Source organism: Maylandia zebra, linkage group LG4 (genome assembly GCF_041146795.1).
Source record: "Maylandia zebra isolate NMK-2024a linkage group LG4, Mzebra_GT3a, whole genome shotgun sequence".
NCBI lineage: Eukaryota > Metazoa > Chordata > Actinopteri > Cichliformes > Cichlidae > Maylandia > Maylandia zebra.
The window spans coordinates 34,498,547-34,627,720 of NC_135170.1; the positions used below are offsets into that span (position 1 = coordinate 34,498,547).

General features: G+C 42.3%; 2 protein-coding genes and 1 long non-coding RNA gene across 9 annotated transcripts in view; 1 reads left to right on the forward strand and 2 right to left on the reverse strand.

The window, feature by feature from the left end:
• LOC143418413 (uncharacterized) overlaps positions 1 to 13,523 on the reverse strand; it is a 145,254-nt gene extending 131,731 nt beyond the window's left edge. For 2 of the 6 annotated variants that reach the window (XR_013098425.1, XR_013098423.1), the window contains exons 1-3: positions 13,371 to 13,523; positions 12,164 to 12,346; positions 11,659 to 11,779 (exon numbers count right to left, since the gene is read on the reverse strand). The gene's annotated coding sequence lies outside the window, so the exon portion shown is untranslated. Of the gene's footprint in view, positions 1 to 6,475; positions 6,576 to 11,658; positions 11,780 to 12,163; positions 12,347 to 13,370 lie in introns of those variants that run through there. The other 4 variants (XR_013098426.1, XR_013098424.1, XR_013098420.1 and 1 more) reach the window with 3 other exon arrangements.
• Positions 13,524 to 40,530: 27,007 nt separating this feature from the next.
• On the reverse strand, positions 40,531 to 116,748 carry slc38a12 (solute carrier family 38 member 12). 2 transcript variants are annotated; one of them, XM_012920549.3, is made up of 10 exons: positions 116,484 to 116,748; positions 115,784 to 115,857; positions 113,465 to 113,586; positions 111,209 to 111,290; positions 105,626 to 105,722; positions 104,769 to 104,849; positions 94,901 to 95,000; positions 92,591 to 92,687; positions 58,497 to 58,590; positions 40,531 to 46,606 (listed from the first exon to the last, which is right to left on the reverse strand). In XM_012920549.3, exons 2-10 carry the CDS (start codon positions 115,826 to 115,828, stop codon positions 45,843 to 45,845), a joined length of 1,482 nt encoding a protein of 493 aa, XP_012776003.1. In that variant the 5' UTR covers positions 115,829 to 115,857; positions 116,484 to 116,748; the 3' UTR covers positions 40,531 to 45,842. The 2 variants fall into 2 exon arrangements, with proteins under 2 accessions (XP_012776003.1, XP_004556449.1); XM_004556392.3 differs by having other exon boundaries at positions 105,626 to 105,725.
• Positions 116,749 to 117,605: 857 nt separating this feature from the next.
• LOC143418529 (uncharacterized) lies at positions 117,606 to 118,868 on the forward strand. The gene is made up of 2 exons (XR_013098516.1): positions 117,606 to 118,065; positions 118,622 to 118,868. It is a non-coding gene; the product is annotated as an uncharacterized LOC143418529 (long non-coding RNA).
• The last annotated feature ends 10,306 nt before the right edge of the window (positions 118,869 to 129,174 follow it).

A 129,174-nucleotide genomic window follows, 5' to 3' on the forward strand; every position in this document is an offset into this window, starting at 1 on the left:
AGGAAACAGTAGTAGTAAAATCCACAAGCAATCTATAAGTCCATTTAAATCCCCTCCTGATAAAGTCAAGACCGTATTTCCCTCTCGCTCTTACAGAATCACCACTCACACACTACAGTCAAACTGACAGATCCCAGATGTGTCTGCATGTATCTGTGTGACTTTGTGGCAGTGTGACTGTTTGTGTTTGCTGAAAAAGCTCATTCAAGCTCAGCAAATCTTCCCTTGATAAACAAAGCGGAACGTGAACCAACAACAGTCATTTCAGCAGATATCCATCAGCCGCTTTGTGTCAACATCATAAAGTACCCGCAACATCTCAAAACCATCTCCAAGGCCAGAAAATGTAGTTAAAGTACTTATGTCATAAAGCATATTCTCAGCTTCCTCTGCCTCCAGACAAAGTCATCCATCAGCAGGGCTTGATCCATGAATTGTTTTCTACTTCCGAGTTAATGAGGCCGCAGTCTGGCAACAAGGAATCGACTCATCCTGATGCTCGCCGATGGATTTCACCATCACACACATTACAGATGGTTGACTCCTGATCATTTTTGTTATTGATTTTTTTTCTTTTTTACAAGGCCAAATGCGGTGCAGCCAAGACACAGGAAAAATGACCGCATAAATCCGTTGTGATTCATGCAGGACGAAGTATTTGGTCTGCTTCAAACAGCCAGCGAGGTTCCTTCAGACAGTTTCAGGCAAAGCTGCTTCAAAAAGTAGATTCAGACTAAAAACGACACGGCAGGTTTATAATTGATATTTCTGATTACTTTACTTTACTACTACATTACTTTAATATTTCCCTTCACCACAAAAGCAACATCATTTCCTAATTTTCCCTGGAAATCAGCAAAATTTGCAACCATAGGCTAAAAGACATAGGTACAGTCATGTCACCCAATCGTTTGTGGCCATCTTGGATTTTTAAAGCTCGACATGAAAAGTGAGGGGGGAGTATCCAATACAGCCACACCTTAAATCAGGGGTCCCCAATCCCAGTCCACGAGGGCCGGTGTCCCTGCAGGTTTTAGATCTCACCCTGGGTCAACACACCTGCATCACATGATTAGCTCATTTCCAGGCCTCTGGAGAACTTCAAGACATGTTGAGAAGGTCATTTATCCATTTAAATCAGCTGTGATGGATCAAGGACACGTCTAAAACCTGCAGGGACACCGGCCCTCGTGGACTGGGATTGGGGACCCCTGCCTTAAATCATACCCTTCTTTATCATTTATTTCATTCTAAATGGGACCAAAATGTTTTCTTCCTGTTAAAAGGGAGTTTTTCCTTTCCACTGTCGCCAAAGCACTTGCTCATATGGGCTCATCCAACATGTTCTTACCCCCAAAGTGTAACATATGTGCTATGTGACAAATTGTCAGTATGTTACGCTTTTGGCCACCCAACACTTTCCTATTTTATGCGTTCGGAAACAGGAGGAAACATGAGAACCGTTTGGACTGAATCTACACACGTACATTTATTTTACGTTCTCATTATGAATCGCATTGGAAAGCACAAATCTAACACAATTAAGGTTGTGGTTAAGGTTAGGATTAAGGTTAGGGCTCGAATACACGGCTGGAATGCGTGTTACCGCCGGGAGCGTCATTCTATTGGATTCCATCCACAATCGGGCGTATCATAGGGACGTGGAAGGTTACCTTTTGCATTTCCATGGGACACCTCGGGACGTGACAAATCGTTGGTGTGTTACGTGTCGGGAATGAGAATGCTCTGGGTCATCTGATTGTTGTGGTTTTATTTATAATATTGCATTTGTTGCATAAAATAAAACAGTATAAAAGAACAAGCACGGCTTTTTTGTGTCGTTTATCTCTGGACTACTGTGTGATCTTGTTTCTAAGAAGAAAACAGTTTCCCCTGCTTACATTTGCATAAAACATTTAAATGGTTTCTCCTTTATGCTTGCTGTAAAATTCACCCCAAACGGCCAACCTTCTTCTCCAAGGGCAAACATTAATCTTCTTCCTCACACAGAAAAGAAAAGCATACATTTATGCTGTACATCACATGCTTCACATTACTGTGTGCAACAAAAGAAACAATAAAATACAAAAAAGCAACAACAGCAAAAAGAAAACACACATAAAAAGACGCCCACACATCAAACCAGAGATGAATAGTTTGCACGAGAGAGGTAAGGAGTTGTAGGTTTATGGCCACTCTTCTCTGAAGTGGAAATTTCCCCAGAGGAAATCAGCGAGAAAGTAGAAACCATTTATGTGTTCAGTCCTACCTATTGCAAAGAAATTATCCCGTACAAACCCCCACATCTCTGAGAGCTCAGGTACCCTGACCTTCACCACACACTACCTGTAAAGCCTTTCAATTTGCAGCCCATTTTGTGCTGGATATAAAAGTGGAGCGAGCTCAAGCATCGGAGAATGATATGAGCCACGATGTTCTGGGGAAAAACAAACTGTCACAGGCAAAAGAGAGCCCACACCCTCAAAACCCAATCCCACCCTGCACTTCACTGGTAAGAGGGCATCCATGAGTGTAAAGCATAAAACAGTAAATAAATCTAGCTCCTTTTATTTAAAGTGAAACACAGAGCAAATTGTTTCCTCATTTACTTGTAGAAAGTTTGCACACAGCCAGGCTCTTACTGCGACTGCACAGATTACCTGCTGATCTGTTATGCTTTACAATAATAATCTGAGAAAACAACACATTATTTCCAAACATAGAGATTTTTTCACTTTGTGTTGTTTGGCTGTGGAGCCCCCGAGGCGTAAATTGTTCTCTGGATGTTGTTTAATTAGAGCGTCGCATTTAATCGGCGTCGAAACTGGAAACAAATTAAAACATTTTAAATAAATTTGTGTTTGTAAACAGAGTTTGTAGATATGTCCGTGCAGGAGCTTGCAAAGTTTGTTTTAGTGGTACAAAGTAGCTATTTGGAGGAAAACTTTTACATTATTTATATTAAAATGTTATATTACATCGCTGGTTTGCCTCTTGCAGTACAGTGCAATTGCCTCCCCATGCCACCACACCATCATAGGCTGTATATAAAAGATGGCAGTAAGAACTCTGAAATGTTCTGTTAGTGGGATTTTTATTTTAATTTTTTAAGCCAGACGTGGAGGATGTCCCCCTAAATTATCAGCTAATGCTAGTTAGCCCGTCAGAGAATGATATTAGAAGTTACAGACAAAAATGAGAAGACAGACTTGTTTCATTCGTCCAGATCACCGAACAGCTAACCAGATTTTTTTGACAGATAATTGTGAGAAACTTCTCCAAATATCACCAACAGCTGACAGCCAGCTGCACCCACCTGCCCGTCAAATCCACCTTTTAAAATGTGTTGGTTTCAGCAGGAAAACAGAGCTTTTATTTTGTAAGCAAACAGTTTCCATTTCTGGTTTGAGTTCCTCTGCTCATTGGTTATTTGGTGATGGTGTTTACAGGCAAGCTGACATCTTCCATACAAACCAATCAGCTGCTGTCATGATAATGAAAGGAAGGTTTTTGGTGCAGCATCCAGTTAAACTGATTTCACTCACCAACCAGCTGGTGGCCTTACTGGCTGATATCTTTAACTGCAAGTGGTTCACAAGCCAACCTTTAAAGCCGGTTGGAGCGGGCACACTCTGTTTTGCAACTATTTTTAAATCCTGGTAGGTCTGCAACCACATAAACTAGCGCAATAATTTTTTTTGCATATGAAACCGGAGGAGTTGTACTTACATCTTATGCCATCAGCTTGTCCTCGGTCACAGTTTCCTTCCATGTACAGCTTTGCAAAAACTGCATAAAAAGCACTTGCAGCAACAAAAACATAATATTCCAGAAACACGCTTTGCCGATCCCATCAGCTGTTTGTAACACTTCCTACTTTGGAATAGACGTCAGCGCGAACTTTTGCATGTCCGCCATTACCTGCCCGAAACCGGAAGTGACGTCATTTTAGCGGAAATGTAGGGTTTTTTTTACCATCAGGGCCTCATGAGCCTATACTGGTGTTTTTAAAAGTTATCTTTGACTCTATGCATTTCTGAATAGTTTCTGGGATGCTTAGGACTCATATTGCACTGCTGGAAATAGTTTCTTTTGATGCATATGCTGTTGGGTTTTTTTTGCAAATTTGCATTATAATATTTATTTTCATTTTTCCTGCAGTATATAAAAATTGGTGTATTTCAAAAATAAAACTATGAAGACACTCAAAATAAATTTCCTGTGGTGGGAAACTATTTTGTGCAACTTTTTTGTATTTACAGTTTTGAGGGATAAGCCTCTTAACTCATTCACTGCCAGCCATTGGCAGTGAATGAGTTAAACCCATTGACTCATTCACTGCAATTGACGGGTACAGACGTCAATGGCAGTGAATGAGTTACATTTCTCTAGCTAGAAATATATGTTAAAAAAAACAAAAACGACTTTTTTGTAATTTATTGCACTTTTTTGCAATTTATGTAATTACTATGCACTTAATGCATACATATTATTATAATTTAGGCTGTAATGGTTGTACTGATGTATAGCAACTTGGCACTACAGCATGTAAAAATACAATATAAGCTCTGGCGGACTTGGTTCTATGGTAGGTCTTAAAGGGTTAAGGTACCCATTAAATGCAGCCATGTAGCATCTGTTCTTCCTGGGGTCAGTGATCTTTACACTTTCACATATACACATAGGAACTATACACACATGCACATAACACAACAGCTCCTTACAACACAAATTCTGCCCTAGATCAGGGTAAACAAAAATCGTTATTATCCTGACGTGCACGTGTTCTGTTAAATATACTTCCCCATCAGTCGGATGGAACTTCTGCACAAGTACCGCAGCACTTAGTGTTGTGTCGACAACTTAAAGTTCAGTAATGGGTTCGGTTAACACTGAGTCCCAGCGATGATCCGATAGAGGAAGACACTGCAGCCAGTGTTTCTGTTTACCTCTCAGAGTGGTCAGCAGACAGATAAGGGAAGCAGACAGCTCAATGAGCAAAACAATAAGCACTCAAACAGCAATTTCCCTCAGCAGAATGAGGAGGGAGAGACTGAAAGAGCGAGGGTCTTTTTATCAGCAAACAGAGGAGCTGGGTGTTTAATCTCCATCTTGTGGGGCTGACACTTAAATAGATCTCTGGTGTCGGTGTGTGCATTTGTTTGTTTGTGTGTGTGTGCGTCCTCTGACAAAAGCAGCCGAGTGTGTCCTGACACTTTGCCCTCTGCTGCACCTTCGGTCCCACAGGTCTTTCTTTCTACACAAATTCCTTCCCTCCTCGCTCGCCCTCTTGACTCTTTCCCCACTAACTCGGATTTTATTCATTATTAATTTTTTGCAGAGGAAGTAGAAACATTTGAAAGTCACTGCAGACGAGGTCAGAGGTTTTCTTTATATCGCGTCACAGCTCCGCAGAGCACAAAACTCTGAGGATTTTTACTTTTTAGAGAACGCAAAGATAATTCTCCTGAGTACTGCTCGCTCCCTGCAACCCAGGAGTTATCTGCAGTTACCAAGCAGGCTAACAAGGAGGGGTCACATTAAAATAGCAATAGAATGACTAATTTTAACAGTTTCTGCATGGGTACTCTGAGGAAAGGCATATACTCAGCTTTCTAACAGTATATTAGAGGATCTGAGTTAAGAGCAAATGTACCGTGCAGCTTTGATCTACTCAAGAGATGATTTGCAAACTCAAACATCCATATCTGAGTGTTCTTGGTATAAATTAGTTGTTTTCTTACTCAGTGCCGATAGTTTTCCTTCATTTATTTTTCAGGGACAATGAACATTAATCAACAGTAAACTGCAAATGTTCTAATTCCCCCCCGCTTGGCCAGATGTTGAAACATTAAAACAACAATAAAGCTGGGGCGTTTTTATTAGTACACAAGAAAGCAAACCAAAACAGGAGTGCAAGCATGAACGAGTACAACGTGTGCAACTGATGCAGGACATTATCAAGCAGACAATTAGCGCCGCAGACAACAACGAACGCCGTTACATCACCAACAATCCAGAAGGCACAGACACCAACAAACAGAGGCAACAAACAATAGCAGGAAGGTGAGCAAGCAGAGCGAAGGTTTGACGGTGTGAACGCTTCCTTTTAAATGCAAACGAACACCAATCTGCCACAACAGTCAAATAACCGGATTAAGATCATGTAGGCCGTCCTCATGTTCAAAAACACATCATATGAACACACAGTCACACGGTGTTGTTGCCACGGTTACAGCCTCTGTGCTGTGTTGCGTTAATGAAGAGGCGAGCCCACCGTTGCTCACTTTGCCAGCTGATCAGAGTTTATTCTCACAAGAACTGTTTTAAACTTCACATTATTTTAGTGCAGCATCTTGTAATTGTGTTGAATCTTTGAACGCGTTAAAATAGAATAAAAACAACAACAGAGAAAAAAGAGACAAACAAACAAAGCGAAAGGAAAACAAAGCAATAATAATTATAAATTACTTACATGTTCAAACAGGAGACTGAGCTTATTTAATCCCTTTTATTTAGTAACTAATAGTCTACACCAGGGGTGGGCAATCTCAGTCCACGAGGGCCGGTGTCCCTGCAGGGTTTAGATGTGTCCTTGAACCAACACAGCTGATTTAAATGGCTAAATTAGCTCCTCAACATGTCTTGAAGTTCTCCAGAGGCCTGTAATGAACTAATCATGTGATTCAGGTGTGTTGACCCAAGGTGAGATCTAAAACCTGCAGGACACCGGCCCTCGTGGACTGAGATTGCCCACCCCTGGTCTACACCCTTGTCTTCTTGTTTATGGCCTGCCCATCAGAAATTCTTCAGTACATTTACATGTTACATGTATTATTTTTATTTATTTATTTTCAGGTTTCAAATAATGAGGTCACTGTCTGTACAGGTAATCTCTGCATCACTCTCATACAGTTTTTTCTACTATTGGCTCTTCAGTACGTTGCAGAGAGGGGATATCCCTAATATGGTCATCCTAAGTACTCAGCTCTGGCTGTGAAGCCCCACCCACCTCCCGTTCAAGCCTTCTGTGAGCGGCAGCCAATCTGATGCAAGTATGTTTAATGGGAGGCCTTAAATGGCTCATTTCACACACAGTGAGATAAATAAAGATCATTTAGAGCTATGAATCACGAAGGCGACCCAGCCGGGGGTGATCAGGCCCCGACTTGTGCACCAGTAGCTACCCACGGATCAGCCCTCTTGATCCACAGCCACCGTGTGGCTTTCTCTGCCGCTTCACTCACAGCCTGGATGGCCCTCTTCTTGGCTGCCCAGCCGGCCGAGGACTTTGCAGAGTGATCATCCTGCAAAGCCCCTACAGCCCACTTCTATGGGCTCATAGAAAGTCTTTCAGCCCCTTCCCCTGCACTCCTGTTTCTATTCTAAGAATAGAAACAGAATAAAGTAAAAGGGTTTGCCATTAACATTAAACAACAGCTATTTATCAAGATATTCAAATAACAGGTAGATTAATCCTTTTCTTAAATAATATAAAGTACAACAAAATTCATGAGGTCATCCTGAGATTTAATGCCTTATTTAAATTCCAACACATTCCATAATTGCTTTTTTTCTTTCTTTTTTTTTTAAACTTCATCAGTTTCTAAACTGAGTGTAATGAAACAGCGTAAAAGTGGCGCTTCAGCCTGGTAAACAGGGAGCTGGAGGGATGTGAGGCGCTGGAGTGTCACACAGGTACGGACAGATGGCCCTCTGTGTGCTGATGAATGTTTCAGCACATTAAATCTGGTCATTTACTCTAATGACTTGACTTCTTGTTCCTCGGCGCTCCCTCTTTGACTCTTTGATGAAGCCGCGGATTCTTCTGTTCGCTTGCAGATGCTTTGTTTGCTTCATTCATCAGTGTCCAAGATCCAGGAAACTTTTTCTGACTGGCTGCCAGCATCGCGCCATCTGTCTCCACCTGTCCAATAACTGGAGGTGCGGCATGAGAAATGGACTTCAGGCGCCTAAGCTCATCTGCAAGAGAACCAGATGAAGGCGCAAGGTGCAGGCTAATAGCTGCAAATTATAATAGAGCAACAGCTACAAATATGTGTTGAATTATGCAGCGATGCACTGGGCTAATCTGTCATTAATATGCCATCCTGACCTTTGCTGGTGTTTGTGACTTTCACTGTGAATAAATGATAAATGATACCAGAAAAAGAAAGACTGTTTCGTGATAAGTATTTCTTTGAACAGCTGTTGTAAGCCACAGAAGTTTGTGCCCCGCTGAGCATCTGCCTTTGCAAATTGATTACCCAGGGGAAGCCCAGACCTGCCCTCCCTCCTCCACAAACTAACCACAGCTGCTGCTTTGATTAAAAGCTGGATGGAAGTCCCTGAATGCAACTTCCCGCTCATAAAAGTCAGACTGCAAAGTGGGATCGGTATTATCTGAAGAGGACGGAGACAAGGTGCCTCTGTGGTAGAAGAATGCTGAAGCTTCCTGTTTGGGTTTTGGAGCAGAGGGTCATGTGATCAGGTATCAGCTAATGTTAGCGACATCCACAGACTGTTGTGCAGAAACACAAACACCTACACAGACTCATAGATATGTTTTTAACAATTAACTACAGAGCGGATGACTGAGCTGTCATATAGAAACACTAAAAAGTGTTTCAAATGGCCATAAACGCGGTCTGGAGGTCGAGTACGGACACTTTGGAGACCACTTGAAGACATTTGGCAAGTTAAATATAAAAGTTGTGAAAATATTCACCCTGTATGGTTTTTAAGTTTTTGTACCAGGTTATAAAAATGTTTATTTCTGCCGTAAACTTCACTCACTTTGGAAGTTTAAAGTGGCCATTAGACGTGCAGTTAGTGTCCTGTCACCTCGCCACACATCCATCTACACAGATGGAAGACCGCCGCACAAAACAGTGCAGACATCCTCTCTACATCAGGACATATAGCTGGTTATCAGTTCTCCAACTTAACCAGCGTTTCCCGTGGTTAACTTAGCAAACTGGGTTCACATTAGAGGGACGGCCCAGCAGCCTCTGACCAATCAGATTTATGGATATCTGTGAGGTGTACAGGAAGCGCTGGTTTTCTGCACCTTAGATAAGATAAAAATGTTCCATGAGAAAAATATGAAGAGGTTGAAAAAAAAGAATACAGTCTTAGAGCAGCTGCTGCAGAAAATTAAAGACTAGACTAGAAAATATGGTGAAGCAAATCTTCCCTTTGGCTTCATTGTACGGTGTCTCGTGTTTGTCCTCTGGTACAGTGTCCGGCACCCGTCTAATGATTCCTGCCGTGACTTGTTACCTCATCAATTCACTGCCCATGAAGCAGATCTTTTTCTGCTGAAAAGCAATCACTGGAGAAGATGAAGCTTGTTGGTCAATGAAGACGGAAAGTTCCACAGGAAATTGGCCTCTTGTTCATCCAGCCGTCACCAAATTACATCTTCATGGACCAATGAGGAGGAGGTCTGCTTCCAATATCTAATTACCCCAGTCGTGTTTAACAGGAAGGAGAACTGACCTTTGACTCTTTTTATAACATTTCAGGTCATCGATCTTATCGACTCCACGGCGTCAGTCACCCTCCTGAGCAGCGCTGGGGTCATCTGGTTAACTTGATGGTAAAAATAGCAAAAGAGGCGCTTCTAAAGGAGAAAACGCCTCTTACATGCAACCAACTTCCCCAATATTCAGCCAACCAAATTTAAACCAAAGAGCCTTAGTCTAATCAGGGGTTAGAAAATCCTCCCAAGCAAATCAAACGACTAATATGTAATTCTAATCTACACTGACCTTGTGTTGATTAAAATAAGAAAATAATTTCAGTCTAGTTGTGATTTTGTGCAGAGGGAAAAACTCTGATTAAGTGCACAGACTTAATAAGTTACATCTATTTCAAAGACTACATGCCACGAGTGTAATCACGATGATGAATACATATTCATATGTCTTTATTATGCGTTGTGTGTGCATCACAGTGCAGAGTCGTCACAGTGCTACGCAGGGACAGGGACTGAAATGTAACACAATCAATCGAATAACTGTGTTTGCATGCATGCAGTCAGAACGGTGAGGTCTGAGGTTAAGGAGATTTAAAAGGACAGTAATGATTACTTCATAAGGTCAGAGACAAGAGACGATCATCTGCAAGACCGAATATACGAGGTTCACCTCAAGCGCTTGATTTGGAGCAGGACATGATGCACCTGAGTGCGTGTACACTGCAGATTTGGGATCATTAATGATGACTTTGTCTGCAAAAAAACAACATTTAAAAATAGGGTTAACACGATTAACAGAAAACGCTCGTGTAGATTTCAACGAGGTGGAATTAAAACCTAGAAATAAAGTGGATCTACATCTAATGAATACAGAAATGTGGGATACTTCAAAATAAAAGCATGAATAACAGTCATAAATAGAACCAAAGTGAAGGTTGTGGAGGAGTCGTGCACGATCTGCAGGATCAGCTTTATTCTGGGAACAGGGACGGCTGAGAGAGCTGATCTCACTGTCAGGGTCACACTCATGAAGTAACCAACATGTTCCTTTGATATGAAACTGTGTTTGGTCTCTGCCTGCTCGGTTTGACATGTGAAGTTTATGTTAAAATCTTTTCCCCACACCAACCATCACTCCCACCTTTGAAGCGTCATTCTCTTTGCATGTGCTTTTCTCTGTTTGCATTTTTACTTGTTGCATTTTAAACATTTGAAGCTTTTTCCCATATATGCTTGTGCTTTTCCCTTGTACAGTATGTGTTTTGTCCTTAGGGACCACATTATATCGCTGACTCTGGGAAGCCTTTTGCTTATCTGCTGGTGAAAGCTGTGTTTTGTGCTTGTGTACCACTCCGCTGTATTCTGTGCCGCTCTGATTCATCTATTTTCTGTTGCTTATCTGGAGCCTGCGCTCGCGGCAGAAGGGTAAGTAAGGTAGTCCCTCTTCGGGGAATCCCGAACAGTTACCGAGCCGAATGAGATGTATAATCTCTCCAGCATATTGTAGGTCTGCCTCAAAGTTTCTGTCCAGTTAAGCGCGTGCAGAAAACCTCCAAAGGTGCCCCAAACAACCTTGACCGGCTCCTCTTATTGCAAAGACTCGTGGGCTTGTCTCCAAACTCCTATCTGTAAGTGTGATACTCTGATTAGTGGCACATTTTGTGACTAACAGCAGAAAGTAGTTTACGACGTACCGCATTACAACAATACTGAGCAGATAATGGCTGAAGTCACCTCAAGTGCATTTAAAGAAAGTTTGCTGTACAATCTTTCACCTGTGAACATGTGTCTGATAGAAAATGAGTGCACCTGCTCTCACTACCAAGACTTTTGCTGAAACCAAAACTGTAGTTCCTCTAATGACCACATGGGGGTGACTTCAGAGGTGGATCAATCCTGGCAGACTCGCATGTTAAGGCAGAAATCAACATGTTCGCAGCCTGTTTTTGTGTAGCTCACATAATTTTTTAAGGTTTCGAGATGTAAGCTGATGATTTCTGCACGTGAGCGGTAATCTGAGTAGTGTCACCGTGCTGCTGCTTGAAGTCTAGTGTTTTATTTGCATGCATCATGTGACCTCCTGTGCAGACTTCTTTTCTTTTCACCTGGCCGGCTTGTGTGTTTCAGAGGCGGAGCTTCCTCCAGCGTTCCTGCTCCTACTGGAAACAATCGCTTACCTGCTACTTAAAGTTCCCCCGCCGTGCACTGGTGGTGCTTCTTGTTGTTTTCCTTGTGTTTGTGTATTTGCTCGTGGATCCTGTTCTTCTCGTGTGCAGATGCCTCCCTCATGTCTGAAACCTGCGGAGAAAAATGAAAACAAAACTCTGCATTTTTGCCTGCTAATTCAGTCAGAACTGCAGTAAATGTGTTAAACTTTTATTCTGGTGGTTGCAGTTGAGTCCAGATGTGGTTCAAGTCATTAGGGTTTGCTAATAATTAGCAGGTATTCATGCAGCACACCAAGCTGGCCCTCCACTGTCTCTGTGGTGGAAGCAGCTAAAGCTTAATAAAAATGAAAATAATGCAGATCCACTAATAACTAATGTGATGTCAGAGTGGCTACGTCTGTCTCTTATAGTAACAGATTTTGGGCAGATCTGTTCAATCTGTGCATCAGAAAGTTGAACAATGTTATTTTATTGCAATTAAGAACTAATAATGTGAAAGATTTCATGCACTTACATGAAAGTAGCACAAAGGGATCGTTTGTGCAGCAAGTCATAAATCAAGTGACGTTATTCTTCTCCACACGCAGACGGCCTGCTGTGACTAAAAATGATGCCAGCGTGTCATAAATTATGACATCCAGTGAGACGAGAGCGCTGGGTTTTGATGGCTGCGTAGGAGGGCGGCTACATTTCACTCCTTACAAAACACAGACAGATAAATAACATCATATTGATCCAGTGTAATTCCTGGAATGTCAAAGACGCTGAGCAAAGGAGATGGAAGTATGGGAGGATGAGGAGAGGAGGAGAGGAAGGAGGGAGACGGGAGGCAAGCAAGCAGAAGTAAAGAGTAATTTTGGATGAGTGGAAAAAATAAACTAATGGCCAATAAAAATGAGACGCCCGCTCCTCTGCTCTCCCGGAAAAACTTTTTTGTGCTGCTTTATGTGATGCAATAAAAAGGACAGCTGAGAGCAGCGAGCAGGAATGGCCGTTTTATCAGCTGGAAATGAGTCTGTCTCTCTTAGCCCCAAAGACTCATATTAGTTTTATTCTTGTCACGGTGAACTTCCCTGAAGCTTCCTGCCACATTTTCCCGTGTGCTCGTTTAGCCGGTTTGCTCAGATTTACACACTCATTCTGCTTCCTCAGAGCTCCAGGACTCTCTTGCACAACCTGCAAGGTTATTTCATGTAGTGCGTGGAGACGAACAGTCAGAGAGGCGCTAATAGACGCTGATAGAGTCACTCCTTGTGCATGCAAACTGGAATTTACATATATAATAAAATGAATGGAAGGCTGTAATGAGCCATGCACAGTGTTGGGAAGGTTACTTTTAAAATGTATTCCATTACAGAATACATGCCCCAAAATGTATTCTGTAACGTATTCCGTTACGTTACTCAATGACAGTAACGTATTCTGAATACTTTGGATTACTTAATATATTATCATGCTTTTTACAACAACGTGAATGTACTATTGCTGTGTGATTTATTACTATTACTGAAGGTCCGCGACTCTGAACTGTAGTAAAGGGACCTCTGACTAATACGGCGGGGTCCCTGTCGGCTCGTAGCTGAAAAATAGCTTTACTTTGTTGTGTGGGTCAACTTTGCTAGCAGAGACAGAGAGAGGCGTTGAAAGGCTCCAACGGAACTTATTGTTTTCGGAGGAAAACACGAACACGGTGTACAGTCGAGTCTTAATAGCTTACTTACAACTGAGCTCGTCAGGCACTCTTCTTGGCTGCAGTGGTTATTATTATATTTACATGCTTCCAGCTCCCGTTTTTCCTCGATGACAACTCGTACCTTTCCACTCCCCTTTTTCTCCCTCCTCGCGCTCACAGACCCATAACGTGTATGGGAGTCCATTCTCCCAGCAGCACGGACTACACTGCCCATGATGCTACATTCTTGTAGCATTCTGCCTGTTAGCTTAGCACAACAACAACAACAACGAAAAGGCGCTCTCTCACCCAGGAAACACAGTCGCAGAGAGAGAGAGAGCGTCGCCCTGTAACCATGGCAACCGTAACGCTGCCGCCTGGAACAACAGAACGTAGCTGTCAAACAAAACCCAAACAGTCCTGACCCGCGACAATATGAAACAGGAAAGTACCGCAGTGTAATCCATTTATTTCAACAAACTGTATTCTGAATACCACCTTTTTAAACGGTAACTGTAACGGAATACAGTTACTCATATTTTGTATTCTAAATACGTAACGGCGGTACATGTATTCCGTTACTCCCCAACATTGGCCATGCATTCACATGCAAAAATAAAATAAGATTATCTACAACTTCCAGTAAAAGCAAAATTCATTCATTAAAATTAAGACCGACCTTCAGGAAGCAGGACATGCCAACATCTACATCAGGAAGCTTCATGTGCTGCTATAGCTAAAAGAAAACAGTATCCCCAGTCTCAGTTAGGACACATCTGTGGCTGTTTTAGCTCAACATAGATTTGGAAGTATGAGTTCAGAATCAGGCACTCATCACAGACCGGTCAGCAACCGGCACAAGGCAAAAATGTGTAAAACAAGGCAACTAAAAATGAAATAAATGTAAACTAAACTGGGTCACAAACATAACACAAGGAACTAAGAGACACAGGGTTGACACAGGGGCCAGAGACAGAAAGGAAACAGACTGGGTAGACAAGGAGGAAACTCAGGGAGGCGAACATGGGAACAACTAAGGGACATGGAGGGAACAAAGACATGACTAGGGAACATATAAGTAAACTCAAACCTAAATCATTTTAATAAAGCAAAGAATCATGAATCCCAAACGTAAACTCAAAAAGCTGGGTCACAGACCCACAACCACGACACACACAGTGTCACAGAAGACACTAATTTGTCTGCAGACACACATGAACGAGGCCTTCAGAGTAAAAGCACACCTTACAGCTGCAACCAACACATTTCAGAAGGCACAGCTTTTACTTTGAAGGGGAAAGGTCTCTGTTTCCGCACATTTCCCAGCTACGGCAAAATCACAGCTGTTTTTGGTGCAGCTCTGTGTACTTGTGACCAGTTTCACCAAGCGACACCAAGCATCCTCGCAGCCGGTGTAGGAATACACTTGGTTTTGTTTTACAACCAATAGTTGCCAGATGTTTGCAAACCCGTCTGTGGACCTGTGTGATCGTGACCTCTCAGTCCCACTTTAAGGCGCTTACAGCCTTCGCTGCTTCGTCTTCTTATCTAAAATTGAATTCAAATGTAAACATGAAAACATATCTCAAACTCTCAAACGCTTGTTTGTGTCAAAGCTCAGCACTGAAGCTTGGATGCTGCTTCCGCAAATGATTCCATGATGGAGGACCTGGAGGAAGAATTATTATTTACCTGCAGGTCCGACTGCATATGCATGAACGAAGGATTTGTGCAAGCGGAAACCCTGACGCTGGGATCATCGCAGATGCTCTTCAGCCTCATTTCCAATCCAAGAGGCAATGATGAAAAACACTAACAGTGATAACTGCTTCTACTACAACATTAGAAAATCCATAAGCCTACTAATGTGGATCACACAGGCTGCATTTACATTTATTCAAGGTTGCTCTCTCCATAATCAGAGCTGTAAACACTCGTAGTGCTAAACAGCGTTCAGCTGGCATGAGCACAGTGAGTGGACAGACTCACAATCTACTGCAAGGGCACAGGGTTAACAAACAGATCCTTCATTACAGCCAAAACAATCTTCTTCTCCTACACAATTAGCGCCAAAGCTCCCAGCGGAGGCTCGACAGCGCTGTGCTGCCGTCTGTCTGCTCCCCGCTCCGTCCAGGATGATGAACACTCGTGCACAGTAGTTTCTTCCCTGTGTTTCTGCTGCTGTGTAGCCTCAAAACACCAGGCAGACGCGCTTCCAGAGCCAGCAGCTAACAAACCGAGCTGCTCCCGAGGGCCCGGGGATGCAAACCGTCTCCAAACACGAGGACAGAAACAATAGATTCAGTTTGTCAGAACTTCTCAAAGCACTGGATACCACTTCATCACAGAAAACTTTTCTGTATCAGTCCTATTCTTACATATATATACTGTTTTTAACACACGTTTATGTAGTAATTTATAAACAATAATCTTTATCGTCACTTTAGGTATCTACAGATTTTTTTGTCTTTTCTCATAGATAAATATTTTTTTATGAAAAGAGCAAAACATACAAACAGCTAGACTCCACTGAGAAGAAAAATAATGGAGCAAACCTGCAGATGAAGGGAAGAGATGGTGACAGGACCTTCCTGAAGTCTAGAAGCAGGTTGCAGACTTTGCTTGTAATCACACCGTGAAGGAACAATGATGGAGGGGCTGAAAGGCAGTGTGGCAGAGCACGAAGCATTTACAGAGCAGGAGCTCAGGGCTCATCGGACTGGAGAAGGTGAAGAAAAGGAATGGAGATCATCCTTACTGAAGTTAAGTAGCTTTATTATAACACAAACCTGGAAAGCCCACATTTGGTTAAGGACACTTCTGCTGCTCGGTGTTCAGACTGGGAGGTGAGGGTGAAGGAAGCTGCTGGCTTCCTCGTATCCATCTTCGCTTTTAGCCACACCAATATTGTTTAAACAAAGGAGCAATTTGCACATTATCCTCATGACAACCGAACAGCTCTCGATTCATCGTCGTGTTCAATTTGCACGACTACTTTGAGCCAAGTGGAGACGCCTCTCGACAGCCCGGTCCTCTGGGCAGAGTTTCCTGCATGTGTGATGCTCACATGCCTGCGAGAGAACGGATGAGGAACACAAACAAGACGAGCATTAATGTGCTCATCCATAACGTGCTGGGCAAATATCCCATAATTACTGCACAGACCGGGGTCCAGTCATACATTAGCATTGATCATTACAGCATGAAGCTACCTGGTTGAAGCAGCTGATGATACCAATCACAGCCTTAATGAATCCCACTTAGCACCAGTGGATGTTTGTCCCACAGTGATCGCTCTCCCAGTAAATTAGAGGCTCACATCTGTCACATTCCTGCAGATCAGCAGTTTAACCACCGGGAGCTGTCACGGTTCGATGAGAGGCACCGTGTGTTTCACAGGTTTTCCTTCACTCGGTTTAAACTGAAAGGAAATAATTTGTTTGTCTTTTGTTCTTTTTCCAAATGACTTTGGTCAGTTAGCGGAGCGATGAGCCATTCCAAGCAGCCCTAATGACCGTCCTCCTCCGGCTATTAGCAGAACAATACAGTGGATTTAGAGCTTGTGTTGGGCGAGCAGATGTGGAATAAAATTTCAGGCGTTATTATTATTATTATTGTTATATGTTTGTAACAACCTGTGCTTTTGGCTCCAAAGGAGAATCACTTCCCAAAGAGTCCGGTGTTTAGAGGCTGCTACAACGACCGCTATGGCTCATTTACTTCATGATAACTGCTTAGAGCAGAATTTGTTTTTATCCATTCACGTTGAATGTCACGTGTGTGCTAACACAGCTGCTAACTGTTTGCTAGGCTTCACCTCTGTGCTGTCGTTGCCTTTTATTACAATTATTATTTTTAAAAATGGTGACAGCTAAAGCAGTAAAATCAAGGCTTCAAATCAAACAGGATTTCACCAATTATTTTTTCTTATACAGTCTGTGGTGCCTCTGATACTTCACCTGCACTGTGTGGATTATTTAAAGTGTAGACTTGAAAAGTTGACTGCCCCCTAGTGTCTAAATGTGCATTACAACAAAGAAAAGAGAGAGTAAATGGCTGTTACAGAGACATCTGTGGTTCACGGTAACACTTTGAATCATTCATATTATTTAGTAGCTTTACTAAAAACAACAACATTTCTCCGTGTGGAGCAAAATTTAAATATCACGCGATCAGTTATTATCTTCACTCCGTGTCACAAATTAAAAAGGACGAGGATCCAAACTCTGAAAGTGTTAACCCAGGTTAAAAACTACAGTGCAAACATGTGAACGAGCCAAAAATCCAAAAACAAGTAAAAGGCTTAATTACCACGACAGCTACAAACAACTGGCATGCAACAAAAACCAACGATAAAACCAGTGATTTCAAAATAAAACTGAAATTTTTTTTTATTTTGAAATCATTTGAGTCTCTTTGTGCAACTTTAAAACTTCGGTAAAGCAGACACTATGATATAAAAACTCAGTTCATCCATCAGGTGTCCTTTATTATTTACTATTGTTGCGCTAACATGTTTGAATCAGAATCAGAATACTTTATTGATCCCTAAGGGAAATTATTTTGGTTACAGTGCTCCAGTATAAACAGTAACAAAGACAGACAATACACTAAGTAAGAAATAGACACAATATGTACATTACTTATATACATATAAGTCACTTATTGATAAATAGCTGAATAAGAGGAGAGCGTGTGCAAAAAGGGTGTAGCTATTGCAGTATACAGTGTGCTAAGTGGATGAGGCAGGAATGATGTCCTGTGACGTTCAGTGGTGCTTTTTGGTAATCTCAGTCTCTCACTGAACGTGCTCCTGTGTCGTGGAGTGGGTGGGAGGCATTATCCAACATTGTCTTTATTTTGGACAACAGCCGCTTCTCCGACACCACCTTAAGGGAGTCCAGCTCCATCCCCACAACATTACTGGCCTTACAGATCAGTTTATGGAGTCTGTTGGCATCAGCGACCCTCAGCCTGCTCCCCCAGCATTCAACGGCATAGAGGATCGCACTGGCCACAACAGACCCGAAGAAAATCCTGAACATTGTCCAAGGAGTCTAACAGTTTTTGCTGCTGGCCTCACTTTGCAGCCTGCGATCAAATCCTGATTCATTATAGTGAATACATCTGTATAGTGACAGTCCGGTCTTTGTATCTTGTTCTATTAATGACTAACCTCGTATTGTGGATGGATTATCTCAGTTGTTCTGACTGAAGTTTGGTCCGTTTACAGCATCCTGCCATGCGATTGCATTTGTCTCTAACCATCAGGAACCTTCATGTTAACTTTTATCGAGTGGAAAAAAGTTAGTGTTCATCCTCCAGCTTCACTGTTTATATTATGCTAACATAGCTGTTAGCTAGCCACCACGTAGCACATCATTATATACCAGCTAGTCCAACTTCAGTAACCCTTAGTAAAGGGACCTCTGACTAATACGTCGGGTTCGTGTCAGGCTAGTAGCTGAAAACTAGCTTTACTTTGTTGTCTGGGTCAAGTTTGCTAGCGAGAGACAGAGAGAGGCGTTGAAAGGCTGCTCCAATGGAACTTATTGTTTCGGAGGAAAACACGAACACAGTGTACAGTCGAGTCTTAATAGCTTACTTAGAAACTGGGCTTGTCAGGCACTCTTCTTGGCTGCAGTGGTTATTATTATATTTACATGCTTCCAGCTCCCGTTTCTGCTCGATGACAACTTGTAGTTTTCCACTCTCCTTTATCTCCCTCCCTCGCTCACAGACACATAACGGGTATGGCAGTCCATTCTCCCTGCAGCACGGACTACACTGCCCATGATGCTACATTCTTTAGGGCTATGCCTGTAGCATTCTGGCTATTAGCTTAGCACAACAACAACAACAAAAAGGCGGTCTCTCACCCAGGAAACACGCAGAGAGAGAGCGTCACCCTGTAACCATGGCAACCGTACCGCTGGAACAACAGAACATAGCTGTCAAACAAAACCCAAACAGTCCTGACCCCACAATATGAAACAGGAAAGTACCGCCGTGTAATCCATTTATTTCAACAAAGTAACTGTATTCTGAATACCACCTTTTTAAACGGTAACTGTAACAGAATACAGTTACTCATAATTTGTATTTTAAATACGTAACGGCGGTACATGTATTCCGTTACTTCCCAACACTGGTCTTCATTTATGTTGGAAGTGATAGCAGAGCTGTATGTTTGAGTTTTTCATAAATCTCTCAGTCAGAACATGCTACATCATGTTCAGGTGGAAATTAGCGAGCTAACTTCCTGCTAGCTTCAGACTCCTAGCTTCATAAATCCTGCATCCAGAAGATGCAGGTAATGATCTCTGTCGGGATTTTTGTTTATGCTCTGACAGTGCTGGGAAAATGTTCCCACACTTCCCGACTAATCTGCCCACCTTCCGGTGCTATTCTCTCCCTTTTTAATTGGTGACCAAAGACGGCGTCCAACACCAATTAGGAGTCAGTATGAACAAGGGGAGTTAAAAAAGCTCAGGTTGAATCCAGAAGTCGTCCAACCTGCAGCTGAGCTCCAACGTTCTCACGGCCATGAAAGGAAAAAGAGTCTCATATATGTCAAGACGCATTAACGGAGATTTAACCACGCTGTTCCCTGCGTCCCTCAGAGGGGGGAGACGATTCGCCCGTGAGAGAAACAAGGTAGCCAGAGGAGAAGGACAAGTGTAAATCTGAGGAGACTTTCAGAGGCAGGAGACAGGGGGACAAATATTGTGTCATGTGTCCGTAAATACCAGCAATAAAACCAGACAAATCCTTTGGACCTTGGAGAGCTTTCATGCAAACAGGCTCCGGCTGGGTAGGGCAGCGCTGTTTATCATGAACTTGTGGATCGTTGCAGTGTGGCAAACTGTTTGGATGGGATATTAAAAGCCATATTTCACTTTCTTCCCCTGGTTTTGGCCACTATCCAGCAGGTGAGGGAGTTCAAGCCTCCCGGTTCACTCATTGATCAACACAAATAAGGCAACGGCACTGCTTTTAAAGGCTCTGATACAGGAAACAAAATTCCTTTCCTGAAATGAGAGTTAAAACCTCACATTTCATCATCGTACTTCAAGTTTGCAAGCTGTCAGTTTGATTGTGATTTCAGAGGTGGGCTATGCAGTGGCATAAAGCTACAAATCAGCCTGTAAACGCGATTTATGGTCCAGTGTACTATCAAAATAAAAGTGGAACTAACTCAGAGATACAGACTAAGACAAACGAAAAGTTAAACACGGAGACAAGACTGACCTCACAACGACAGAGAAACAACGAAGAGAACTAATGAACTAATGAACTAGAAAAACAAAAATAACAGAACTAGACTAAAAAACAAAAACCCCGAAAAAAATTACAGAACTCAAAAACCCCACAACCCGGGAACTCTGATGGTTTACGTTTCCTAAAAATATGAAAAAAGATTTCATTTCTATCTTGAATATTTAATTTGTTCGCAGATGTCAAACTGTATCTGTTCTTTGAATTCTTGTGTTTTAATAATGATGCAAATAGATTAATACTCACTTTTAATTATTACATAAACTTAGGGTAAAAAACTAGGTTTACAAGAAATCATCAGTTTTATTAAAAGTGGCCAAAAATGGAAAGTTGTCATCAGAGTGGGCGGAGCAATCCAAATATCGGTAGTATTGTTTGCTAATGCTGACTGATACTAGCGCAATAGGATCGCTATATGTTTTATCTTCTAAGTTTACTATGCAGATCGGTGATTCTGATACCTCAGCTGCTTGTGTTAGCTGTCAGGTCTCTTTCACGTACAGCCTACAGCACATTCAAACAGCAGACAGATTCATTTACAGTCCAGGTCTCCAGAAATAAACTATTTCAGAAGACATGAAAATCTGACGTTCTGTTGTGTTAACTAATTATTGTGGAAAGTAGAAATCACAGTGGTGGTGATGATGATTGGTCGGTGCTGGTATCAGCAGTAATGGCGCTGTGCTCACTTGGTATCAGATCGATAACTACAGGCCTCCACAGGGGTGTGTGTCTGTACTGAGCAGAGGCTCAGAAACTATTCAACAAACTAAGCTTTGAGAGATTTTTGCAGACAGTGAAGTTAACGTAAGAAACTTTGGAAATATTTGAAAGCCTGGATCTTCTTGTTTGCGTCATCGTTTAGCAGCCAAAGTTCTCGGTCGGCATCTTCGGCTGACTTTTCCTCATTTGTTCAATAGACCAGCAAAAAATAAAAATGGTGTAAATAGGCGTGACCTTTACCCTTTCTTCTTTTTAAAGATGCTTTTGTTTTATACCTCTCTGAATCTAAATATCATAATCACAGAGCTGACCATTGGGTTAATTCTCACACTCGTCAGCGTATCCTGATTAAACATCCTCGCTGACAAGTCATTTGGGTGAGAACAAAATTGGAGGCTGAGGCTGGCATTAGCGGACCGAAGTCTTAGAGAGATGATGGCGGGGCGGGATGGGTGAGATGAGAAACAAAGCACCTGGAGACTAATTAGATATGACATCCAAAGCCTGCTATCAATTTGTACCCTGCGCACACGAGCCCGGCCAGGACCGACCTCGACCAAGGGCGAGGTGGCGAGGTGAGAAAAGGAGAAGGAAGAAAAGCTCATTGAAGTGTAGAAGAGGAGGGACATTAATTACAGAGCAGCTCTACTCGGCTTTTTATGGGAAGTTAACTCTCCAAACTGAGGCAAAGCATGTTCAACATGGACTTTGAAAATAACAAAAGTAGTGCTGACATTATTAATTGATTAATCAGCAAGTCTGAGAGCTGATCGATCATCTTTTCAAACACTATTTGATCTGTGCCTAAATGTTTAGATTATCAAAAAATGTATACTCTTGTGTTTCGCATTTTGATTGTGTCATTAATCAGCCGTTTTTCAGCAGATCATTAACATTTTGTCTCCTTCTTCTTCTGTGGTGTCTGATACCCACAGGGGGCAAATTAAAGGCCTGAGGTCGTTCGCTGTGGGAGCTGCTGCTGTTGTCCTGGCACACTCTGTCTTTGTCTTCAGGAGGAAGTGTGTGCTTTGCAGCCCAGTTCAAATGTAAAGGCACTACTTTTCACTTTTTAGCCAAATCTCAGCGTTGTTCGGACACGAGGCGAAGTCATCTCTAAGTTTCTGTCTCAACTTTTATCTGAAAACTTTAAATCTGTTTAAATCAAGAATAAAAAGTAGACCAACGATTTACAGCACCTGTCACACCACTCCTCTGAATTCCTCTGTTCACATTAATAAAATTGTGCATTCGGCTGAAAATGAGGCATATTATATATTTCTAAAGTGCTGACAATTTCATCCACACTTTTGTGACTTCAGGACTTGAAGATTGTAACTCATCCCTGAACATCGGCCTGACTCACCTGCAGATGCTTCAAACCTCTGCAGACTTTCTAACAAGGACGAAGTGCAGCACTTCACTCCAGTGCTGAGCCTCTCTCCGCTGGCAGCGAGTACGACCCAGAATTCAACATCAAATTTTGCTTTTTACTTATCAGTTTCTAAACTGTGGCGCTCCCGTCTGTATTTCACATTTTTGTCTGTATATTATCTAAAATCTCTTATTCTGGCTAACCACCAGCTACTGATGTGCCTGGAGCTGTGCTGAAGAAGACACGCTGAACACTTTCCAAACTTTCCCAAGACACCAATTTTATCTTCACCCATGAGCTGGCACTTGCCTTCATTTCATTACCAGGGGATCGGTGTTGGCTTAATAACATCAGGCCTGAAATGTGCCCCTTTAACCCAAATCAAGGCAGCGCTGGGGCACGATACAGTCCATCTACTTTCCTAACAACATTTGGGATGGCATTCTCAGGAGGCTCCACTTATCTTCTGCGTGTGCATATCAGTCATTAGTTCAGCCTAAAATAGTCTGCAGGGGCCACATTAAAGAGAAATCGTTGGAAATGTAGCCTGAAGTTAACCTCAGGGAGTGAAAAGTCTCTGCAGAATCAGAGCGGCTGTTCCTCAACTGTTAGAGGTAGCTGGAGTCACGCTACCCATAACGCACCACATCTCATGGTTGAATAATGGTCCCGGATGTTTGTACACACAGTGAGGTGCGTTTTTTGTAATGGCCAGCAGGGGGCGACTCCCCTGACAGGTAAAAGAATTCCTAATTGTCAGCAGGACGATCAGAAAATGAGCCCACTTCTCGTTTAGTTAAAGACGTGATTAAACACACTCCTTGTCTTGAAATGTTCAATTATGGTCTCATGAAGAGCAAAGTAAAAGTCAGATTCAGTTTACTGTTATTGCAATGAAGGCAGCAAAACAACAGAATCACTGTGGGACCCACTGACGTGCAAAACTTAAAAATTAGTACAAAACGCAAATCATTTATATGATTGCACATAAAAATAAATATGTACAAAGATAAGAAAACTATAAAACACAGTTTAGACGTGCAGTTAATGATCATATCATTAAAGTTTTGCGAGATCCCGAGTTTGTTTTGCGAGATCTCGCAAAAGTCCGTCTTAATTTTTTTTTCTCCCATGTCCCCTGCAGGGCTCCGTACAATCTCCCTTTGAAAGGGTTTTTTTGATGAGCAGGTCTGCAACTCCCAGTAAGTTTCCATCTTCAAAGCAACTCTAAATAAGGACAAGATAAAAAGATAATAATATAATAGATAATAAATAAATACTTTTCTGTAGCGTAATTTTATTGTTTGTCTGTTACTTTTTCACTGTAGTGTAGTATGCATGGCTGTGGGGGAAGTCTTTATCAGCAGCCAAAGGTCTAAAATGTTAAAAGTCCAAAATCTATGCCCTCCTGCATGTTTTCTAAAATCCAGTATTCCAGGTTGGAGTCTTTGCTGGGCCGGTTCTGCCCCCACGGGCCTTATGTTTGACACCCATGACCTGGAGGTTGAGTGTCTTGCACAGTCAAACTCTGGGCGACGGGCTAATTACTGCACCGGGTCACCAAATGCTAAAAAATTCAATGCATTTACCTGTTTATACTCTAGTGACTCTCAGCATCAGGTGCTTCCATAGACAGTGAGTGAAAGTCCAGACACCTCTGTGTGATTCCTGTGACGCCTCTGGGATGAGATCATGTCACAAAGCATGCACACTGGACACAGCAGATATCAAAGTTTGCATTAATAAATATTCAGAAGTAAAACAGAGCAGCAGAGAGGCACACGGACGTGAGTCCCTGCTCCTCCAGTGTTTCCTGTCACATCACGGAGTGTGATGGAGCTAAACTGTGGAATTTCTCTAGTGACTGCGGCGCTAACCCAGAGAAACACGCTCATTCCCAACAAACCCAAATCAGAATGTGCGCACACGTGCACTTCTGGCCACAATTCAGGATGCAGCGGCGACAGATGGCTCCAGATGAAGGCGGCTGGGCAGGGTACAGTATGTCATCAATTCATTTGGACTGTGTCCTGAATCCCAAATGATGCTCCTGTACAATTTCAAAGACGCAGCAACAGATTGGAGCTGTGAGGGAGGAAAAAAGAGTTTAATTGGGAGCGCTAACATGCAAATTCCTTGTAGCATCAAAGGCAGCCGCAGTTATTACAAACCTGTCTTTTCAGAGAATCTGTCAGGTATTACTGAGCGAATCAATCCAGACTTTGAGGAAGAAGTTCAATCTGACCCTGCAGCCAGAGGCGCAGCGATGATCTGTGAATAGACGCTTTTAACCTAACTGAACTTCATGACGACCAAATGAAAAGGTAATCAGCAGACACACAGAGTTTGTCTCCACTACGCTCTGCTGTCCTTGTGAGTTTTGTGATTAAGATTGCGAATCAGTCCGTGCCCTGTCAGCCGAGGCAGACGCGACCCGAGGCCATGGATTTACAGCGTGGAGCAGATCGGTCACCGGGGGACTGCTGGAAAGTCTAAACTTGTACGACCGATACGCCGCAGAACATCTTAATCTTCTCTGAGAGCGGCGAGACGCCGGCATAAGCTGCATGATCTCGGGAATCTTCTCGGCTCAGTCGAGCATCCGGGCACACTCATGCATAAATCCACGTCTTAATACACAAACAAACTGTCTGAGGGAGCTTGATGCTGCTGGGTAAACTGGGTCACTGCACCAGTGGAACTACGACGACATGAGGTGAAGAACAGCAAAGCATGAATGAAGATTTGAGACAGCCGATGGCCCGGCTTTCGGGACAACGAATCAGGGCGTGTTTATGAAAAAGCAGGGGGGTTACAGAGTAGGCGTGGCCAAGAACACGCCACAGTTCAGATCGCCTCTGCTGAAAACTGCTCGGCTGTAGCTGCGACATCCTCTCTCACCACCACATGATCCTCGAAAAGAACTTTTATGTTTACGGTTGATGACTGACAGGCTGTCAACAGCAGACGTGCTGCCTGGAAAAGCCCGAGAAGATAAAACTGATATCAGAGAATATCAGACGACCCTTTTTTGAGCAAGCACTTGGTGAAGGTGGGAAGGAAAAACCTCCCTTTTAACAGGAAGAAACATTTGGTAGAACCAGGCTCAGGGAGGGGCGGGGCCATCTGCTGTGACCCAGCTTTAGTCTGTTTCTGCCACTTTTTAGTTTTATTTATTGTCTATTTTATTTCTGTGTTTCATATTTTACTGTTTATTGTTTTGTTTAATATGTTTTGTATGTTATTGCTCTCTTTTTACTAGACTGGGCCATGCTCCTCTTTTTTAAAGTGCTCTATAAATGCAGCGGGATTGGAACGTGGCCCACTTCTGTTAGAAGAAGCAGTGAGAGGTATGAGAGGGCATATCCACACTGTCATAAATCCAGCTGTTATGTAATGCGACACAAGCAGCCGTGTACATGACTGTGTGTTCGACGTCAGTGTGAAACTCGAGGGTTTTTTCCGTCAGCGCCGTGGCCTCGTGTCAAACCTGCCCACTGTCCCACTGCGGCTGTTTCAGCATCATTGCTCTGCAGGGTTTAAGCTCCTGTCACTTTCACCATTTTGTATTCTGATGGCGAGTCCTAATGAGGATTATGGAGGTGACTCCGTGACCCCTCCCCAACCCCGCCGTCCACCCACATCAATCCTAACTTTGTCAATTAATCCTCGGCGGGCCGGCCCCTCCTGGAAAGAAGGGCAGTCGCTCACAATGCAGAAGTATCTCTGACCTTAGATTTACAGAGGAAACTGCCAGAAACAGCTGCTCAGGCAGGAACATGATACGCTTACATGATTCTGATGTTTTTTAAAGACTTTGTATGAGGTAAACTTATTTGAAATACATCTATACGGGAACATTAAGTAGGATTTGGGAATGAGTCTTCAGACTGAAAGGATCGGAAGAGGCTCACCGATCATTCTCACTGCAGGTTGAGCAGATTTATCGTGACATTTCTGCTGAAGCGAATGATCCATAAGGATGTATCGTTGTTTGATCCTCACAGAAACATATTTATTCATCCATCTGTACCACTGTTCACAGCCCAGGTCACAAACCTCTGGATCCCCTCCACCTCCAGATTTTCCAGGAAAGCACCGATGCTTCCCGAACCAGGCGAGAGACACGATCCCTCAGGTGTGTCCTGAGGTCTGATCCCAGTGAGACAAAAGACGTCCCATATGTCTGAACCACACATACACTGTATATTAAAGATGGACATGGCTTCTGGGTCTCAAAGGTGAAACTAATGAGGAAGCACATTAGCAGGAGGTGACTCCCAGTGGGTGATCCTGTGGGAAAATGATCCTCTCATGCTGTGATGTGTGACTTCAGCAAACACTCTCCGGATGAGTTTGTGGTCAAACTTTCATTGTCTTATATCTTATTCGTTTATTTTAAATACTGCGTGCTCCTCCGTGACTACGCCTCACTCTGAGGGAGAGTGGCCCTTTGGAAAAATCAGGTGAGTCATGAATCAGGCAGAAGTCAAGAGCGAGCCGAGGTGGTCCAATCACTAGCTGCCAAAAAGACTCAGACTCAGCCGCTGTGCCGGTAAACCCTGTCAGTCCACATCAGCTGATAGATCAGCTGATGCCCTGCCACTCATCCTTAGATATTCTCATATAGTGTGTACAATTTATTTTACAAATACCATTTAAACTAGAGTAAAACTAGTAAAACACTGGATCATTTTTTTAAAATTTGGAAACAAATTGTTGCAGCAACTGAGCTGAGCGTGCAACACCGTCAATATCTGGGCACCACTTTCAATCGCCCGGTGGGAGGCGACCTGTCTCCAACCTCAGAGCGACTGCAGTCGCTCTCAGACAGTCTGGCTGGTGTGGAAGTCACTGACTGTGGTTCTGAGCACTGGCTTTAAACGATGCAGTGTTAGGACATTAATTATTATCTTGGAGTTTATGTAGAATTTTACAGTAAACCACATGAACTGTTGAAGATTTGTCCTGTTTTTATGTCATGTAACATGGACACAGCAGCTGGAAAATGACCTTTTCATGACTCCAGAGGACAGTAATGTATTAGAGGCATTTGAATAAAAAGCTGAATGTGAAGTAGGAAACAGGGAGGTTGGTAAAAAAAACCCTAAATTTAAATTTCTAGCAGCATTGTTTTTTTTTCACAATCCAATTATCTGAAAGCTCCTTTCACATTGATATTAAAGACACAATCCTCCCCACAGCTTTGTGCTCCTAATAGCTGATTTTTGTGGTTCGACACACAATTTCGAGGAAAACACTGTGAATGATGATTAGCAGTCACCTCTGCTGCCCCCAGGAGGGCAGCTAAATATTTAATAATTAACTCTGTTAACCTTCCCGTGGGTTTTCCACCGGTGTGGCGCCGATTTCACCCCCATGAACGCGCCGAGTCGTGGACGAGAATTTTAACGAGCTGATTCATGACAGAAACAAACCTGGATGTGCAGAACGTCCCGTGTACGCAGCGGCAGCTTTGATGGAGTGATTTTATGGGTGATTAACAGAAATTACATCCCTCCTGTTAACAGTAATAACAACTCTTGTGCATTAAATGCATTTTCGCCCTGATTAATTCGAGATTTATAAGCACACAGGGGCCAAATGTTTTTCTTGGCCACTTTAAGTGTCACCATAAATTGTCGATCTATGCAGGGAAGCACATAAAGTGTTTCCAAGACAGGCGAGGAGAAGCGGCTTCTGTTTTCTTATTTTAATTTTTTATGAAAAAGGAAAAGAACAACACTGCTGCACTAATTATGAGCCCCCACCACCTCCGCCACTATTAAGGGCTTCACTTTGGTACAGTGGGAGGATGCGGTGAAGTGTCATCCATCTTTATACACAGACTTTGATTAGCAGACAGGCGCCTAGAATAACTAGGCTGTCCTCCCTCAGACGAGCAGATTATTATGGCCTACACTCGCCTTTTCAAAGTTAAGCAATCGTTAGCGGCGAGCATGGAACATATCTGCTGCTGTCCTCGGCTTTACAGGAAGCCTGGAAAACTGTTTCACATGCATTTAGACCCAAAGTCAAACAGTTTACAGCTCGACTGATACGCAGCAGGATTTTTAAACGTCTGATATTCTAATATGAGCAATAACTTGCTTTTTTTCCTCTTTCAGACACAGGAAACATCAACATAAATATGTATTAAATGCAGTTATTTGTCTACTCCAGGGGTGAGCAACTCCAGGCCGCGAGTGCCGGTGTCCTGTAGGTTTTAGATCTCACCCTGGGTCAACACACCTGAATCACATGATTAGTTCATTACTGGAGAACATTAAGACATGTTGAGGAGGTAATTTAGCCTTTTAAATCAAATGTGTTGGATCAAGGGCACATCTAAAACCTGCAGGACAAACCATCCTACTTTAGCGAAACGTCCCACCGTAAGTAGTTTATGCACATTTCTGCTGTCACACAGTAATTCCAGCACAAACTTAAGTAGGTATGACAGTTTGCCACTTAACTTTGCCCGTTAAACTATGCTTGTAGGTCACATTCACAAAGGCAGGACGGTTTGCCACTTAATTTCGTGACGTGCGCATGCGCAGAAACAACGGGTAGGATGGATTCCCAGAATCAAGGCTGCTCAAAGTAGCAGAGTGACCTCTGGTGGACAACCTATGCCACGCCAGCACACATAAGACTGAAGGGTGTTTCTTCAGGACTGGTAGATTTGGTGCCTGAAACAAAACCAAATGAGTGAATGGGAACACATGTTTCAGTGCCAGATGCTCATATTAAACATGGCCAGAGCTTCAAGTAATGACGTCAGTGCATGTAGACGTAACCCCTGCGAGCCAGTGGTCAGCAGACTGCTCCAAATGCTCAGAGAGGTGTTTATACTTTTTGAATGTGTAAATCATTGTGAGTGGATATCCCTAATATGGACATTAAGCCCCACCCCTTGCTCTTTAAACCTCCAGTTTATGAAGGACAGCCAATCAGGAGAAAGATGGTTTAAAAGAGGAGTGGTAAAAACAAGAGCACCAGTAACCTCTATGTAAAATGTGTAGTAGTTGCCACGTCTGGCTTCACAGAGTTAAAACCATGATTTTTAAGGCAGAAGACACATTTCAGCTGAGTTAAAACCTCAACATTTGTTTTTGAGATGCTTCATAGATAGCAGAAGCAGCAGTTTGCAGGTACATATGTATGTGACATATGCAGGGATGTAATTCAGTGAGTCTGGCATGTAGCGCACATCGCAGCATCGCCCGTGATGGATGACGAGGCTTCAGACAGCTTGGAGGGATGAAGCAGAGTCTTATCTCTCACATCAGACTCACAGCTTGCCTGGAAAACACACCATCTCTGTGTCATCCCACTGACAGAGACTAATGCTGCTCTTTCTTCTCATGCAAATTCACAAAATGTGCAAAGAGAGAAGACACAAACTGCGGCCTCTGCAGGGGTTAAGGGATGTTTGATTGCAACATGATTGCCTTCAAGTCTTCATGAGCCAGTTATGTAAAATAAAAACTACTGTGCAACAATCCCTCCCAGTCTATCACTGGCCTCGAGAAGTTAGTTTAGTTTGAACTATATGAATAGTTCAGTGAGTGTTATGCCATGAAACCACGAAGAAGCTAAAATGTTGCGCCTCTTAATCGCACCTTTTTGAAGCCAAAGATTTCCATAAAATTACTGCTGTTTGCTGCCAGCTTGGTTTTTCTGTCACAGTGGGAGGAAAATGCCTCAGACACTATTTAATCCAAGCTCCACTTAAACTCTACAATGGCATAAAAACTGTCCAGTTTATATTTTTGGAAAAGTTGCAAAGAATTTAGGACGTTAGCATATCTGCAACATTTTAGAGGCAATTTAGCACAGATGGGATATTCAGTCTCAGCCAAGACTGGATGAAGCCAGGCGGCACCTTATCCGCCCTGATGGTAGTTTTACTCTTTGTTTTACTACTCAGCAAATCTGACAAAAGACCCTGAACACAGCCTCAAGCCAGCTGCTTTATTTGGAAGACGAGAAGGAAGAGTTGGATGTCCTTTTCTGGACTGAGGTGTTTAGACAGAGTAACCTGCAGCGTGTGCTGATTAAATAAATGAATGTGCGAGTCCAGACTAAAGCTGGGTAGAAGCTAATGCGAGTCCTTAAAATAATCAGTTAATTTTACATTTTTAGGGATTAGTATGTGTATATAAAACACCATCAGACATCTTTACTTACGTCACATGCACAGACTGTATATAAGAGATGAATGTATCCACTGTGACATCACCTACTGGTTTGCTCAGGCTTCAGTTCTGAAGCTTCAGCATGCTGAACAAGTGCAGTGCACAGATACCTGCTCAGTAACATCCAAACTTCTTGGATGTTACTTTAGCCCAACTAACCTCACAGAAACCAGATTATTTGTCAGATGTAATTTAAAAGTGCTTGAAAACCAACAGCACCGACATGGTCCAGAGCTCCAGTTCAGGGACTAATTAGCTGAGGTGAAGCGTAGCAGACAGTGGCCATGTTGGAATTCAAACAGACCACGCCCCTAATAATGCAAATAATTGTCCTTTAATCAAATTCAAACAGGAGAATTATGCTAAAGATCTCAGAGGAACGAATAAACGTGTTGATTTCTACTGTGGAGTTTGACATTTAAACATGGGAGTCTATGGCAGCTGCACATACACAGTGGCTTTACCATTGCTGATTGGGTACAAAGCATCTTGACCTCTCAGGTTACCTGTGCTAAGCTTCCTTAGTGTTCCCAGTATTACAACCAAGCACGACAAAGCAGCTTTAAGTTGACCCTAAATTCCTAAAACCTTCAGCTCATCAACTTCATTGTTTTCTGCATCTTTCCATTAAATTTACCGCCATGCTTTTATGAAGCACCTTGAATTGCCAAGTGTGTGAGTGGTGCATCACTCAAGTCACATCACTTGAGCCTATAGTAATCAGAGTGCAGAGGAAGTGGAGCGAGAAGGGCTTGTGTATTAGCATGTGTCAAATACTGTGTTTACATACGTGCAGACCTGGAATATATCCGCCTTATGTGACAGTCGAGTGTGGAACATACAGCCCAAAGTGCTCCAGCAATGCTGCAAAAGCAGTAACAGAAAGAGCATCGAGCTGTTGTTAGCTAATGTTTGAGCACATCACAGTGAGTTCTGGGCTTCCAAATAACTGGCAGGTTCTGTTTGAACCCTTCAAATAAAGTGACGGAGTTCACAAAGAAAGAGGCTGCAGAATGCTTTTCCAGGTTAAACTTTAGAAGAAAATACCCTAAAATCCCTAAGAAAACTGAGTTCCTGCCAAAACACGGGCCGTTTGCTTTTTTTCCCCCAGACGGTGGGACAGTGAAAGAGTATATGAGCAGCATATGGCAGCTCTGTCTCAGCGCCCTTTAACCGCTGAGGCTGGGTACACACGGGCCGGCAGCGCTGCCATCAGCGTCTGCAAACAGGCAGGAAGTGAAAGAAGCTGGGAACGTGAAGAGAAACACCTCACTCATCACCATCAAGCTGAAATATCTCACATCTTTAAAGCCACGGACGCTTTCTTGAAGTGATGGTGTAATGTAAGAAAAACAGACTGTATTTAAAGATGGACGTAGTCATCATGACATCACCCATTGGTTTACGGCTCCTCATTTTGAACTCTTAGCATTAGCATTTCGGCTGATGTCGTGTTTAGCTAGCTTGGTTAGCAGGCTGTATCCACTGACTGTATGGATAGATCACTAATTATGAGTGCAGCATAGAAACCAGAGACTATAGAAAGTGAACGATTTCCCACGACTTCAAACAACTACGGGTGCTGGTGACGAGAAGTGGGTGGGGCCAGAGACAAACATTTGTAAACCTACCAATAAGAGTGAAGAACACCCATGACTGATATATTACCTGGTAGTAAATGAACAAGTCAGCCAGAGCCTGGATAGTGACCGTGTGTACGCAGCTTTAGAGATAGGACAAGGAGCTCAGTTATTCAGAATTTATTCGTCCACATCGGAGCCGGTTCAGTGTCTGACTAGGATGCTTCCTGGACACCACCTCAGTGAGGTGTTTGGGGTCCAGGACACCCTGGGAGGCTTATATCTTTTTGTTGGCTTGGGAATACCTCTGTGATATAATCCCCTGGAACAGTTTAGAAAAGCAGCGATGGATGATGGACTTATTAAAGGTGTATCTTTTTAAAGGTGTAATTTCGATGATTGATAGTGTCTGGTCTGTGATCCTGCAGCTGCCTAATACAAGATGATTTTCTCCTGCAGGCCGGGAGTTTCAAATAACAATATCTGGACAAGAGGGTGGTTGCATTTCTGCGCTGTATGGATGCACAGCAAAAACATAGATATCTGTTATTTGACAGATAATTACATGAAGATTCTCCAAAAAGCTCCAATAATTCCAGGTCAATGCCTCAGATTAGTGGCTCTGTCTGTACCCACCAGTGTTACGGTAAGACAAACATATCTTTGAAGGTTAACAGCAGCTGCAGAGACTGAATCTGTTCTCACTATCAGACCGTAAACATTTTTACTTCTCCAGAAGTGAGTCAGTCCCCTCGGACTCCTATGAAGAAATGCTTGTTTTTGTTTTACGTTACAGCAGGTAACTAAAACATTCTGCAGTTAATATTCAAGAATTTAAATAATAAGCACTCGGACCATATTTATCCACTCAAGCTGAACCAGCTGTTTCTCCACGTACTCCGCCATGCACAGTCAACTTCAAAGTGTCATCAGCAGCACATAAAATATACGAACTTTAAAGAGTGGAGTTAATGTGCTTCTGGTTGAACTGCCAAACCTGCCCAGATTAAATATGTAATATGTAGCAGGAGCACGGCTATGATGTATCACTGCTGCCATCTGGTTACACTATAAATCTGCAGGCAGGAGATCACCTGGAGGGCTACAGAACAGGGTGGAGTCGTGTGTGAGTGTTTGTAAATGACAGCGAGGCTTCGCTGAGCGCCGTGTCATGGACCGAGTCTGTTAAGCAGACAGGTGTCAGAGTGTCCAGCTCCAGCAAAGAGCTTTCTCGGTGAAGCGGCGAGCTGACAGCAGAGAGCAGTGAGATGCTCGTTGACCCAACAGCTGCCTGAGACGCCATCCTGCAGACCTGTCATCCTGCAGAGACTCACGGGTGACGAGCTCGTTTTACATCAAGGAGAAATTCTTATTCTTGGAAAAGGAAGAGATGTTAGCTGCACAGATTTCTGCAAAGCTGTTTATTCATTTTTACCTCGTTTTCTCATTTAGCACTGAATTCCTGGAGGTGCCGCGCTGTAGCGCTCGGTGGATGAGGATTAGACCAATGTGGGGCTGAAACCGAAACTAACACTAAAGTATTTACTCAACACACGCATCCACATCTAACTGCCAAAAATCCAAGCATGCAGGGAGTTGGGTTTCCCTGATGGTAAAAAATAAAAGCATCAGACCACAGTGGCAGCTTGTTTAAGGTGGACTGATGGGACCCTTAACCATATAAAAACAAATAAGAGCCACTGAATGAAATTCCAGCTGGATTTTGAATGGAAAAGTGATCCGATGTAGGTTTAAGCCTGAACACAAAGCGGTGAATGCTCACACGTGTGTGGCTGCTGAATGTAAAAATCATGTTAAAGTTCATCTGCACGCCGAGTGTGAGGATTATTAATCATGCACTGACACGCTGCCACAGAATATTCAACTACAGCGCCGCCCTTTGTGGCATCGTGTGGCCACGCCCCCCCCAAACAGTTTCTATAATACAAACCATTCAAGCTGTGCCGTTTGAGAATATAGTTAAACCAATAAAAACGGACTTTACTGTCCTTTCTACAGTTTAAAGAAGAGGAACACTAAATCCTCATTCACTGCTCTGCAGCCAGAACTCTGAAATGAAGGCAATGATAAAAATGCTTCAGTTTTTGAGAATGACGCCTGAAAGTGTTGATCTAGTTTTTAGAAATGATGAAAAGGTTTTATAATATTATCTATCTGACCTTTGACCTTCTCTCTGACTTTGTTGACTTTCCCAGTATCAGCTAATCAGTAGTGCTGCAAAGAAAATAATCAAGCAAATATTTTTCATTTTCTTTCACTGCAGTTCTGCTTTTCGGGCTCTGTACGCTGCGTTTAATGTTTCATGTCCCTGTAACCACGGTGTCAGCAGGTGGGGTCAGACCACCTGTGACCTCCACCTGATCCACAAAGCGCTGACGCCCGACAGAACCTCCTGATGGCGTGGTACTCCTCCACATGGAGAGACGCCTCCTGCGCACCTCCTACAGTAGGTGAAGTGTTTCGGGCATGTCCCCCTTGCAGAGCTGAGGAGGTGGGTGGGGAGAGGCAGGTATGAGCGCTGTTTCCTCCTGTTACTTTATCATCATCAAGCCAAAGTCATCAACGCTTTAATCTTTTCAGGAGATTTGACCCCATTTAAATACTCACCATGTCTGTGTCCCAGTGGCCACTGAAATGAAAATCATTTAGATACATTTTTAAAATAAGTGCCCCAAAAAACTGCCATTACCACGATGGCACTTAGTTCAACGTGGCTGTAATTTAAGAGGTAGAGTAGCATGTTTACCGATTGGAAGGCTTAGGATTAGATAAAAGGAGAGCAGCGAGAGTGAAAGGAAAGGACCTGTGATGTATGGTTGGGTCTGACACGGACATCGGGCAGGAGGAGGAGCTGAAGATGTTCAGATGTTCAATGGGAGTGAGCGGAAATGAGTCAAATTAGAGGCTGAGATGGTGTGAGCTGAGGAGGGAGACTGGATATACTGGACAGAGGAGGATGAAGATGGAGCTGAGAGGCAGGATGATGCAGAGGAGGAGGATGCTGGGACAGGAAGAGATGGAGGCAGATGATCTGCTGTGGCAAATCCTAAAGGGAGCAGCTGAATGAAGAAGAGTATAATTATTATTATACTGACTGCTGTTGTAAAAGGATTTCCCACATTTGGGATGAGCAAATATCTCATGTTAAAACCGAAGTGAATCTCTTGCCCATGAGGTCACTCGTGGCTGCAGAAACACTCCCTCCCTCCTGTCTGGACGCTCGGTTTGAGGACGCAGCTCCTCACACAGTTATGCAGATGCTGTTAAAGTTTAAAGAGCGCCTCCCGTCAGCGCAGACAGACAACCCGCTCTGTCCTGCATGACGATCAGGCTGTCAGAGCAGCTCAGTCAGGGCTTGGCCAGCATCCCTAAAATGCTGTGACCCTCATCTCTCTCCAAGACTTCTGCTAAGCCCCGTTTGTGCTAATGAACCTCACAGCAGCGAGGCACGAGGGAGGGGAGCGAAAAAAGGACATTTAAAAAAAGGGAGCATCTGTCTGGAATTAAAAGAAAACCATCTGTCATTACAAGATGAGACTGCACCTGGCTGGGATTGAGCTCCAAACGGGCTAAAACCTCAGGCAGTTAAATTCAGACGTGAGCAATGATGAAACAAAAGGAGTTTGTAGATGGGGGCAGATTTCTACTTTTAGTACCAACAGTCCAAAATCAAACCCCTGGCTCTGCTCTGGTGCGTTCATGTCTTACCCAGCAATGACTGTGTTTGCTCCCATCGTCTGAAATGACTTCTATTAGTGAGGCAAGGTGAACTAAAGCTTTCAGCCATGCTGGCTGTACCACACGGCTGCAGACAGAAGAAACATGTGACCTGTTAATGAGCGGCGAGTGGCTTGAAACGGCACGCGGCGACTGATTTCCCTCCACAGCGGCCACAGCGCCCTGCCCGCTGCTGCCGACACTTAATAAGAGCTGCTGATAGAGTCATAATCGCCTCCACCGCCGGGGCTCACCTGAGGGGCCAAGCAGGGCTCGCCGAGGCACCTGACCCAGCCTCAGTAAATAAATCTAGTAATAAAGCTGTAGGCCAGAATAGATGCGACTGCAGATGGCACTGTGTGTGTGTGTGTGTGTGTGTGTGTGTGTGTGTGTGTGTGTCCGTCCTCACAAGGACAAATCTGGTCAGATTTCCACGACTATCAAAAGAGCTCAGCAAAGACACAGAGGGAATTTAACTGCAGAGAAATAATATCTGACAGAGCAAGAAAGAAGAACGTCATAGAAGCGATGACGTAAACGTGCACGGAGGGAGATGATCGGCCTGCTGTGTCTCCTCCAGCATATCTGAAAGATTTCAAAGATGAGGTGAATGTCTGGATTCATAATCTGAGTTTGAATCTTCACAATCGGCAGCGTCCTCGTGGAAAAATCCTCTGATAGAGAAACCTGGTCATTCGGTCTCTTCAGGTTGTCAGATGACCTCAGTTTGCTGAAGCTGACCGACAGAAGCAACCCCAGATCATAATGTGATGGTAGGAGCGATGCATGCTGGGTGCTGCCCGTCCTCCAATGGCACAAAACGAGTAAATCTGGACTCAACGGAGCAGGTGAGCCTTTTTTTCGTTGCTCCAGAGTCCAGTCTTCATGCAAACTGAAGCCTCTGTGGTGTTTTTTGTGGTGCACAGGTGTGCACAAAGCCGTGAGTTCTGATTTTTTTAGATTTGATTGAACTAAACCTTTAAATGAACATTTTTTCACTGCTTTGCTTCCAGGTTTGAACTGCGTTGGACAGTTTTAACCTCATCCTAGTTTCCCTTTCTCCTTATTGTTTCCACTGGAGGCCAATAATGCAGCAAAAACAGAACAACATCTTTCACACGACCACAGGATGCCACAAGTGTTCCAGTGTAGTTGTTGAAGAGATGAGAAGATAATCGTTAATCAGTTAGCACTAAATAACCCAGAGCCAGCCGAACAATATTAATAACTGCAGTAATCATGCAGTGGAAGCACATATTTGCTTATGTAAGAAAGCTTCTTTTGGGCCACTCGGTGTAAATAAGATATCATAAATAATACGTTGATGTAAAGGTTTAATTTTTACATTTTAAAGTCTCATCAAATAAACCTTATTCGCTTACAGGCTGACCTTCACTCAGCAACACTGAGGTTTGTGCCAAACGAGACACATCGAAGAAAGATGCCGGCATGATGGGAATGTGATAGCGTGGATCGGATCCATACAGACATTGGTAATGATCGCTGGTCCCAAACTAACACGAGCTTGTTTGGCTGTTACCTGTGCAGCATCACAACAGAAAAGTGTTTTTCAGGGAACTTTTAACCCTTTGATTCTCTGGGAAACATGATGTCTGCGTGAGATTTAAAGGTGATCCTTAAATGAAGCATAATCGTCAAAGTCATCGTGAAACTAAAAGGAAAAAGTCCAGAAATCCCCAAACGTGTTCAGGACTTTGAATCAGTCCATTCTTACAGAGCGAATGTTAAAGCTCTCTATTACCTTTGACTACCAACTAGATTTTGGCTTTATGTCATTATAGTTTTCTTAATATTAAGAGAAAATCTGTCTGGCACAAGATTTTCAGTGAGAACAATCAGGTTCATGTGTGAGAACAAAGTCCTGCAAAGACACGTGTTTGTTCTCTGGAGTTTGTTAAAGTTCAGGAGAGAAAAACATACTCGGCAGGTCTAATAAAAGACTGTAGTGCATTAAAATAAACCATTTCAAGCACGGTAACGGGTCACGTCCCAAATTGGTGGAACTTTTACAAACATTTTCACTGTGACAGGTCAGCTTCTTACCCAGCAGCCTTCAAAAATCCAAACGTTTCCGAGTTAATTCCAGCTGCCTGGAGCCAAAATAATATTTTTAATTCGTATTTCTTTAAAAATTAAATGAATAAATAAATAAAAATCTTGTATGTGTAAAATTGAAAAGCGTGGCACTTTTACTAACATGATACTTTAACGTTAATTCAAAGTGAAATGAGACAAAACTGTTTTTAAAGGATGTAGAAAATGAATCAAAATCGTGTTTTTAATGAGAGACGGGAGTTTAATTCTGCAGATTATCTGACGCTTCAGCGGAGAAGAGAGCAGGTTCGAGGTTTTTGATTAGTTCTGATGAAGCCAGCAGTTAAAAAATATCTCCAATCACCCCAGGTGATCAAATATTTGCAGGCGTGAGGCAGCCAGTACGTGCGCTCTCTTCACACCGCCGTGCTGAATAAACCATGCAGCAATTAAAAACGCTGTGAATTAATTAAGTTTGCATTTCCAATTAAAGCTCTGCCCCCAAACATGCAGGCACATCCCACATACATAAAAGGACAGAGGGTAAATTAAATTACACCGGAGCAGCGCTGCTGGGATTGGAATTCAGAGGGGGAGGCTTGCTCCGATAATAAAAACAGCCATCTCGAGTATCAATAAAAAAAAATAAAAAATGGCGGCATGCTTCAGGGAAGATCGAGGCGAAGAGGGCTGGAAAAAAAAGGAGATGCCAATTACCTGCAGAGCAGATACAAATACTGCCAACGGTGAGTGTGTGGAAGTATGAATGAACGTGGTATGAGACTGATTCATGCATCCAATTCCAGAGAATGACTCTTAGAGTCGGGAGAATGTGTCATGTTTTTGCACTTTTAGGAGCCTGACAGGGCGGCACAGCGATGTGGTCGCCGTCGTCCACAGCAGGAAGGTTTGAATCCAGTCGAGGCCTCTCTGCGTAGAGTTTGCATGTTCTTCACGTGCCTGCGGGATCTCTCAGGGTTACCCGGCTTCCTCCCACGGTCCAAAGACATGCACGGGGTGTACTGGTGACTCTAAAGTGGCCCTTGGTATGAAAGCGTGTTTGTAATTTATGTGTTGGCCATGAGACAGACTGATGGCCCCGCCTCTCACCCTGTAACGACTGAGACAGATTCCAGCAACCCTGAGTTAGAAAAGCAGAAGAAAATGTATGTATGGCTGATTCTGTGAACGGGACAAACTCTTGTAATTAGATTGACTCTTACAGGAGGATTTGATCATTTTGGAGAATCGGTTATGGTTTAGTAGTTTTTGCTACTCTGCTGGTTAAAATGCTTTAATCGCTTCTAAGATTTTCCACTGTTTTAGAGTCGAGTCAAAAGACACCACGTTGGCAATCTGTTACCTGGTTTCCTCAAACACGCCGGTGGATGAAACCTCTGAACACCATCTCAGGAAAATCTTCCACCCTGGCTGTCTTCTCCTTGCTCAGTCTTCAATATGAAATAAATAAAGACCTGTAATAAAGAAATGTAAACAATAGAAAACATCTGGCCTATCACGGTGCTGTTTGTGCTGTGTTAGCTTGGTTTACTCTAAAATGTCCTGCAGCGGCTCCTCTTATTTGGTTTGAATTTTCAGCGATGGTGCCGTTCCAGTTTTTAGTTTTGGCAGAAATGCATGAAACCGGTTCTGGACTGGTGTCCTGTCGGTGGGCCACCTCAACACCGACAGGAGCTACTCCACCTGTGACGCCTACGTCATGAAGCTCCCGGCACACAGTTTTTGTGCTGATGTTAATGCCAGAGGTTGTTTGCAGTTGGTCCCTTTCATGCATTCAGTGCCCCCCTCTGTAACCCTCTGAGGTTTTTCACTCTGTGGCTGAGTTGCTGTGGTTCCTAAACACTTCCACTGTGATATAATCCACTCACAGCTGATCGTGGAATATCTCTGAGACAAGAGGCTGCACAAACTGACATGATGCAATGATGGTATTCGCTCACATGACGTAACCGCGGGCTGTATAAAAGGTGGACGCAGTAGAAGCAGAACGCAGATGTAACGTCTGCTCCTATAGAAGGTCTGTGGAAACCTTTCATGAGTTTATGAGCTCAGGCATCGTATTCGGATCAACTTTGCACATTTTCGTCATTCTAAATGTAAGAAAGCCAGAGATTTCAGTCCGATCCGTCCCTCGTCATCAAAACCCCGAGAAAAATATGATTTTTCTTTTCCATTAACAAACTCGATCAGTTTTGAAGTAACAGTCGATACAGTACGTCAACCAGGGACAGCAAATGGAAATCAGCTTCCAAGTTTTTATCACAAATTGAGAAACACAACAGAGCTGATGCTGTAGCACAAAAGAGAAAGTTATCTTGAGCCACTTTGTTCATGTGGTCATGCAGCGTATCTCAGCGGTTAATAGAATATGACGGTACAATAGAGACCAGATTAGTTTGAGCCCTAAATGTTTGACAAAAGGCTGAAGTCACCGAGGGTTAGGAAAGCAGAGTTTTCCTTCAAGGCTGATGCACTTCAGATGAATATAAATCATTTATTTCATTTATTTAACTTTTTTGTGAGTCATAAAAACCAAATAATTAAAAAAAACAGAAAAGAAAAGAAACAGAATATCAATTAAAGCAGAAACATTACAGCCAGATCTCTGTAAACAAACACAAGATGTAAACTTATGGAAGAAAAACAAAGAAATGAAACACAAAGAAAAGGAAAACATGCAAGTTTCTTTTTGGCAAACACAGATTGTCATTTTTAAAGAAAAGGATTAATGCTGATGATGTCGGGCACGCTGCTCTTCAGATGATAAGAAGGAAGTTTAGGGCTGTTCTTTAAAAAAAGGCACGTTTCATAACTGATCTGCTCGCACAAACACACACGTTGAGTCTGGCTTCAGGTGAAGTATCAAACATCTTTTCAGGGTTCACGTGTTCGTATCATTCGCTTCACTTCAGGTCATTGCAAACATGTAAATGGCTTCTAAACATCACCGCTCCTCCCTCAACCCAGACCGAAGCTGGCGGGCGTCACACCAGTGGGACCCACCGCCGATATTTGCAGTCAATTCGATTATTGGCGACGGATCTTGTTAAAGACGGGCGCGTCCTGCTGACGCCACAGACGCCGTCACCCCTGTAACCTTCAGCAGTGCTGGACTGACGCTGCAGTGCCTTAAAAACACTCGAGTCGCAGCACATTACCTTTCAATTTAAACTGCATTACAGCGGTTGATGAAAAAGCTGCGGCGCCTTTGGAACCACTGCTCAACCCACTGAACCCTCCCAACACCCTCAAACTGCGTTTGCATGTAAATTGACCACAACTGTTAATTCTTCTACAGGCTGAGAACAACAGCAACAATTAAAACCCAGAAGAAAATACTTTCCCACAGTCTCGTGTAATCATCCTGTACACGCTGCATATACTGTAGGACGTTTTAACTGTGCTTTGGACTAAAAGTGTGGATGTCTTTGCTGGGTCAGCTGACCTGTCCGTTCTTCCTTTGACAGACAGATGCTCAGTTTAACCATAAACATAACCTGGATCTTTATTCTGAGATGTAAACAAAAACAATGTAGGAATGTTATGAAGTCCACAGACAAAATAGCTGTTTTTACACAGTAAAGGTGCAGAAAATCCTTGTAAACCAAAACTATTTCCCCACTGGAAATACTTCCAGACCATCTGATGTTCAATCAGGCTGACTGGGACTTTTACATACTTCAGCTTCAAACCAAATAAAAGCTCCATTTACCTCACATGTTACCATCACCAGAAAGCAGTAGAAATCTGTACTTGTCCTCATTTTCCATTTGTTCCAAACACTCTGAGGTGTGGAGCCTCAGACACTAATAATCTGAAATTAAAATCCACGGGAGAATTTCACAGCCGCACGCATCCGGGCGGAGATAACCTTTAGGTGGTTTTTATTAAACTTGACCTATGACTCTTTATATGCGGTTTTAATGCTGATCTGAATCCACTGAAATTACATTTATTTAAATAATTATTTATTTTATCCAAACAACTGGGCAAAGACTTCGAGAAGGACTTTGGTGTTACCCAGTCACGATTTAAGCATCTCAAAGTCAAAGCCTTACATAAAGGGAAGTAGTGCTAACCTAGAGTAAACCTAGAGTTTATTATTAGACTGGCAAGTCCTCTACATCCGACAGAGGGGCTGAAGCAGCAGATGGAAAGGGCTGCCTCCGTGAGCCCATAACCCCGTTAAGTGGTAGAAAATGGACGGATGCAACCAAACTACATCAGCCAAGCAGGAATCTGTATCTCTGTTATAAAGCAACACACCTCCCAGCTCTACTTTCTTGCGCTTCTTAAATGCTGAATTTTGTCTTTGGTGGTTGCAAACAGTCACAAAATCATATTCAACAAAAAGAACAAAAGAACTCCTAACAGCTCCAACACACTAAAGCAAAAATAGAAAAGCGACTGAAGATCGGTGAAGGATTGCAAATAATCCCAGACTGATTCATAAACAGTCTGAGTCGGTCTGCACTGATGTGTCTCTACGCAGCAGGTACTTCACTCAGCTGGTGGCATTCTGGTTACGTTGTTACATAAAAACAAAGGTTGCTTATATTAACGTGCAGTTAAGTTGCCGTCCTGCAGCAACTACGTTGCTATCTGATGAGGGACTTCTGTTCTGTTCTAGATGCCAGACTGAATGTAAAATGCCAACTTGACCCTGTTCAATGGCACACTGTCTTGCTGCCTTTTTATTTCCATTTGTCCATTTATTTCCAGAGCTGTTTGTCTCCAAAGGCTGAAAGTTCATTGCCCATGATTGCATTCATCTTTGCCGCGTTGTGATCTCAACTGTTTTCCTTAAAGCAGCGTTTTGTTCACCGTGCTTCGCTTTGCGGCTGAACCTGTCATATGTCAAAGTTACTCTATGCTGTGACAGCTCAGCTCACAGTTCAGGTAAATTTAATTTGGGATCTGCCCGCTTTGTACTGCTGCTAGTTTCTCACTCTGTGGTCACCACGCTGCTGGAGGTCACTGCTGCTTGGGTCTCTGAGCACCACCTACATTTGCCTGCAAACCTGTGTGCGACACTATAAGTCGAGCATGAAGGTTTTTCTGGTTGTTGTTAGTCTGCACTGAAGTATTTCCAGATGATTTCCACTGTAATGTGAAAATCACACAGACAGAATCGTGCAACGGGTCAAAGATGGAAGTGTAAGGGCGATAATGAAGTTGGAAGAAGCTGCCAAGTGTCAGTGAAGTTACCATTGGTGTACAGTACAGCGTGCACTTTATGAAGCTGTGCAGTTGGCTCCCATCGCTTTTGGCCGCGGATGCCTTCGTCACAGCCAGAGCTGAAGCACTGTAGATCTCCATTATCCTGTCAGGTGCAGCTGTGTGATGGATACAGCTCGAGGCTGACAGAGTCATGAATGGGTGCTGAGGAGTAGAAGACGGGAAGACATGCCCTGTGTGTGAACTACAGGCGCGAGTGTCAGGTGATAAACAGAGATGGAGCTCCTCCTGGAAGCCTATCTGTCAGTGGATCTGTCACGGACGGAGCTTCATTGTTCACCAGGGGGAGGCGAGGAGATTGGAGGCAGCCGCCGCTGAGGAATGGATGCACGTCAGACATGAAAGAGTGATCGTCCCCGATCCCTTCGTTTTTCTTCTTCTGTTGGTCCCAGTTCCAATCTCATTATCAAGTTTTGCAACAGAGCACAAGTCTGAATGCGACAGGCTCTTTTTCATGTCTGCTCTTCCGCTTGCTTTAATATATTTTTACTGGAACATTCTGCCCTCAAGGTCCGTCGGATCTTTTCTATAGTTTGGAATATGAATGAGGCAAACTTTAAGAGCAACCCACAGAGCTGTTAAGCAGCACGGCGTGTTAAGTAGCATGTTAGAGTACTCAGATTACCAATGAGAGCATATGTTGCTGCAGATCAAAAACAGCACATTGTTGTTGAGCCAGTGTGATGACAGAGCAGACGTCCTTCACACTGTGGAATAATTCATATTCTTGTGTATCAGGGTGATGCTACGTGTCAGCTGCTACTTCAGAAGCACCATTACTGCTGAAGAGGTGGACTGAATAAAACCAACCTGCTCTGCGATAGAGTCACAGCTAAATCCCCAGTAGTCTACAAATCCTCCAGATAACAACATGATCGAGCTAACTGCAAAGGAAAAACTCATTTTTCCACGTTGTAGCATTCAGAACTACTTGGTTGCCCGTAATGTTGTTGTTGTAATGTGAGTCACACCACCCGACTCTAATGCTTGCTTTAAATGAAGCGTTTGCTGGAAGAACGCTCTCCAGTGATGGTTGCGTTGACAATTTTGTCCGATACTTGGACAGCAATCCTGGCAGGTGATAAATAAGGGTTAAACATCTTTCTCTTCTTTTGAGGCTTAAAAAGCCACAAAAAGCCTGTCGGATACATTTTTAAAAAGTGCAAAACTTTGTGAAAAACTCAAACTGTCTGGTGTTTATTGACAAAAAACCCTATTAATAAATTCCCTTTAACTCTCATGCACTGCTCCAGCTTTACTTTTGTGGAACATGAAACATGTGACATTTGGTCCCTTTTGACCAGGACATGTCCTTCAACGCACATATTAAACAAATATGTAAGACTGCTTTCTTCCATTTGTGCAACATCTCTAAAGTTAGAAATATCCTGTCTCAGAGTGACGCTGAAAAACTAGTTCATGCATTTATTACTTCCAGGCTGGACGACTGTAATGAACTGTAAAAAAAAATCCTGCTCCTCACATACAAGGTCTTAAATAATCAGGCCCCATCTTATCTTAATGACCTTGTAGTACCATATCACCCTATTAGAGCACTTCGCTCTCGCTCTGCAGGCCTACTTGTTGTTCCTAGAGTATTTAAAAGTAGAATGGGAGGCAGAGCCTTCAGTTTTCAGGCCCCTCTTCTGTGGAACCAGCTTCCAGTTTGGATTCAGGAGACAGACACTATCTCTACTTTCAAGATTAGGCTTCAAACTTTCCTTTTTGCTAAAGCATATAGTTAGGGCTGGACCAGGTGACCCTGAATCCTCCCTTAGTTATGCTGCAATAGACATAGGCTGCCGGGGGATTCCCATGATGCATTGAGTTTTTCCTTTCCAGTCACCTTTCTCACTCACTATGTATTAACAGACCTCTCTGCATTGAATCATATCTGTTATTAACCTCCGTCTCTCTTCCACAGCATGTCTTTATCCTGTCTTCCTTCTCTCACCCCAACCGGTCGCAGCAGATGGCCCCGCCCCTCCCTGAGCCTGGTTCTGCTGGAGGTTTCTTCCTGTTAAAAGGGAGTTTTTCCTTCCCACTGTTGCCAAAGTGCTTGCTCATAGGGGTCATACTATTGTTGGGCTTTTCTCTGTATCTGCTGTACAATATAAAGCGCCTTGAGGCAACTTTTATTGTGATTTGGCGCTATATAAACAAAACTGAATTGAATTTTCAAAAAATATTTGATAAATTACTCTTAATTACATTTAATTGACCCAACAAACGTTCAAAAAAAGGGCACACTGCCCAACCAGCAGCAATAAGGCTTCCTGTACGGGAACCACAAACTGAAACACAGATACGAGTTCTCAGTTCTTGGTGTCAGTCAGGATGATGTTGGCTGTGACAAACATGAGGCTGAAGGCAGCCCACAGCAAAACGAACCACACCCAGAAGCTGTGGCGGAAGGGTGACCGGTGCTTGTTGATGGCATCTCTGCCCATCACAGGCTCCAGGTGGCGCCTGGCGTAAAAGACAAGGAAGGCTGGGACAATGTACTGGATCCCTGTACCGGCATAGGACCCTGTGATTCCCACCAAGGATTCCAAGTTGTGTGTACAGAAGGCAACCACGATGGGGGGCACGAGTGTAATGAGGGGAAATACCACTCGGTCCACCACCCACGGGTAGGTACCTCCGTCTCGGTGGAACAGGGTCTTCCAGTTGTTTCGAAGCGTGACGGCGATGATGGGGAAGTTGGTGCTGATGGTGAAGACGGGGAACAAACCGAGGAAGTAGCGCAGCACCGGGATGTCTAAGACGTCGCAGTTGTCTGTGAAGTTCAGGGTGTACATGTCGTAGAGCAGCGAGCTATCGAAGCAGAAGATGGCGGTGAACGAGAGGAGCACGTAGAAGCCGAGGATGAGGATGTAGTCGAAAAGCACCAGCGAGCCGACGCGCTTCTTGTTAGAGATGGGCGTCACCAGGGACGGCAGTGAGTGTTGGCACATGAAGGAGTAGACGCACACCCCGAACAGGTTGGGGACCCCAGACAAGGAGGCGACAGGTGGGTGTCCCGCGCCGTGGTCTTTACCGATGCGAATTACTGCCAAGATGATCATCATGGTGAAAGCTGGAGGGACAAAAACAAAACAGGAAATAGATTTTAAAAACCCACTGATGGCAGAAAAGCTATAATATTATTGTACATTTGACCATCCTGGTAGAAAGGAGAACTATTCTGCTCATTTTCAGCTCCACTTTATTTTTCTTGAGTAGCTATGAAAGAAGTTAAAGTTCAAAACAAGCCTGCTTTCTTCCAACTGACTGCACCCCACAAACAGAGGATTTAAATCAGCAGGCCAGTGGGGCGTCAGCACCGTGTGCCTCAAATGACCCCCAAAGACCAATGGGTGATTCCTCGGCAACCTCCAGTCAGTAGGGAAAGATGTGTATTCCTCAACCAGTTGGTGAGTGCTTGTTGAGTTTGCGGACTGAAATCTGTTGCTGAGAGGATCCTCCACCTTTGGCTGCTAACAGATATCTGAGGTTCCCACAGTTTACACGAAAGACCCTGACGAGCAAACACTTGCCAACTAACCACCGAACAGTAGCGCACCATATGGCATTTTTGAAAAGGCCCAGCTTTTATTTTGACAGTGAACAGTCTCCATTTCCAGTTTGCATAACACTTTTCACAGTTTTACTGCTTTTACTAAGAAGGCCTAGTTGGCAAATTCAATTAAGTTCAGTTTTATTTATACACACCGCCAAATGACAACAACAGTTGCCTTAAGGCGCTTTATAGTGTAAGGTAAAAACCCTACAATAATACAAAGAAAACAGAAAATCTCAACAATCATATGACCCACGTATGAGCAAGTGCTTTGGCGACAGCAGTAAGGAAAAACTTCCATTTAACAGGAAGAAACCTCCAGCACAGGGGTCCCCAACGCCAGGCCTCAAGGGCCTGCAGCGTTAGATGTGTCCTTGAACCAACAGCTGATTCAAATGGCTAAATTTCCTCCTCAACATGTCGTGAAGTTCTCCAGAGGTCTGCTAATGAACTCATCATTTGATTCAGGTGTGCAGACCCAGTGTGAGATCTAAAACCTGCAGGACATCGGCCCTCGAGACCTGGAGTCGGAGACCCCTGCTCTAGCAGAACAAGGCTCAGGGAGGGATGGCCGCCTGCCTTGACTGATTTGGGTGGGGGTGGATAGGGGTTGGTGGGTGGGTTGGTTGACACACAAATATTTGCAGACAAGTTGGAGTCCTCAATGCAACTTGCGGGTGACTGTAGACATCTGCAAAGAACTTAATCATAGGGAGGTTTTCAGTAGTACCCATATAACTCTGTGCAACTACGTAGTAACAGGAAGCACTTGGCAACAGGAAAATACCCGTTTTCCCTTAGTGATCGGTGGTTACTATGGGGTGCTTGACCGGTCTCTATGGTTGTGTGACTGCAGCCTCAGCGTGGTGGCTGACAGGAGTAAAAGGGAAATGTTGACCATTACACTAAATGAATCATTTCTCTGGGTTTAAATACAGAAATGTAAGTCAAATTAATCAAATAAGCATCTTACATCTATATTAGAAACTATATAGTTCTTGCAGATTATATTTTTTGAAGATGTTTAACTTCAAACTTCTGCAAACTATTACAGTAAATGTACTTTTTACACATTTTCAATTAAGCTATTTTAAAGATATCATGATCTGGTCATCTGGCCTTCAGTGTTGCGCAACTGCAGCTCAAAAAAAATCTAATTTAGTTAAATATCAGTAACATCACTCTAACATTAGTTACTAACATCCACAGGGTTAAATCTTGTAATCTTCCAAGTGTTATCAAAGGTATTTAGATTGAATCTTGTGTTTGTGAGTGCAGGACTGCGTTAGTGTGAGGGAGCTGAACTTCCTGTACATTATTTATCAACTTTACAAATAACAAATAAAAGAGATGATAAATAGTAAAGAGGGAGGGTTTAAGACAGCGTTTTTCTGATGGTCTCACTTGATTTTAATGTTCTTGTAAAACAGCAAAGTGTACCCAATAAGTATTATTTTGGTTTAAATCCAGGCTTTACAGCGTCAGTTTAATTCAACTTTTTTAAATGAAGTATTTGGTGCATATAATCCACTCAACTCCAAACTGGTTATCAGATTATTATTATTATATAAAAATAAAATATAAACATGAAAATATCAGAAATAATTGTCTCTCCACTTTTTTTGTGCTTTTATTTTGAATTAAACTGGGCTTCCAAAACATGCCATACATAAAGTTGAAGGTGCATTTGACTGATTTCTATAGTTATAGAGTGAATTCTCTCAAAAGATCAACGAGGTGAAAACCTGATATGGTGACCACATTGTAGTCCGGTCTCAGTTCTCTCAGAGTTTAACCTCATGTGGATAAAGATGGCAGTGCTGAACTGCCTTCCAGCTGTTTGTTCCAGAAACATCAGGCGTAAAAAACAAACCAGCGGTCGTTTCACGGCCCAGTATAAAACCGTCCTGCGGTTCCCACTGCAGCTCCAATTGATTTCAGGAGGCGCATCGTTGGCAGCTGTGTCTAAAGGAGACTCCTGAGAGCCGCATGCAGTCCTGTTACAGGCTAACGGTCATGTGGCCCAGCAAGCCATCTCTCCACACACACACACACACACACACACACACACACACACACACACACACACACACACACACACACACACACACACTCTCAACCCGTGACATCAGGAGTTAGTCATAGCCCAGGCCAGGAGCCAGCTCCTCAGCTTTCATTATCAGCTGTCCTTTAAACACTCGGTGACATTTAGGAAGTGTCACTCGGACCATTATATGCCTCATATCTGCAGTAAAATAATTCTATACCTTAAACTCTGACATCACTCTATAAGACTGAGACTCACGCTGTCTTTGATGGGAATATCTAACATCTGCAGACCAAACTGTAGGGATGCAATATGCCACAAGGCAAGCTTTGTTCATCTACACTGTACAAGAGGCAAAATAACTGCTGACCAAAGAAGAAGCAGGAAAAAAAGCTCATTTTGCCTTTGTTTTAGTGTTTCAGTGTTTCAGTGTGGATGTAGAGCTTTACAAAAGAGTAATCTGATCTCTGAAAAAGAATATTCACTTTTATTCACTTGCTTAATACCTGCATGGATAACGAATGAAATCAGCACTGATTTCAGTATAACTTGGTATATATTTTATATCGTGCACAATTTTAAAAAAGGCAACGACACGACACTGCAAGCTCATAAGGTACCGACTCATCTATCACAAAGCAGCGACACTTTAAAGCGCGCCGTCCTTTATCGTCTGTTTTACTCAGAAAGTGAAGATCATTTAACAGAGAAACATGGCGCTCATCAGAAGCGTTTTTACTGAGGTCATACGTCAAAGGAGAAGTGAGCTAATTTTGTCATAGACCTCGATTCAAACAGACTTCTTTGCAGAACCAGAAAGGTCGCCCCCTACTGGCCACGTCAAAAGAAAGCAACTCCATTAGACCCAGAAGCTGTGTCCATCGTTTAGCTTTCTCCAAAACTCGGGCCATTGTCTCCAGAGGCTAAACTCATGGGATTATAACTGATGGGCCGCCTGATTGAACACTTGCTGAAAATGTAGCCGTGTCAGGAAAACACAACACAGCTACATTTCGCACCCTTGTTTCACGCTTGCCTTGAATTTCACATGTAAGCACAAACTCTGTAAAACCTGTTTCACGACTGTTCAATATTGAATGCATCTTTGGCTTAGGCCCAATGTAATCTGTGGCTCCGGGGAAAGCTCTGCGACTCCCCGCTACAACCTCAACCCTCTTACACAGAGATGTCAAACGAATGGGCAACACACCAGCTTTCAAGGACGATGACACGCAAAAAAGTCCCTTAATTTATCTGTGCTGTATAGATACTCTTTCTGAATTGCTCCTCTTCCTACAAAACATCTGCAATGTGTGAAAGAGTCATTGCCAAAACCATCTGTCTGCCCCCTTTGCTCCGCCTGTCTTCTTTCTCCTTCAAACTCTCATCTTTTTCCGCCTTTCTGTCTGCACGAAGCTATGTGTGAAATAGCTGGCAACTAAACCCGTCTGCCTGCGGTACACCAGGGAGACGAAGGTGCAGGGGAAGAGAAAGAAGGCTTTTCTCCATCTTTCTCCAACACTCACAGGCTGCACAGGAAGGAAACTAGCACGGGGCTTTTAATTAAGAGTGCCTCAGGGTGGTTGGGCACGGTTACATTACCTAAAGCACCTTTTTCCAAGTCTGGCCAAGATTAAGATGCTGCAGGAGAGCCTGCAAGGACAATGGGGCTGGTTGTACTGGGAAGCTCCCAGTCAAATCTTATTGAAGCTTAAAAATGAAATATAACTCCAAATGCTTTTAAATTGAAAAGAATCGATTGGAAAACATTTCTTTGGCCCACAATTAGAACGTTTTTATGCTGATCAGAGACAAAGCACTCATTTATCCCACTAAAGTCACAGGAACCAACTCATTATGGTTTAAAATGGAGCACTGTAACAAAAAATAATTTCCCCCAGGGATCAATAAAGTATTCTGATTCTGATTATAATTCAAAGTAACTGAAAGTCAATCAGATGGTAGAGAGGAGCTGAGCACTAGATTGAAGCCTTTCATAATGTGCTCATTTGTCACCGGCCCTCGCCTGCATAATGCTACACGAGGTGGGCAAATCACGTCCGGCCGTGACAATTTTATCGCGCTCATTGCACCTATAAGCCATGAATCTCAATGCTGGAGTACTGTACAGCCGTGAAATGAAAGCATATTAGCTTTGATCACCTTAACTGAGTGTAGAAGTTTATTTACATAGTAAATTCAGTAAGGCCTCATAATTCTCTGGACTGACGTAAGAGACGAGCATAAGGGGCATTCATTACTCCTTAAAAGGCATTATTCAGTGACAAATTACAGAGAGCCGGGTAGTGCGTACACACGACTCTGCGTTAACTCATCACGTCTTCTTGTAGCCATTAATGCTCCTGTCTTCTTCTGTGGTTTTTATTTGCTCACCGGAAACATTTCACACATAAATCTCAAATGATTTCAGGAGAATTAGACCCAAAGATAATTTTACCAAGTATGTGAGCGAGTAAAGGCGTAGATGTTTAAACTAAACAGTATTATTTTAGTGCTCTATTGTAGTCTTAGCCAATTCTAAAACCTAAAAATGCCAAACCAGTTAACTGACCTGTAAATTAGGTGTCACAAACATCGATGTAGTCCTCACTTGCTAGTATAACACAACAGGAAATGCTGTGCGCCCTGCTGAAATGACTCCTTTTGGTTTAGGTGATGGATTGAGTGTGCAAAAGGCACTGGAGCTGTTAATGCTACTATTCGCACGTTGATGCAATCTGACATCTCATGGACTTCATCATAGGAGTGACTAATGTCTGATCTGACTGTATACTTGCATATCTACCAGTCATCAGCCATCTTTGGCCTGTGGGAGCTTATTTGGGCAGTTATACTGAAATCACAGGTTATAAATGTTTGAAATTAAACTTTCACAATCACCTTCATGGACTGGATTTCAGTGCCACGTCTGTGCAGTGCACATGTGGAAGCGTGAAAACAACACCCATCTTTCAAAGCCCCTGCACAACATACCATCACAGACAGGATGAGCCATTACCCCTGCACCTACCCGTCGAGATATGCTAATTCAATGCGCCTTCACATAGACACACTGAGCCCAACCAATACTCTCCACCGCACTTGACGTGCGACAACAGGAGCTGAGTAAATTGAGCAGCCACGTATCCCAATCCCCACGACTAGGCCCGTCCATCTCTTTGAGCCAGTGATTTATATTACCTGGATGGGAACGCCATTGACCTTGTGAGGAATGCTTCAACTTAACGACCCTCCAGAGCAAGCTCGTACGGCTGTGTTGTCTCTAGTAGCAAACATAGCAGACGCGGTTAGAGCCAAGGCTGGCAGACTCTCTCAATGCTCCAAGAAGTCATCGACTGCCTTGAGAGAAAGACTCCCAGATGCTATCGGAGAAGAGATGGGAATCCTGGACTCAATCAATGAGGAGAAAATGGTAGAAGGTGAGAGGTGATCAATCTCATGTGCAGTGGTGCACAGGAAAGCTGAAAGTTGGGAGGCCCTGCTCTTTGAATGGAACAACGCGAGTACTTAAGTGTGAGCAATTCACTGATGACTGCAGGAAGGTCAAGGACTTCTGCGCTGTGCTTTGATGCTTAAAAAAGCAGCCGTGCTGAAGAGGAAATGCTGCGCGCTCGAATGTAACACGAGGTTCTGGTGATGCTGCTTGTTTTCTTGTCACGTTGGCCAATTTAAGCATCCCCCCCCTGGCAGTTTTAACGCACAGCAATCTTGCCATCCCTAATTAAGAGAGGTACTCCTTGAGCACTCTTGGATAATCTCTGCAGTAATTAGTAGCTCCGGCTCTTTGCCCAGGTCTCACCAGGGTTTCAGGAATTCTCACTGTGCCGAGCCTCCATCACGTCAAGCCTATCAGGAACAGAGGTAGCGAGCTGCTGGGGCTGTTGAATTACTCGTATTTGTTGGGTGATAAGTGGCTTCCTCGCCTCCTAACGTGCTCTGTGATGTTGGATAGGGCTTTCTGTATACATGGCACAAAGCAGCGCAGCAGTTGGCTGCACCGTTTAGCACCCCATGCTGCAGCTGAGGTTCACAGACACGAGCCAGCCAAACCTCTGTTTCACTGATTTAAATGCTTTGATAAAGATGCAAAATTTCATTTTATTTATATAGCAACAACTCGCAACATCAGTCGCCTCAAGGTGCTTTATAAAAAGGAAACAAACAATGTAAAGAAGTGGTTTATTCTTCATTTAAAAAAAGGTTAGGACTAAAAAAATAACATTTCTCTGGCTCATTCTACTTTCTCAAAAGAAATTATTAGATTTTTATACTTATTCTATACTATGACTTAAATATGTTGATTTTAAATGACTGTGATAATTTTTTAAATTGTCCGTGTCTAAAGTAACTTATAAAATAGACTGTCAGGACTTTCCCAGTAAAATGGTTTCCAGGGGAAGAACTACGAATAAATGTTAAACATCACGAGTTTAACATGCAGTCATGTGTCATCTTCGAAACAACTCTGGTGCATCAATAAAGTGATAAAACGGCAATCAGAGGAAGTCCGTCTGCTATCAGTTTGCAACTGAAAGGGGCCAAAGTGGTAATGACATGCGAACTGTGATAGCACAGCAATTAGCTGTGACACATCAGGGAAAATCTGCATGAACAGATATTAACTCGCATTAAGAGCCCAGCCAATTGTCAGAGTTTTGAAAAAACAAAAGCACAGCTCCTGTAGGACAGCAATCAACCACAAAATGAAAAAGGTGCTCAGATTATTAATAAACAGAATAAAACCAGTTCAGTCGAGTTGCAAAAAGACATCGCAGAGTGCGAAAAATTCAGCAAAGTTTTATCTCCTAGCTCAACACAAACTCAATGTTTGGGAAAAATCCATGGTGGATTTTATACTGACGTTTAGCTGCTACGTTGGATATGAAGCACTTAATACAGTGTAACTAATGAAGCCCCTCTTACCAAACAGGAATTTGAGCATCAGGGGAAGAGCACAGTCAAACTGTCATCATATTCATGGAAGGATCTCTCCTCTGGAAAATGTTAGCTAATGCAAGTATCCATGTTAATATATGAAAAATATAGACAAGGTCTGTTAATTGACCCTCAATGCTGGTCTATAAACTCCACGAAGCATTTTCATGTTATTTTACCAGCTAATGTTACAAACTAACCATCACCAGATTCCTGCAGTGTAGCTAGGTTACAGCTACCTGCTTGCTAACATTGTACATCCTGCTATTAGCTGCTTTGTCATGTCCAACCCAACTTTCTGTAAGTATACAGTATATATACTGGTTTCCCAGTTGTTACCCAGCAGTGAGTGCGTGCAGTGGACAGTGTCAGCCGTTTACATTTTAATCAATGTTTTTAAAAAAGCCTACAAAACATAATTCTAATATTACGCCTAATTAAGGTCAAATGTCAAATAAATGACGACCACAATGCTAAGTGGATTAAGCATTAACGATTTTTTAAACAAATGGCTGAAACTGCAGCATTACATTTTAATCACTTTAATCAAATCTTTCTGTGTAATGACACCGCCTCTGAGGTAAACAAAGACCTGAGGTCAGTGTCTCTAATTAAAAGCTTAGCTAGTGGATACAGTTGTATTGGATCGTGATTCCTGAACCACCTCAAAACCATCTCTGCAGAAAATCAAAGTGGCCATCACACAAAGGAACATCAGTGCTAAGCAGCGAAGCCAAGCAGGCAGTAAAAACACTGAAAGTGGTCGTGATCATGTAAATGTTTAGACGCAAAAAAAGAAAAGGTTCTTTGCTCCTGACAGCACAAATGTCACTGAAAGCCAGAACAGGACTGATGCTCATCAGCTGGTCTTGAAATGTAATTTTTCAGGACCTCTGAACTGTGATTCTGGCTGCTGCTCACTTCATTAAGACCGGCTCATAATTCACCCCTCGCTCTGAATGAGCAGAACCTTTCCAGTCAACAAGCCACCAGAGTCCCCCTGACCTTCAAAAACAATATCTCAATCCCATGGCCATTTAAAATGGCAGTGGGCAGCTGTGAGCATCCCTGCGGGGAGTTTCTTGGCTCTTTACATTATGTTGTTGTAAACTAAGAACATTAGATGGATGGAGAGACCTGCGGCTCGCTGAAACTTACAGCATTTGACTTACAGCAAAAGCTATTTATGAAAGATGAACTCAGGACAAAATCTTAAAGATTTAAAGTGTTTTAAATGAATTACACTGAAATCAAAAAGTACTATTTTACTGGACAAACTAAAGTCACTCCATCGCAGCCATATCCTGCTGCCAGCCAGTCAAGCTAGAGTGTAAATCTATGTTTTCATTTTTCCCAATAATGGGAGATGGGAGTTTCCTGATCGAGGACTGTTTCAGCCACAAACATCGAGTACAAATGTTTAAAGGCTTTCCTGCTAAGTAAGTCTGATGGCTGTTTTTAGGAGCCCTGAGATCCACATGGCACCGACCTACTGATAAACTCAGACAGCAGCCCCTCTACACATCTATCCACACGTCTCAGGAGAGATGGCTGGCAGTAATGAATACTTATTTACTGAGCGGACAGGCTGTTAACTTTTTCCCTTTGTCTCATATGACTCAATAACAATTAGAGAAGCTGTGTACTCGTGTAAGTGTTTGGAAAGTGTCCTTCTGGAGCACCAGTAATGATCCACTCTGCTGACAGCGGGCAGGAAGAGGCCGGCTGCAACAGGTTACAGCAATGTCTGCCTTTACCTTATATTTATTAAGATTAATGTGGAAAAAAACAACAAAAATAAGGTGAAGACACTCCAACTACATCTAACTGCAGCTACAACGCATCGTGTATACATAACACTGAATATTCATATACAAGCTGTGCACTGTGGTTCCTTCTCTGTCTCCTTGTCCTTCACCAACATGTGAGGTACTTCTGCTGTGAGACACGTTATCGCAGAGATGCAGATGGCCCTGATGACGTCCTTTATTAGTCACTATAAAGCATTAATTTAGATTTATATGGCACCGCTGCAAACAAGGTGACTAAATGACTGCAGCTAGGAATTCTGGGTTGTATAAAAGGTGTCGCGCTGACCCAGGCTAATGGCGACTCTGCTGAATATCCCAGCATGTCACCGACAGCCGAGCAGCAGGCAGGTACACCATCACTCATGTTTGGTGTAAAAATCGGGGCTCTCTGGACAACGAGGTGACTACAGTTGAGTGGCAACAACTGTGACAAGGCCGGAGCCGAGGGTGGCGGGCGGGGCACCGACGCACCGGCCAGCTGCTACCCCTGACATCAAACACACCCCGTCCTCGCTCAGGGCAGCACATGTGACTGCAGGTGCATCCGGGGACTGGTGAGTAATGGTCAGGAGGGGAGGCAGGGTCTCCTGTCTCATGTGGTCAGTGTCAGCGCCTTCAAATAAAGCGGATACCAACACCCAGGGACACAATATAAAAAACAACTACACAACATACATTTTCCAGATGGTAGAATTACAAAATATGGGGCTACGAGTACGAGCGCCCCAGCTCGCAAACAAGCTTCTTATCGTTCATTTGTTCATATTCTGCATGCAGCCTATTTGCTCCAGCACATTGACTCGTCCTCAAGACGCAGCTCATGCAGAAATACTCCAACAAGCAATCTAAAACTCAGACTGTCTTTACACACTGGGAAGGCTGCTTGCTGCTCTGCACCAAAAACAAAGATGCACAACTGGACAGAGCAAAGAAAAGGATCCAGGCCGATAATAAGGATCGATGGTGTGATGGATAAAGTAGGCCGCGACGAGGGCCAAGACATCTGTGCACAGGTCAGCACTTGGACTCGGAGTGTTACAGAAGGTTATTAAGTCCTCATTTTAACGTGTAACAAAGTGGAAACTGCTGGATGTAAAACAGGACGTGAAAGTCGACACGAAACACAAAAATGTTTTGAAACAGCGCCAACACTTTAGCTGTCGTCTCTCGTAAAGAGGTCGACTTGCTTCTGGATTGTTGTGGAGCGCTTTTATGTCCGAGAACAGTACTGACCTTTACAGACACTGACTGAATGTGTGCTGTTTGTGTAGTTGACTAAATGTATGCCACTGACAGAGCTGCTTGGTGTGAATGTCACTATAGGAGAAGTGTTAATTGATCATAGAAGATAATTTCCAGACAAAAGGAAAGACTGGGAATTTTGATATGCTTCACTAGTTAAATGTGCTGCAGGACTGTATATGTTCAGCTGATAACCGGCCTCTTCCCCCAGTGTATCCGTCTGTTTATAGCTTTGAAGGGTTTTTAACTTTTAGCAGGTCGTATATTTATCCCATACTGGTAATATGGGCAGCTGAGAGGCCCGTGCAGCTATATTTAACTACTAACTACTACATTTTTATCCCTCTAAGAGCCGGTCAATGACATGATCACTTTACTAGTGAATAATTCATTCACTCTAATGTTCAGTAATCAGCTAGCCTGATCTATTTCAGCTGCTTCAGCCCAGCAAGGTGACGCAGAAATTCATCCACAGGACGAGAGACTCACTGGAGACGCAGCTGATTTTGATGCTCACGTTCAGAGAGAATTATTTAATAGTTAGTTTAATAAGCACGTCTGCTTCTCTTCTCTGCCAAAACTCGACCTAAAGTACAGCAGACCAAGAACAAAATAAGTACGACAAGTTTATCTTTGGCTTTTATCAACAACTTCAACGTAATTTTGATGGTTTACCCCCGCCCTACAAGAAAAACAGGCTGGTTTTTCTTTTTTAACGATTTGCTGTTCCAGTATCTTCGCTTGTCCACTGGAGCCGTTTTAAATCATTATCCCGTGTTGTTTGGAGCCCTGCAAAAGTGACACGACCAATCAATTGCAGAGCCAGGGGACGCTGAGACGAGGAAGAGGGAAGGATGCAGCTAAAACCCGCGTGTTATTTAGTCAGACGATGGACAGAGCGCGAACGCTGTTGTGTCTGCGTGCGTTTACGTGAGCGAGCGTGCGGCCGTACGGGGGCGGCGGGACTGCCGTGATTCAGTGGTGTTGTGATTTTAACAGTGGACCCAGGACGGGCGGTTTATTTTCATCCGTCGCCATGTGAGTGACGGTCCAATCAAGCTTGGGACGGGCTGTCAAGCCTGTCAGGCTGAGGAATGAGAGGAGATGGGAGTCAAAGACACAGAGCAGGACCAAACCATGATGGACGGACCTTAAACGCAGCAGCCACACAGGCAGGTGAAGGCAGGAGGGAGGGATGAAAGAAACTCTGAGGGAGACGCCGATAAAATGGAAATATGCGTGTGTGGAAAAAGAGGCTGCAGAAATGGAGAGGTCACAGAAAGCGAGGGGAGAAAATAGTGAAAAGAAAAACAGCTCGTTACGAGGGAATACTGCAGGAATGTTTTCTTACCAATCCATCGCATGAGTGAGGTGAGAATCTGGAGATACTTTGTCTTCTGGGCGTTGAAGAAGGTGAACGGGCCCAACAAAACAGTGAACACGCTCTGTGGGAACAGCAAATGGGAAAGCACATTTAGCTAGCTGAAGAAGGCACATTAATTAATGAAGAAGTGCTTTACATTTCTTAATTAGGTCAGAAATCAATCACAGTCATGTAAAAGCTGCCTTTGAGTGCTTCACTGTGAACCATAAGAGATGAAAAATACAGAGAATGTAGACAGAAGCACTTTTTATTAACCTCCAAAATTGGGAAAATCGCCACAGAAAAACCACCAATGCAAACTAAAACGGCCCATTACAGTAAAATTGCTCAATAAAAATAAATATGTCAGAGGAAAAAATGAAATGACTCAGAAAAGTAACAAAAGCTCAATAAACTAGAAAAAATACATCAATAAGGAAAGTGTTTTTATAAAAAAATACAATTGTTCTAATGAAAGTGTCCAATATATTGTGCAGAGTAACACAAACAGTGCAGGATCCTGAAACTAAACCAAGAGATTAACAGCAAAGTCACGTTTCCTGCGTTACATGAATAATAACCTGTCAGTCAATCTGTTAAATGAAAGAAAACTTCCAACGTGACGTTCTGCTCGTCTGTATTACTGGATCGGACTGTGAAGCTACTGTAAAGTATCTCTTGTGTTCTTACACTGGGCCACAGTTCACCTTCTGTCTGATATAGGTCGTTTTAGCCCCTCCCCCTTTAATCAACAATATTCTGATCGGCTGTCACTCATCAACATGTTTGGGCTTCTCTGCTCACAGGAATTACCTGCGCATACACTGACCCCGTTATTTGAAACTGTGGCCACCATTATAACGAGACATGTCAGGGGTTTCTTGTGTATGAAAAGCAAAAATACACTTTTAATTTTCAAATGACCAAAAAGAACTATCTCCCCATTTTAAGCCAGAAAAATATCTCATATAACAACAGACAGGAACGAAAACACAAAACTGGAAAAACACTTTCTGGCTTCAGCATCGCAGCTTTTCCCAACTCCTGAGTTGGACTGATCCTGCAGACTTTAGCCAGCAACTCTTTTTTTGTCTTGCAGTTGTGACACTGACATGCAATTCTGAAACGCTATCGAAGACGCAACGTTCTTCAAGTGCTGTCAAAATCCCATCAGCGCTCTCAAAGATGGGTGAAAAGATGAAGAGGTGGCCCAATCCATAGTACAACAAAAATTTCAAATCCTCCCAGGCCACAGCTCTGATTGCCTATCAGATACTTTCTTTATCAAGAGCTGCAATCAGACGCAGCTCAGCTACTGTAGCTCCATTCCCATCAGCTCCCATCAGCTCCCATCACTCCCTCTCCCCCACGCCTGCAAACGTATTCCCTTCATCCGTCTCTTCCATATCCCCGCTCTCTGACACTCTCAGGTCTGACTGCACAGTTTGAGTGGCATGTGATCTCCGAGGCAGTCGCTTGTGTGCTTTTTCATCTGAAGAGCAGCCTGCAGGCTTTCAAAGAGAGGACCTCGCCCTCCCATCAAACGCATGAGGACAGACACACTGACACACACCTCTGCAAGAGCGCAGGATTTCAGCCCAGCAATGGAGGTGCACAAACAGGCTGCTTAACACCTTCCAAAGTACTTGAAAAATAAAAAGAATGAGGCGAATTTAGCACTTTTAAAATTTTGATGAAGAAAACACCGAGTGCCACCAGTGTATCCCTGAACGAGGACTTCAATGGCACAAAATCAAATAATACCAGAGTTTGTATAAAAGGGTGGGTGGATGGTAACACAAAGGTGCTTTTATAATGTTTGAAGACATCGATGGAACTGCTACAAATGGGTTTCTCGTTTTTTCTTTTTAAATTTTCAGACCTTTACTGTCCCCGAACGATGGGTAATAATGACTTCAGTGCTATTCTTTTACAGCAACACAAGTTTATATTAGTTTTTTCTCCACACGTATAAAAAGTCTCAGGAACTATGTGATGTATTTGTTCAGACACTGAGAATGAATACAACAACGTGGCCTGTCCACATCCTATTGATCCAAATGTACTAAAACTGGCTGCAGTCCAGGAGCACCTGCAGTCCTCAACGGAGTGAACGAAGCTGAAACACTTTACATCTGCCGCTAAACATAAAAAACTCAGTTTATTTTAGTTTTCACAAATTTAACATGACTGCGCGTGCAATTTTGTAAAAACAATGTTAGCATCCTGGTAATGCATGCTAACTGGTTGGTTAAAGACTCATCACTCCCTTGATGGTAACTGTTTCCAACTACAGACGCGAGCAGGATGGTTAAATCAAACATAAAGTCACATGTGTGTATAAGGAGTGTGAGTCTTCTTTGGGAGCTTCAGCATCCCTAAAACCTTTTCTAACACTAAAAGCTGATGAAAGAAGGCAAACAGTTATGGACCTCCTGTGTTGACCCCCTCCATCAAAAACACAATAAAATGAAAACACACTTTGTATATTTAACCCTCTTAAGGCAGGCGTTGCCGATTTGCAACAGTTAAAAACTAACAACCTGATTACCCCACATACATATTTTATGAGGTTTTTTTACTCAGAAGTGGAACTTGGTGGTTGAAAGGTTCCCCACGAGACCTTCAGCCGGTGTATCAAACTCATTTTACATCATAAAAGGAGTTTGAGTAAAAAGGCAGTGTAAAGAACTTTAACCATAAATTTAATCCCTGAGATATTTTAATATAAGGAAAAGAAGCAATTTCAGCAGCACATGTTGGTTTTTCTACACGATCAAGAAATGATGCTGTAGTAATGAAAGTGTGTCAGCGCGACTCTTCATCCGGAAACTGTAAGAAATTTAAATTGAAATAATGTGTAAAATGACAAACAAAAGTTCTGGTAGCTCATCGTCCCGAGTGTCCTATAAGAATAAAATGAAAGGTTTTTCAATTTGTTTTAATTTGTTTTGGGGTTTTTTGTTCCACTGTGAAGCTACTGTAAACATACATTTCTATGGTAGATAGTGGAAAAACAGAAACTTTGTGTTATTTTATTGTTTATCTGTTATTTACACTGGGATAGTATGAATGACCACTGGTTTGGTCTTCAGGAGAAAACCTGCGAAGCTGATGAAAATACAGTTGGAAACTTATAAAATACACCTAAAAGTTGCACCTTAAGTGGCTGTAAGCGACTGCAGCTTTCAACCAGGTGTCGTCAGGTGGTGTCCAAATATCATCAGGCATTTCGACCCTGAACCAAAACGCCCTCAGGTCGGCAGTGATGACCAGTCACATACCTGAGCCACTTGCGGAGGTGTTTGTTTACTTGCCTCTCGATACCGATCATTTATGTCCTACTTCACATTTTCCAAAGCAGCTCAGTGGCCCAGGTTGGAGCCTTTGGCAGGCCGATTCTGGCCCCCGGGCCTTAATTTTGACACCCCAGCCTTACAGAGTTTTTCCAAAGTTGAAATCAATGAATGAGGAAACAAAGGAGCAATTTTAGACACAATAAGAGCTCAAAAGATGTTAAAAAGGACAGCTGGGCTATCTGTGAGTTTGACAGAAAACCCCCCCAACAGCTTTTAATCCTGCTGAATAATGATGATGCCTATGTCTCTATATATTAAAGTATTACCAGCTGTCCCCTTGGCAAAGTGCAGTCTAAGCTCGGGCTGAGCCAAAGCATAAATCTGCAACAGCCATTGGAGGTAATGAATGAACCATTATGAAGAGAGATGTGTCTGAAGAAGAAAGTGAAATTAATGGCAGCCGGCTGACAGAAAGCTGTATTTCAGCCCTGAAGCATGGTCGGCCGCTCTCCTGTTCCTTTATTTTCTGTCTAAAGATCACTTTGCAAACTACAGAATGACAATGTGAGATCTAATTTCAGACTGAATTCATCTACGGTGTGTTTGTCGCGCTGGACGACAAAGGCTGGTTCGTATCTATCTTAATCTTTTTCTTTGGATTTTGTGGTGCCAATGATGAAACTGTGCTTAGCCTAGTTTGCATATTAATAGGCACAAAGTTCACCAATCATGTGTGCAATCTGTACAAAATATACCAGCATGATTAATTATAAGTGAATTTGCATGGGCTTAATATTCTTCTATGATTTTTAATTGAAAGTGTAAACGTAACGTTTCTGTTAAAGAGGTTCTTTGATTGTAACACTTGGGTTCAGATACAATAAAACTTCATCCAGGCATAAAAAAGTATTCATCTACAAATCCTCTATATTATGTGTTTGGCTGATTGCATCCATCTAGTCAACTAACTCTGATTAAGTTTGATTTATTTCGATTATTTATTCCTCAGATGTCTTTGAGCCTGAAGAATCCTGTAGCACTGAAGTGCCTCCAAACCAAATTCAAATAAGAATTTTAGAAGCTGCATGATTGCAAACAAACTCCGTGGGAAGTGTAATCGGACAGTTTGGCCAGGACGTCATGAAGCTCCATCATTAACATAAAATCATGCATAATAATAATAATGGATTGGATTTATATAGCGCTTTTCAAGGCACCCAAAGCGCTTTACAATGCCACTATTCATTCACTCTCGCATTCACACACTGGTGGAGGCAGCTACGGTTGTAGCCACAGCTGCCCTGGGGCAGACTGACAGAAGCGAGGCTGCCATATCGCGCCATCGGCCCCTCTGGCCAACACCAGTAGGTGAAGTGTCTTGCCCAAGGACACAACGACCAGGACAGAGAGCCCGGGGATCGAACAGGCGACCTTCCGGTTACAGATGTGCTTCCCAACCTAACTTTCCAGACAAGATGTATTGAGAGAATACACCCAGAAATCAGTGAAACAGGTGATGATGCCTTCATAGGATCAACAAAGAAAATACTAGACATGTACGGTGGCAATGGCCAACATTTGTTAGTATAACATCGATTATTTTCAAAGCTAAATAAATTTCACATTGTACTGAGAAGAGACGATGGGTGTCACAATAGTTCATTAAGGTGCATTTCACCAAGTCATGTGATTATTTTCCCACACAAAACAGACCAATCAATCACCGCCTGCTTCAGTCAGAGGACCTGGTCACAGAGAGTTGTGAAGAATAGGGGTCGTTTTAAAGAAGACCGCCCCCTATTAGGGCTCTAAAACTTTAAACATTGATCTCTAAAAAAATGCCAAACCTTCCAAATATAAATGCTGCGCTTGAAATCATCACCAGACCTTTAACCTGCTTATTTTATAACAAAATAAGTAAGAGTAGCCTTGTACCTGTAGAAAAACAGCTGTTCTCATTGGTCAGTGTCTAGTCCTGTACTATCTGATCTTAGATTTATAACTTGAATATTTTTGGTAAAGAGATAAAACAGAAAGTGTGTCAGCGTCCAAAAATGTGTAATGTACTCCCTCAGGTGAGAATCTATATCTGTCTTAGTGATGACAACATCTGAACGTGACCTCCTTCAAGGCAGTTCAGATGTGCAGCATCAGTTACCGTGGCGATCGAGCCAGGTACAAGCAGAGCCACCTTTGTGACTCTGGCTTTAGGCAAAACGTGTCTTCATAACCCATTAATTTCACTTTGCAGTGGATCCCTCGAATGTGGCACAGATTCAGGTAATATCCCTGAGGCTTGTCTGTTGTTGTCTGCGTGCGACTCTCAGCAGTTTTTGGACTGATCGTGAATCAAGACTGCACCTCCAACAGCCTGAGGACACCGGACTCCACTCAACTGGGCCTCAGCTACAAGAGTACTACAAGAAAACGTCCAAAAATGAAGAACTGCAACACATCTTTACTGGGGTTTCCATCAGCTCAGCAACAGACACAATAACGCGGCAGCTAAGGTTTGGACTTGCATCTGTATTTTGATATTTGGTGGTTTTTATCCCACACTGACCATAACCTTCAAAACATTGGTCCGAATTTATGTTCATCTGCGAGGAAGCGAGAAGAAAAAGAAAGAATGAGTGCATAACTGGACAAAAATGACGAACCTACGTCGACACAATAACAAGCTCTTGATTCTGGCAGATTTGAGATCAGGAAACAGAAGACTGGAAAGATGACAGGATGTCAGGGAGCGAGAGAGCATGGGAATGGAGCAGGAGAAAAGTGAGTGGGCGAGGAATCAGATGCCATGTGTTTGTGAGTGAGTCAGACCCACAGAGCTGGCATGACCCACCCAAAAGGAGAAAAACTGGTAGGGTCACACTTCACAATTGCACTTTAAATAACACCAATCCAACCATGCACTTTATCAGTTTACCTGTAACATTAGCAAATATGTCTGAGCAGACCTTCCTGTTTTATGAATGGACTTCATGACATTGATGCCATTTGATTTTCAGTCCGTTTTAAAGCGCCCACATGTCACACAGAGATACTCCGAGCTCTCCTAACTGCTCTGGCTTTTCTGGCATTTTTTAAGAAAACTGAAACATTGATGTTTCTAATGAAAAGCTAAACAGCAGCTCACAGGCCCTGACCTTCTGCTACTCAAACAAGTTAAAATGATTCATTCAGTGATTTACACAGGAGAAACTTAACATCAGAGTGCTTTACAAGGCCGATACACAGCACATTACTCAAAAGAATTAAAAAGCGACACATTACTGAAAGACTGAAATTAAGGTAACACAAGAAGAACTAAAAACACACAAAAAAGAAAGGTGAGAGCAGCTCAAGCACAAACTACAAAGCCAACCTGGTGTATGAACATAATGCAAATTCATGTTGACAGAAACTTGTCCTTAGTGACAGCCTCACAAGCTTGTACACCCAGGTTCTCTGATGCCACACATATTGTGTTGTTTGTTTGGTGTTTACTGTCATTACAAACAGTGATCAAAATGTTCCAGGAAGAGAAATGAAAATAAACAATCTTAAAGCTTTTAAATGTTTTCATTACAAAGTCATCTCGTCATGCACGCGCCAACAGACTCACTCTGCTCGACCCGAAGAATAACGAAACAAAAAACAGCATTCTCCATGTTCGCAGGCCTTACCGACCATCGACCATCGAATGACCGGGTCACTTTGAAACAGAACTTGATGTTTGCTCTCTGTGCAGGTTCTGGATTTGTGATGAAGCTGTCAAACAAGAGTTTGTCCAAATTTAAATCAGGTAAGGTTTAGATTTCATCCATTCATTCCCCAAACGTCTGGATGACACCTTGTACAGCGGCTCAGAAACTCTGATCAGGTAAACTTCATGCTCAGAGCAGAGACAATTTTCTTGTTTGGTCGTGTCAAAAAGCAAAGTGCACATAAAACTGGTGCTGAGAATGAACCGAGGAGCTGCTGCACTACAGATCGCGCGAACAGGTGTGGGATTAGAGCTCTGGGTAGCTCCCCAACTGGGTCTAGAGAGTATTTTAAATTCAGGGAATTTAAAATAGAAAGTAGCTCGTCCACAGAAGGACTGGTAGCTCCCCTTACGATAAGGGTTCAGATCGCGCGAACAGGTGTGAAATGTGTGTGTTTAGTTAGTTAGTTTGTTTTAATCAATTTTAAATCATGCTTTTTATTTGTTTTTGTTTCTAATGTCTCTGTAAAGCACTTTGAATCAACTTGTTGTTGAATTGTGCTATACAAATAAATTTGCCTTGCCTTGCCTTACACCAACACGTTTTCCACTTCAGCACCTTATTAGTGCTGGGCGATATGAAAAAATATTTATCGCGATATGAATTATTTTATATCACGATAACGATATATATCACGATATACCACCTGACCTGTGGTCATCTGGAAAGTACGCAGTCTGTAAACAGCGAGCGCAGAGGGTGGAGTCTTTGTTAGTGACATGGATGGTTACGCTCATGTAGGGCTGCTTATCTCTGCTCATCCATAGGTCAGTCGTCAAGGCATAATGCACGACACTGCAAAGATCCTTCTCTACTTTGGCCCGGCATGCGTCATATAAGCGAGGCAACTCGACTTTACTGAAGTGCTTACGACCGGGCATAATGTACCTCGGATCAAGCTGTCCTATTCAACTTTTCCCAACTTGCTCCCGTCGTTCCACAAGTTGGTTTAGCTCGGATTTTCTAGATTCTTGAGTATTCTTTTTCTTGGACCTTCTGTAGGTCATAGAAGAGGTTTGTTGTGTTGCCATCGGGTGCACGAATAGTTTTATAGCATAGCTTGCAAATGGGCGTCTTCTGCTCCGTGTTGGTGCTGTTGAACCCAAAATGTAACCAAATCACAGACATACTCCCTCTTTTCGGTAAAAGTGCTTCTTCTTGGGCTGCTTGTGTAGCTGTGTCTGCCTGTTGCATGTCCGGGTTACCGTAAAGCATGTCGCAAATCCGGGTGCATGTAAAGCAGCACCATGTCGCAAAACCACAAGACGGAGTTTCTTTGCGAAAAATATCATTTTTTTATACTTTATTTTCTCTTGCATAAAATTAAGAGTATGTATAGTGAGAAGACAACACTAATATATTTGCCACAGGCTATTTAACCTTTTAAGACCTACCATAGAACCAAGTTCGCCAGAGCTTATCTTTATATTTTTACATGCTGTGGAGCCATTTCAAGTTGCTATACATCAATACAACCGTTATAGCCCAAATTTTAATAATATGTATGCATTAAGTCCATAGTAACTACATAAATTGCAAAAAAGTGCAATAAACTACAAAAAAAATGAAAATCGTTCTCTTTTTTTTTTTTTACATATATTTCTACTTAGAGAAATGTAAGAAGCTTATCCCTCAAAACTGTAAATACAAAAAAGTTGCACAAAATAGTTTCCAAACACGTGAAATTTATTTTGAGTGTCTTCATAGTTTTATTTTTGAGATACACTAATTTTTATATATTGCAGGAATAATGAAAATAAATATTATAGTGCAAATTTGCAAAAAAAAAACAAAAACAAAAACAAAACAGCATGTGCATCAAAACAAACTATTTCCAACAGTGTAATTTGAGTTCTAAGCATCCCAGAAATGATACAGACAAGCATGAAGTCAAACATGACTTTTAAAAACACCAGTACAGGCTTATAAGGCCCTGATGGTAAAAAAAAAACTACATTTCCGCAAAAATGACGTCACTTCCGGTTTCGGGCAGGTAATGGCAGACATGCGATAGTTCGCGGTGACCTATATTCCAAATAGGAAGTGTTATGAACAGCTGATCGGATCGGCAAAGCGTGTTTCTGGAATATTATGTTGTTGTTGCTGCAAGTGCTTTTTATGCAGTTTTTGCAAAGCTATATGTGGAAGGAAACCAGGACCTGGGACAAGCTGATGGCATAAGATGTAAGTACAACTCCTCATATGCAAAACAAATTATTGCGCTAGCTTATGTGGTTGCAGTTCTACAGAGGTTTAAAAATAGTTATGCAAAACGGAGCGTGCCTGCTCTGACCGGTGTTATAGGGTTAATGATATATTTTATGTCATAATTTATAAAATTAGGTTAGAAACGATAGAAGACAAATGACACGATAGACACTTTTCTATCGTCCACACGATATATATCGCCCAGCACTACACCTTATATAGCAGATAAAACCGAAGCTGCACACTGAAGTCATCACTCATTTTCCTCTGATTGTGTTCTCTCCAAACAGCAGTAACTGCTTTCAGATCAGACCGAACAGCCTCGGTGTCGTTGGAGTGAACATGGCCTGCTTTAGCTGGAAATGCCCACCAGAAAAAACAAAACTGCCAAACAGCAACAGATTAATATTACCAGGATTTCATAACGCAGACAGATTGAATGACACTTGCTTCCAATGCATTTATTCATTTAATACTCTGTTTGGGCTGCTCTTGCAATTTCATCCGGCTCCTGTTCGTGGGGCCGGTCTACAGATTCTGACGGTGTTTTTGCTTTCTCGCCACAGAAACTGCTTACATTTCACGCTCACTTTAATAAATGTCGCAATAAACAAAAACAAATGCTGTCAGGAGAAAAGTGGCACGAATCAATTTAGTCTGGACGCTCACCTCACCCTTCCCACACCCCTGCGTTCCCTCCTTTTTGGCAGGCCGATGGGTTTTGCTCCTCCGCAGCAGCACACCCGTCAACTGTGAGCGATTCAGGTTTGACGACGAAGACGTTCTTAAAAATCGTCCATTTCTCCTCCTCAGCACGACACTCTCAGCCACCTAGGCTGGCTGCAATCACACACTTCAGTGAAATGCAGTAAACAGCAAGTCTGAGATGAGAAACTGCAAAGGTGACCAAAGCGACGACTGACACAAACACCGAGATCGGTCCCATTATGTCTCAGTGGAGAATACTGAGTGACGGTGCATGACTAAACACTCAGGAAAAACTGTTCAACAACCTGAACGCACAAATATGGGGTCGAAGCAACTGTAATGGTAAAAATTTGGGGGGGGGGGGCTATTTTATTTCTGTTTTTGCTGTATTATAACTCCTGTTTCAGTGCTGGATTCTCATTTAAGCAAGGCCAAAGGACAGTGTATGTACAAGGATGAGCCAGATGTTCACTCAGTTTATCACATCTTTTTTGTGTCTGTATGATGTCAAAGAGAGGGGATATGCCTAATATGGTCATGTTTTTGTGTTTGGGGGGCAGCTTGTTTCAGACAGAGGATGAACTGATGAGGTGGAATAAGAAGGAGATGAAGACTGAGAAGATGATGAAGGAGAAGTAGTAGTAGTAGCAATAGCAGCAGTTGGAATGAGCACATTTTACAATAAAACTTTCTCGTGCGATTAGTTACATGAAAATGATTTTCATTGTTGGAATAAGTGAAGATCCAAATTCTCTTTTTCTTATTCACATTCAGAGAATCACACACGTTCACTGATGCAGCACTTATGTAAACAAGGTGGAAAGTGGGTATGTAAGTGGTACTGAGTACGCAAAAAAGTTATTAAGAGAATTTAAAGTCATGGATTATAAAATCTGACATGCTTTTTTACTAGAAAACACAATTTACCAAGGAAGCTTGGTAGCTGATTAAACAGATTACCAGAAAGACGCCTGTTGTTGAAGTTTTCCTTTAAATATTTTTTTTTACCAGCGAGTCACTATTTTTTCTGCAGTTTGGACTTCATCAGATCAAGCTGTAAGAAAAGTGAATTTGTGTGGTCCCTGCACTGTGAATGAGGCACTGTTTTTTTTATAAGAATTAAAAAATGATTGTGATGAACCTTTAATAGTCCTTTTATAGTGAGGTGTTTTGCTTTTGTGTTTTTCTCTCCCCACAATCAATATTTAATTTTCACAGTAAATAGTCAAAATTTTTTTAGCCATCTTTTGATGATATAATCAGATTTATAGCATCCGCTGACACTGAGCATGCTCAGTCAGACCACCTCACAGCTCGTCTTGTCCGCTTTCAAAACACCAGCAGCGAAACAGCAGCTCCGCTTAAAGCTTTTTTAGCAGGACTTCACTAACCAACAGGTGGAGTTATGGTGACTACATCATCCATCAGACTCGCACTGTGATGCAAACATACATCAACAACACGCATGTTGCCATTCCTCATCCTTGTACCAAGGTAAACCACAGGGATCAGAGGGAGCTACAGCCTGATGCCTCCTGTTTTCTCAAAACTTTTTGCATGGCAGTCTCTGTCAGATAACAGAACGCTTGCAAATCTGATCCAGGAAGAAAGTCTCACTTAAAAAATAAATAAATAACTAAAACAGGAGCATACCAGCCGCCTTGTACTTTATGATACTGACCATGTGACCACAGCAGCTGTGATGGACTCTGACTGGAGGTGTGCGTTGCACATCGTCCCCCTTCTCTGTTCTTTCTGTTCAACAAAGTACGAAACTTTTAAAAGTGAAAAAAACCCACTTTTGATGCACTTTGTGTTGTGCCACGAAACAAAGTTATAATTTGGAAGGAGGAGATTAACGGGGCTTAGATATGGTGAATGATCTCGGTAATGGCGAAAACCCGCCACCAACTGGCAAACCAGACGATAGCTGTCAATCACTTTGTTTTGGATTTGTGTGGCTGACAGAGCGCAGGGACTATGAAAAGGCATTTAATTGGCGGTAGATTGCGTAACTCTGAGCTCAAGAGCCGTTCCACTGGTCTCTTTTAATCACCGCATATGTGAGCGCCTCTCCTGAGCCACGTGTCTTCATCCATCACAGTTGGGCCATAAGTCAACCCCTGACCGTCCACCCCATTTAAGTAATTAATCAGCCAAACACTCGTGGCACAGATGTCCTTAAGCGCTCTGATGTCACTGTGGCTGAATTCATACCCAGAAGAGCCACACGACTGCTTTGTTCATGACTGCCACGCCGTCGGGGATTGGGTAACTGCAGATATTGCGTGATAAATAATATTGGCGGGCACCTCGTCATACTCAAAGCGGGTCAGGGGGAAAATACCCCGATGACTAGCAGTGATCACCTCAGGGAGAAAGTCCAGCAGTGAAAATCCTAAGTGCCCTGATGGTCCAGCCTGGGCACTCATAATCCCCCCCCCCACACACACACACACACACACACACACACACAATCAATCAGAGGAAGAAGGATTATGATTCTCTGCCCCCAGAGTCCCGAGCTCCCAGGCCATTTGTGTCTGATGTTAATCTTTGTTCTGAACGGATTTCAAACAGAAAGCGCTGGTACCGAACGTCACCACTCATCCACACTTTTATTATTTTTGTTTAGTTGTTTTTTTTAAATCAGGGATGCAAACACAAAGTTAAAAAACAGCTTAAAAATAATCCACCCACGTGAGGAACACCTGTGCTAAGGTCAAACCTTTACTTACTTTCTATAATTTGTAGATTCAGACAACCCTTAAAGTGACGACATGAGCGTATGTAAAAGTAATCCTGCTGCTGCTCTGAAAACTGATTTTTCTATGCTGTCAAAGTGAGCTTGAATAAAACGGACAGAGACAGAACAGCAGCAGAGTATGGTATCGAGTTATCACACCTGAAAACGTGGGTTTCCACGCCGCCCACCCACCCAGCAGGTTCACAAGAAGCTCCAGTGTCCACCTTTAAAAATCAGGTGTTCCTGTTTCCAGTTGCAGCTAGTTGTGCTCTGTGCAGTCGCACGCTGCTGCTGACAGGGGAAAGATGTTAGTGTTGTTTCTGCATGAAACTCAAGTTTATCGTCCTCTCAAACATCCCCACCTGCTTTTGATTGATTGAGCCATTCCCTCTCAGTTTCTTTGCCTCTACCCACACACAGCTGCCCTGATTAATGAAAGCAAAGTGAACGTCTTAAGTGATTGATTAATCATTGTCATGTGTTGGGCAAAGCCAGACAGGCCCATCTCATCTCATCATTATGAGGTTTATGATGACCTCAATCAACATGTAATGCATACCAATGCATATACTTTTTGATGTATGTACATATGTTAAGGTGAGGCAGCATTACACACTGCGCTGTGATCTATTTCATCAATCTGACTGCAGAGTTACAAGAACAATGAATATTATACTGTAATTAATGCCTGCTGCACGGAGACTCTAGCACTAACTAACACAAATATCTGTATTTTTTCCACACTAAGACTAACTTTATCTTTAAAGGAATATAGGACAGATTTATATTTATTCCCATCTGTAAACAAGATCCCCTTGCTCTTATTTTGAAAGTTTGACAGCTAACCAGCTTGCTGCTGTTTTGGTGGTCCTCGGAAATCATTCAGCAGCCTCCCAAGAGACTCTTCAGTTATCCTGCAGTTAATTTTGACTCAATTGTTGTGATCTGCAGCTGGAAATCGTAGTCTTTGTTCTGTTTCTGCTGTGAGCTGGAGGGTCACGCACTTGGAGCAGGTGAAGAAAGGACATCTGCAGCTGCAGTTTGAGTTCATTCATAGGATGAGGACATTTCTTGAGAGGCAGCTGACTGTTGCTCCATTATTTACAGTCTCCTATCTCCATCAGTCTGGCCCACACGGTGGCTTTGTAACACGTGAAAACGCAAAAATGATTTTCATGATGTGATGATGCCAGCACTTGTCTTCTAAACACAAATGGAAATGTAAGAGAAATAAGTTGTCTGAATCAAGATGTAAAATAATGTCAGTGTTTAGTTTTAAAAACATCTTTTTTGCTATGATCTGTAAATTATCACGTACGTCTAATAGCAGCAGACTCCATGAATTTGGAGGATTGTTCAAACTGTACTTATGGTCTCTTAACACATCTTACGTCTCTGTTTTTGTCCCACTGAGAGCAAAAACAACTAGCACCTCCTTCCTTTATAAGGAAGGAGGTGCTAGTTACTCTGAACAAGTTTGTCTCATTCCTAGATACCTGCCTTAAGAAATGCATGAAATATTATTCTTTGGTTCATATTTTTAAAGTGTAACACTTGAAATGCCAGCTTGAATTAATTACAAGATGCATTTCACAACAAACACAGTTAAATAGCTGCAATGCAGACAACTCAACAGTGTTTGAAATAGAGCTGAGCTGCTTCCTCTGCAAAACTGCAATTATTTAAGACCTCAACAACTGCAAGCATCATTTAACTTTAATTAAGACCTTGAGTTGAGACCTTGAACGTTTAAATTTAAGAGTTTTTTTCCAACCCTCTGACAGAAATTAAGACATTGCTCACATTCACTGTGCGAATGAAGCAGTTTTCTTTCCGTTATGGCTGACTGAAATTAATCAGCAATAAAAAAACGATTTAATTATTCAACATATGTTTAAATAGCTCGACATGCTTTGTATGTTCATGACATGAATGGAAGCAAAGAAAGAAAGATTGTTGTTTCCCGGCGATATTTAACCTTAATGATGCACGAGAGAGTAAACCACTCCGTGACTGAATGATGCTGGAAACACCACTATGACTGCATCTTACATACAGACCACAAAGAAAAATGTATCATTGCTACGATTCTGACATGTATGATATAAGACGTGAGGATACCCCGACAGCAGGGAGTAGAAATGGCCTGAAATAGTCCATAAAAGCCCAAAACATACATGCAAATCCTCGTGATAGCAAAAACAAGGATTTGCTGAATATACGGGCAGCGAGGAGGAGGAGAGGCAAGTAAGACAAAGAGTGTTAGAACATGATTATGGTGGAAGTGGTCGAGGGAGAAACAGAAAATACAGATGGAGCATGAAAGAAAGCACTTTATAAGAGTGTTCGTTCAGCACCATTAATCACCTGAAAACATCCCCATCAAGCAAACCTAACTGACATTTATACGCATGTTTCATCACATTAAACTCAACGTGCTTTACATACAAAACAGTGGATAACATGAGAAAATGGATAAAACGGACACTCAATCAAAAAATAAATGCACAAATAAATAAATGAAGCTGACCTGATACAGCGTGTTTACACAGACATACGTTTGTATTGCTTAACCCATTATTATACACCATCTTCTTTCTTTTTAACACAAATGAAGTGACAACGAAAGGATTCATTTAAAATCAGATTCCCTTAAAAATCACAGACTGTATATAAAAGATGTAAGCATGTAGCCCATTAAGTGCTAACAGGTCATAACGGGGTTCATGATTTTATGCATCCTTTAACTATTTGACATCATGATTTTCACACAACTAGCTTGTTGTCATAGCACTGCAGCCATGACCAAATGAGCCACGCCCATCAACCATCGCCGCCTGCTGAGCTCAAACCATGAGCACACTTGTTAACCAAACTAAACTTTGAGGAGTCAAATTGCATACATGTGTGTGAAAGTATGGACCGCTTCTAACAATTACACTGAGAGGAACTGGATGTACATTAGAGAACTAGAGTTTATTATCATTATTAATATTATTATCATTATGAGAATAACTGCCTGTGTTGAGCCTGAGAGAGTAGATAAACCTTGTAAATTCAACACACACACACACACACACACACACACACACACACACACACACAGGAATGAAATGGGTTCAAATTCTGCAGGAAAACATTCCCAAAGTAGACAAGTAACACTTTCTGTCAATCTAAACATAAATATTATTTTAAAAAAGCAACGTTGTGCTAATTCCTCATTCTGTGTGTTCATATTTGTGTTTTGTTAGAGAGGATTTTTTTTTTTAAAAGTGCTTTTTTACTGAAAGCAGAAGCCTCTCCATTTGTCTCATGTGACTGTCTCCATCAGCCCCGGATGCTCCTTTCACCCCTCTGAGTCTTTGGGCCACCATTTGGCTTCATATATTTAACTAGACATTCTGCACCAACACAGAGAGTATTGTTGAATATCGAAATATATCATTGTGTCTTTCTCTGAACGCGTTTTACAAAAGCAGGCTTCAGGAAGTCAGTGAACAGACCTCTGTCAGGGGAAGTAGGAATGTGTCTGCTATGATTAATGAACCTAGAACATCGAATATTGTGTATCAATAATGTGTGTATCAATAAGATTACAGTGAAGAAAGGAACTACTTAACACATCTATGCTCCTCAGTAAAGGTCTTTTTTAATGCTGCTTTGCTTAGACTGTGTTACTTTGTGTTGCAGAACATGTTGTCCGCTTATGCTAATCGAGGCCTTGCCTCAAGAAGGAGCGACTTGGCCGAGGTTAGATTTGGAGTCACGTCTTCAAAATCACTCAAACAGGAACATGAAAAACGAGGAAACATTATTTTGATGTTCTTAAAAATCCCACAAGCAACTCCAGATTTCCAGATATCCGTCAGAATCCAGGAGTCAGTTCATGCATGATGTAGAGGGGATTTACAGCCTCAGACTGCTGGTTAGAGACACGCCCTGGAGACCGCCGTGCATATACAATTAAAGACAGGACGACAAGGCGGCGGAGAAGTGAGGACAGAGACAAGGAGAATGGCTGATGGCGTTTCCTGCGACAGCACTGCAGAGCGGGTCATTATATTTTAAAGAGTACGTGAATATGCAGCTCAAGATAAAGTTCAGAAGCAAAAACAAACAGTGCCTGGGTAATGCCGTCTCAAGTTTGGATGATATCGCCCAACAAAAAAGTGGGAAGATTAACTATGTGGCATTCAAGTTCAGACCGCAGAGCCAACCTGATGGAACACTGTAGAGCAGAGACACCTTTATTTCACTGCAGTGCTCCTAAATCACACAGATCTCATCACTGTCAAACAACGACTGTTGCAATATGCAAGCGCAGTAAACGAGCTGGCTGGACCGTTTGTGGCAGAACTCGTGTGTAAAAGTTAATCACACATCGGTCATCTGCAGAGTGATTTAGAAGGTGATTAGGATGTTCCACTTCCACGATTTCAATAACAACAAAAGGTCTTTCGACAGACAGCGTTTACCTTCGGGTAATGGGGTCACATTTTCCTTGCATTCCACTTACAAACTTATAATGAAAACTAAACAAAGACAAAAACAAACGCTCCCATTAACACGGAGCATCTCTGAGGCTGTACGTCAGAAAGTGATTATAGCAGTTCCCCAACATTACACATCTGGCCAATCACCAAGTAGTAAATGTTAGATTGTTGGTTTCAATTAGAAAAAAATCATAACATCAGTTATGACATTAGAAAAATGTAGAAGGAGAGAGTTACGGGTGTTGCACAACCATCCAGAAAGCACTTCTATTGGAATATGCTGCCATCTTTGGCCTTATTATTACTGTAGAGCCAAAGACATGTTTCTTAAATGCCTCCAGTCATCATAAAGATGGCTTAAATTGCTCAGAAGTGTCAACTGAGTACAGAGATAAAAACCATAAAACGGAGCCATCTGAAAACAGAATCAATCTACAAGCAGAATAAATCAGAACAAACAGCAGCAACGGGAAACAGAAAACAAACACTTTCCAGCAGTAAAACGAACATGAATGAAGAATAATTAGTGTAGAAAGTTTTTAGCCTTCAAGACTTCACACAGTTTTATCATCAGTAGTGCTTGTTCCAGTCTACAACCTCTGTGATCTCTGCTTATGCTACAGGCACAGAAAACAGTGGTTTGAGATTGCAGTACAAATCAATGTGACTATATGCAGTGCACTCAATCTTACTGCCTTTGAAACAGGTGCTTTAACCAGGTCTGCAACCACTTGCAGCCTGTCTTAAGTCCATAAAGATGTCAATAAAACAGCAGCACGATGAAGTCAGTCTGCTGTGAGTCAATCTGGCAATTAAAATGCACCCTGTTTGTCATCAGTCTGTTCAGAGTCAAGCCAGGACCATCATCATGATTTTTTGGAGATAGGGTTCCTGCTGTGTGATCAAAATAGGGCTGCCACGATACTAGTCACGATTACGTCGACGACTGATTTAATAGTCGACGCGTCGTTTGAAGCTTTGTAAGATCCCAAAGACGCAGGAATAAGTAGCAGGATTTAAGAGTGTAATAACGGACTGAAATAGAAGATGGCAGCACTGCATGTACAAGGATGCCAGCTGCCGTTAAACCCCGAAGAAGAAGAAGCAGCTGTGTCCCAGAATTCATAGCGCGGCCCAGCTCAGTTTCCAACAATGGCGGCAGCTAGTTAGTTTTAATGTTACTCTTATTATTCTTTCTGGGTCACAAAATAAACGTTTAACATATTTTCAGGCGAGAATGTAGCTGTGTAAACCTCAAATATCTGCTCAGTTTATCAAGACACCACATATTTTCAAAAGCGCTCCAACGTTTTCGGAGACGTCTGTTACCCACTAGCTCGATAGCGAGCCGGGGGCTAGGTCACTAGCACCGTGAGAACACCGGACTCCTGGCAAATCGTTTTCAAACCCACCGCCGTCTTTCGCTACTCAGGTTAAACATGATATATGAGTCACTTAGATAACTTAAAATGTTATTGTTTGGCTTTTTTCAGTATTTTATTTGTTCCTGAGTAAATCGGTTTGGCTGAGATTAAAGTTATAGTTTTTACACAGCTGAATAAACGTCAAGCAGACAGCTGATCATCAGAAGTGTGAGATGCTCGAGAATTTACTCCGGTGTCCTGTTAGATTTTAGATAGCAAGGAGTTTATTAAACTTCACCAAAACAATCTGCAAATTTCATTAAAATTTAATAAACTGTCATCTTGTCTTTATTTTTAGTTAGCACAGACCTTAAACACTTAAAGCTGTAAGCTAATGATAGTTATATAAGAGCAGATGCTGCTGGTGCAATAAGCTGTACGTTTTACGTCCAATGGATGATGATCTGATTAGTCGACTAATCGCAAAAATAATCGGTGACTAGTCGACTATCAAAATAATCGTTTGTGGCAGCCCTAGATCAAAATGTGGTCACTACAAATACTTGCAATCATTTGGCTAATGAGGAAAAAATGAAATGCAATTACCAGATAACCCCAACCAAGAACAGCAAAGTGATGGAGTTGGTGCATGTCCCAGAGCAGGACAAACTTATTTATATTTGTTTTTTGTGAAAATTTGATCAGTTCACTTGTTCTAAACCCAGTTATTTAAATGCTAAGATTTAAGGTATGAGTCAAGCAGGTAAAAAGACTAGAATTGCTGCTGAAATATAACACAAAGGACGCCAGCAAGATGAGTTTCTTCTGGAAAAACTGTGTTGGGGAGTCATCTTTGCACTTTAGGAGTGCTTTCTTCTGGATTATTTTTGGAGGCAACGAGTTGGTTTACTTGACAAAATATTTCAGTTACCCAGGACACAGTTTCTGCCCATCCGTGGGATGATGAGAAGTGGCGAGGAGCAGAAAAAAAATAAAAATAAAAGATGCATTTACAGCAAATACTTTTGGCAGCAGCCAGAGAAGTAATATTGCTAGTTTAAAAAATCCTCCACTCTCAGTATATGGAAGTCAGCAGTTACAGGAAAACACACAACGGACAAGATAACTTTTCAGCTGAGTGTGGAAAATATGCAATTCAAAGAGTGATGTTATCCTGGTTAGAAGTGATGAGAGAGATCGAGCTCGTCATAGATGGGAAACTTTCACGTCGTATCGATTTACAAGATTGGGCGAGTTAATGGTGAAAGAACAGATAACTGTGTCTGTGCAAGTCAGCGTTTGGTTATGATGCCGATACGATTCTTGGTGTGTGAGATCGAATTTTTCTGGTGCAGGATTTGAGTTTTTATTCGTTTGTTTTCTCGCTTTGCTTTTTGTGCAGTAGAGCTCAAGGAGAAAATGGAGGTTATTGGAATATGTCTCTGATATTTTAATAGTCTGCTCTCATCATTGTCATTTCCAACCATCAATCCACGAGAGGAAGGAAGCAGAGCAGAGACACAAGGAGACGACACTGAATGGGCTTCATCCAAAGTTTAAATTAGGCAAAGGTTTTAATTCTTCTAGAAAAAGCTTCAAACTTTTAATCACTCCTCATTAATGCGATGGGGAAAAAGCTCAGAAAAGCAACAGCAAGTGTAAATAATTTTATAATCTCCCTGGCACCACTTTCCTTTATGAACACTCATCTGTCATTACAGAAATATTAACATTTCACACATCAGGCAGTGTTGGAAATAACTCTGAGGAATAATTGCTCTTTTGTCCCATAATACTCCTTTCTACCGTCAAACCTGTTTGTATTCAAAAACATCAGGTCATTCAGTGTGAAAGAAAAGAAAATTACAGTAAAGAGTGACGTGTGTGCATTTGCTACAGACTTTTACGGCTTTGAAGAAGTTGCTGTTTTGGAGACATTTTCCTAATTAAAACCTACAAAATGCAAAACGGCCTCTCAAGAAAGACGCCGTTAAACACCTACCAAGGTAAAAATAACAAGCAGCAGGGCACAGTGAAGATTTATGATGGGCTTGAGACATATCTGGGGGGACATGAGAAATGATTATTTGCTGCTGGTTTATTAGGACGATGACCATTTCACTCCTGCCATCACGAGTATTGGAAAAATGAGAGCAAAGAGAAGGATTCAGAAGCAGGGATAAAACAAGTTGCCTCCAATATGATAGACAGATGAAAACAATCAGAATAAATGAAAAAAATAAAGCCTTACGTGGATTTTTCTTAATTGAAAAAGACAATTGCTCAATGTTTTATTTAGTGAAGGGCATTATGGGTCAGTGGACAGCATTTAAACAGATGCTAGAGAGATGCACCGTGACTCAACTACCCAATCAATTCAGGACACTGGAATGAACTGCAGTCTTCAGTACACGAGCGCCCAAAAGAAGCAGCAGGACACGTAATGAGCTCAAGGTTATACCGGGTCTCAGTGTAGACAGCTATTGTTAACCTGTCTGCATTTTAATTGCAGCCAAGTACTCCTGTATGTTTGATGTAAATCACATTCATTTGCCTTCAGATCCCTCTGAAACGTCCTTGTACCAGATAACCGGCTTTGCACTCTTCGCATTCTGCATGTTGATTTCCTTCCACTTCACATGGAATACAGCTCGATGAAGCAGTAAGAGAAAAAACCAAGTATATACAGAGGTTCTCATGTGATGTCACGCACACTTTGCCCAACAATACAGCTCCTATGTATATTCCTGACTGGCTGGCAATGGTTGCTGGAAGTTGGTGGGTAAAAACTTTGCTAGACCAAAGAAAAAAAAAGGCCTACTGATCGCTTTGGGTGCAACTAGATTCCCTCAGTTGCCTGTAGTTGTTTTTCTAGCTTTGTGATAGTAAAACTTGAAGTTATGATGCAAACCAGAGATGGACAAGGTTCACCTTCAAAGTAAACGTTGTCCCTCGGCGCTGAAGCAAACACGCGAACAGGTTCTTTTTCTACAGCTCAGAGGGAAGTTGGGCAATGTTTGCAGAGAAGTCAGTTTTTACTATTCAAACTGCAACTAGCTATATGGTAGCAACCAAAGCAATCACAAGTTCCAACATTTTCCCCGAGCAACCAGAGCCGCCCATCAACCTCCACCAACCACTGGCAACCAGCTGGGGAATACTCATTTGTCTCTTAACAACTGATGGTTGTGGACGAGTCTCTAGGTCTGTGCAACTTTATTTAATTCACTTCACTTCAGTGAAATTTTATTTCCATTGTGCCAAAGTACTTGCTTTAATGCTCTATATATCAGAGGATAAAGACCCTACGATAAAACAGGACCAAAAAACAAAATCTGACGACCTATCAGCAAACACTTGGTGACAGCGGCAAGGAGAAACAGTTTTAACAGGAAGAAACCTCAAGCAGAACCATGTTCAAGAAGTGGCAGCTATCTACTGTGACCTGCTGAGGGTACTTGATTGTGCATTGTTACCAAGATTGTAATAGTTTCAAAATGGTTAGTGGTCACATGATTAACATCACACGGTTAGTGGTCACATGATTAACATCACACGGTTAGTGGTCACATGATTAACATCACACGGTTAGTGGTCATGTGCCTATAAAAGCTCAGAAGAAACAATTGCACCATATGGGGACATCATATATGACTAATTTTTTCCTTTTATGCATTTATTTTCCATCCATCTGCAAATATTCACCATTTACTGCTCTAATAAGAAACAAGAATCAAACTGCAACATTTTGTTGAACCACTTGATATTGTTGTGATTTTACGACACATTCCATCCTTGCTTAAACCTAAACTTGTGACTTTTTTGCATTTACTGAAACAAATGATGCTGATTCTGGGAGGACAGTCTCATCAGGTGCCCCACCCTCACAATGCCCTTGAACATGCTACTGCTTAATAAAGGCATGATGCATGAGTGTACAGTACATTATCTCTCCTAAACAACTCCCCATTATTAATCATTCTGTTTATCAGCCTACACGAAAATGGCCTGAATAACTATCTGAACCTAATTTTTAAAACTTTAAAAAAGGTCCATCAGTTATTCCTCAGTGACCTCTACGTCTCCTTGATAACTGCTCCCTCCTCTCCAGTCTCCACCATTTAAACAGCACCATGCTTTCCCCCCCTCCCCGCTCTGATACGGCTTCCTGCTGTTACATGGAGTGGACTCCCCCCCCGTGGATCGTAGCTCCAACACTTCATCCCGCTGCGATAATCCCCATTAAACCATCTGCACTGTCGTTTCCCCGCTGCTCCGGCCCTGACTGGGATAGCCACTGCCATTACATACAGCATATATCTGCACTGTACAAATCAAACATGACTGCTTCAGTCATGTGCAGCAGATCAGCAGGATGGAAACTGCTCTTAAATACTAGGCTCCAATATAGAAATGACATGAGCTGTCAAACTTCAAGGATAAGGAAAAATGAGCTCAGACACTGTAAAAAACATCCGCTTTTCATCAAGTTCAAGTACACACTATGTGTCATTTAGAGGTTTATGTAGGGTGAGTTCACAGGGATCAGAACCAGCCCACTGAAAAATGTAAACAAGAGCTAAAACTGGGAGCTTCTAAACTCTAAGCTTTGCAGACTTCTTACAAAGCCTCCATCTCACACAGAGTAAATAAGCAATAGATGAACAAATAAAATGAATATTCACAGTTAGTCTTCCACTGAATAACAGAGGTTTTTGATTTTTTATTGCACGTTCACCGTTAAATTATTTAAAACATTTTTGGTGAATTCATAGAAAATATCCTCTCTCTTTTTTTAATCACAGGAGAAAGTGTGAGTAATACTTTTTCTGTAATTTTAGGGATTTATTTCTCAGAGTTTAAGCCCGAGGCTTCCTTTGATTTACTACAGCACCATTTTCTGTAATGGCATTAAACTGAATGAATGTGGAAAAACTGAGACGCATTATTTTTCTTAAGACATCTCAGGGTGTTCATCATCACTTTGTTAAAGTGAACTTTTTAAAAAATACATTTAAAACTTCTTTATGCTAAAAGAAAAAGGTCATTTCAGTGGTCTGGCCCACATTAGATCAAACTGAGGTGTTTAAAACGAGCTGCTTTTAATGCAGCATTCGACTTCATGTAAAACTTGTTTTCAGTGTCGGGATAATTAACTGCCGCTAAAACAGTTCAACAGAGCAAAGAAAACCAACAGTCAGATGATTACACAAGCTTTAAACAAACCAACAAACTGTGGCACACAAATGTTTTTAGAAGAGAACAAATGCATAAAAGCTAAAAACATCCCCCAAACCGTGCACAACAATCTGTCTACAGAACTGCAGCCCAATAATAAACTGACGACAACTAATGTCTGAATGAAGTGATTTAGATTGTCAGGATCGCATGAGCCTGTTTACACGCACTCAGTTATCCCACTACTTTTTCACATCCTGCTGTTTTGCCAGACGTACCGAATAAACGTATAAAAAGTACACAGGTCCAAATTTCGTTTTAATTAAAGTCAAACCTTTGCTCACCACTTTGAAGGACAACCACAAAGAATGGTATACAGAACTGTGTAGAAAAACCTCAGGTCTGCAGAGACTCCAGGCTGCTCTAATGGTTTTCTGCATGACTTTATCAGGATCTCACATTATCACAGATCTGGACTTTGGATCATTGCAGAACCTTCATTCTTTTCTTTTTCAATAATTCAGTGGGAGGTTTGCTGCTGTGCTTGGGATCATTGTCCTATTGATGACCCAGGTTGGGCCGAGATTTAACGTTAACATTTCACTGTAGAATACTTTGGAGTTCATCAATGGGCACAAGGTGCCCAAACCACCATCCCTCCACAATCATGTTGACAGTCGGTTTGAGATGTTTGCGCTGATATGGTGTATTTGGTTTTCTCCAAACACAGTGCTGTGCACAATGGACAAACATCTCCTCTTTTGTCTAATGTTCAAAAGACATCGTTTCAGACGTTTTTTGGTTAGCTGCAAACATTAGGTGTGCTGCTATATTCTTTGTAGAGAGCCACTCAAGCCATCTTTGGTATTCATTTCATCTGAACAAGCCCTAAAAAGAACAGTCAGTGATGACTGTCAGCCTCCCTCTGTTTTTATTACCACTGTTTAGGGCTGTTTGATATAACGATATATATCGGATGACGATATAAAAACGTCTGTCGTTTCATTTTACGCTATCGTTTGTTTCGTGGTGTCGCAAAATAAACTGTTTACGGCAATATTTGTTCATGGTTTTGATGTCACTGTAGTGGCTGTATTAATTTCTTAAAGTTCTCTCTTTCTCTTATATGTAATATAACCACACTATGGATGGACAACCACCTGTTTTTATGCGTTGTCGTTAGCAACAGCGACGGTAACACCATCGCGTGTCCGCTTGTTTATGTTCCACATAAACCTTTCACAATAAAGCTCAAGATCCTGTTGAGGCTTTTCAAAATAAACTGCATACTCTTTTGCGTGATTCAGAGTATTTACGGATGAGAATTAAAAAAAAAAGAGCCTCCGGGTGCTAAAAAATAAACCTTAGACTCAAACGTTAGAACAGGCTTTTCCCCGCAGCACGCCGTGTAATAAATACAAAGAAAACGGCGCCGTTACAACTTATGTCTACAGATGTATCGTTTCATGCATCGGTTAAAACACTCGACTCAGGTACATGACGCGCAGCTGGAAACACTTCCTGCAAGTCGAGCTGCCCGAGATTCACAGAATTTACAGAAAATGTTACATTTTTGTGATTTATATCGTTATCGGGACGATAGATGTCTTATATCGGGATATGAGATTTTGGTCATATCGCACAGCCCTACTTGGATGTTAAACTTCACTGTTACACCTGGTAGAGCAGAATGCTGATCATTTTATTACAGATGAAAGAATTTAGACAGTTTGTAACTCTCAGTGATGGCGCAGTGTTCGTTTGACCCGGAAGCAGCTAATGACGTCATACTTCCAGACCGGATAGTCAGGTGTCCCCCACTGCATAGAGTCCTTTAGTGCATCAGAGAGCAACAGGGAAAAGAATGAAACTTTTTTGGGGTTTTTTTTTAATGACGTTATTCCAAGTTATTCCCACACATAAGATACTGTTGTTGGTTATATTTGTTTCCAGTAGTTTGTTGGCATTGTCACCATTTTCTGTAGTTTGTACTACCAAAACCAACCAGTTTTTCCTTTGATTAACAGCATTATTATTTAATTTCAGATTTGTGCTTTGAACAATTATGAAAACAAGATCACTGGAATAAAACCAATTTAGCTTTTTTCACTACACTTCTTGCTACAGTGCATTTCCACCTCTCCGTGAAAGCTCACACTCATTCACAGTTCAGTGCAGCTCGATTAGATTGAGATTACTAATAGAGAGCCTGTCATTAACTGTATCTATGCAGACAAAGTAAAACTCACCAAGTTTGAATATGAAGAATATAATTTCTCTAAAAGCAATAATTAAGAGTCATATGATAAACCAGTGCTGTCCTTTATTTCACTTGAAGTGGATTCACAATTAATTCTAAATAAAATAGAGACGGGTGTGGGGCAGCTGACTTTATTTTTTTGTGAATAATTGCGTGATAGAAAAAGCAGCCACGGCTTCAAGGCAGGATGAAGGAAACATCTTGTTTCAGAGAGAAGATGAACTGAGGGGCTAGACCAAGGCCATGTATAAGAGAGGGATTATTTTGAAGTGTGAATCATGCAAAGCTCTCTAGTAAAAGTTACGCATAAATGGCTTGTTTCAGGCCGTAACAGGCTAAAGTACTGCAGTAACAACAAGGTGCGCGGCCTTCAAGGGGAACAGCACTCAAGGTCACTGAAACTCCTCTTAGAATAAATCTTTATTAGTCAGTTAATTAATCAATCAGGTCTGTATTGAGGAAAGTGGCAGGTTGGGTCATTTCTGAAGCTGTGGGGGACAGGCGAGTTAAAATTAACTTTATTTCAACACATGAAACTGTGCGTGGCTTAATAGTCACGCAGTGTAATTGAAATATCTGCATGACGATAAGCCGTGAACAATGCAGCGCAAGCATAAACTGCCTCTGAGCTCATATACGGCATCGATTTTCCATCACTTCCCACATACTGGGAGAACAATAAATCAGCCATTTAAAATGTACTGGCCGTCCAGCAGGGTGGGGTGTACCAACCACTGCTTGGCTAGTCAGTGTGACACAGACCCTGTGGTGAAATTCAAAAAGAAAACTTATCTGGGGACAATCAAGGACAGAGAAGTTTAATCGAGGTCTCGGGAATCTCTGCTGGAGCTCAAGCAAAAAGCCAGAAACACCCGGCTCTTTCACGGCCGCTTAATCTTTTCAATCAAAGCTGTGTAAAGGGCCAGGATCAACACTGTGATCAACTCTGTTATGCAATGGCCTCTATCGTCTCCCCTTCACACCCTGGAGCCAACAAATACTGCCAGGAAGGGGAAAAAGAAAATAACGCATTCAGCCATCCATTTATCCATTTGGGTGGTGAACATGAGAATCAATCAGCAGGAGAGCAGATCTCAGTCAACAGATCTTTGTAAGAGCTTTCAGAAGTTGAAGATCACGTCACACCCACAGCTGACAGTGCTGATGCACGAAGCCGATGCTGATTAAAGATGTGACCTGATGAATTATCAACCCGGCTGCTTTTAGGCCTTATTATTGTGAAGTAATTATTCTGTCTCTTTGTGAATTCTTCATTAAAATGAGAGGTTAATGCACAATAAAATATTCACATCACACTTAAGTGGCTTGTGGCTGAGTGAAACTAAATATGACAATGCAAGATCACAGGCAGCGTGCGGCTAATTTAACTCGGTGCACTCGACAAACATCACCCATCATCTCCCTGTGGGGAGAAGAGGCGTCGGTGTCAAGCCTGTCACTCTGTTTGGGTGACTGACAGATGGTTGGAGAGCAGGCCTAAGGTGAGGCGCTAAAAACAAACCATAGGGCCTGAAACTCCAGGGGGGAAGAAAGAAAGGAACTCTGAATCAAACAGGTTAAATTCTGACCCGTTTGATCACAAATGCTGCCAAAGCTCAAAAACCCGGATCAAAACAGGTGTCATCCTTAATGTTTTTCTCATCCCTGCTCATCTCTACAGCGCTGCTGCTAAAGGTCTAATCATCTGCACGGGGACAGCTGCTGTCAAACCTAAAAATAACCCACAATCTGTTGTCCGCTGCGAACAAAGCACCCCGAGTGCTGCAGACTGTCCGTCTGGGGGAAAAAATCTGCCAAAACTGCTCAACAGATTCACACATAAAAATCTAACAATGCAGCGCCGGGCAGACGAGACGCGGCCAAACAAACCGAACAAAGTGAAGTAACGTTAGAAGCCCAGCTGCTAAACTGGTCTCAAAGATAAGATGGAGTAAAGTCTATTAATCAAACGGTAAAATTACACATCCAATATTCAGATTCCTGTTTAAGGTAATCTGAATATTACTTAATGTAACTCCGTTTTAAATAATTCAAATGTCTTTATTCTCCTGACATGGCATTATAATAACCTTCGACTTTGTGTTCATCGACAACGAGCGTCCCACTGCTGATGTGCTAACAATGGAAGCCTTAAAACGTGGACACGGTTTAGTAGTCTAGAAGGGTGTTAACAAACACACATGTCAGAAAGCATTGTCCTTTTAGCAGACAATGTTTGTCAAATTTCCAGGAGGGACATGATTAGAAATGCGTATATCAGAGGGACAGCTCAGGCAGGGATGGACAGTGCAGAGGGAGAGCTGATATATTGGGCAAAGGATGGTGAAGCTGGAGCTGCCAGGCATGGATGTGGTGGAGGAAGAAAAGCAGGTGGTTGGTGTGACAGAAGATGACAGAGATAGGGTGAGATGGAGGCCGATGATAGGCTGTGGCAAGCAGCCAAAAAAAAGAAAAAAATGAAGATTTGTTAAACTTGAGTTTAAATCCAAAATCAAAACGAGCACACTTATAACTGTGCAAAGCACTCATTACATTCTCAGGTTAAATGTGACCATGAAAGGAGAATATAAACATTATAAATGTTATTTAACAGAAAGTACCTTGGAGTTAGTTGGTTTTGTTTTCATGCATTACCTGCAAAGAGCAAAATAATATGAATCTTGTAAATGCAGCTCCTGAAGCACTCTTTATCCTCAAAGCTGTTTATGCTGCTTTAAGTACATGATGACCATGTTATCCTGTTTCTGTCTAATCCTGTATATATCGTGCAGTGGAATAAAAGATCAGAACTGTTGTTTTTTCCCAATATTCCTTTGTTACAGTTATTTTAAGTAATTTCAAATAATGTGTAACGCTTCAGACAGAAACACGTAATGGTACATTACAACAAAGAAATAATTATACTGTAATTATATTATAAGTAACTTTAAGTAATACATAATTTTTTATGTATTGCAAAACTTAAGGTATTATACAGGAAAGAAGAAATAATTAATTTTTAAGTAAATGTGAAAACAAAAGTAAACTATGAAAATTATATAAGTAATTTAAGTAGTGCTTAAACTCCTGGTAACTTTGCAGAAAAACAAACAATGTTTCTCCATCTTACACTGTACGTAGATATAATACTGGAAAATATTGTTGAATTATGATTGAAATTCCATTTATTTACGAGGCAGTTACGCTCTTAGTCAGAGGTTGTATAATAAAGTCCTACCAGCTTTTCTATCATCCGTTTTCTAAGATGTCAGTGGGACCAGTATCAATATCACTTCAGCCAATCAGGAGACGGTTAGCTTCGCGGTAGAGTAACGGGACCTAAAACGGCTCGTTTCACTCAGCGGATCAGCTGCAGGGCCTGTGGTATTAAGAATTTTTTAAAAAGAAATGCTTTGAGCGGTGAATCGTACAAAGCCACTCAAGCTCCAAAGGTACAAATGTGGCAGTGGAAATGAGCAGAACAGGGCTCCTTTAAGAGTGTGAGACGAGAACGTCCTTGAAGCTGGTCTGGCTTTAGTTAAGTATTATCTTTAAAACATCAAGGTTACAGAAAGATTCATTTAAATGCACAACTTTGGTATTTTAAGGTGTGTCGTTTGATGCCAGTTTCAATTTAAGAGAATATCTGTCCTCTAAAAAAGTAGATTAAAAAAAAGTGTGACCCATTAGGGTGGATGTGTGCAGGCGGATTGGAAATGCTTTTTAAAAAACATACAGCTGGAAGAGGATATTTCTACCGATGAATAAAGGTGAGACATGTATATTTATCATAAAGCTCGGCCTTTCAGATAGCAATTTTGAGCATGGCTTCCTGGGCGACCTGTCCTAAACTTTGCAACTGAGTGAAAGTGGTGGGTCCCAGAAATAAACTCCCAGTTCAACACAATGGAAGAAGAAGGGCAACTGAGCTCCCAATGCAACACTGAAAAAGACTTCTGGTTCTGTGTGGGGCTGGCTTTGATGGTCCCCTGCAGGCAAAAGAAGAGCTGATAAGAAAGAGTCAATTATTTAGAGTCATCAGTCTGGGTAGTAACTTTAGGCTAGAGCCTCTGACCCCACACAGACCCCAGTGAAGACGCAGGCCAGCCACTGTGAGCCGACCACAGGAGTGTTTTATCCCCCCTAACAGAATTATGACTTATTGAAGATATGAAAGAAAGATCTGATGGACAAAAATACTGTTAAAATTATATTCCTAATAAAAAACAAATAAAAATGTAACAAATTATTACTTGTCAGCTGTAAGCTGATTATGATAAAGATCATATTATTTCTAGTTATTAACACAGTGAAAAATCGAACGCGAGGGGTGTAAGTTTGACTCATTTAGATCGGTGTAATGAACAATAATTACATTTGTGTCATTACATAGATTTATATACAGTTCTCTGTTCCTCTTCATTTCTTCAAAGTGCAACTTTTTGCTATATAAGACTTATTCACATAATCCCATGCATGCCTGCACGCACACACGCATGCGGCATTGGCAGATATAATTATGTGAAACTTTATTGCCACTTCAAATTAAATTTTGATAGAAATAAACGTTAAAAGTTAAATCTACTCTTTCGCTGTAAGAACCCTGATGTCAGTTCAAAGCGCTGTAACCGATTTTGTCTTCATCGGGCGGTGACCTCGAGCTCGCACTGAGATGGTTTGCAGCCAGGTGTGAAGTGGCTTGGATTGTGAATTAGCACCTCTGAGTTTGAAGCTACGGGTCTGGAAAAGAGCGGAGGGCCCGCTCAGGGTTGGGTATGAAGTGCTGCCCCAGGTGGAAGAGTCCTTGTCACAGGTGAGGTGAGAGCAGAGCGGGAGACTGACAGATGCAGCATCTGCAGTCATTGTCTACAGTGGTGTGGACGCTGTAACGTCCTACTTCGGTAAAGAGACACCTGAGCATGAAAGTGAATGTGTTAAGTATTAATTAACCTATGTCTCTACCCTCAACAACGGCCACAAGCTGTGTGCAGTGACCAAATTATAGGTTGGCGGATAAAATGTGGCAGAAACGGGCTCCCTCTGAAGGTTGGCTGGGCTCAGTCTTAGAGATAAGAGGAGCTCAGGATAAAGCTGCCACTCCTACAAAAGAGCCAAGTGGACGGCTTTTGGTATCTGAGGATGAAACCTCCTGAACACCACCTAGCTGAGCACTTTCCAACTGCGGCGGGACCTCGACGTACACAGCACTGCTGGAGAGATTGTATCTCTCAGCTGGCTTGGAAACAACTGCTTGCACGGTTAGTTTGGTTTAGTTTGGTTTGGTGGTTGGACAGCATGTTTCACGCCTTTCTTAAACAATACTCCATTGTTGCAAGTTTGAAATACGTCCACAGACAGCACGGTTTTCTTTTCAAGCATTTCAAAGGAACGGACAAAACCGCAGAGTAGCTGTTATTAGTTAATGAGAGTCTCATATATTTATATACATATTTCTGTTATTACTTAGCCATAAAAATCTTTTTTTCTTGTCTCACATAATCATGATTGATTCTAACGAAACTGTTAAATTAGTCTGCAAAACTGCAACTGTAAACGAAAAGTCCGGAGATCACAAGTCAGCATTATTTAAATTAGTTTTATATAACAAGAAGCTTCACCCCAAAGGAGACAAAGGAGAGAAAAGTTCATTTATTGGGAAATTATTTTGTCTGCTCATTCTGTTAAATATAAGCAAGGACTGGACGAAGAGCGAGAGAGAGAGGAGAGAGGCGAGGCTCCAAAATTATTCAGGAGAAGATCAGCACATCGATCACTGTCTCAGTGCAAAGTTAAAGCTCGAGTGGAAATCACAGTTAAGACTTCAAGGACACAAAACACTTCCTGTGGGCAGCCGAGGTGGGGGTGTGCAGGGTGTCGGGGGAAGTTTGAGTGAAGAAGAGAACAGAAAATGTTGTTAAGATCAGAGTCTGACAGAAATGGAGGCTGGGCACATTACGCCTTGTTCTTATGGGAGATAAAAATATCCATGCAGGGTGTACGAACATGGGCTGCTTGGGCCAAAAGAATATTTTTATCTGGTGCCCAGTGAAGTCATCACTGTGGAATACTGTTCCCTGGAAAACATGCTGTACTTGCACTGCTGAACAAACCGTTTCTATTCAAACCTCTTGTACTGTCTTTGCTTTTTATGCTGGAAACAACAAAGTCCACAAACTCTCACTGACACCTGTTTTTCCTCGCATGTGGTTCCCACATTTAACTACTGTCATGCTGTTTGTAAATGCGACTTGACTGAGACACATCGAGCTGAACAGAACCTGAGGGGACCATGAACTAAGGGGTTAGCAGGAAATTTGGGGCTTGTTAGTATCTCAAATGTCCAGAGCTGCAGTTTTAACTCCACAGGAAATACAAAATTGTCACATATTATTGTAATAAAGAGTTAATGAATAAACAAAGTTGGGTAGGAAATGCAAACTATATGCAACACATTGCATGTGATGCAGAAAATCCATAAATATATTTTTATGTTTACTGATAAAAAGCTGCAGCAATTAGAAAATGGATCAGTTAATCTTTAGACTATTTTCCAAGAATATTCAATCCATAAAATTAATTTCGCTTTGATCTGGCCACAAATTGATTTCCACATCTCCTTCATTAGGGTATGAAACAGACCTGAACGCACTCACTAGCCTGTCCTGTGTAAATAAATGAGACACAAACCAGCCCTGAGAAAGTCCTGAGTGGTAAAATAATACATATTAATCCATGAATTCAGAAGAGTGCTGGTTTTCTGCAAACGTTGTTCTCTTGATTTGCTCTGGGTCTCTTTTTTTTATGACTGAAACAAGCGGCATGCATTTTGTGCAAAGGAAGAGTCAAGTATCTGCTTTTTATGTTACAGCCTGAAGCAGAAAGCCTGACCACAGGACAGCTGCCTCCTTCATCAAAGACCCACCTCCAACATGGACTGTTCACACTTCTACCCTCGTGTGGAGGTATGAAAGTGTGAAATCTAAGATCTGCAGACTAAAGAACTCTTTCTTCCTGCTGCCATTAAACAGAAGTTAATCTTGGCCTACTTTCATCTGCTACTGTCTGCATTTCTCACTTTGCACACTCACAGCTGTCTACTGCACATACAGCTGATCAAGTACTCCAAACTGCATAAATATCCACAATATGCACATAACTCACGGGAGGTCAGATTCTTTCATTTTATTTCTATAGTTCTATTTTTTGCACATATGTGATTTTATAACCGTTTTTAATTATAATTTATTCTATTTATCTGTTTTATATGTGGATTTTGCTGTTTGCCATCTGTTGTGGACATCAGTGGAAGAATTGCACAATTGTACAGGGACTGGTAAATGGTAAATGGACTGGTTCTTATATAGCGCTTTTCTACTCTTCTGAGCACTCAAAGCGCTTTACACAACTTGTGCATTCACCCATTCACACCAGCACATTTTTCCTAGGTGCTTTCTAACTGACATTCACAGACATTCATACTCCGATGGACGCATCGGAGAGCAATTTGAGCTACAGCCACCCAGGGAAATGACAATAACACTTTGAAACCAAATTGAAAAGCCTGGTTAGGTTGAACCAACACAGCAAGATGTATTCTGTTGTTGCCAACTTTCTCAATTAGATTTTTAAAAACATGTTTAATATTTGCAAAAACCGCACAGGAGACACACAGAGAAATGTGAAAGCTGTCCACTTCTGTGCACATTTCAGCCAGAAGACAAACCAAAAGAACAAAGTACTGCATGTCCACTGATCCAGAGGATACTTTCAGCTGCTATGAATACAGGCGTGGCTTTAAACTGTCACACCTTTTTGGTGTGTCCCGAACAAAAAACCCTATAAATGAATCTTTAGTTGGTAGCTTGCACTGGTTAGTTGGATGTTGGAGGGATTTGTCAGAGCAGCTACAGTCTGCCAGCTCTCCACAGTTTGGCCTTGGTCCTAACATTTTGAGGTCAACTGACTGTGGCTGCAGAACTGGGCTAAGTTCCACTTCCTGAGGCTTGAAAAGTGACCGTTAGCTGGAAACTGATAAAAGTACCGTAGGTTAAAAAATGAATAAATAAACACTTACCAGAAACACCCGGTACGCATCTTTCCTCGTGACAGAGCCCCAGCACGGATCTGTGTCGTTGTACTTGACACTTCCAGCGCTGCAGGAGTGGTTTCCACTGCAGGCAATCACAAAAAAAGAGCTTCATGTTAAACCCCGTCACCTGTCGGCTGTGTGAAACAAACAAACTGTCACCGCAGCTCTAACTCTGACGCACAAACTTTTATCAAAGGTTTAATTTAAAATGTCTGTGTTTACACAGACGAAGATTTCCACTGAAGGAAAAGCTTTAGAGCGTATCGCTTAAGAGCGATCACTAAGCCTGTCATTGTTGCGTAACATAGCAAGCGTTAGGAAAATCATCTAGTTCTGTCAGTGTTACTCGGAGGTCTCCAGTTTGTGCCTTCAGGCGAGGCAAACTGCCTCTGAAGTCTCAGTTACAGCTCACATTTGTTCTAGCTGGAAGGTTAGCAAGGTTGGCACCAGAGTAGGAGAATTTAATACAATGAGACAGCATCAGCATGCCAAACCCCTGGACAGGATGGAGAGGTCAGTTTTGTCATAACACCAATTAGAAGAGGGAAGGACACGTTAAATACGAGGGGGGGCATCCCTTATATGGTCACGAGGAGAAGCCATGAACTTAAAGCGAGAAAGATGGGAGAAAGAACGACTTTTTCAGACAGATGAACGGAGGCGCTGCACCAAGGCCCAGTTTAAGAGAAACAAGGAACATTTTGAACAGGAAATCATGCAAAGCTACCCTAGCAGAGTCAAAGAACAAAGACATGGAGCTGAAAATGAGAACCACAGGTCCCCTTTAAGCACATGTAGCATGTTTTTCCTTCTGCTTCTATTTTGGCTTGTGTTTTAAAGCCACCACACCTGTTTCCTCTACAGTGGCCCTTTTTTGCCCCTCTCCAAAAGCCTGAATGTTTACCAAGGGTTGGATTGTTCCCCCATTAATAGCTGAGAATAGACTGCTCTCAGACAGCTCGGTTTTACACTGCTGCTGCTGCCATGTTGGTTTATTTCACTGAAATAAATCAGTTAATAAAGGACTGTGCATTATAGCTTCCTTAAAACTCCTTTGAAACTGCCTGAAACTATTAAAAACATCACTGTCAGAAACTGTCACAATCCACAAATAATAAAAAAAAAACACTGAAGGCAGAATGACTATTTCTGTGATCTGGGCTCTGAAGGGCTCAGTCCACTATAACTATATATGAAATACCTCATTTTCACCCAGACACTCGCAATAAAAACCTTTCTGGAAGCAAATCAACACGACTCAGTCGCCAGCAGCACCGGTATGAGGTGAGCAGGCCTAAAAGTGAGAGCGAGGCTTTATTGTCTTAATCTCGGGTTCAGCAGGTCACAACAGGACTAAAGAGAAAGGACAGAGGAGCCAATGAGAAGACGGGCGTGCTTCATTGTGCCAAAAGTAAAAGCACAAAGGTTATGAATACTTTTCATGAAGAATATCACAAGTAATCCCCAATTTTCAGATTCGTATTTTTAAGCTTGGACTCTACTTGAGCAGCTTTGCCACTTTAGCCCCACCCCCTTTAAGGCTGCACCTCCTATTAGCCAACTTTGTGATTGGCTGCCCCTCAAAGAAATGTTCTGAGTGCCAGGTGGGCGGGGTTTCTGCACTCAAAGTGGAACAAACGGTTTTTGCAAAATAATGTTTAATGAAGGCGTAATTTCAGCAAAATAGCTAAATATTTATTACACTACTACACTACTGTCCAAATTAATTTGAGTAAATAAATGAATACAGTTTCAATAATACAATATTAAACTGAGTATTTATGCCCTTTCATTTTTGTTACAAAGTCAATACCCATAAAAGAACTGAGACTAATACTTATCAATAGTCCCGATAAGATTCTACGGCAGCACCCGTTTCCAAACAATAGGAACAAATTAGAAGTGAAGTTAAACCACAACAGAAATTTCCACGTGTTCACAAAAACAGGAGGCTGCTCCCAGGAAAATGCTTTGGAGCGCCTCACTTCATGTCTCAAAGCAAAATGGGGCTTGCAGCAGAGAGGGGCCTTGTTGCTTAATGTTAATTAATTCTGTACAACTTCACAAGCACCTCCTATGAACTGGCTCTATGAAGTCCAGCGAGTAGAAGCTCCTGAGTATTTATGAGTCTGACCGGAATGAAATCACTAAAGTAAGAAGAGATTACCTGTACATACACTGACCTCTATGGTTGGAAACATTAGTCTCTATATTAATCATGGCTAAGGACAAGCAGAGTAGGTCTACTTCTAATATAATCTCGTTATTTCGAAATAAATCCAAAAATAATCCTACCAGGCAACTTCCATCAGCGATATCGGCACAGCTGCTGCGTAGATGGCCAGGTCTCCATAAAGATAGACTATGATGCAGATGTAGAACATATTGACGCCAACTGAAAGACAAAAACAAAGACATTAATATATTAATGAGTCAGGGATGCATTGTACTCAGTGCTGAGAAAAGCTACGGACGTTAGGCATGACCAAATTCTGACAAATGGTTTGGTCAACCCAATCAAAGGACCTTATCTTGGTCTCGTCTTGTAGTCTCAGACAAATGCTCAGAATGAAATGAGGATTAATTCAAATTTGATCCTTCAATCTGGGTCCAGAGCCTCACTACAAGACATCCGTCCAGGTCCAAGTTTGAGTCAGGGGGCAGTGGTTTAAACAGAGTGTCAAGACCTCCCCCCTACCCAACTTCTCCAGCTCTACCAGGAGACACTAAGGCAAGGGTGGGAAACTCCAGGCCTCAAAGACCGTTGTCCTGCAGGTTTAAGATCTCACCAAGAGTCACACCTGAATCAAATAATTAGTTCATTACCAGGCCTCTGCAGAACTTCAACACATGCTGAGGAGGTCATTTAGCCATTTAAATCAGCTGCATTGGATCAAGGGCATGTCTAAAAAGATCTCATCTCCTGGGTCTGCACCGGGGCCTCCCCCAGCAAGAACACCTCACCTAGGAAGAACCCAGCAGGCATCATGGTCAACTGACTCCTCGAAACTCTGAGCTGCTCCTAAAGGACCGAGCTCCTCACCCTCTCGCTAAGATGAGACATCCTTCAAAGGAAGCTCAGTTCCACCTCTTGTATCAGCATCTCATTCTTCCCCTAACCAAAGTGGATGGAGACTGACCTGTAAATCAACAACTCTGCTTTCATGGTCAGCTCTCCTTTCACAACAACAGACCAGTATGACATCCATGCACTGTGGAAACTACCTACAACTAAGGATACTCAAAACTGCCATAAATATACAGTCTACATGATGGGATATTTATGTTTGAGGACAGGAGTCTTTTTCAGAGTTTCATATAGAAGGTAGTGCGTTGATGGACGGTTGGTTTCCAGGGTCGGTGAGGTGTTTAAGGACAACTTGGATCCAAACTGAGTGCAGATGGCAACTCCACCATCAGGGATTAACAGGCAGGCGGCAGACACGGGGACAGAGCCATCACAGCCTGGTGTGGGTCACTCCTGTGTGTACGTACCACTCCCCATTAAAGCTTATAATTTGGCAATTACGTTTGTGTGACGCAGACAATCTTTACAGATCACCGAAGCACAGCTGGTTTCTCCACGTGAATAAAAACAAAGTAACACGAGATCAATAAGTGACAAGGAGACGCATTTTTCATTTTTAGCGTCCGTCTCAACATTTCATCATGAAATATGAGCGACGGACCACGAGTGTGAAACTTTGCCATCTCTATTAAAATGTACTCTCATCTACACCTCTGCTCATTACATCCCTCCATCCCTTTTCTGGGACAGCGGCCTGCACGGCATAGGCACGTCTTACTGGTTCAATGAAATATATTAATAGCGTTAATTAAAAAAAACTAATCGGGGAATTTTCCTCATCAGCCTTTACTCTTTACAAGTTCTTTAACCATCTGTCCTCCTCTCGCCATGCAGCCAAGATCGAGAGCTTTCACCAGCAGACACATCAACACGGTGCCCCACACATCCATCATCCTCTTGAATTCTTAGAAGGGGTTTCGACCGTCCAACCGGACCCCTCAGCTAATTCATTACTGCCAAGGAAATTAGAGCATACAGTCGATTAAAAAGAAATAAAAGTTGACAGATTTACGGCTTTAAGGGCTACACTGCTTCTTTTATGGCTGAGGGTGCCCATCAAACAGTTAAATTAAGCAGTGACAGAAGTTGAAAACACGAGGAAGTGGCAGCCTAATAAACAACCATTCATCTCGTTGTAATTAAAGCTGTCAGCTGACTCACAACAGTCAGAATGCAACATTAGAGTCTGGAGCCCTAAAAGAGTAATCCGAGTCTAATTTAGCCCAGACTCTATTAGAGTGTGCTGGTTATTATCATTATAAGAAAATGAAACAATTAATCATGTGGTCAATACAGTGTCAAAATGGAACACACCCATTACATTTTAACAGCATATGTACTACATATGTCATGGTGAACGGCTCGTTCTGTTAAGAACAAAGACGCAGACCCATGAAACATAAACAGGACTACAAAGGCCTGCACAAAGAACACCCTTACTGCAATTAAAAGGGGAGCAGCAGCCAGGTGCTGCTATCAAATGCACTTCATTAATTAATCACCAGTAAATGTGAGAACCTCTATAAAAGCTGTAGTTTTGGCAGCCAAAGATCTGACCGTGCAAAAAACCCAAGAACTGCATCTCAGACTTCACAGGCCTCAGTTAGCACGTTAAAGGTCAAAGTTCATGAAAGCACAATTAGAAAAGTCTGCACAAGTACGGCTTGTTTGAAAAAAACATGGCAGTACGGACAAACCGCAAGACCTCTGGAACAATGTCCTTTAAAGAGATGAGACCGAATTGGAGACAACTGACGATAATGCACAGCACCACAATCAGAGGAAACCAAACACAGAACATCAATAACAACACCTCATACAAAGGTGATGGTTAGAGCACCTTGCAGCCACTGAGTCGCCCATAAACTCTTCAAGTGTTAAAGCTTGGTCCAAACTGGATCATAAAACAGGACAATGATCTCAAGCGCAAATCTACAGCAGAAAAGCTGAAAAAGAATAAAAGGTGCAGTCTTCCAAAATCCAGACCTCAACCTGAGCTCCACAAAGCTGCAAACCTCTATGACCTGAAGCAGCGCTGTAAAGAAGAAGGATGTGACAGACTGATGAAGTCATATAGAAAACTGTTACTTCAAATCATTGCTGCTAAATGTGGTTCTGCATGCTGCTGGAATATGGTGTGAGCTTAGACGTTAACCTGCTTGCTTTGTCTGCACTGAGTCTGGCTTTCACACCAAGGTCACTGCGCCTTCATATTCTAATACTACAGAAAGTACAGGTGCAGGAATTAAATGGCAGATATTTCCACACAGTCCCAAGTTCAGAGTCTGCTGCAAACTAACGAAGCACTGTGGTCAGCACCTCGCATTACGATGGCCTAAAAATGTCCGGGTTCAGACTGGACAGCCATTAATAATTTGATCATGGATGAGACTTATCATTGAGAAACAGGTAGCAGGGTATTCTGCTGCTGCAGTCGGTAAATGATAGAAAGGCGAGCGCTCCACATGACCACGGGCGTGCAGGCCTTCGCTGCACCGCAACTAATTTTTCCCAATTACTCCGAGCCGCAGGCACGCGGGCTACAAAATGGGCCTTCGTGTAGGAGCTGAGGACTCCGTGTAGCTGTGAAACACCGCCGCCATCCATCAGCACATTTCCTCTGACTGACAGCAGACATGAAAACCTGCCCGGGAGGAACTGAGAGAACAGCACAAAGACCACATTTAGTTAAGACTACAAGGAGACTTTGGAGGGATTTAATACCATTTAAGTCCTAAAAGGAATGGGATAATATTTTATTCGTACTCTAGTACTAAGCCACCTGTGGCCTGCTCTTTAAGGTGAAGCAGTTTGGTTTTGTGATGCCTGAAAATGAGCTGTCATCTTATGGAAAACCTCTGAAATAAAAGGAAGAAAGAGAATATTAACTTTTATTCGGACCTCAGTAGTCGCCTTCTCCTCAGATTCCAGTTCTATCAAAGGGAAATTCTGATGAACACAAACTACAAACAGTCGCTAATCAAACCGATTGACGGCTTGACATATTTATCATGTAGAAAAACTGAGACATGCTGCTGAAATTGCATTTTTGTATCTTATATTAGTATACTTCAGGGATGAATGTGTAGTTACCCGTCTTTACACTCACAGAAAGAGGAGTTTCACTCGTCCAGCTGTATGTGGCCATCGATGTGAAATGAGTTTGACATCCCAGCGCTAAACAATCACTAATCTCTCAGATTAACATCTGGAGAATATCTCCCTTCTAAGTCGGAGCAGAAGTTAGTCAGTTGCTGTGTCATTCTCGTGTAACCAGCGACACAATAACAAAAACAGTAACTGCGATAATGAGTCCGTGTACATCAATGGATCCTAAATGCTTAAATGCATTTTAAATGGCACAAAATACAAAAGAAATGCTCTCACTAACAACATGCACATTGATTATTATGTTTTGCAATAAAGTAAAACGTGATGCAAAAAAAGTTTTACTTATAAATTTTTTTGTCCAAACACAAAGAGACAAAATTCCTGAGAAGCTTCATTGTTTGGTCATTTCACCTGCATCAACACAACGCCAGAAACGCTGACTCTCACCTCAAGGTGGTTTTCTAAATGATTGCCTACTAGGATATTCTGCAGTAACAGAAGTCGTAAAGTCCAGGAATTACATTAAACACTTGGCTTTCCATCAATCTGATTCCACGAGTCAGTCTTTCGCTCTTGCACCGATGGACGGTAGTTTGTCCGTTTCACAGATTGCAACAGCAGCGAGAGGGCTGGACAGCATCAGATCACGGGAGGAGACAGCTGAATGACAATGAAGACAACAAGACAGGAAGTGCTGGCACTAGCTAGTTAGCAAAATAAAAGTATTGCCTACTTGTGAATCTGCGTGGAAGGGGACTGCTTTATCACATGGATGAAAGCACTGCAAGTTACAAAGACAAAAGCATTCAGTAGTACAAGGGGGGATACAACAGAAGTAAAGTCTTCAAGGAGGAGACTGAACTTGTGATCACAACAAAACTTTGAAATTAAATTATCCTAAAACTGCTACAGGAAACAGGTGTTTGTGACTTATAGAAAAAGATCAGGAGCCATGCTGGAGCAAACGTGTCCCTTCATCTTCCCAGTGGCTCGGGCCCTGCTGGTTTTCATTTTGCCAGAGCTCTGCATGCACAAGTATGACATTTAAGTAAAAGTCACTCAAGTATTAAAAATGGATGTGCCCATGTTTGGCTCTCATTAAAGACAGAGGTCTGTGTTACGACAGATAAATCAGTATTCATGTCCACGGCCCTCCATATGTCAGGGGAAGGACGGCTTGCGTTGAAGAAACAAGCGTTCTGTTTGCAGAGCCATGGACAAACGGCAAATCATATCAAAAGTATGAAACGCCGGGACGAGACGCTGATGCGAGGATGGCACTCCCGCTTGCCTCCCTCTTTCTCTGCCTTTGTGACTTTAGCCAAAGTCGTCTCCTAATCAACTTTCAAATCGTCAATGTGAAGGTTATAGTAGCACCTTTCCACAGAGGTGCAGATAAACCTGCCTCCATCAACATTCCTGTCAGTGGCTGCAGGTCAGGCTGATACGATATCCATGGCCTTATTCCAAGCCTGCTTTACCGCTGCTGCCACCGTCACGTCAATTTCAGCCCAGGAGGAAGTCGAATGCCCTCTAAGAGTGCCTATTCAACAGCAGGAGAGATGCTTTTTAATTGCCTGCTACGGCGCGGGACAGGAAGACAGTGTGCAATCACGCCTGCAGGTCTTTGAAGAATTGAGGGCGGTGATAAAACTGTTTTAAAGTCCTGTAACTTTAGCACAGCGTGAAGGCGTTTGTTTGCACCCATTCTTGTTAATAACGCATGAAGAGTGCTGAATGCGCCTGTCAGTAAAGACTGCAGTCTGCCCTCAGCTCATTTTGTTTTACTCGGCTTTCCAAGAAAAGACAACTGCCGGCTGTCACATGTCAACATCTGTCTCCTCACGCCCATAATCCCTCACAACTTAGGGTTGGGGGTTTTTGGACTTGGTTTGGATTAAGTTGTCGCCTCTACAAAGAAACAAAACTGCTCAGCCCACACATTTCCATACAGACTATAAATAGTCCCTGATAGACTGGCTGGGATTATGTTTCATTTACATTTTTAATTTTAGAAAACAACCCTCTAAATTCTGTATAAACACCGACTGACATACAGAACCAAAAAATAAAGACATATCTCAATTTTTCCCTCATTATCAGATTATCTGCTGATTATTTTCATCTATTATGGCCCAAAAAAATCAACTCAAATTTAATTTATAATCATATAAAATGACAAGAGACAAACACACTGTTCAGCACACCATGTGTGTACCTCAGTGACGAGTGTTTCCTAACAGTTATATCAGTCCTCAGGTGTTTGCATGAATTAGAATTAGAAAGCCTTGACCTGCAACCAGGGTGTGATCAGTGTGTACGTATGTCTACGATCAAAGTGCTGTATGTGTTTGTTTGAATGAGATTTTGACTTTTAAGCTGGGTTTAGACTCCATTACATTGAGTTCATGTTTCATTTCCCACAACAGTTTTCTCCCTTCTGTTATGCTGACTGGTTAGAGCAAAGAGACGTCTGCTATCGGAGTCAGGGGTTAAGTTTTTGTTTTTTCTACCACTCAGTCCAGCCTGCTGTGTCTAGTTTACTTTTTTCAGGAAACTGGGAATGCGCATTTGTGTCTTCACGTATTGATTATTGTAACTAGGGCTGGGTATCGTCACTGATTTCTAGAATCGATTCGATTCACAAGGTCCCGAATCGATCGGTTTTATTACAGACACAGCGTTTTGAATTTTGCATAATTTTAAAAAATTAGGTTTTCTTTTCGGAAATAAGTAAAAGGAAAAAACAGCGGAGGGAGGGAGGGGGAGAGAGAGAGAGAGCTGTGCATGAAGTGTGATTTTATCGTGGTGGAAGTTCGGTCAATAATGTTTGGAGAGAGTTAAAACTAACAGCTTTAGAATCGGCGCAAAAAGGGCGTGAACACAAAGCTCGACCCGCCGACGCATCAGAATCAGCGAGCTGTCGGCTTTCAGCCCCGACCGTGTCCGTGCCGTTGGGTGAGAAAGGCGACATCTCACTGATTGTGATGCGTCGGCGGGTCGAGCTTTGTGTTTACGTCTTTGTGAAGAATCTGTGTTCCTGTTTGGTGGTTTTCGAAATTTTGTGAGGTTTAACCTGAGATTCTGGCGTTTCTGGCAAAATAAATTTATATTAAAAAATCGATTCAGGATTTTAATGAATCGATATCACGTTATCCAAGCCAGAATCGATTTTAATCGATAAATCGATTATCAAAACCCACCCCTTGTAACGCTTTAAAATCAGGGGTGGGCAATTCCAGGCCCCGAGGGCCGGTGTCCTGCAGGTTTTAGATCTCACCCTGGGTCAACACACCTGAATCACATGATTAGTTCATTACCAGGCCTCTGGAGAACTGCAGGAGCTAATTTAGCCATTTAAATCAACTGTGTTGGTTCAAGGACACATCTAAAACCTGCAGGGACACCGGCCCTCAAGGCCTGGAGTTGCCCACCCCTGCTTTAAATGGACTGGCACCTTCATACCTCTCCGACCTCTTACACCTTTATGTTCCATGCCGTGCTCTACGATCTCAGGACTCTGGCCAGAGCCAGAAAAAAGACAGCTGGAGAGCTTTTTCTTTTCGTGTCCCGTTCTTGTGGAACAACCTCCCTCAAGATATTAGGCAGGCATGCTCTGTGGAGGTTTTTAAAACTAAGGTGAAGACACATTTCGTAATTCTTTGCCTTTTAGTTTTTAAATTCTTACTGTTTTTGACTTGTATTGTGTTTTACTTGTACTGCTATTTATCCCTTTTATTTATTCATCTTTTTAGTTTCAGATAGCTGTATAGCACTTTGTTTGAAAGTGCTTTATAAATAGTTATTACTACAACTCAACGCAGCAGCGCAGTGTCCCTGCAGCTGCAAAGAGCCAAACATTCAGAAGGTTTTATATTTATGATACCGATTTGGTGATTTAAGAATACGATATTATTATAGAATGTAATATTTCAGACACATTAAAGTTAAAGACATTTCTCCAACTTTTGTTGTGTGCAGATTTTTATTTGGTTTTTGTCCGTGGGGAAGTTGCAGGTTGCCTTTTGGTGGCCTAACGATGCAACACTCACAGCTCAGTTTAGTTTAAACTTTCATCTATCAGCTGTTATAAATGCAGACATCAACAGATTAGCAAACAGGGAATATTGGCTGATAAATAAAGCCTGCGCTGCACTTTTTCAGTGAACCCCACCTGACTCCATTAGCATCAGTTTTTCAGTGTGTTAAATGTAAAGTTTTACCTTCATTCTGAAAAATTATCTGAACCACACGCTGGGTTGGAGTTTGGATTTTTTATATTTGTATATTTTTCCAGCACCTTTGAGTGACTTCATGAGTGAACATGAGATTCTAATGAAAAACATATTTCTATATGCACACTGTTAAAAACAAAGTGCAACCAAATTAACGTTTAAACATCGAGGCCCACTCCACAAATGTCACAATCCAACTATATTTTTCTATAAGCAAATTTGAGCATGAGTATAACAGGACATATCATCCGTTCAATAAAACGCACCAATTTAATGTCTTTGATGTGGAGGAACAGAAGCAAGCGTCAGTACTCTGGATGTTTAAAGCTGATAATTCATTGGAGAAACTGGAGGAGTCGATGCTTTTTTCAGGTTTGTTGCTTTGTTGTCTGTTAGTCTTGTGATGGACAAGCTATCAGCCAATGTGCACACCTTGGATGTGTGCTTGGACGCTTTCTCATGTCTTTGTGACCCAGAGGAGTCGCTCCCTACTGGCCATTAAACAGAATGCAGGGTTAAAGCCCTTTAAGATGTCTACAAGAAACAATGTTTGAATTTTTATTGACCCAAATATTAAAAAGTCAGTGCCTGCTTATTAAAACTGCATGACTGCAACAGATGAGAAGTGGATGAAGTGGACAGGAAGGTGGTGAGCAGGTAGAAGCTGAGCGGGTCGGCGTAATCGGGACAGAGAAAAGGGCTCCGTCTCTTTCCTCGACCAGCACGTGTTGGGCTAATTCGTTTCTGATTAGAGTGACTGGGCTGCTTCTCACCACATGAGGGAGAGAGACGAGGAGAGAAAACTCATTTCCTTATTACCAGTCGATAGCTGCCCGTGTTTCACCTGCATGGAGTCGTTTCGTGGTGGGAAAAGTCGTCAGCCAGCCTCGGTTTTTTTTTTCTTCTTTTAAGCACATTAACCAAGCAGAACAGGCGAGTGAGTGACGAGCAGACTGTACGGAGCGCACTGCAGCTTTAACAGCATGAGCTGCATGACAGCATGCATGAGTGCGTTCACACGTGTGGGTGTGAACATGAGCCGAGCGGATGTGTTACACTGAGCGTGTGCCAAGTGCTCCACCTGCTGCCGAAACGCTGAAGGACCGAGCGTGTCAGCGCAACGATGTTGTCGGAGCTTCGACCTTTTGCTGTTCCTTTACTCCTGCAACAACAGGGATGCTGCAGACTGTGGAGGCACCCGCGCCGAGTGAAGAAGAGCTGGCTGGATTAATGCAAGCGGACAAGAGGAGCAAGGAGACGAGGAGACGAGAGCTCCGATATGAGCCTCGAGGCTTTGTCTGTCTCCGGTTGAAGGTGATTCTGCCTTTAATTCAACAGCAAAACTTCACAGAGAACTCATTAGCCCCCAAATCATTCAGGAATTTGCCACAAGTGCAGGTTACCCTCACTCACCTACTCACCCACCCACAAGCAAGGCAGAGAGATTAACAACCTTGATAGGGTCTCAAACAGGTAATTAAAACCAGAGGCAGTTTTTCCATTTATAATTACATCCAATTAAACTGCCAGCAGTCTTCCTTTTGTAAATGTGAGCACCGGACATTAAAAAAAATATCTCTCCCAAATTATCCCACACAACCCTCACTACTCCTCCATATAAATGTTACGCGTGGCTAATGATGGCGACGTCGAAAGTTAATTGAATAATGGCTGAATAATGGGCAGAGAGAGGAGGTGAAGAAGGAGCTGGAGGCGAGAAGATTATTACCTTTGTTGAAGAACATGGAGGCCATCTGACCCATCTCAACCCGCTCCATGATGTCAAAATGATCGGCCTGCCCTGATCTCTCTGTGAAGACAGGAAGCAGACGACGGGAGTAAAGACACCTCGTGCAAGGAGTCAGATAAGCCCAGACTGAGATATCTATCTATCAAAAAAAAGTGTCTTTATACTTGCTACAAATTTACTACATTTATTTAAAGAATTCACATTAAAGCATTTTAACAAATGTAACTTTTTCTCAGGAAATGCCAGAAATGATGATAATTATACTCAGAGGCTGTTCCACCTTGTTTCATTTGCCAAATTGTGAAAATCTGAAAAATATTTAACATAAAATCGCATAAAACTGACAATTTTTGTTTGATAAATGACAAAGTCTAAAATTCATGTCGTTAGCCAGTCATTGGAGCACTTGCTGTGTCTCTAATGTTTGATGTGAATATTAACTTGTCTGTAGCTGCACTGCTGTCATGTGACTTGCTGATTGGATAACTACATGAGTAAGAGGAGCCTGAGCCGGCACACCTCGACTTCAGAGCCTGGATCCGGAGCACGATGAATTTGTGATATATTAAGTCTATACATGTCTCACAGTTCTTCATTTCTGAATTTTACGTGCATTTGTGAACACTTCCTGCAAAATGAGCAATTTTGGAAAATTGCTTAAAGGTAAACTGTGCTAAGCAAGCCATGCACATACATCTGTAACATGTAATAAAGCCCTCGGCGAGCGTATTTGTAGAGGTGAAACCTTACAATGAGAGAGAAACCTGAACTAAGTGCGTGGTCTTGATGTAAGACTACATCTTCTTTCCTATTTTTCTAAAGAGAGCGACACTCACGAACAGACAAGATGGGCCTCGTCTCCGGCTCCGATCGACCCCGGCACGTGACCTCGTCGTCGTCTGAATACTCGGACGTGGAGTCGCTGTTCTCGACCTGCTGAGGACGACAGGAGGAAAGCGTGACTTCCTGTTTTCCTCATTTCTAAACACAAACAATCAGCAAACAGCTGCAGCAGAGGAAGGTAACATCTGGAAACTACAAGCAGCAGCTGGGAAACCCCGTGGAGGACGGAGGCAATCGCGTGCCCACAGAGTCTCTGCAGATTAGCGTCAATTAGGTGTCAATGATGAGGTGAGTGACATAGGGACAAAGATCGGACGAGGAGTGACAAACAGCAGCTACATGGCCCGCCTTACAGCGCCAATCACAACTTAACTAAGAGTTCAACAAACACCAGACTGCAGGATGTGAACCCGCCTTTTAAAAGATGGTAAATTAGTTTCTTGGACTCCAACCTTGATTTTAGCCTCACCTCACAGGTTTTAGGCTGTTTTCACACCGACACACTTTGTTTGCTCAGGTTCAAATCAGGGATTTTTGTAAAGTCGTTTTTCCTGTGGTTTAATTTGTTTTCATACAAAAAAAATAAAAATCTCCAAGTAAGCCAAAATCTTCGGTACAAACCATCTGAGAACATTTAACGTGGCTATTGGTCAGATGTGTCAGAGGCAACAAGAGTAAATACAGGAAGGAGGACAGAAACCACCTCTTCTACCACAGTCTGCACCCCAGTGTAATAACCGTGTTCACAGATTATAGCATCACTCGGACCACCTGACCCTCCTCCTGATGGCTCCCAGATCTTAAAATTAAAACAAAAGGAGGGTCACATGTTTTTCAGTAACCACCTCAAAGCTTTTAAACATCCCACTGCTTCATAGCAAACAACGACCTATTCACTCAAACTGCAATTCAGATAAATTAAAGACAACCACAAACATAAAATGTACATAAAACAAAAGCAGACTGGATAAAAGGCATCCGTGTAATGGATAAAAACAGGTGCAGTCACAGTGCTAACTGTGCTGATTTAAAACGATTAAACGGGATCCGTTTCTCTAACTTGAACAGCTTCTGCAGATTGTGTAGAAAAGAATCTGTTTCAATATTAACCTGATGATTTTCAATAGTCAGGCCAAACATTTATTATCCTTCCTGAAACTCTGAACACTATGACATGTTAATTCAGTTACAGTCCTCCTAAAACACCAGCAGAGGGCAGTCATGGCTCCCTCCAGGCAGGCCTGTACGCCTCCCATACTAAACCAGATCACTCCTGCTGGGAGGGCTCCTCTTTAATACCTCAGGTAATGAAAAGTAATTGATTGATAACAGCTGGTGGTGTCTGACAGTTTTCTTTGCCTTGAAAATGAATCCCTTTGAATTCTTAAATGTTCAGACAAAAAAATAAATGTAAAAGAAACCCTTTTGAGAGTTTCACAATTTAGCCTCCAGTGCACTGCCAGACTGCCAGAATCATTTTAAGCTTTGGTATTTAATGGCAGTTGGCGGGAGCACAGGTAGATTCAAGCAACAACATTTTTGTGTGTAGCACCACAAAAGAGCCGTGTCCTCAAAAACTGTACTTCAAACTCAGTCCTCCTCAAATACATAAAACACTTTAACCCACAAAGTCACAGTGACGACAGGTGCTGCGTACGCTTCGTCATATTTCCTCGTCTTAGCTTTCGGGAGACGTTCGTTTGTCCCGTTATCGCTGTCTCTCTCTGCCTTTCCTTTCGTCACTGTTAAATATTTTTTGGAGAGTTTGTTTACTGCACTTTATCTCCTGCTCTGTGCTGTGTGTGTGCACGTGCTCAGTGCAAAAAACCCTGCCACCTACTGTAGCGGATGTGCAATCACACTCTATTCTAGTACAGCAAAGAAAGCATGCTCCCCGGGGTCACACGCTCCCCCTCTGGCATCGCACCCCACTGTTTGAGAAAGGCTGCAATAAGGGATCTGTGCTGACTTAAAGCTGGGAACGTATGGACTTTACACCTGCTGTTATCATTAACCCTCAAAAACATATAATATAAAGAGGTTAAACATATCACAGCTTATATCCATCCACCAATTATTTTTAGTGAAATCATTTAACAATATGTTAACTGGCACTCATTCTCTCTCCTTCCAAACTGGCTGACAAAGGTCAAACGTATGTCCTGTGTTCAGTGTTAGAGTTTAAATACAGTGCACAAGACAGCTGAAGGATGGAAGCAAGAGTGAAAGGAGAGGTTTACAAGACAGTAGTGCGACCGGCTGTGATGTATGGTGTGGAGATGGTGGCACTGGGAGGAAGACGGGACACCGAGCTGAAGATGTTCACGTTCATTGGACTCAGCAGGATGGACAGGATTAGAAATGAGTCCATCAGAGGGACAGCTCAGAGTCAGAGAGGCTGAGAAGGTTTGGACATGTGCAGAGGAGGAGGGTGGACATACTGGACGAAGGATGCTGAGGATGGAGCTGCCAGGCAGGAGGAGAAGAGGAAGACCACAGAGAAGATTCATGGATGCAGTAAAGGAGAAGATGCAGAGGGTTGGTGTGACAGAGGAGGATGTGCGACCCCTGAGGGACTGAAAAATGAAGCTGATGCTAAAGTACAGTTTATATAAGCTTTCTGGAGTGTTTTTGAAGACAAAGATCTCCCTTGCTGAGTGCTCGGGTGGATGAACTTCATCAGTATTTAATTAGCGTGTTGCTTGGCACTAATTAGCAGGTGTCTGTTTGTGTCGGACATCCATAAGAACTGTTAGAGCGCCACCTCTCATTCAGATACGGTAACTTTCAAAAAACCAACATGGTGGCGTCCAAATCAGTAGCGCTGAGTCAGTGGGTGACACTTACATATGTGATGTCAAATCATGACAAACATGCACCGGTGCAAACTAAAGAGCAGGTAATGGTGACTGACTGCTCTCTGGTTTTTGCTAAATAAACTCATTTTGAACCTGATGGGGTTTTTTGTGTTTTTGTTTTAAAAAGCGTATATTGTTGTTAAGAGGCTTCACTCATGCAGAGGGAAATAAAGTGTTGAGCAGCTCTCCCGTTTCCATTAGATGGAGGGAAAATGCTGAGCAGCACAGCAGCCATGAATCACGGCTGAGTGTTTGAGGCTCAGTTCGAGCCGAGCTATTGTCCTCGGGCTCATAACTCCTCGACTGGAAACCCACAGGCATTAAGCAAGATGACTTCTGTACCCAGGGAGAAACAAAAAAGCAAAGGCCGAGCCATTTGGAGTACACCAAGATTTTTTTTCTAAGGCAAAGTAAAAATGATTTAAGACTCTGTTGTTTCCTCTGGTAATCAGTATCGTTCTACACCGACGGCTTCATCCAAATTGGGTTTCTTATAGACGAGTGGCAAGAGGCGCATTTCACTTCTGCTAGGATTGGGCAATAAAACAACAACATCCCCCTAAATAAAAAAAATACAGCTTCCCTTTTAAAAGAGAGAACTTTCAGGCTTTAAGCTTTAAATATTCTACAGTCAAGTGATTTTTACTGGGAGTGAAATGAAGACAGTCACCGGATCTATAAAGAAGGTCCAAATGTCCGTGTGGTGATAAACTCAAATAAGGAAGACGTCAGTCGTGTTTAAAGGTTACAAACCTCTATAGTCAGACTGCCGTTCTCATTCTCGAGTCAAATGACTGCACAGTACAGTGGACACTTTAATCTTCATAGCAGCGCTATAAGATGTGGTGAAGCTGTTTTCTCTGCATTTGGCATCACAGTTACAAATGTCACCTGTGTCTGCTCGAGTGGAGCCAAATCCTCAATCTAAAGAGAAGAGTAGGGTTCCTGCATCATGTCAAAAGTCTAAACGGATGCAAATACCCAGAAAAACCGAAAACAGCACAGATTTCTGTCAAGGTGACAAAGCCTGAAGCTACAGTTACACTAAAGGAAAGAGTGGTTGTAGTCGTTGCTACGACCACAATCACTGCAACCGCAATGATCTTGCAGTCTCGTTTCTTTTAAATGGGAGCAGAACACAACAATAACACAAAGCTGGTCTGCTGTCAGTATGAATCGTAATTACATGCAGCCTTTCTGTAAAAATATGCAATAAATGTAACAGGGGGAAAAGAAAAATCAGTGAAAAACGCAAATCTGTTGCCATAATCGTCTCCGAGGCTACGTCCACATGCACACGGGTATTTTTGAAAACGCAGATTCTTCTATGCATTCGGGATTTTCATCCGCACATAAACAGCGTTTTGGGTCAATGAAATGGAGATTTTCAAAAATTCAGTTTTGGCGTTTAGGTGCGGACGAGAAAAACTGAGATTCATGCAACGTCTTATTCTTCTTCTAAATTTGATTAGCAGACTCGCGCAACGTCAAAGGCGTGTGCCGTTTTTGACACCGTGTGTGCCGTACACACAGCTACTGTCCTTCCATTTAAAAAGACGCAGGCATCAGGGTGAACTTCTACATTCAACACTCACAACCCAAATCCCAACGTCAGTTTTGAATAAATTTACTTTTTTTAATTAAATTGATGCATGCTGTTTGCATTTTGCTCATTCCTAAGTTGTGAGTCTGCACAACAGCCAAAATACTGTCTTTAGTTATTAACATCTGAAATGATGAACGCACTTGAAAAATAACACAAAATTAGCTGCCTGACCAGAAAAACTAAAACCTTTCAGCAGTACTTCAGGTTTAGTGGTGGCACAAACCCTCTTTACCCTTTTCCTCCCAGGCTTCTAGACTTCTGATTGGCCAACATTTAGTTTTTAGTGTTTACATGCGGACAGAGATATTTTTCCAAAACTGCACGTGTGGACGGGATTTAAAAAAAAAAAACAAAAACGGAAAATCTCAGTTTTCAAAAATACCCGTGCAAGTGTGGACGTAGCGTGACTGCACTCAGAGTCGCTGTAGTACGGTGATCACACTGAAAAATGGCACAAACGCTCGCCAACCTTGCAATTATATGAGAACAACTAGAATAAAACAGCTGGTAGTCAGCTGAGTCCATTGAAATTGAAAGCGGTCGCTGAAGGTTTAAGGTATTTCTCAACTCAAACTCAGGCGGACAAACTGCAAAAAAATTCAACGTAATCACTGAGCAACCACCAATTTTTCCTAGTCGCTAGGCAGTTCCCTCCTGATTTTACTCGATATGACTGAGACATTACTGGCTTTACATTATGCAGACCAAATGTGCAAGGAAGCGAATGCCTCCTCTGACTGCTGTTTTGTCTCTGGTGTCTTTCACTCTCAGTGTTTACTGTAAACATTTTACAACTTTATCGCTGTTCAAGTTCTGCTGCGTCAACGTGTCAGAATGAGACCTTAAGCAGACCTAAGAGCTCGAAACATCCCTGCACTGCTTTTAAACACTAAACATTACTTTCACCTTGCTGCAGGGTCGCAGCTCTGTTTGGCTAAGTGTCTTATTAAACTCCCCCTGACAGGGAGGAACATTTACTTCTTTAATATTTGGTTTGTCTGACACACATCCTCACAGCAAAGGGAGAGCGATCTGTCCAGCCCACATCTTATTAAAAAGGATATTTACATATAGAGTAAGAGCCTGCTCCTTCCGACACTTTATCATCTCACCTCTTCCTGCTCTCTCCTCTTCCAGCGCAGCTGAGCGTTGGCCGCTGCCATCGCCTCGATCACGAACGTGGTGGTCATGTAGCTGTAGAGGAGATGATAATCGAGTTAACAGGTCATATTTTTAATGACAGAGGAAAAAAAAAAAGTCTGATCCATTATCAAATGGTGCTTTCACCAGCAGAAACCTTCATTTATTACGCCGCCGCAGGCTGGCGAAGGAAGGAAAGCACCAAGTTTCTGTGTATAACAAATGAGGGATTTATGAAAGCTTCAGATTAGAATAAGTTTAATGAAAATGGGTTTATAAAAAGGTTCATATTGTTAGGAAAAGCCTACACTGGGCCTTCCCTATAAACTTTCCATATTCGCAATGACAGATTGCAGAGTTTGGATGTAACATTCTCATATTTATGCTGGTTTGAGTGTAATCCCAACTCTGAAAAACTGATCCAGTATCAGTAACATTTCGTTGCTTGCAGGTATACACCAGCTACTAACATGAAGTGGAAGAAGCAAAGTTTTATACGCATTTATTTATTTGATCCTTATTTGCCCGGTGCGCTCCCTATAATTAAAATCTCTTTTTCAAAGCACACTGCCAAGAAAGCAAAAGGTTGCGAAAGCTATAAAATGAAGAGGCGCGATCAAGAAAATCAAAGCAAACAATTACAAAAAACCCCAAAACAAAGTCCAGCTCAGGAATAACGCGGTTGGAAACGGAGCTCTTCCAGGGAGATGAATGAACAGCTTTAGTGTGTTCTGCAGATTGCTCCATGACCAGGGTGCAGAGTGAGTTTGTTCTACCAAACAGTCACCAGAGAAATATATATACAACATGTAGAACATGAAATATTCTATACTGGGAGTAAAAAATGTTCACAACAAAACAAACCAAGACAAAAATAAAGCGATTCCCTCTAAAACATACTTCGGTGTCTCTGTGTATGAAACTGATGTCATCACCGTGATTATTTCGTTTTATTTCTCCACTCGCTCCTCTCATGTGTGAGTAGGATCGCTCAGCAAAGACTTCCTGTCACTCATTTATTAATAAATCCCAATTCAGTTAAGTTATCCTGAATTATTGCATTTCTGTTATTTATTATTATTAGTTGGGTAACCAAACCCTGATCCGACCTTGCATTATAAAGAATTACTTCCAGTGTATTCCTCACTTCCTAATTCCAGCTAACCGGAGGCTAGTTGGCACCAGAAGCTACACATCCAGGTCCAGCGTGCTGAACTATGAAAGCTCCATCCTTTCTCAAATAAACTTCAGATCCCTGAGTTACCACCAACAACCACTGAAGCAATCTGTGCTCCACGCCACGACACTTTTGTTAATTAAATAGTCTTTATATATTTCTTAAATCAGATATTTTTCTACATAATAATCTGATTTTAGGGGTAAAATTTGGCAAGAAACACTCAGAACTACAAAAGAAATGTTCATTTGAAAACTCGACATAACTGACCCTGCACATAGTGTGCCAATAAAGCCTGAATAATTTCAGCGCCTGAGCATGTCTTTAATAAACATTGCTGCTTCTCGCTGTGGGTTCACTGATAGGGACCAAAGGAAGTCCAGTGTCATGAAGTCATTTGAATGAGCACTTCTCATATTTCAGCTACAAGCCTCTCTCTCTTAAACTTAAATACCAACACGCATCTGAGATGTTTAGGCTACATCTGTAAATGGAAGATATATTTAAAAAACGAAAACAGGGCTGCACAATTTCACTTGATTACAATTTTGGCTTGTCTCAGTTAAATCAAGATAACTGACTGAAGGTGAGTGCTATCAATCTGTCTTTAAATCTCCACCTGGTGATGTGCCTGCATGTGCCAATCACAGCTCCTCCCTGCACCGTGCAGTTTTATGTTTCCAGTAAACAGTCTGAACCTGTAACGCTACATTAAAAGACGATACAAACACCAGACAAGAAACAAATCGAGAGCTCGTTCCTGGAAGCAGCTCAATCCTTCAGATTCAGGGCCAGCGATGTTAACCACGAACAAATCACACCCGGCATAATCATGCAGTCCTAACAGAAAGTAACCTGGACACAATAGAGTTTTTAAAATGTGCCGTGTTATTAGTGAAAGAGGAAGTAAAAGAAGGCCTACTGGGTGGCAAATATCAACCAAAGAAAGAAACCCACGTTTACCTGTGAATCCCAGACAGGAAAAAAAAGGCAGAGGTGGAAGTCAATGACTATTATTATTTAACTAAGTTTGGATCAGAGCAACACTCACCTCATAAATCCTAAAAAGGTGATGAGGGCCAAGCTGACCACCCACCCAGCTTGAGCGAAGGCTTTGGGCATCGTCAGAGCTCCGGTCCCCACAATCAGGTTGAACATGTACACCAGCCCCACCTGGAGAGGAAACCACGGGAGGTAAAGACATGCACAGGCGTGCTCCTGATAAATATTAACATTTATCACCGCACAAGCTTTTCATTTCACCTCTGCTGACCCCATCTCTCCACAGACATCCAATATTTTTTACTATTGTATAATAATATTAGAAAATATTATTAGAAACTATTAATGATTTACTAAAAGCCTTTTTCCTCAAGTGCAAATCCTCAGGCACCAGAGTATCAGGTGCTCCTTGGCACCCGGGCTGATACAGATCAAGCTACTTGGGTGGAAGAATGGGCCAGTGCCAAGGGAGACAGTAGGGCTTAATTGGGCAGCACTTACACTATCGGATAGCTGAGTGCTTTAATCATTCAAGGCTTTTACTTCCTGGAAAAAGAAAAAAAAACCAAAAACAGAAAATCATCTGACCAGCAGAGCTGACTCTTTGTGGCAAAGTCATGCTGAAGTAAGCAAAGTCAGGGTATGTACTGAGCTGTCGAACTGAGTAAAGACGCCTGACGTGACAAAAAGAAGAAAAGAGGACGTAGAAGGATCTTTTAAGCTTCCTCTTTATTTATCATTGCACTTTCACACACAAAACTTATTTTTACAAGCAGACTCATCAGCTATTTTCACTAAAAGTCGTCTCAAGACCCTTCGTTTGTAAGAAAATTAGAGAGAGAACCAAAAAAATGAAATGATCCCCTGCGAGCAGCACTTGGTGACTGTGGAGAGGAAGAACTCTATTTTAATATCAAGAGACAGCCAGTAGAAGCAGGATCAACCAAAGGGGGGAGAAAAACGTTGCATACAGTGAACATGAACAACAACTAGTAAATATAACTACAAGCCTGCAGTCTGAGAGTGAAGCTAGTACTCTCACTGTGGTATTTTCAATCAACTGAAGACTTTTCAGAGAGCTTTTAGGAAAGCCTGATAATAAGGAAGCACAACAGTCGATCCTAAAAGTAACATGGATACATTTCTGAGGCAACTTGACACAGACGTGTCCTAACTTTATGAAGTATTTAACGTGGTTGTTCAGCTCACAGGGTTCCGGGTTTCTGAATGTCAGGGGTTCAATCTTATTTTTAACCCTCTCTGCTTCGAAGAGCTTTGTTCAAACAAGTTCCAAGGTTGGCAATAAAGCAACAATACTGCAACTACAGCATTTTCAAAGAGGCCAGTCAGGTGGTTAAGCATGTGCCTGACCTTAAAAGGAGCTCTGACAAAGACGACAGCTGCGGCTTTTTAATCGGGATTTTAACCTCAGCAGTTTCAATCTGCTTTTTTTTTTGCCACTTGTTTTGCACATATTCAACTCTGTATATTTTATAATTATTATTATTATTTATTTTTTTTTTTTACTATTTAATTTGTAAAAATGTGTGTATACACACACACACACACACGTAGGAAAATATTTAGTATACACATCCAGAAATGCATACACTATTATATATTGTACATATATTTATTAGTTTCAGGTTGGCCATTCTTGTATTTTGCTCGTTTGTGTTGTTGTGTTTGCACATCTCTGTTGCTTGTGGGGCTCGCACACAAGAATTTCACTCGCATGTGCTGTGCCAGTGTGCCTGCACATGTGATGTGACAATAAAAGTGATTTGATTTGATTTGATTTAAAGCTAATTCTTCTAAAATTTGAAAGATCATTGCTTTCCAGTCTTTGGTTCCTACAGTGACACCATCACACACTAATGTCCTCTAATTTTCTATCCAGGTCAAGTAAATCATTCCCTGGCCGTCACATAGCTGCTGTGTTACTCTTTCTTTGAAAACACTTTTAATTAAATTAAACTATCAGCACTGATTTTGTGTTTAGGTGTCCTCACAACCAGCACCATCTCTTAGCTCCTTTAGTGACTAAATGCATCAGCTGCTTTGGGACAGAAGTGACGAGAGCACAGCCACGCTTGGAAGTCAAACAATTTCCTTCGATTTTCCTCTTTTCATTGACAGGAAAGCTGTGACTAACACACCGTCCTTTGTTTCCTTTAAACTACAAATTACAACCAAAAGCAGGACAGTGTGGCAGCCTTTAGAGGTCATAATGTGCTGAACATTAAACGCCCTTTCATGTGTTCGTAACAGTGTGCTTTAGTAGGAGAGGCTGTTTTAAACCAGCAAGGGAGTGTTTTAAATATTCAAAGAGAGACTGGGAGATAACTCCTGCATGCTGGAAACTTACAAATGGAGAGTAGGGCTCTCCTGTGTCTGTAATCCCACCTGCCATGGTCGGTGACCCTGGTTCTCACCTCTCACCTGGACAGAAAGAAAAAGCAGTCAGGTAGCTTATGAAGCCTGTTGCGTTACTGCCATGATGATAACAATTATCTTTTCTTAAGTTTCAGGGGGAGTGTCATTCGAAGTGCTAAATCTTTTTACTTGCATGGAAACAAAAACCCGGTAACTTATCGTGTAATTTAGCATTTACCTTAACATTTCCATGAAGTACAAGCACAAAATCCAACCTGGGACATTAATTAACTTTTAGGAGCTGCTCTTTAATTCGGCGGAAATATGACGCGTTAAATCTGAAGGTTTGTGTTCAGTGTCACATGTCTTCTTCCAGCTGTCAGTGACAAAAACTGTACTGCCATAGTTCCTTTGAGCCATGGCCACAAATATGACCTACTAAACGTTAAGTATGTGTATCTTCGCTGGCCACTTTGCCTTCATTTAGTTGAGTTTATGTAATTTCAGAGAGCTGACATTTGCATGGCAACCGCTCATTCGGGAAGTATAACGTCAGACTAGCACATCTATCACGTTTGAATAACAGCATAAAATAATTACTAATAAAAATAGATAAATTCATCAAGTTATCCTGCAGATATCGAGCTGCCACAGAGCTGTCATTACTGGAAATGAAAGTAAACACTGCTCACCTCCCTCCTCTCTGGTTTGTGTTGCTAACTTAGCTGCTAAGCTAGCAGGATGCTCGGGACCAAATCCTCACTCACTAGCCGAAAAAAGCTCACTTTTCCAGTTCAGCCAGCACGGACTGGTTCGCCTTTATGTGGCAGCCTGGAAGTCGGTGTAAAGCGGGAAATAAAAACACATTTCCACAAAGAAATACGTCTCTAACACGGCGCTAACTTCAGCAGTAAACTAACCGAACCAGCAACTCAGCTGGTTCGGTCAACCAGTCAAATAAAACTACCTCTGACGCAAGCACACATTTCCGTTACTGATTTTCAAAGTAAAGGCTTGTTTACCCTAGTTGCAAGGCAGCTCGTTGGCTGACCAAAGAAAGCTTTTATTTTGAACATTTTGCCCCATCTTATAATCGTTAACTTGACGACCCTACTGTAAAATCACGGTTGAAATTTGACTCCATGTTTTAGAGTTTAATATCACATATTAATTATATTTATTTTTTATGGTAACCTTTAGCTTATTCTGCCTCGCGTTTTACAAATACATTTGATAAATTTGTCTATTTGAATTAGCCACAATTTATTACCCGCCTTTTCGGACTGTCAGGGTTATCAATATGAGCGACCCTTCTAGCGGCATGTACACGTGTACATGTCATATGACATATGGCATACCTGTCTGTGCCATAATAAAGCAGAGTCCCTGGGTCTTGGGCTCACACTGAAATCCCAGTGAATGAAATCCTTCTTTTATTGGCGTTTACAATTCTGGCATCAGACAAGTGAGATTTGGTGCAAAATTACCACGGATGCCAGCATGAACCAGCGCCCTTCTATAATAATCACATTTACTGGAGATGAGTTTATAAACGTGTCGCCTGACACAGTTGTTTTTACGTTATTTCAGTCCACAAACTGAGCTGAACCGGCACTTCCCTCTCAGGCATTTAAACACACCCTCAGCTGCAGAGGTGTTCAATGAAAAACGGTTGTAATCCTTCAGGTCCTCCTGTGTCTTAACAATCGAGCTGTGATTCTGATAAGTCTGTTAAACTACAGCCAGCTTCCCTTCCAGCAATATGATAGATTTTATTAATATTGTAGCTCAAGTCTATGGGCAGAAATCTGTGCCATCAGAAACTGAATTTGAATAAGTTCAATTTGAATTTGAATTGCTCCGATTGAATCTGAATTGTAACTTGAATAAATGCTTTTGAAAACTGAATTTGAATTAGTCTAATTTGAAATTGAATTTATGGTTTGAAAATGATCATCACTAAATTGAAATTGAATTTATATTTTGAAAATGAATTGATTTGCTTTGAAACTGCATTTTATCCTTTAAAAATTCAGCTCTCGAATAATTTCAGTTTCACTTCTCACCATTCAGTTTCAGTTCTACAATTCAATTTCAGTTCCAAAATTCAGTTTTTTGGAACTTACATCCGGTTCCGGTTCAAGCGCAGATTAATAGAACTACGTTTTACTAGCGGACCGAAAGTGTTACTGACGGGAATCTACAGCATCTTTAGCTGAATTAAGACTTCAGAAGTCATTCGTCATGTCGAATGACCAGCGGATAAACTCTCAGGTTGGTAATAAATGTATTACATGTATAAGAACAAGCGTCATGTTAACAAAAGATAGCCGTAAGGTAACTGTTATGCTTATTGTAGCTGTTAGCTAAAAACGCTAATTTACCGTAGTTTGCCCTGAATTCAGCTTTGACAACAAATATGATCGACTGTTTCTAGTAGAATTCCAAAGTTGTCATCTTGGACCCTCTCAGAGTGCCCCTCTGTATGCTTGCAGAGACCCCTACAGTAGGGAAACATGCAAAACAGTGTCCAAACCTTTGCGTTTTAGCTTTATTTATGTCTTACACAGCATCCCAACTCTTTAGCTAACTTAATAACTTTAGCTAAAGTGAATAGTTAGTCTAATTCATTAGTGCAGCATTACTGGATCATCTCTGTTTGAAGTGATATAATATGATATACAACTATCACTGTGTTTAACTACCATAATAATTCTTAGGGTACTGAGTGCATGCTTAATTAGATATATTTTTTAAACATGCTGCTCCATTACTATGTTTGACAGGCTGAAGTTGTCGGGTCACCTCCTAAATCGACCATCTTTTACAGGTGTTTTGTGCCAGAAATGGAGTGTCCACTGAAGACTGAAGATACTGAATCTCTACGCCTTGCCATTGATCCCTATTGTGCCTTCATCTAGACAAGAGACATTAACTTAACCACTCTCATATGCTCTGTACCTACATCACATTCCCTGACAGTCGTAGCTTGGCTCATCTGAGGGTGAAATTATAAGAATGTGTTATTTTGCAAAGTGCTCTCTAGTGTTCCTAAATAAAATATGGCATTGAGGTCATTTCTTTTGAATTAATCCCTTCTTCTGAAATATAAGAACCTCTTCTGGTTTTAATGGCACTTTGGATTTCCTGACTTTCTGTTCCACTTCCAAACCCAAATAGATGCTGACAAGCTGACACAGTAACATGGAAGAGGGAAAGACGTTGGAAAGGACTACTACAAATAAACCTAATGCCTAACAATGAAAAATGTAAAATAAGAACAACAATAATAATAATAATAAAGATAAAAGATGAAGTAACAAGTTTTTAGTTTATTCCAAATGATCATCCAGATGTCTGTGACATGTGATGACAAACACCATAATGGAAGGCCTTAGTCATCACATGCTTAAACTCATATATTTTTGCATATGCTGAACAGGCAGTCAGACATACTGTAACTGTGGGGTAGAAAACAGCATGAACACCATACGGCAGGGGTCTCAAACTCCAGTCCTCGAGGGCATGGAAAAGTTGCATGACTCCAGTCCACCCTTGAGGACTGGAGTTTGAGACCCCTGTCATATGGAATATGACAGGTGTGGTTGAACTGCATGAAGACTCTGAAGTTTGTCTTCTCTTCTGGCAGGACAGGAATGTGGCCTTGTCCTGTGAGCCACTGTAAGGATGTACTTAGAGTAGAACTGGACTGTCACCGGCCTCAGGCTCTTCACCCTTTTCAAAGACAAAGCAGTCATTTAAATAAAATATTAGATATTGTTTACCTGTAAATGCACAAAGAGAATTTAGAAATGTAATTATTGTCAAGAGTGAACAAGCACTGATAGTGTAATCTACAGCTGTGGCCAAACGTTTAGAGAATGAGAAGTGTTGTTTGCTTATTTACAAAGTTTGCTGTTTCAGTGATAGTTGTATATCATATTATATCACTTCAAACAGAGGTGATCCAGTAATGCTGCACTAATGAATTAGACTAACTATTCACTTTAGCTAAAGTTATTAAGTCAGCTAAAGAGTTGGGATGCTGTGTAAGACATAAATAAAGCTAAAACGCAAAGGTTTGGACACTGTTTTGCATGTTTCCCTACTGTAGGGGTCTCTGCAAGCATACAGAGGGGGCACTCTGAGAGGGTCCAAGATGACAACTTTGGAATTCTACTAGAAACAGTCGATCATATTTGTTGTCAAAGCTGAATTCAGGGCAAACTACGCTAAATTAGCGTTTTTAGCTAGCAGCTACAATAAGCATAACAGTTACCTTACGGCTATCTTTTGTTAACATGACGCTTGTTCTTATACATGTAGTACATTTATTACCAACCTGAGAGTTTATCCGCTGGTCATTCGACAAGACGAATGACTTCTGAAGTCTTAATTCAGCTCAAGACGCTGTAGATTCCCGTCAGTAACACTTTCGGTCCGCTAGTAAAACGTAGTTCTATTAATCTGCGCTTGAACCGGAACCGGATGTAAGTTCCAAAAAACTGAATTTTGGAACTGAAACTGAATTGTAGAACTGAAACTGAATGGTGAGAAGTGAAACTGAAATTATTCGAGAGCTGAATTTTTAAAGGATAAAATGCAGTTTCAAAGCAAATCAATTCATTTTCAAAATATAAATTCAATTTCAAATTAGACTAATTCAAATTCAGTTTTCAAAAGCATTTATTCAAGTTACAATTCAGATTCAATCGGAGCAATTCAAATTCAAATTTAATTTATTCAAATTCAGTTTCCGATGGCACAGATTTCTGCCCATACAAGTCTTTTCCATACTGCTGACCAAAGCATTTAAAATTCACACTCATTGTACAATCGTGACTGCACACTCCCACAGAGCTTTGGAAACACGCGCACACACACACACACACACACACACACACACACACACACACACACACACACACACACACACTGCTGCAGCTTTAACTGCTTTCAGTGTGTTATATGTGTTTAATCTCTTGATATTTTCTAATATTGTAGTTTTAATTTGCTTTATAAAGTCAATGCGCCGCCAGTGGGCTCATCTGTGTTTCTGATTGGTCAGCTGCTCTCAGCTCCAACCATGTGAGCACTAAACTGATTAACCCTGAATCAGAATCAGAAAGGGTTTTATTGCCAAATGTTGAGCAGGTTTACAACATTAGGAAATTGCTGCGGTACTTAGTGCAAACATACTGTCAGATAACACTTAAATAAACATAAAAATTAAAATTGAAAGTGCTAAGTAGATAGATATATACATGAGTGCAGGTGGTGATCAGTGCAAACATGGAATGATGCAGTGAACACAGCGTAGGGTCATGTGTTAGTGGTGGGAACAGTCGTACGGTTATTGTTCATGTGTCCAACAGCAGAGGGGAAGAAACTGTTCTTATGGCGAGAGGTTCTGGTGCGAATGGACCGGAGCCTCCTGCCTGAGGGGAGCAGGTCAAACAGACTGTGTCCAGGGTGAGAAGGGTCAGCTGAGATCCGAGCTGCACGCCCCAGTGTCCTGGAGGTGTACAGGTCCTGCAGAGATGGGAGTCTGCAGCCAATCACCTTCTCAGCAGAGCGCACAACACGCTGCAGTCTCTGTTTGTCCCTGACAGTGGCTCCAGCGTACCACACGGTGATGGAGGAGGTGAGGATGGACTCGATGATTGCAGTGTAGAACTGCATCATCGTCCGTGTTGGCAGGTTGAATTTCTTCAGCTGCCTCAGGAAGTACATCCTCTGCTGGGCTTTCTTGATGACGGAGGTGATGGTGGGCTCCCACTTCAGGTCCTGGGTGATGGTGGTACCCAGGAAGCGGAATGAGTCCACAGAGGTGATGGGGGTGTCAGTCAGGATGATGGGGGAGTGGGGCTGTGTCCTTCCTGAAGTCCACAATAATCTCCACTGTCTTCTGGGCATTCAGCACCAGGTTGTTGTGGCTGCACCAGGACACCAGACGTTCAACCTCCCTCCTGTAGGCAGACTCGTCCCCGTCCGAGATGAGTCCAATAACGGTGGTGTCATCTGCAAACTTGATTAGCTTGACAGACTGGTGGGTGGAGGTGCAGCAGTTGGTGTACAGGGAGAAGAGCAGAGGAGAAAGAACACAGCCCTGAGGGGAGCCGGTGCTGATGGTCCGGGAGTCCGAGACATTCTTTCCCAGCCTCACATGCTGCTTCCTGTCCGTCAGGAAGTCAGTGATCCACCGATGGGATCAGGCACATTCATCTGGGAAAGTTATCAAAACCTGGGTTAAGTTATCAAGTTGATAACCTCTGCTTAGCCTTATTGAAATGAGAGTGACATGTGGGCGGATTCAAACCAACAAAGAGTGTTTATTTGGTTGAAAGTACAAAAAACCCATAAGCTTGAAGATGGAAGCATAAGAAAAAGATTGATGACAGAAACAAACAAAAAAAGAAACTGAGAAGAGTTTACAAGTTACTGATGACTAACTTTGATATTTGTCTGTGGTCTGTTTAAGATTCAGTTCCAGGTTTAAGTCTGAGAATTTCACGTGACACTCACTGTGGTGGTGCAAACACTCAGTAGCATGCCTCAGCACCTCCTCCCTTTTTCACATTGGATGCTCGTCAGACGGCAGGTGGGTGGGGCTTCTGTGCCTGAGATTACCACATCAGACATCCCTTCTCACTGACTTCATAACGAGCCGTGAGCAGTTAGAGCAGTCTGACCCCGTGGCTTTTGGCAATCAGGCATTAAGTGCAAACAACCTGACCTCATTTGAAGCTTTAGCCATGGTTAATAAAATAATAAAAGCAACAAATAGCCCATAAAAACAGATACAGTGCGAATCTGAGAGTGTATGAGAATTGGGGGACCCCGGGATTACTTTGGGGCCGTCTGCAACCATATGTTAAACAACAGGAATGAGAATTGGCGCCTCCAAGTCTGAGGCCAAGGTCAGAGGATGTAGTGTCAGGGCAGCAACTCTTCCCAGACCCAGGGAGGAATTTAAGTATCAGAGAGTAGTGCCAACGCTCCTCGGTGGCTCGGGCATCTGATAAGAATGCCTCCTGTGCTCCTTTTAGGTGAAGTTTTTCAGGCATGTGCAACTGGGAGGAGATCCCGGGGCAGACGCAGCACACACTGGAGAGATTATTTCTCTCAGCTGCTTTGGTGGTCCCTGCAGTAGAGGTGGAGGAGGTGGCCAGGACAAGGAGGGCTGAACATGTGGTTAGACTGCTGTCATGTGACAAAAACTTGGTTAAGTGGATGGCAAACAAAAAGGCACAAAAATACATATTTTTTATGAAGAATAATCAAAATTGATAATTATAAAGATTAACACATTCATTGTCTTTGTCTCGTCTTTCTTCTTGTTTTCGAGCTGCTTTCAGTTCATGTCAGCAGCTCACAGGCACGACCAAGGTCCTCGTCCTGTGATTTCACCTGGACTTTCTCATCAGCTTCATTAGACTCTGTATAGGAAATGGAAGAAATAAATAATCAGAAGTAAAAGAGTCATATATACAAGTTCATGTGATTTCATCTGTTCAAAGATTTTTCACCAGAACTCATTTTACCATTTAATCAGTCAGTTGTTTGGTTATTTTTAGTATGAATAAAATGGGAGTAAATGTAATAATTTCTCAGCGTAAACACATGTAACTCCTGCCAAGTGGAATCATGATGATAACAATACCAGAAATATGCAAATGCACAAAAGCTAAAGGAGAATTATTTCACTGAGTCTGGCAGTTTGTAACGTTTAAGGCATTTTTCACCGAGGTTTGAGTGACACCAGAAGGGTTTACACACGTGGGTTTATACGTGTGTGGTGGAGGTGTGGTCCCTGCTGCAGGGGAGGGATGGTGCAGTGAGCTCAAGGGGGCAGTAGGCAGGTGAGGCCACAGATGGTGGCGACCTGACTAATGATTCTCTTCTCTTATAGTGAGGCGGGAGACCAGTGCAGTGCGCGTACTGAGACCAGCTCTGAGTGGAGACTGAGTGACATTATCTGCAGAAAATACCAATAAAATCTGCAACCGGGAGCACAACCACTGTATGTTGGGTCCATCTTTAGAATGTGTCTAAGGACAAATTTATAATAAACATGGATGGTAGTAGGATCTGTCTTTGTTTGTTTTAAAAAACTGTGGATTACAATGTGTCAATACAAGGAGAAGTTTTGTTTCTTTCACTGCTGTTATCAATGTTTTTAACAGATTAACAACTGGAAAACCCTGCTAGGAAGAAGAAATCCATATGAACAGTGCAAACACCTCAAACTTCATATAATCCAACAATATCTCAGAAAGAGTTTCATAACACGGGGCGATCGTGGCTCAAGAGTTGGCAGTTCGTTTTGTAATCGGAAGATTGCCGGTTCGAGCCCCGGCTGCAACAGTCTCGGTCGTTGTGTCCTTGGGCAAAACAAAATGACTGAATGTAGTGTAAAGCGCTTTGGGGTCCTTAGGAACTAAGTAAAGCCCTATCCAAATACAGACCATTTACCATTTTTACCAATATCAGAATCCATTTACAGCTCACCAGTTAAAGAAAGACAAGCTAGAGTCTTTAGAGCAGCCATGGCAGTTTGCCTACCATAGTCTGAGTAAACTGTCTTACGCTGTGAAGCCGCTTGTATTAAACAGAATATAATAGCATGGATGACACCAGTATATTAAATCAAATGGCCTTTGTGCATCAGTATTGTTGGCTGGGAGCCGAAGCAAAAAGTAAACACGAGATCTCATTATCAGACCAGGTGGGAGTGGAAAGGTTGTCAGTCAGTACAATGACCTTGAGATTGAGTACTCCTAAGCACAAACATCCTTCCAGCTGTCCAGCAAATTTCTCAATAGCATATCCAGCTCAGGCTCACAGAGGGGCGGGACTGTGTAGCAGCTACCACAGGGTGAGAGGCAACGTGCACCAAGAACAGGTCGCATCCATCCATCCATCCATCCCAGTAATGTGCCCCCTGCATTTTAAAGAGGTATCCTCAATGAATGTGGAAAGTGAAAAATATTAGAAAAATTCTCACAATCCTCTTTAAAAAATACTTCCTTTCTAAGATTGTGCTACCACAAAAGATTTAAACTTAAATACACAAGACTTCCACCTTTAATTCAGGCGCTTAAACAAACATTAGGTGAATTTCAAGGAATTGCAGCTTTGTGTAGACACAGCCTCCTTTTGTTCAAATGTGATTTCATTTCATGGACAGGTGTGTGTGATTTCATTCAGCCCACACGCTGTGTAAACAGTTCTTTCACAGCTATCTGAAAAGGGGAAAAAGACACCGGAGCTCAGTTTACATCACTTCAGCTACAACATTTCAAACCAGCTGTGCATCGCAGTAGAACTGTGCTTTGATATTTTTATCTGAGCCCAGTTCAGCCTTCACATCAAGCAGATAATGACAACACACCTGAAATTCTCCTCTTCACAGGAGGAGAAGGCAGCAGCCCAATAATCCCTCCCACTGACCACCGAAATAGCAGGGCCATTTTATTTAGCTGTACATTAACTGTAGTATATTTAATAAAGTCATGTAAGATTTTATGTTCAAACTAGTCTGCCTCTTTAAGTCTCAGAACCATAATGTTCAGGAGTCCGACCGCGGCGCCAGTGGTGGTGACGAAGCAGTTCAGGACGCTGACCGCGGAGAAGACGGTGGCGATTGAGCAGGTCCAAAGGCTGTCTTTTCTGGTGAAGATGTCCAGTCAGCATCCTGGAAGGTGGCCGCCAACGCCAAACCAGACGTGGACGAGGTTGAGCAGGCTGAGCCGGACATGGACGAGGCAGGACCAGGTGACGGCAGGACCAGGCGATGGCGGGGAAGCCATGGGTGATGGACCAGGAGGTGGCGCTGAGCCTCCAGAACATTGGAAAAGCTGCTGGATGGGCTTAACTGAGCTGCCAGCAGAAACAGAAATGGGTGCAGGCTCTTGCTGGACACTAGCCACTCCCACGCGAGGAGTAGGAAAGGGTGCGGAGACCGACTGTGCCCTGGCAGGCCTCAACCTGGGAGCCGGAACAGGGATCCGCTGGACCTCTGCCTCCTTCACCCGAGGAACTGGTGCAGGTGTAAAAGAAGCCCTAGCCGCCTTGGGCGCAGGGACAGATGGTGCAGAATGGAGCTCAAGAGTATTTTCACTAACAGTCTCTGTATAAGCTGGTGAGCGGGACAGTCCAGGGGTGAAGCCACACCCAAAACAGTCTCTTGAGGTGCAGCTTGAACTGTGTTAACTTGGTCTTTCTCTAAAACATGGTGAATGTGTTTGAACATGGCTGGCTGTGGAACACAAAATTCAACTTGATTCATTAGCTCAGTGGCATCAAGTTCAAGTTTTTTAGCCAGTTTAACTATGGCAGGTGGCGTTCTGTTGTCATTAGTATTTACCAACTGAGGTGAAGAAAAAGTCACAGACTAAGAAATTGGTGGAGAAACATAGGGTGTCTCAGTCACAACAGCAGGTTCACAAGTGTCTGTGGGAGCTGGCTGGAAAACTAAACAGATCATAGAAGGGGCTTAGCTCAGCAGCAGGTTGTCCATAGTCACAATGCTCGGACTGAGTGAGCGAAAAACAGTCAGCATCACTCACCGACAGGGCTTGCTCAGTAGGGATGGGTACCGGTATGGCACCGGTTCTGACATAAACGGTAGTAACCAGACCGAAAAGCAGCGCACATTTCGGTTCCTTTTTGTTTTCCTGAGCTGTGATACACTTTGGATTCTAGCCAATCATTTTACGTTTCCGAGGATAGTAGGCGGGGCCAGGTACGTACGTTCTTTTAGAGCAGAGCTACAGATTAAAAACGCCCAAGGTGAAGCTGTCAAAAGTCTGGCTGTACTTCACAGCAAAAGATGCAAACTCAGCAGCCTGCAACAAGTGCTTTAAGGCATAGGTGTCAAACTCTGGCCCGCGGGCCAAATTTGGCCCGCAGCCTAATTACATTTGGCCCGCGAAGCCATACCAAATTACTATTAGAGCTGGCCTACTGGTATTATACAGCTAATATATATATTGTTTAGTATTAAGCTTTGCTTGTTCCATATTCAGTTTTCCAGCAAAACTTATTTGAGTCCATAAGAAAAGATTCATTCATAAATCTGGAGGAAGATTTTTTTTTCAATAAATATTAATGTTAGCCCGCGACTTTGTTCAAGTTTGGAATTTTGGCCCACTGTGTATTTGAGTTTGACACCCCTGATTTAAGGTGATACTGTCAAAGGAGGTAACTCCTCGAATCCGATGAAACACCTGGCGACGCATAGCATTTTTTTTAAAAGCCGAGAAATGCGCCGTATTTGATAGCTTGCTGCGAGACCTCACACCGAGCACATCTACTGCAGGTGTGGTGCCTGTTATCAGACCCGGAGTTAGCAACATCCCCCAAAAACCCGAAGAGGAGAGTCCTGGCCCCTAGCCCTGCCAGTGTAGCAGAAATGATGAGGATGATGATGCAGCAGCAGCCGTTCTTCTCTGCGTGAGTAGCTTAATGTTGTTCGTGTGTAATTTACGTTGAGTAGGCTAACCACGTTATTACATTAATGCACGTAAGGTGAACTAGCAACCACCGTCGTAGTTACATGCGGCTGTCTTCTTCTGATACCATACATGCCCTATAGCTGCAGAAAAAGCTAACATTGTTATCTTTTTACAAAAAAAACAGCTACACATGAGAGGTTTTTGGACAAAGTTTGTATTTTTCATTGTTTAAGCACTGGTTCCAATCAAAGGAGATATGTTGTATCAACAGAAAAGGCTAACTTGGTTATCATTTTGCAGAAAAAAAGAGATTGCTAAAAATAAAAACAAGAGATTTTTGGACAAAGTTTGTGTTCTCCATTCTTTAAGCACCGGTTTGAGCACCGTTTGAGCACCTGCACCGTTTCAAAAGTACCGGTTTGGCACCGGTATCAGATAAAACCTAAACGATACCCATCCCTATTGCTCAGCAGCTCTGGGGTGACAGCGACATGAACTTAAACGATAAACATAAAAATAAACTAAAACTCAAAACGCTGGGTCAAAAGACCCAGGATCGTGACATAAACTGGAAATAAATCACAAACTCTACAAAATTGTCGAAGTCGAACAGGGATAAAAACCAAAATCTTCATTTTTTTCCAAGTTATTTTCTATACCTAATTTTGGGTATCGATATGATGGGATATAGTGTCAAGTATTTAACCTTCTTAGAAATAATTTTATATAGTTGGAAAACCTGTTTTTATTTCGCCTTAATGGTGCCACATTTGTGAGGAAAATGCATTTGTAGGTTGAGCATCTGAGTTGCGCTCATGAAAACATGAAGTATGATTATAACAAAGAAATAATCAACCAAACACAAAAAACTTTTTATGCTAAGGTTATTTGCTTTCCACTGGAGAAAACTTCAAAAAGCCCATTTCAAGGCTCATATCTCCATGTGAGAAGGTTGCTCTGGAAACCTGCTATGATATGAAACGTCTCCTTTTTATCTACATTTGATACCAGGCTCATCCTCTCGCCGTGGCTCCTTCTGTGTGAAAATAATTTTCCAATATAGTCATGTTTTTATAACTAAGCAAACATTAAAATTTAGATTTCTTTTACTCAAGCATTTAAAATACAATAATAATGCATTTAAATATCATAATAATAACACTTTGGTTAATGACGGCTTCCTTCCAAAACGTTGCAGTTCAGTCAGTGGAAAGGTTTAGGCTGTAAATATCCTCTTACTGCTTCATGTCACACAAACATTCTGCATGACTAAGAAAAGGTTTCGGGCACTTTCAAGCAAACTTAACAAAATTAAAAAGTAATACGGCTTGGGAACCTTGACTTTTATTAATCAAGAAGCCATCCATCCATCCATCCATCTTCATCCGCTTATCCGAGGTCGGGTCGCGGGGGTAGCAGCCTAAGCAAAGAGGTCCAGACCTCCCTCTCCCCAGCCACCTCCTCCAGCTTGTCCGGGGGAATACCAAGGCGTTCCCAGGCCAGCCGAGAGATATAATCTCTCCAGCGTGTCCTGGGTCTGCCCCGGGGCCTCCTCCCGGTGGGACATGCCTGGAACACCTCGCCCAGGAGGCGCCCAGGGGGCATCCTTGCCAGATGCCCGAACCACCTCAGCTGGCTCCTTTCGATGTGGAGCAGCAGCTGCTCTACTCTAAGCCCCTCCCGGATGGCCGAACTTCTCACCCTATCTCTAAGGGAGAGGCCAGCCACCCTTCGGAGGAAGCTCATTTCCGCCGCTTGTATCCGCGATCTCGTTCTTTCGGTCACTACCCACAGCTCGTGGCCATAGGTGAGGGTAGGGACGTAGATCGACCGGTAAATTGAGAGCTTCGCTTTTACACTCAGCTCCCTCTTCACCACGACTGACCGGTGCAGCGTCCGCATTACTGCAGCTGCAGCCCCAATC

Excerpts from the sequence above, each read along its gene's own strand:
- slc38a12 (XM_004556392.3), bottom strand. The coding sequence starts at position 115,828 with ATGGCAGGTGGGATTACAGACACAGGAGAGCCCTACTCTCCATTT. Across the intron at positions 113,587-115,783 it reads GAGAGCCCTACTCTCCATTT|GTGGGGCTGGTGTACATGTT; the intron begins GTAAGTTTCCAG and ends TTTCCTCTCCAG. Across the intron at positions 95,001-104,768 it reads CTCCATGTTCTTCAACAAAG|TTGGCGTCAATATGTTCTAC; the intron begins GTAATAATCTTC and ends TTTGTCTTTCAG.